This window comes from Anomalospiza imberbis, chromosome 12, assembly GCF_031753505.1.
Source record: "Anomalospiza imberbis isolate Cuckoo-Finch-1a 21T00152 chromosome 12, ASM3175350v1, whole genome shotgun sequence".
Taxonomy (NCBI): domain Eukaryota; kingdom Metazoa; phylum Chordata; class Aves; order Passeriformes; family Viduidae; genus Anomalospiza; species Anomalospiza imberbis.
Window position 1 is genome coordinate 537,111 of NC_089692.1, and position 144,179 is coordinate 681,289.

Here is a 144,179-nt window from a genome sequence, read left to right on the forward strand (position 1 = left end):
GAATCTCCTGAATATACTTACATAAAATATTTTTAATGACCAACACCGTAGAGCTCGCATTCATAAATTTTGCCCTAATAAATAAAACTTTTTTTGAGCCTTTCACTAAAAAACCATCAGATGTCTGTATGTGTTTATTAAAAAGAAATATTTAAAATTAAACTCTCATTAACTTTTCACTGCATGTATAAAATAGTGAACTCTAAAGACTTGTCAGAGGCATAAGTTTAGTACATAAAATTTAAAGAAAACCAGATATACAGTCAATAACATGGGACTTCAGGCCACCAAATATTCACTGCAGAAACCTTTATGCATTTGGAAGAAATTAAGTTCATGTTTGTAGGAAAGTGTTCATCTTTGTCCCTGTAGATAATATCTTATGAACAATAAAAATCTAAAGTAAACTGTTCCTCTCCCCATCTCTGCCTTGTACTGGATTTTTTTCCTGTGGCTAATGAATCGTTGGCAACTTCAGATAAAATACAGGGATTTTTCTCCTGGGTTTAACAATTGTGAGGAGCAGCTTGGAATCCTCTCACATACTTATAACTTCTTAGAATGCACTGACTTTTAAAAAAGCTGCTTTCAGCAGTTTTTCATGGCCTGACCTCCTGTTCACCTTGAGCATTCAGACACATAATATCTCTAATGAAAGAGAAGGTATTTTATAAAACAATTCATTATGATCCAGTTTTCTGATCCAGCATTTTTACATACCTTTGGAGCCTTGCATATGACCAGAACAATTTATGCATTTAGAAAATTGAAGCGTAATTGAAAATTATAATGTGCAAAAGCAGTTGTGATTAACATAATGTGGAGACAGGTAATAGGAATGGCAAAGACTCAGAAAAGAAAATAACGTACTTCAAGCCTCTGAAGTTTTAAGTGTCTTTATCCAAATATAAGCTGTCAATAACACGATGATTTGTAAGAATGCTGAGAACACTTAGAAAATCATGTCCTCATTATCTTTCACTGAGAATACTGATAATTTCATTTGGATGTAGTCTTGCTCTGTTCCAATGTCTTTCTTTTCTTATGCAGATGCACAGTTTTTAAATGGTGTATTTTTGATATTTTATTTCATAATTGCTTGTCCACAGTAAAGTAAAAAAAACTGGTACTAGATTCAGAAGGGACCTTTTGAGAGAAATCCTTTAAAAAGAGAACATATGCTCAGTGTTAAATGAGTTTGAGTGTCTTAAGGACACTGCAGTTTCTCCTTTTCTATAGCAAACTTAAGATTTAACTGTGTTTGGCTCAAGCAAAAGAATAATTAATTATGGAGCAATTTATCAGGATTTTATTTATTTTTTCTGTCAATAGCTGATGGAAGGATAGGTTTAGTATAGTTCACTTAAATGGAAAACTGTGATAAAAAACAAATCTGAGGCTTGGATTGGGATTGGATTTAAGAGAGATTAAAAAAAATATTATTGGGATGAATCTCTGATATTTGCCCACGAAAAAAGCTTTGTATAACATTCTCTTAACCAATTTAAATATCAGTATAATGAATATTCATTTCCTGGTGCTTAAAAAAAAGCATTAAAAAAGTCTGAAGAAGGCAAATCTTAGTAAATGTTAGCATCTCTGTCTTGAAATCAGTTATGCTGATCCACAAGTAAGGCCTGAACAGCAGTGTTATGGTGTGTTTATGGTCCCGCGGGGTCCCCAGGGGCCCTCCTAGGCTGTGAGTTCGCTGGTGGCAGCAGGCAGGCAAGGAGACTCCACACGGCTTCTGAGGGTGCTCGTTAGATGAGGGTTTATTGGGGGTCCTACCCCCGGGAGGCAGCATGGTTTCTGAGGGAGAGGGGGGAAGGGGGGGGGGGGGGGGAAGGGGAAAGAAGGAGGGGGAGAGAGGGAGAAGCTAGGGAGAAAAGGGCCAAGAGAGAGCCTGGTCTCCCCAGCACACTTAACAGGGAGATTCAAAGTGGGCGCAGAATAAGACTTGGGCCAATGGGATTACAGACAGTGGATACTGCAGGGGAGGATCACAGGCTTGGAATAAACCTTACATCTTCAGGGGGTGAGACAGAGCATACCATTTAACTAAAATATAACACCACAATTCACTCTTTTTTCATTAGAAAAAAAGATGAAGAAGAATATGACATTTTACAATTCAAAAATGAAGCAGTAATTACACAGTTTCACAGCATAAAAATAAATACAATTGCAGTGAGGATTATGTTTTAAATTGAATACACTGTAAACAGTCCATTTTACTTGATGTTTGTCTTTGGTGATAGGTATTGTTCCGTTCTGAAAGGGTGCTAAGTACTTTGCAGTTAGCAGGGAGTAACTTGTTTTTCTGGAATAGTAGCAGTTTATTTGAGTTTTGACTATCAACTGGATTAACTTGATACTTAGGGGATTGACAAAAGTCAAGGTACAGTTACTTTAACACAGCACAAAGATAAAATGAGCATTTAATTGTAATAAACGGGTTATGTGGGTCCATATTGCAGATTTTTAAACCAATTTAAAGCATAGACGAGTGCTTAAAGGGCTTCAACTTTTGGCACTAAGCTCATATGAGAGTTTTGGGATTGGCCTTTTCAGTGTGACTGGCCCAATGGTGTCTTACCTTTTCCAACTGGCTTTTCGGACCACCACAGCCCTCAGTTTTAGGCTATGGCGCCGACTTCTGCTCCCCCTCTCAGGGACAGGGAATCACCTGGAGTCCCCCTGACTCCAGGCAGGTTAGTGGCCTCAGATTCTCACCCTTGGATCTGAGCTTTACTACTGCTTTCACCTTCCAAGTGGTTTAACACAGAAGACCCCCGGTTTTAGGTCGTTAAAAGAAAAACAAAAAGAAAAAAGGAAATTTGGCTTCAGCTACTGCCTACACTCAGGGAGCATTCACCACACAAATTGTCAAAATACTTTCCCAGACACCATTTTAGGTTATCAGTCACCCTCAGAACCTACTGAGGACAGCCTAAACCCAAAAGCGATTCTGGTCCAGCAGTCTAATACTATCTGAACCCTCGCTATTCAAGAAACAATTAAAAACTACTTCTCGTTGGATCTACCTTTGTGACCTGACAGGCCCCTGCTTTCTAAAACTGGAAACAGGACAGACAATCTGCAACATGAACACACACTTAAACTAGAAAAGCATCATTGTAAAAACTACTTTATGGGGATGGGAGGGAAATGGAGAGAAGACAGGTGTTGGATAGGAATGATAAAAAGATTAGAGAGTTTTAGGATAAAAGTTCTAGCTGATGAGCTCTTTTCAGCTAGAACAAGTGGATAGGGATTGGGAACTCGGGAGGTTATGGGTTGCCAGGGACTCTGCGAAAGAAAAATCTTTTCACAGTACCCTGCACCTTCAAGCGGTTTGCTCCCGATGAACTACCCAAAAAAAGGAAAAAAGGGGTATGGATTGCAGAGAAGGATATCATCCTGCTCTTGGAATAACAGGGAAAGGAGATCATGAAGTACAATTTACAATTCAACTAAATATACAAGGCTGTTAAAACTGGTATTGCAAAATTACTTTAGCTTTGGGTTTTGGTTTCTCAGCTTCTTCCCCAATTACAGCTCCCACCCTGTGGGACTTGTAAGGCAGGAGGTGGGAACTAGGAGTTGGAGGGGTGGTTAGTTCATGAGATACAGGGAAGGGGTGGAGCATGGGGGAGAAAAAGCAGAAAGAAAGGGATTTAGGGAAGGAGAAGCAGAAGATGGTGCCGTGCCATGCGGCTGGACCCATCTTGGCTGACACGTGGCCGCGGCTACGTTGGATTGTTTAGGGGAAGGTGGGCTAGTATGGAGTTAGGGAGAAGGAGCAGTGAAGCGGGGAGAGTAAGACTGAGGAAGGAGGCCACAGAACTCACAAAAGCAGTTTTGGGGGGTGCGGGGGCTCGGGTAAAGCTGAAAACTGCTTCTTGCTCGTCTGGTGGCTCCCCTGCGGAGACTGGCAGGCTTCGGTTCCTTCTTTCACTGCTGCTGTGGTCCAGGGTATCGGCTGCCCAGGCTCGGCAGTCCACATGGCCCGTCCGCTCTCTGGCCCCCCCCCCCCCCTCCGCTGCCACCGGGCTGGGGGCAGTGGGCTTGGCCCTGCCGCTGTGGTGATGGCGTTGCGAGCAGCGGGCCTGGGTGCACTCCGCATGGCTTCTCTGGGTGTGCGTGCACACACAGCAGCAGGGCTACGGTGGGCCAGGGCCATGGCAGCGCGGTGTCTCACGGGGCCTCTGCATGGTGGTGGCGGGGCCGCCGGGGGCCGCGGCTGCGGTGCCGCAGGTGGCACAGAAGCAGGGTTCTGTGCTGTGCAGGGTGGTGGAGGTCTTAGGGTTGTGGTGCTCGAGGCTCACATTGGGCGCCATTTGTTGTGATGCATTTGTTGTGCTGTTGGGGTCCCCAGGGGCCCTCCTAGGCTGTGAGTTCGCTGGTGGCAGCAGGCAGGCAAGGAGACTCCACATGGCTTCTGTGGGTGCTAATTAGATGGGGGTTTATTGAGGGTCCTACCCCCGGGAGGCAGCGTGGTTTCTGAGGGAGAGGGCAGGAAGGGGGAGAGAGGGAGAAGCTAGGGAGAAAAGGGCCAAGAGAGAGCCTGGTCTCCCCAGCACACTTAACAGGGAGATTCAAAGTGGGCGCAGAATAAGACTTGGGCCAATGGGATTACAGACAGTGGATACTGCAGGGGAGGATCACAGGCTTGGAATAAACCTTACATCTTCAGGGGGTGAGACAGAGCATACCATTTAACTAAAATGTAACACCACACAACAGAATTCATACATTTTTTTCAAAATAACCAGTTTATACTTTAATTATCAAATCCCTTTGCAATTTCACAGTGACAGATTTTTCTGGGAATGAAACAGCATCAGGCTGTAAGAACATTGGTACCATGAGGAAGGAATAGCTGCTTCATAAAGGTTTCCCAGCCCTGAGGATGAGATGCAAAATTGAAAAGTTAATATTTTGGTAGGAAAAATCCCAAACTGATGGAAAAACATCTGGTCCATTTAGAAACTAATGGAAAACATCAGAGCAATCAAAAGAAAAAGTGCAATTAAAAGACAGGGAATTGCTGAGGAAATATAGTTGGTGGAAAATGTTTATCAACTTTGAACATCTATGAGGATTGTGTAGGCATTCCTCTTTAATCACCAGAAAGACAAGTAATGCTCCAGTACATGCAAACAGTGATTTTCAAAGCAGATCTCACTAAATTTAACATTAAGTCATAAAAATCACAGCCATCACAGCCTCAGTGTTACAGGACTTTTCCTCCTGTATTTTTCAATAAATGGAAGAGGCAGACTCTATTTACAGGGGGAAAGTGCACATTGTTCTTATTCAAGAAAATATCCTCATGTTCTCTGAACCTAAAAAAATAGTAATAATAATTTGTCTTCATATCTTCAGCAACCACAAAGCCATGATATTTTTTGAGTATATTGGCCAAAATCACAGAGTTCTCTTCCAAACTTTGCAGAATTCAGGAAGTTTGTGTGCATGCACAGTCTGGTTTTCATTACAGTAGGATTTAGGATGGAAAAGAACTCATCCCACTCTTGATTGCATTACCCTGAATTCAGCCACAACTCCCCAGACTTCATGGAACAGAGGCTGCAGAGCTGGAATACAAATATGAGCTGAGGAAAACCCAGTTAGAAATGAATCTGAGCATTAACCCCACGTTAGCTGTAATTAGATTGGAAGGCAGAGCTTGCAGCAGAGAGTTAAGGCTGCATTTACCCACCTTCCCCATCTTGTTTCAGACTGAAAGTGCCCAGGACTGTGGTCACCCACTGGTCTGAGTCCAACATTGCTCTGAACTCCACCATGGAGAACATGGTGGACAGAAGAACCCAGTTCCTGATTTAGGATGCAGGGTGAATATCAAAACTCTCAGCTAAAAGCTTATACAGCTTATATGATCTCAGTAAACATGTGGCCCTAAACCCAGATCATCTTAATTCTCACGGGTTTAAGACTTGACTTGATTCAAATCACTCATCAGTGACAAAACTGATGTTTGTGACTTAAAACCTGACCCTGGCTGCTTCAAAGCAGGACTTGAAAATCATCTGCAGAGGTTATTGAACTCCCCTTAATCTAATCTCTGATTAGGTTCTATAGGAAATAGTAATCACACAGAACCCCACAATTTTCTAATAGATGTAATTTAAGGCACATATCTGAATTTATGAATCCTGTAGTAAATAGCTAAATATTTTGAGAACGATATTATGAGAGAATATTTGAACCTGAGGGGAAATTTTTAGCTAGAATTTTTTTCTAAAGTACTGTGACATCAGATACTCTATTCAACCTTTGAATGTATTGCATATTCATTACCATTCTGATTCATGAATTTGCTTAGTTAGTCATTCCCTTATGTCTCCATTTCCCTCTGGTTCTGCCAGCTCTGGAGATCAGCTCCATTGTGGATCTCAACCAGACACAAAGAGGGGGGGTCTGACTCCTGGTATTGGTCTCCCAGGGAGATGGGTGACAATTTTCTAATCCCAGGACCAGGCCCATAAAATGTGATGCTCAAATTCCAGTTTTAAATGCCCTGGCTGACTAACCATGGAACCTGGCTGTGTTCACATGATGACAAATCTGGGGCTGCTCTCAATGTTGTTATGATTATCATGTTGTCTATCTGCCTGTATTGAAATCAGACTTCCCTGGTGGAATGTTGATGTTAAAAAAAGAGCTCACCCAAACCAGGAATAGCTCAGATAATGCTCTCTTTACAAGTAAATGTCATGGTTAATCTGGTCCTACTATTTACCCTTCCTGAAAAGATGGGGATCTCCCAAGGAGCTGCTGCTGGTGCCCAGTGGGCAGATCATTCTGTAGATGAGCAAGTGCTGGAAGCCTTCTTCCAAAACAATGTCTGAAATGCTGGAAAAGGAAAGCTCCACTTACCAGGAATTAGACACAGCAGGCCCTGCAGGGACACTGGAGATGGAGAACTCAGAACTGCAAAATGATTTCTTGGTTATGCAGAAAGCCTGTACAGATTTCTTTTATGGGAAGATCAAAGGCTGTGGAGGGAAATGCATTTTGAACCCCAATAGAAGGGAGTGTGCTGCATTCAAAGCAACCATGCACTCAACCGGGGGGCCTTAATTTATAATTAGTGGCTCAGTTGTACATTGGCTTTTCAGAGGTCCCAGGTGCCACCAAACCTCAGTTCAGACACTGCTGTTTTGTTTCCTGAGTTCACTTTTTGAAGTTTAATCTCAGATCAAGAAAGGGGTGTACAAGAAAACTGATGGCACCAAGGGAAGCAATCAATTCATATGCTTGGTATTTTGGGTCTAAATTCATAATTGTAGGTGAAATCAGGCTTTCTGAAGAGCTGCCAGGAGCACTCATGTAGGGCACAGACTTTATGCTGGCCTGCACAGAAGAAAATTCATCTTTTCAATAGTGTTTTCTTGTTTGATTTTTGTAGATCATACAGCCAAATACTTTGTATTTTTAGCTGACATGAAAAGACTTTCTCAATACAGTGTGGTTTAGAAAAATCCATTCTTTCAGGAAAAAAGGTTGTGATGACCCATTAAAAACATTTCTTAAACCCCAGCAGTTTAATTTAAAAACATCTTGTTTCTTCAGTCTGTTAATCCTAAACAAGCCCTGGACATTTTTGAAATATGCAACTAATCCTGAGAATGCTCACCCATGCAAATTGTTGCTTAGAAAGGGAATAAAAAATTATGCTGTCAGGTTTCATATCTGGGATATAGAGGACTTCACATTTTAGATTATAGAAATGTCACTAATCTTCTGAGGGAATGAAGCACACTTTAACCTTGCCCGAGTACTTCTTTGCTGTCATTAAGGTAAACAGAATGAATATTAATAAGAGAGTTAGACCTGTTTAGGATGGAAGGCAGTATCTGTACCAAAACACAATTCAGAACACTGAAACTGGCCTACTTGGCTGAAAATCCTAAAATGCATTAACATCCCAAATGCCATAAGGAGCTCATGGGAGTTTTTAAAGGTATGAGGCTAAAACTTCCTCCAGCATGTTTGACACTTGCAGAGTAGAGGATGCCTGCTGATGGAAGGGAGTGGAATTGATTTGCTAATAGATGTTTATCCATTTACATCTATGGATCTTCCAGCCACAAGGTAGCAGACATGGTGGGAGCTTCCATTTGTTGTGGGAAGAGGAGGAGAGAATGAGATCATAGCCCTGTATAATCTGTCCATAGTAAATGATTCATTGTTGTGATGTATACATAGTCCCTGCCTTGGGTTACCTTCAGCAAAGTGAAACATGACAGGTTGTTTCTTTATTTCTAATTACTAAATAGACAAAAATATAAGTCATCTTCTGTCTTCTATTTCTCCTTTTTGGGATTTTTATCTACATTGTTTTCAACTTCCTGAATGTGTTCTTTATTTAAAATAATGAAAGAATGGGGAAGGAATGAAGAAGGAAGGAAACAGCAGAGAATGGAGACAGAACTCCTTCTCCAGCCACTGTGTAAAGCTTCTGACATGCCTTGACATTGCTCCTCTGATATAGATTTAAAATATGTATTGCAAAACTTCCCCATGCCCCTAAGCCATAAATATTTGATTCTCAGTATTACCATCAATCAGATTAGAGGATCTATGAAAGATATTGGTGGTAAAAGCTGCTTGTGCTGTTTGCTGCAGACCTCCAAAAGCACTTCAGTTACTCAGAGAGCTTCTGAGGAGCTGCTGACGGGGGCAGGGGGGCGTTGATTATTGGCTTCCTGGGACCCTCTGACACCTCTGCCTGGATCAGAGAGAGTACAGACAGCCCAAGAGCAGCGCTTTGTGCAAGGCTGGCAAAGGTTGGCAGTGTGCAGGAATTCCTGCAAGGAGCAGGAGAAAGGCAGCAGCTCCCTCTGGGGCAGGATAATGGGCTGCAAAGGGGAGCCAGAGAGTGAAGGAGCATTTTGTAGTACTCAGGCAAAAACAAGAGACAAGATAGATGATGTGAGAGGGTTAGAAAAAAAGCAAGAACAAGAATCCACGGAGAAATGAAGCCTAAAGTGTGTCAAGGTTTGGGGTTTTTTATAAAGTATAGTTTAATTTATCATCCATAACAGAGGGCTCGTATCAGGAGGGTTTTATTTATTTATTATTTTTGCTACCAAAATACACCGTAATTTCAACAGCAGGTGAGGGAGGGGATCCACCCCCTTTACTCTGCTATCCTGAGACGCCACCTGGGCTGGGGTGTTACCACCTGTGAACAGTTCTGGTGTCCAAACATAAGAAAGACATGGAACTGTTGGAGCAAATCCAGGTGAGGCTTCAGAGGTGCTGAGGGGACTGGAGCTCCTCCCCTGTGGAGCCAGGCTGAGAGAGTTGGGGCTGCTCAGCCTGGACAGGAGAAGGTTGTGTGGAAAGCTCATAGCTCCTTCCAGGGACTGAGGGGCTGCAGGGAGCCCAGAGAGGGACAATTCCTCAGGAACTGCAGTGACAGGACACAGGGAATGGCTTCAAACTGAAAGAGGGGAAATTTAGGTCAGATATTTGGAAGGAATTGTTCCCTGGGAGGATGGATAGACCCTGGCACAGGGTGCCCAGAGCAGCTGTGGGTGCCCCTGGATCCCTGGCAGTGCCCAAGGCCAGGTTGGACACTGGGGCTGGGAGCAGCCTGGGACAGTGGAAGGTGTACCTGCCATGGCAGGGGGTGGAATGAGATGAGGTTTAAGTCCCTTCCAACCCAACCCATTCTATGATTCTATAATTTGCCATTCTGAATGAAGCTCATTTCTCTATCCCAGCAGTGTCACCAATGTATCCAGTACATCTAACATTCCAGTATTTAGTTAAAATAATGCTCACACTGCAGGGGTACAGGAAAATTCAGATAGGTTGGTTAGAGTAGCTTGTTCTGCAAGTGTGAGCTATTTGTGATAATTGGCACAAAACATCTACTGTAACCAGGCAGTTTCCATGTCCCAGGGACATTTCTTCCATGTAAAGCAGAACTGAGTGCAGGAATTTGCATTGCTCACTCATCCATTCATCCCAGTGCCATGCCACGTGGAGTCCAGAAACATATGCTCCACAAAACTGAAAAACTGCATTTTAGAGTAACTTTATCTTTTCCTCAGACTTTGCTTACTTAGAATTCCTGGTACAGAGCAAGTAGGGTGTTTTTTTTTTGTTTTTTTTTTTTTGAGTCAGTTTCCACTTGAAGTCATTGGAATACTTTTCTGGAGTAAAATGCCATCCCACAGGTTGCCTTCCTGACCAGGCAGGGAGCTTTGTTGTTTACAGATCTAACTATCTGTAAATGCCCTGCATAGAAATAAAGGTGGCTTTAAACTTTGCAAATGTTTTTTGCAAGGCAAGGCATGAGGCAGCCTTGGGAGAATTCTGTAAACAGGGGTTGATTCACAGTACCTGAGAGTCATTGGAGGGGAAAAATAAATTGGCTTTAATGAGCTTCGACTTAGTCAGATTCAAAGTAGGAAATTTTGACACATTTGGGAGTACTTTGCATTAGTGTGAATGAGCCAGGAGCACAAATCCTTGGAATGGGAATTATTTCATAACGATCATAGGCTGACATCACTGAATGGCTTTAACTGCATCATTGTTAGTGGGAAAAGGATGGGGAAGAGGTCCTTCAGGGCATGACAGTATAAAGTTGTGCTTGGCATGGAGTCTGGAGAGGGGAATACCTACAACATCTCCCAGATGTGAGTGGGCAATGCCTAAAAACCCAGGAGTGCTTTCTTCCACAGGAGCCTCTATTAACTGGTGGCCATGGAGGGAGAACTGCAGGAAAATGGCAAAAATGTCAGGGATATCCTGCTTGGCATGGAGGTATGGCCACAAGTGAAAATTACCTCCAGGAACTCAAGGAAAAATTATTTCTTTGGGTCAGGAAGGAGATTTGGAAAGGTCTTCAAGGAGGTTTTATTGGAAGAGTCATCTGGAGTGATGTTTTGAGACTACAAGGACACACCATCCACTTCTTACAAGTGTGTTATTCCTGAGAGATCCCACACCACCCATGTGTGCACTACTCATTCCCTAAATGACAGCAGCAAAACATAAACTTGGGAAGCAACACAGTTTCATATGAAGTTGGTCTTTCTGGTGAGGATTAGTTACTTCTAATTGGAGGCAAGAGGCAAACAGCAAAGTCTTTGCTGCCTGAAGCAGCAAAAATAAAAATATTGCATTTTTTTCTCTGTAAGAAAATAATTTTTAACATTTGGTGTCAAATTATGTCCAGAGGGTACAATGATCTTATTTGCTGCTGGGCATAAGTGGGCACTAAAATTTGTGCCAAGCTCACTTCTGAGAGGCAGCATTATAATCCAAAAGCACAAGACTTTGAAAAAGGCATTAAAGAGATATTTTTATTGGGCAAATGGGCATTTTGGTGCCTATAGGTATTTTTAAAAATCCCACTAAATGCCCTACAACAGTGAAGTAGCTTTAGAATGAAGGTTTTTAATTCCTCAAGGAAAAGAAGGCACTTCCTTCTCCCCTTCTGTGAGATCTGGACATGCCTCTCTCATGGACTTGGGCCTTTAATGTCAAGGTTGTTACACCTGAAAAGCAACTCTGTGAGGGGACTTTTGCTAGTTTAAAAATCTTAAAAGTACTATCTCACTAGGGAAGAGGTTTGGAAATAAAGGGATAAGCTAATTATTTATAATTAGGTCAGACTGAGTAGGCTGATTGCCATAATTAACACAGCCTAATGACTGGCTGAGGGGATTCTACTTGGCTGTACCGTGTAAAATCTGGTCAGATGGATTTTGGTTGTGCTGTGCTGGTGTGAGAGCATCCCCAGCCCAGGCAGGCTGGGAGCCGGGAGTGCTGGGTCAGGGAAAGAGATGTGGATGACTGTGCTGGAGGGTGGAGCTGGGATGGTGGGGTGCTCCCAGGAGCGGCGAGGGGCTGGGTGAATGTTTAGGGAGCTGTGCACTAAAGCAAACAGCAGCACTTGACTGAAAAGAGATCTCTGAAAGCCAGAGGAGTGTTCCTGTGGCTCAGGGAACCTAACCCAGGGTAAATACTGCGCACAGAGTATGAGTCAGGAATGTTTCCAGTCCCACAGCCACTTGCAGGGGAGGCTCAGAGAGCATCCGTGCTGGTGGCTGTGTAACATCCTCCAGCACAGCCTTCACTGCTGTAGGAGCACTCCATTCCCTCAGGAGCACTCCATTCCTTCAGCCCGGCTGCTTCAATCCTCTCCACAACACAGCAAAGAGCATAGAAAACAACCAGAGTCTGAACAGCTCCTGAAATTAACAGGGCTAATGCCTTTGTTAGTGTTCAGCTCTTTATTGAAAAGATCAGCTGTGCAGAGGGCCCAACATAGAGCTCGCCCCCGCTGTGCAGAGTCTGTCACTGAAGTCCAGAGCAGCAGCTGTCCCCTCTCCTTTCCTTGTGGCAGCACCAGGAAGTTCTGCCTCTCCATTTCCACTTCCCTCAGTCCACTCTAGTCTAGTCTTTTTTAGGTGATGGTGACGGGTAAAAGTTGATCAGGGGATGTGTTGATCAGGGGATGTGTTTCCCCTCTTCCTCAGCTAGGGCATTTGTCCAGCCCCCTCTACTGTGTTTAGCTCTTTATTTAGGGGTGTCTTTATCCCCTAGAAATACTCCCATGATCCCAAGGGGTTTTTATTTGCATTTTAGTCCAAGAATGTCGGCTTGGGCAGGGGAGGCAAGTTATCTCCAGGTAGTTTAGAGAAAACAAACAGAGCAATTAGCTAATTAACATTTCAATATTGGTACTCAGCTAGAGCCAGCAGCCATTCCAGTGTTGCCATGGGAACTAGGAAGGCCCTGCCCGTGTTCCCAGGAACACCTGGGAACTTTGTTCATTACAGCTTCCAGACCACTTCAGGACACCATCATTGAAAGACCTTGGAAGACAGAGAGCGTGAGCAAAAATCCTGACGTGGCCCCATGTAGCTTTCCAAATCCAAAACTGACTCAGAATTCCAGGCTGCATCCAGTCCTTCACAAGTGTCACATCATTGCTGGAACTGATGCAAAAGTTTAAAAGCTTTTTAAGTAACTTTAGGCAATTTTGCTCACCTTTGCAGCATGGGAAGGGAATTAAGGTTTCTTTTCAGAGGACTGTTCCACCAGGTGAGGTCTGACCTGAACATCTCAAGTAGCAAAAGATAACAACCACCAATGACCATCAGCTCCAAACATCGCTGGCACGGTTGAAAAAGAGAGAGAAGAATGGTCTGGGAAAGAGAGAAGAAAGAAGACCTAATTAGTATTAGAGGATAAGTATGCAATAGGAAACCAAATACTAAGAACTGCGCAACTTGGGACCAATGAACATTGAACCAATGAATTTCTATGGATTTTGACTGTATAAAATATGTGAAAAATCTGCTAAAAATCATGTATCATGATATGATTTTCTCTGCACAATGCAGGCCAAGTGTGGATAAAATTATTTCTGTGCATGTCCTGGCCAGAACAACATCCTGTCCAGAATAAAGTAATGCCTAACACTAAAAATGTTTAGATTTTCTAACTCTAAAAATGTTGTTGGAGAGTTTTTATTTTTCCTGCAGTTTTGGTGACACCATCAGACCTCATTGTAGCCCAAGAAAACACTTGCTCTGGTGCTTTTCTCACCAAATAGAAGTTGCCTGAGGAGAGAAGACATAAAAATGACTGGTACAAATAATTTCATACATAATAGGTGACAAGACAGAGACCTTCATGAGACCGTGTGGAGCTCAATAAAAAGATTCTTTTCCATCTTTACTCAGGCCCAAATGTTTTAAGATCTCCAGGTCTTTCATAGGTATTTGGTAGGATGATGAGGGAAAATAAATAGTCTCAACTCCATTGCTCTGATCTGAGTAATCTTGGTGCCTCTCTGGTGCCCTTTTGGAAATGTGGCTGGGTGTGGGGTTCTGTACTCAGAGTTAAAGTGGTTGTCTGAGGAAACAAAATGCTTAGAGGATCTGCAAGACCCACAGCTGTCAGATGCACAACGAAAACACAGATTACTGGAGCTGTGTGACAAATACAGACTCTTGACATTGATGGGCATTTTCCAATCACATATTACTTTCATCAAAGTATTCATGGCCCCCCAAAAAGCCAAACACAATGCTTTACAAAAATCAAAACATTTCTTTTTGACAGATTTTAAACATATCTCCCTGCTACTATTTGCCTGAGATTTCATTTGGAAGTTTATTTAAAATTCAGGTAAACTTTCCCTTTGAACTGTACAAAAATATTGTTGAAATACTGATATCCAAAATGAAGTGTTCAGTGCAGATCAAAGTAAAGGTTTCAAATACATACTTGTCCACCTCCCAGACTTTAAAAATATTGTTCTTATAAACCTACCTTTTTTTTTTTTTTTTTTAATTAATGAAAAGCAAGGCAAAAACTTAATCTGGAGGTGACGTGAACAACCTCCTGATCAAACTCAGCCAGAAGCTCCCACTGCCACAGCACTGTATGAGCATCTCTCCCCAGAATGACTGTTAAAAATGACCTTGGAAATGCAAATTTTGGTAATTTAGCACAGTTAGGTGCTCAGAGGGCAGTTTTCCCTCTTGCTTCTCTGATGGTCGCTCTCCCCAGGCTACCGCCAGCGCCTCATTTGTCAAAACCCCAATTATCCAGTGTGTTAAACAGTTCCCATTCCTGCAGGACTGTGGGGTGCAGAGCTTTGGCACGACTCGGGACCTCAGGAACAATAATGCTGCACTGTCTTACAGCCACAGAGTGCTTTAGAGAGGAGCATTGTACCCTGCAACCCCCAGGTGATGTCAGCCAGGAATTGGCCCTTGGATCAGCTACGGCAGAACTGGGAACACAATGAATGAGAGCCATTGGAACTGGTGCTGGAAGAAAAGCGCTTGTAACCAAGAATGCTCATTTTTTATATATATATATAAAGCACCTCCACATTTTAAACTAATGATGACTTTTAGGCACAGTGTAATTACAGCACCAGTGGGAACCCATATATCAGCAAGCTTTCAAATGGAAAGGTTGTGCCTATAAAATGAAGCCATATATTGCTATTAATTGAAGCAGTTGATTTCACTTACACAATATTAGTTTTAATGGTGGGACTCATAGAAAGTCCAAGAATTTTTTTTCTTTTTTCTATTGCTCTGTGGTGTTAAGGTGGCACAATTTAAACTAAGCTGAGTGACACTGGTGCCAGCAGGGTTGTGAATATTAGTGACTTTCAGGGTGCTTGTCTGTGAGGTGGCATCAGAATAACCTTGGAGGAATGGTCTGCCAGCACTGCCTGCACAGCCAGAGCAGAGAGGATTAGCAAGAGAAATTTTGATGAGGGTATTTACTACTAATGACTGCCTTCAAAATTGCCTTTTATCTGCAGCTTTTCAAAGCATTTTCAATTCATTAAGCCTTCTAAAACCTTTGTAAAGTTGGTAGAAGATATAGAAATGCAGATTTCTTTTTGCCAAAGCACACAGTAATACTTTGACAGAAAAGGGCAGCGGTACACACTGAACATTATTAAAAATAGGAATTGCACAATGTTACAGAGATGCTATCACTCTGTTAATTAGAGTTGGACCAGAACAGGGGAACAGTCCTGCTCTTATGAAAAATGGTGTGGAATGATCAGTAAATAGTCGTCAGAGCTTCTGTTTTGTGTAGTAGCAGTGAGACAGATGTATGTTATGCAGTGATATTAAAAAAAAAAAAAAGTTAAGAATATGAATGGCACCTGTTCTTTTATTGTAATGAAATCTGCTTCCCAAACTGCCATCCCCAAGAGATAAAAGCAGTGAGTCAGACCTACTAAACTGCTGAGCTGAAAACCCTGAGATTTAAAAAATTATAAATGTAGGGTCTTTTTTTAAGAGCCTTTAGAGTCAGTTTTCCTTTTCTCTGCAGCCAAGAAAGAAAGAAAGAAAGAGAAACAGAGAAATCTGAAGACACATCCACAAAGATGTTCAGTCTGGTGGTGTTCAAGAGAGGCCAGAACCAGTCATGCAGCTGCTTCAGAATGTGAGGGCTAGGAAGAGAAATGGGTATTTGGACACTCTGTTATGGCAGTCAGGATAAACAAAGATTTAGATACTAGGTTTTATTGTTAGCTCTATTTTTTCCTCCTTTCCTCCCTTCTCCCCTTCCCCCCACCCTTCCCTCCTTTTGTCTCTCTCTACACAAATTCAAACTTTTTCAATAACAGGTTAATTCTCACTCTTGATGTTTAAATTCTTCCTTCCTTGGAGTACCCCAAAAATTCAGCAGTTGCTATAGGAGCAATGTTTAAGGGCTGTCAATATCATTAGTCTATCCTATAAAAACACAAGCAGTTTAATAGTTGAAGGCTGCCAAAAGATATAGTAATCTGTTGGAAACCTAAAGTTCTGTGCACATGTGTCAGAGTGAGTCAATGTACATTAAATTAAAAAAAAAAAGAAAAACTATTTTTTTACTTGAAATGACTTGTGGAAGGAGCCTCAGAGAATCTCTGAATATTTTTAAAGGGAAAGACATAACAGATAATGTACAGGATGACTTGCAGATTCAGCCATGCCTGCTCTGAGGGCCACAGGAATTCTGTGCATCTCTGAGTGGCAGCTCCTCCCTGCAGGGCTCGGAAGACGTGGTAAGAATGAAGGGTCATCATCACAGTGAGTAAAATGTTGCATCCGGCTTGGGTGGTTTCCAGGAAATTCTCTTATTTGGTTCATTTGCTTATTGCTCTAGCATTTCTGCTCATTAAACCATCCAGTGTGAAACTCAATATACAAATATATAAAAAAACAAATAAATCGATAAATATTCTGTGATGCAGAAGAAGGCTGGATAAGAGCTGGCACACTGAAAGCTGAAGAGAAGGATGCAAGAAGGCTCTTTGCAGCCCTCCCCCATAGCTTTTCTAATGGCTGGTAGAGGCAACCTATAGAAATTTGCTCTTTGATTTTTGGACAGTGTGAAAATCCCCACTAAACTTGTGTAAAGGTCTGACTGTGTCCATAATGGTTGTAATAAGATTGCTATAAAAAAATCACTGAAGTGTTTCCTAGACAAGTCAGTCTGTAAGCTTAGGAAGGAAGAAGTCAGATTTTTTTTTTGTTTCTCAGGGATGTAAAGCTGCAGAATTGTTGATTAAGGAATCACTTGGTAGGTGAGAAGTACCCTCATTCCTGAGTGCAGTTCAGTTTGGCCATCCTGATTAAAAAATTCCCATGCTGCAGTGTTAAACTGCTATTAATTAGTTCATTATTATATATAAATATATTATATTAAATACTATTAATAGTTAAACAACTATTAAAGAATAGCCTGGCCTTTCGCCATTGGAATTCACTGTAGGATTTTTTTTCACTCCATTTATTCACAGCATTTTGGATTATTTTGACAAGAAACAAACAACCAAGCAAATAGAAAATTGCTTTGTTTCACAAGAAGATGGAAACTTTCAGAAAGGTTCATAGAGCACAGATCCTTGTACAGGAAGGATCTCGGGAAATGCTTCGGGAAAAAAGGACACCAGATTTAGGGTCTTTTGAAGCCTCCACTAGGCACCAAAGAGCTTTGAAGTCTTTTAAATGGTTCTTTTATAAGCCATTGGCACCAAGCTCAGTTAAAGCATTGAGCTAATTTTTAATCAGATATATGAAAAAGCATAGAATAAGAATGTGTATTTTTTTCTAAGGCTTGTTGGTTATCACAGTAGTGCTGGAAAAAAGGCAGCTCCATTTCAGTGCTTAATGTGCCTTAATACTGCATGACCACAAACCATTAGGTTCTTCATCTCATAGGTGATTAATTTCCAGGAACATATGTTAAGAGAATAAAATCTATCCCCAGATTCCCTCCCCAAAAAGTTCTCACCAGGCAATGTCAGTGTTTTGTATTTACTGACACAAAAATTAAAAAAAGAAAAAACACCAGAGAGATAAAAAATCAGAAGAATATTTTTTTCAGCAAAACTAGTTTTAGTCATTAGAGGGAAAACAAATATTTCCCAAAGTTCTGTGAAGCAATATGGTGGTGATGAGGAAAAAAATATTGCAGCTAACTTAATGTGAGCATGAAATGCATCATCACTGTTCCCTGACTTCTGAAACTTGGTAATGCAAGTTCATAAAATGACTATAACTTCTTAGGCAAAATCCCTATTTAATCTCCTTTCAAATAAGCAGAAATGTCATTATGTTGCCCCTTTCCTGCTTTAAGCAGACAGCTCAGTGCTCAGGCTCCTCTGTGGGGAGGAGCTGGGCCTGGGGAGGACAGGAGCAGGATGGGAAAATTGTCTCAGGCTCCTGAGAGAATCTGGCTGCCAAGTGCTAACAGGTCTTCACTGACCATCTCTAAACTGAGTTTTATTCCCCTCCTCCCCACCCAGGCTCAGGAATCTTCTACACTGGGGTGGGTTTTCTTAGGGCAGGATCAGTGATGAATGGACATGGTTATCCACAATCCTGCCAGCTCCCACAGCTCAGCCCCTGAGCAATGCTGACACTCCATAACAAAACTATTGCCAGGATTCTCTTCAACTTAGCTCTACCTTTTCACTGAAACTTTTCACCTGCTTTATTTCTCCAAAACTTGATGTTCTTTGAAAAAAAAAAAAAAAAAAAACCAAAAACAAAACAAACCAAAAAAACTGGGAAAAAAATAGCCTAATAGTTTATATTTGACAAATTATGGATGTTTGTGTGTGTGTCTGTCCAAGGCAGATCTTTTGTGTGAGGTTTCAGTGCTATCTCCAGTTATTGTGTAAGAACAGCCCAACAGGGCTTTCAAGTTATGCCAGTGCAATTGTTTGAAAAAATTATGTACAGCTAAATCTGTCTTTAAAACTCCCTATTTATTGTGTAAGCTTTCAACAGATGGACCTAAGTATCAGTATTGAAGTCATCTATTTCACCTGTCTTATTAGAGAATTATATGTAAGAGCCATAGTAATGTAAGGGTTATATAAAATTGTATTCACTATTTATGTATTATTGTCTCCAACACATATGTCCTTTCCATATGGGATGTTCTCACTGTACAGAACATGGTCGCTTCCAAGTATAACTCAACAGAAGCACTCAACCTTTGATTTTAAAACTGTGATCATCCCCACTTCAACAGCCCACACTGGGAGGAGATTCCAGATTGTGGGGGGGGGGAAAGGCTGCCAATCTGAATGAGGAGGAACGTTGTCAGATGGCAGGGAAGTATTTGTATGAGTTGTATTAACAGAAGCACTGACCTTTACATACTCCAAAACAAGCCAGATGGGCCTTGGATCACAACACCCATTTGTCGAGCAGAACTCCTGAATCATCTGAGGCAGTGTTCAAATACAGCCAGGAGAAGTCTGAACTCAAAGATCTCCCCTAAAATACAGCCCTGAGGCAGCAGAGGTGCACCAGGTTTTGAGGTACATGCTATTCAAACCTTCAAATCCTAGGCAATATTTTGTTGCATAAATTTCAGCCTATCCATTGTCTGGGATGGAAAACAGATGGGCTGCAGTTTAGCTTTGCAGCAAGAATCCAAATTCAATTCTCTGGCTTGTTCTTAAGAGAGTTAATGCAAGTTGAATAATATGCACTGGCAGCCCCTATAACCCTCTGTGGTTTTCTTTCTCTTTTTCTTGGCAGGGTGAGGCCATTCTGCATTCAATTTGCATATGGCCACCTTCTCCCTAGAGCAACTCCAGTGGTTCATCTGACCATATTTCTGGTGGATAAGGGCACTAAACTTCAGGAACTTTGCCCTCACAGATAATCCCCATGCTCCTTGCAGCTCCTGCAAGTGAACTAGAGTTACCTGCAGAAGTGAGCTATGATTTAGTATTTGCCCTGTTTATTCATTAAACTGGTGAGGGTGATATTCTGCTCCTCTATGACAATACTGATCTTTAACTGAAACAAATTAAACTTTCTTAAGGGAGAGAATACACTGAGTTGTGGATGTTTGTGGCAGAGATATTAATAGAGTGCTCAGGGTGGCAAACAGAACACATTTTAAATGGAACCTAAGAGATCAAGAAAGAAAATACCATATTTCAGGGAAAACAACAACAACAACAAAAAACCCAGACAAATTGAGCATGTAACCTCTGTTGTGAGTAGCATGAGTAGAGCAAAAAAAGTACATTGGGTTTTGCTTGGAGAATCTGGAGGAGAGGAAGAGCTCACATGTCAGAACTCAGAGCTAAGAAGACACCACAAACATTGTAGTCTTCTGACTTTAAGTGATGATGAGATTCAACCTGACAGACTAATTTTGAAGTTTCTGAGAGAGATGGAAACTCTTTGCCAGATAAATAACTCTGAATTTGGCCAATTAGGAACAAGAGCCTTCTTTCAGCTGGACACTTCTTCCCTGCCATTCCACTGTGGGCCTGGAAGCTCTCCTGAAGTAAGGACTGGAAAGATTTATCCTGCTTTTGGTTTTCTGACCTGCCTGACTCTCTGCTCAGACCACAGTGATGTGCTGAGCCCCAGAGCACAAGAGGGTTGGGAAGGAACCCAGCAGAGAGGGGATGAAAGATTTCAGGGGTCTGTCATTCTTAAAGATCAATGGGCTCGTGAGAGAAAGGGATTTTAAGATCTGCAAGGTAACATTTGAAGTCAGCAGGGATCTGGATTCTTTCAAATGTTGCACCCTCAGCAGACCTGCAGGGCCTGTCAGTGGAGCTGGTCCCACTCACCAGGGTGTAGAACAGCCCTTTCCTGTGGTACAGAAACCAGCCTACTACCCATGGCTGTGTGTCCCCTCGGCTGTGCTCTGGAGCTGGCTCTCCATCATGGCCATGCATCAAAGTGGTGGCTGAGGTGAGCATCGAAGCCTCAGTCTCTCTCACTCCCTCACACATACTCAGATTATCTCATGTGCTTTGTTGGCTTTGATTTCTGGCCCCATAGGACATTGAGCCAACCAGACCAAAATCACTTCGCCTGAATCTTTCCTCCTCCCACTCTTCTCTGAAAGAGTTTTCAAGACAAAGAGTAAAGCTCAGGGAGACCAGGATGGTTTAAGGTGAGGTCCTCCTACTTCCCCTGCTGTCTGGCATTTCTAGGCAGGCTCCCTTCCTTAGAAATGCTTCTATCCCTCTGTTTCCTGACTCCCCAAACAAAAATATGTTTTTTTTCTGGCTGCAAGGTGGTGGTTTTGGTGGTGTGGTCACAGCACATCATTCTCTTGGAAGATGCAGCTCTGCATTGGCTCACCTCCACTGCTGCCAGGGCAGCCCAGGTGTCCCATCCACTGGGCAGGGAGCCCTGCATCTCTTGTCCATCAGTGGCTATTCCAGCATGTGATTCCCAGGGATATTTCATAAATGTTGCCCTCAGAGTGTGCAGCCAGCACAAACTGGGAGCAGAGGACAATGACACCTGCAGGGTGTGAGGGAGGTCACAGGAAAGGAAATAGCCTGGGCTGGTGGAGACAGATGATTCCAGCAACACCCACAGCACCAACAAACAGAGCAGCCAACTGCTCCTGGGTCTGGTTCACCTCTGAAACCCGTGGTGGGAAGGTGCCGTGTCTGCAGTGAATCGCTGGCATCTGGCTTCCCACATTGCATGGAAGGGTTGGTTTAGGCTCTGAGTTTTATAGGCACACTGTGAGTCTAATGCTCTTTTATTAGCACGACTCCATGCTGACCTCCATGCTAAAAAAAGCAGGGACTTTAATTTCATCTCATAATCCACCAAGGGCAAATAAACAGTCAGAAATTCTACTCTTTCCTTTTCCCCAACTCTCATTAAAACTGTGGTCTCTGCTATTACCATGCAGGCATTTTGCACTAGTTTTTTATTACAGTCAAGTACAGATGCCCTTTTTATTTTGAGGCAGAGTTAATAGCAAAGGTTTTTTTTGCTAAAGTTTCTGATTATCTGCTATGGCTGAGAGCACTTTGCCAGCAATAACCTTCTTGGAATATTCAGGGTTATGCACAGCTTTTAATTCTTTAAAGAGTTTGTCGGTAAATAGCTTGTGAACACTGTGATATCACTTGAAAAGCAGCCAGCAGATTTCTGAACCTGCCTGTCCACTTCTCCCTCACCCAGCCACTGGTCCAGCATCAGGAACCTGAAGCTGCTGATGCAAAAGTCACATAATGGATTTAATTTAGGGGATTTTACAATGAACCATTGGGCACAGCACAAGCCATGCCCCATGTCCATGCTTTTGGTGCTGCTGTAGCTGTGTGCTCTGTACGATATCTCTGTTGTCTGTAGGATATCTCTGGGCTCTGTAGGATGGCTCTGGGTTCTGTAGAATGGCTCTGGGTTCTGTAGGATGGCTCTGTGTATTGTGGGAGGGTGCTGGCCTTGCTGCTCTCACTTGGAGGTGGCATAAGAAAGGGGAGGCAAGAGCAGCAAGAAAGAAAGAGAGATCCTGTTTTGATCTATGTGCTGGAAATGCCCAAGGCCAGGCTGGGCAGGGGCTCTGAGCAACCTGGTCTGGTGAAATGTGTCCCTGGCCATGGCATGGGGAGGGAATGGGATTGTCCTCAAGGCCCCTTGAACCCCAGTCATTCTGTGATACTTTGATACAGTGGCTGGACAGTCGAGGCTGACCTTGCTGGAGATTTACAGTGTCTCTCAATACAACAAATTTCTGCTGATTTTTTCCTTTCTTTTTCAAAATATTGAAAAGCAGCTCCTATGGTTTTTTTTTTTTTTTTTTTTTTTTTTTGTTGTTGTTTTTACTCTTACTACAGTTGTGTATTTTTACTTAGATGAGTGAAATAGTCAGTTGTCTTTGGGTGGCCATGAGAAAAAAATCGGCCTTTCTAGTGTTCTTAGTGGGGGACTTAGGTGTTATTGGAGGAATTTTCCTTGTGAAAGGAATGGTTCGTGACACCAGGCACTCCAGAGTAGTGTGCAGTGCAGTGGCAGCCTGGGTGGGCACACAGTGTCCATATTGCTTCATTTTATGATGTTTAAACACAGTGTGACACAACAGCTTCCAGGAGTGTGGGAGCACTTGGATTCCAGCAGTGCTAGCTCATTACACTGACTGTCCTGAGTGCTACCATTTACTCACAGTAATAAACGCTGTGCTAGAGTGTGTACACAGGATCCAGGCTCTACAAAATGATACAATTATGAGAACTGAACAATCCTGAAAGACTGTGCTTAGTGAAAAACATTTGGAAACATTTGGAGCATTGTATAAAGCCACAGAAATGGGCAGTTCTTGGATGTCAGGAGACTTTCCAAGGCTTTTTACCCAGATAAAACTCTGATAGAAATTAAATATCTGAGATTAACTATGATTCATTTGTGAACAAAACTGCAGAACTTGGGGGCCATTCAGTACCTGAGCTCCTCTAAGACTCTTAGCAAGGGTGAAGGATGGCTGGATGAGGACAGCTTTTGAAGCGTAGATTTCTGCTAAATCAATGGATGAGATTTATCAAATTTCCAGTCATTTCCCAGAGCTTCTGTGAGCCCCAGCAAACAGCTACCCTTTCATTCATTGTAGCACTAGGTGCTAGAGACACATAACAGGAGAGCAAATCGTGTTCTCTGGGGTTTTACACTTTAAGGCATCCAACTTTCCGTTTTAGAAAGCAAAGAATGTAAACAACAGTTTTGTTTCTATGTCTGGCCAACATACAGGAGGTCTAGAATCAATAACAGAAAATGTTCCTGAAAGGCCCAGCAGAACTCAAAAAGATAATGTGAATTGTCCATTAACAGTAAGTCATTATGGAACTTATTAAGTGAAGCCTTGGGACTGTCATAGAGCCTAAAGGTTGACATAAATTTTTCATACACATTGAACTTTGCTAAATGTGCTTGCATTTGATTAATGATGACTTTCTCCAGTGCACTAATAAGAAGGAAAATGTGAGCTGGGGCTGCAGTAGGGAGAATGGGCTCCTGCAAGGAAGGGCAGTGCTGGCAGCAGGAGAACAATGGGGCTTTCTAGAGATACCCTGCCAAGCAGGAGGGAGTTTATTACTCCCTGAAAAACTGCTCCTTACCACCCAGAGCCAGGGCACTGAGCACAGCATGAAAGCCAATTTTGTAATTGTGGAAGTAAAAACATCATAGCTTCAAAACACTGGTGGAGAAATCCACCTCCCAGCCCCCTAAAGCACTCATATATCACAAAGAACAACAAAAAACCCCAACCTCAGCCCCTAAAGCCCTCCATACATCACAAAGAACAGCCAAAACCCCACCCTCAGCCGCTAAAGCCCTCATATATCACACAGAACAATGCAGAAGAGCTTCATATTCAGCAAGAGAGAGGAGTGGTGTGTCTGCAAGTCCTGCTGGAGACAGAACTGCAGGAAATTTGCCTTGGCAGCCAACGCAGTGAGTCATGGACTCATGGAACGATTTAGTTTGGAAAAGAAGACAACAACAACAAAACAAAGCCTTCACTTGCAGCTAGGTCTGTACAACAGCATATGGATTTGTTGAGTTAAAATAAACATGTTTTTCCCTTGTTTGGAAGTAGAACAAAAAGGGAAAGCAATCAGTAACCTCAGTCCAAAGCAGTCACAATGTCCGAGACTCTTTCACTAATTACCAAAAATGCAAGGCATGCCCTAAAATTCAATTAAAATTGAATTCTTAAAAAACACTACAGGGTAACTTTTTTTGGGACTATTTTTAACTTTCTAGTTTTAAAGTTGCTAAAGGCCAAACTTTTAAGCTTTCATTTTGTTTTATTTTAAAAGAGCTAAAGTTGCTAAAGGCCAAACTTTTAAGCTTTCATTTTGTTTTATTTTAAAAGAGCAACCCTTTGAACAAGAGTCTGCCAAACAGCCATAGCAAAGAGGACTCAAGATAAAGACTTCTCCTAGCTTAGATAGCTGAGCATTCAGGTATTGGTCCTGATTTTACAAACACAAAAGGAAGAAGAAATGCAGAAAACAAGAGATGCAGCTGGCTATTCCATCTCCTGGCAGCGTGGGGTAGAAGGCAATAATTGTTTCCCCATCACCACCAGCTATAAATTTGCCACTCCAGAGAAGTTTTCCCCCAGCCATGGAATGCTTTATCTACAAAACTGGTTGGTGTCTCAGCTGCTGCTCTTCTTAATGCAGTTATGAACTACTGCAAATGGACTAAACAAGTACAGAAAACAAAAGGGGGGAAAAGTATCAGGTTTTGAGTTTGGCAGTTAAGAGAACTCACAAGGACTTTGAAAATCTCAGGTTCAATTCCCTGCCCCAGGTAATATTTATTTATAAAACACAAACTGGCTTCATTGTGAAGTCTGAAAGACTCTTGAGAAAGACCTTTGCCTGACCTGGAAGGAGTTCTGAGAGTCATTCACAGTCCAAGCAAGTCTCTCCCTCTTTCTCTCCTCTTTCTCTCCCTCCATCTCATTTTCTTCCCATGGGGAAGCATGAACTGCTCCATACTCTCTGCATACCAGCCCCCCTGCCATGGCTCAGGAGCTGTCCCTAACAGCACAACCCCCCACCAGGAGAAGGAGGTCTGGGTCATCAGCGGAGTCCCCTGTGTGTGCACACACATGAAGTTCCCTTGGCAGGGCTGCTGCAGCTGCTGCCCCTGCTCTGTGGGACAGGGCAGGACACCCACTGTGGACGTGGGATTTGCAGCTCATTAAGGGAGGGACTAGCAGAGATCTGGAGCTGGTGAGCAGCCAAGGCCCAAGATTTCATGCAGAAATACAAGAAAAAAGTTTTTCAAATGACTATGAATCCATGAATTGGAGTGGGCTAAAATTGTTCTATCACTTGAGTAATTGTAGCCAGTCCATCTCAATCAGGTTTGAAAAGGCCTTTCTTATCAAACACAGACATCAGCGATAATAAATAATGGAAAACTTGGGCACTTGCACACAGGCAATGGAGCTGGGTCAAGATGGTTGATCCCCAGGTTCAGGCTATAAGAGTGAAACAATTATAGAGCTCCAGAGACCTGCAGCTCACTCCCTGAAAAGCTCTCTCAGTCCCTTTCCTAAGCCATTCCTTTTGCTTTTCTCTCTCTCTTATATTTCTTTCTTTTTCTTTCTTTTTCTTTTTCTTTTTCTTTTTCTTTTTCTTTTTCTTTTTCTTTTTCTTTTTCTTTTTCTTTTTTTCTTTTTCTTTTCTTTTTCTTCTTTTTCTTTTTTTTCCTTTTCCTTTTCCTTTTCCTTTTCCTTTTCCTTTTCCTTTTCCTTTTCCTTTTCCTTTTCCTTTTCCTTTTCCTTTTCCTTTTCCTTTTCCTTTTCCTTTTCCTTTTCCTTTTCCTTTTCCTTTTCCTTTTCCTTTTTTTTCCTTTTCCTTTTCCTTTTCCTTTTCCTTTTCCTTTTCCTTTTCCTTTTCCTTTTCCTTTTCCTTCTTTTTCTTTTCCTTTTTCTTTTTCCCCCTTGATATAGAATGTAATTCTGATGCCAATTAATCAGTTTTGGTTAGTAGCTCAGTATTTAGATCAAAGGGCAAAGGGGAAACTTGCACAAGTCCTACCTGAATTTTTGCTTACTGACCCTTTCATTTCAAAAGTAATTCTGACAATGCAGCTAGACGGGGAAGACATACAAGAATTCCACGCTTTTGAGTCCCTAAGATTGTCCTTTTGTGAGCCTTATTTAAATTCCTACTGTTCATTTTACCTCTGAGCTAATCAGCAGCAAGACTGTAAACTTCAGCATTTTATTTTGCCAGTCAGTCAACAACATGGAGCCAACAGAACCTGTAGGCTCTTTAAAAAGCTTTTCTCATCTGAATTGTAGCAGTCTCACGGGCAGGATCTTGCCCGAGATCACAGAAATGCTGGTGGTGAGCTTACAATCTTGTACCCCTTAACATGGTATCAAAGACTGCTTGACATTGTGGCAGGAACACGGCAGAGGAGATCTGAGAATTCCCAAACAAACCCTCCCCTTTCCTATCAGTGCAAGCTGGGAGAGCTCCCTTAGCAACCAGCCCTGCACTTGCTTCCCTAATTGCTTCTTGCAGGAGGAGGAACGGTGTTCCAAAGCACTGCAGAGACACCGTGGCACCTCGGCCTTCTGCTCTTCTGGTGACACCCAGCTAGACCAGGAGCTGAGCAGTTCTGCCAGTTGCAGCTCAGGATTTGCTCAGCTCACTAAAAAAATCCCTCTTGTAAGGTCAGGCTGTCTGTTACCGATGGTGTTTGGAGGAGCATTGTTGTGGCCCCTCAAATGACTCAGGCAAGACTTGCAAGAGGCAAAACTGGCCAAAGCACCACCTTCACTTGCCACCATCCCCTGCCTTACCTGGCTCAGCCGTGGTGCTCCTCCTTGTGGTTCGGGTTTTCTCCAGACCCACTGAGGTTGTAATTAACCTCTCAGTTGTCTTCCATGGATGTGAGGCTCTGTCCTTGGGGAAGGCAGTGCCACTGTGCTAAAGTAACTGGAGTGGATGAATCCTTTCCCAGGTGGCCCAGATCTTTGGGAATGCTGCAACAACCTATGGCCTTCTTGGGTGTGTTGGGACTAACTCGGAGCTGCCGTGCTGGGCTGGGTTTTACCAAGCTCACATTAAAGACCCGAGGCTCTCGCGAGTGCCGTGGTGAAGTTCAGCGCAAAGCAATGTCTTGTGGTGGTGCCAGAACGCACTGGTCGTCCAAGGTGCTGCCGACAGTCTGGAGTGAAGGTAATTCCCAGCACTTCAGGTCTGGCCTTGGCTGAGATTACCAAGCCTAACTTAAAAAAGCACTACCATAATTGCATGTTCACTGGGAAGGGGAAAAATAATCAAATGAAAAAGGACAAAACCAGCACAGAAAAAAAATTTATTTCCAAGCATCTATGAGAGTGCTACAAACAATAGAGACTAAAACTCAAAGCATTTGAAACTATTAAAAAATGTAGTTGACAATGTCCTTCTTAAAAATTAAACATAAAGATGTAGAAAATGCAGTTATTAATTCTAAAACTTGCTCAAAAGTGAAATAAATCCAGATAGCATCAATGAGGATGGAGTCCTACAAATTACCTTTTTTAAATTTTTATTTCAATTTGATAATTTGCAAAGTGATACTCATTTCTTTTCTCTTTTTTTTAATGTTTATTTAAATTTATAATGGAGAAATGTGCAAATCTAGCAAAATATTCTTTGGATTATAAACAGAGAAAAATCAACAACCAAAGAAATTTGAACCAAGTTAATAATAAATGATAGAATTATATAGAATGCATACAGCTATAATAAAGTGAAATATTACAATAAACATTGTAGAGCAAATCTGCTAATTTAGCAAACTCTGCCTTATAAAACATAGGGATATAATGGGACAATTGAATATGTTATGGATATAGAGCTGAAACATCAGTCATCATTTTAAGGAGTTAAGTTTTCTAACTACATATATGGGGGGGCGTTCAGAAAAGCAACACACCAACAAATCAGTTTTCCTCTCAGATCAAGCAGTTTGGTACCTGACTGCAAATGAAGGACAGGGTCTGTAAAACGAATGTAGGAAAATGTAGTTAATAATTTTTTATTTATTGCCTCTTCCCATATTGCAGCTGCTGATTTCTGACCCTAAACAGCCAACTATATTAAATTCAGCAGAGGTACAGCTGTACACAGATGCAGAAAATGTTGATGTGCAGAACATATCCCAATCCCTTGCTCCTTCTGAACTAATACTTAAAAGAAAAAAAAAAAAAAAGTTATAGATCCCTTTTTGGATTAAAAACATGCATTACAAAGAACAATTCTGAAAGCAATTAAGCAATTCTGTATTTCTGTTGTCACAAATTAAAATATCTCCCTATCTGCAGATGATGCTATTCTACTGGAAATTAGGGGAAAAAAAAAACAAAAAACAACCAAACACACCCCCACCCCCCAAAAAACAAAACCAAAACAAAACAAAACCAAAAACAACACCAAAAGAAAAATAGGAATTAAGTACTGAAATCTTAATTACTACTCAGGTAAGATAATTGTCAGGTAGAACAGTCCTTAGGGAAGTCACAGCTAAACTGGGTCAGATTTCAGTCTCTAGAACCTGCAGAAGCTCAGCACAGATATGAAAACTCACAAGGCTGGAGTAAAATGTAAGTACAGAGTACTCCCGTCCACCCACAAAGTCACTCCTGAAGCCTTGGGAATCTCTAAGATATGAGATAAATGCATATTACATGGGAAATATTGAAAAGTATTACACTTGATTTAATCCAGAAAACACAGTAGGACTATACGATGATTCTTACTGTGTTCTGGGAGCAGCCACAAGCTGTAGATAGAGAGGGTACAAAATGTTCACCAGACGTTACATTTGTTTTAATCTAAAAAACATTTGTAAAATGTACTTGATTTTTAAATAATCACTTAACAAGGCAACAAACCAACTACAAACACATAATAAATAAGGCTATTAAAAGGTCACAATTGTAGTAAATTAGTCAGAACTATAAATGGGACATTAGAAACACCATGTTTTTCCTTATATGCTTAATAACCAGAACAAGAATTAAAAAAGAATCAGTTTATTTCAAAGTCTGCTTCTTATATTGAAGCACATATTAAAGCAACAGTACAATGTTCATAAAATATAAGTGTGATGCTGTAACATTTCTTACATGTCAGAATACTGATATTTGTATGTATACTAAAATAAGAATTTTAAAATTGTACAAATAGATACATTAAAAATGACATAGAAATAGGGCGCCTCCCACCGAACAAGACAGAGTTTTTATATCTGGCACGTATTAGTTTAAGATGAAAGAATAAGCAAAAAGATTTACAAGAATCAGCATTAACAAGTTTGATGCTCAAGAGACAGAATAATTGTACATTGTACTGTACATACATCATATGGGTTTAAGCTGGCTGAATATTATATATTTCAAGTTTAAAAATGCACTACCATATAGAGTGTCCATAGTTTAAGGCGAAATTACAGCTCAGAACTGTTATCTTTTCTAATTTGTGGAAGCTTCTTTGACATAAAAGATTTAGATGTTCATAACACATAAAAGATTTCCCTTATTTGTAGATTCGCTTTTAGCATTTTCCTTCATTTAAATATTTCGCATTTCATAAGTGGGTTTTTTCCTTCAGTGAAGCTGGCAGCCAACTTCCAGATTTGCCTTTTGTAGGAAAAGGTACTTCACAGTATTTACCACTTTCATGTCCTTTTTTATCAAAGGAATCCTCTCTGTCAAACTTAAATGTTTAAATGAGCTTTTTCTTGATTTTTAAAAAAATACCTGCTTACATTTCTTCTGGATTCTTCAGAACTTCGGACACAGTTCTTAAGGCCAAATCTTAAACTTTATTGTTAAGAATCATCATCGAAAGTGTCTTTGGAGCCATACAAGTCTGCAAGTTTCTTAAATCGAGGTCCCCAGTTTTGTAGATAGTCGTAGTCCAAGTCAGAATCTGTTGTTGCTGACTCCAAGGAGCTGAGGGACCCAGCCACGGAGCCCCTGCCCTCGTAGCCATAGATCTGGATGGAGTCATAGGGAGGGGCAGTGGGGTCGTTGTCAGCCTCCTGTATCCTGGTGTTGATGAAATCATCCACGTCCACGCTGTTGGGTGCGGGCCGCAGCCCTGGCCTGGGCAGGTACTGGTACTCGGGCTTGATGTCCTTGCGGGGGATGAAGCCGTTGATGCCATCGGGGTTCTGCAGTGTGGCGATGTCAAACGCCTCCGTGTCCTCCTCACCTCCGCCCTCATCATCGTATGTGATGATGTTCTCCCGCACATCTTCCTCCTCAAACACGATCAGGGGCTCTTTCTTCTGCCTCTTCAGCGTTACAAATAGCACCACAATGACTGGGGAAAACAAAATGCGGGTTAGACCGCACTGTCAAACAGCAGCCCCTTTGTAAGTAATTATTGCATCCCTGAGCCCTCAGCTTTTCTGATGGATTGTTGCAAACTTCGGCATTTTTTGTGCTCCTTGCTAGGAAAAAGCAGGGATGTTTGTACGCAGAACTAAACACACTGATCTGAGGCTTTCTGTCTGAGCTGCATGCCTGTGCTCTTACTAATTGCTCATTACTGCAACACTAATTCAAGGGAAGTGCTTGTGGGGCCCCAAGTACTGCAGAACACTGTGACACTGCCTTTGAGCAGCCCAAGCACATGAATATCTGCAACAAACCAAAGATGAATCTTTATCCTCATATGCCCAAAGCTTAACTCTAATTCCAAAGTGACATTTCGCTTAAAATGGAATTTTTTTAAGCAACGCCTCCAAAGACGTATTTGTTTTGCATTCTCACTTCAAATTCCTATAAAATAAAGTATATGAGAAAGGAAACACTATAAAATATTACAGGGAAATTAGAAAATATTGTGTAAATTTTTTCCAAATCATCAGGAAACATGTTGCAGCTCTTTCTTAAAAGTAGGGCTTCCAAGCTACTCATCTGTCTTCAACACAAGATGGGTTTGAGGGAAATAGCTGGCAGGGGCCATTAATCCTGGCTGACCTCAATAAGGAACTTGTCATCCAGGGAAGATCACAAAACTTAGAACTGTAAGTCATGACCTCCTTTAAGCAGTGTCCCTGATTAGCTGGCATTAGGCCACAGGAGGACAATCTCCAAGCACATCTACACAAATTCACTGGTGTTTGCTATGGAAGGTATCACAGAAGCCCAGAATGGTTTAGGATGGAAGAGACCATAAAGCTCACCTTATTCCACCTGCTGCTATGGACACCTTCTACTGTCCCAGGCTGTTCCAAGCCCCAATGTCCAGCCTGGCCTTGGGCACTGCCAGGGATCCAGGGACAGCCCCAGCTGCTCTGGGCACCCTGTGCCAGGGCCTGCCCACCCTGCCAGGGAACAATTCCTAATTCCCAATATCCCATCCAGCCCTGCCCTCTGGCACTGGGAGCCATTCCCTGTGTCCTGTCCCTCCATCCCTTGTCAGTTGTCTGTCTCCATCTTTTCTGCAGCTCCTTCAGGCCCTGCAAGGCCACAATGAGGTTACCCCAGATCCTCTCACAGCCAGGCAGATCAGCACTCCCTATAAAAATAAAAGCTAAAAAATCCAGATTCATTTCTCCATCTTGGAGCTGAAGGCAGGATTTTTTTTGTAACACAAGCCCAGACAAGCTGCAAGGAAGGAACTTTTTTCACCTAAGAGAATGACGATGCAGGCCAGGATGGCGATGAGGGCGCCGGTGCTGAGCCCCGCGTTGAGGACGTAGGCCTCGGCGTTGCAGGACAGCAGGGAGCCGCTGCCGTCGCAGCCGCACACGCGGATGGTCAGCGTGTTGGTGCTGCTCAGCGGGGGCACGCCGCCGTCGCTGATCACGATGGGCAGGAGGTACAAATCCTGCTTCTGGCGACTGAACCCTTCCCGTCTGACCAGCACGCTCGCTGTGTTATCTGGTTGAAGAAGAGAGAGAATGATTGTTAATTCTTCCATAGGGCTGTCCTCTTTAGCCAATATTGAAAAGGAAATTATCTCGCTGCAAAGGCTCTCAATTTTCTGGGGCTTTAGCGTTATTTCTACAATAAACCAGTAGAAAATGCTGCCTTTCTAACGACCCAAGAGCATTTACAGGATTATATTTCATTCATATAGCACCACACTCAGTTTTAATTCTTTAATTAACACAAGCAACACAGGTAATTTCTTTCTGATAGCACGTTTTAGTATCTGTAACTTTCTGAGAAATTCACAATATTTTTTCAACTACCCAAATGGCTGGACCTTCTTATTGCTGTCTGATCTGGTTTTAGTTTCTCTCCAGAATTAAAGCTTTCAATGGAGGGGCAAAACCCATATCTCCCTTTTGTGTTCTTGGCACCACATATGAAAGCATGGTAGACGCTGTCCCCCAAAGGGCTCTGATAATGAGGCTCCCACCACAACAAAAGCTAATATTTGCTGTGTATGGGCAAATTTGAGCCTTGTTGTTTCAGTAAGAAAGGCTGAAGGTAACAACGTTTTATCAGAATCTGGTTTTCACCCAAACTTCCAAAGCCAGAATTCAGAAAGCTGGATCATACATGCACAGTATGTCTGGGCACATTTTGAATCACGTGGATGTGAGGAAGAGTTAAATCACAAAATCAAAAATGCCCTCAGTTGGAAGGGTCCCACAAGGATCCAAGAGTCCAACTCCTGGCAGTATTGCTGTAACTCTATTCCCATTGTCCTCACAAGAAGTGACTTGCCATGGTGCAGGGGAAAGAAAATGAGCTGCCATCTCAGCACAGGACATTTTGGATGGTCCTGCATACTTCCTCTGGCTTAAGCCTTGGAAAGGGGACAGTGTGAGATGACTGCCTGAGCTGAGGCAGCCTGTGCTTCCCACTCTCAGCAGAACACCAACAGGGCTCCCTTGTTGTGCCCCTCCTCTCTCTCTCTCAGCTCAGCCTAAACCAAAGTTTATAACAGTTGCAGACATCCCAAAGTAAATAAAGTGAAGTAATCACATCCGTGGTTTTCAGACTGTCAAAAGCCAATTTATATTGAGGATTTATTTCATACAACCTTTCCTGGCTTGCTATGTTCTTTATTTTTCACTGTATAACAGAAAGGGGGGAAAAAAGAGCAGTTCTTTTATCTGCTGAAGGAGGGCCATTCACCTCCAAAGGTATCCACTTTACTGCTGCCTCAGGCTTCTGCAAATTAATCGTTTTCCTGTTGAAGAGTCAGCATAAATCCCAAAATTTAATAATGCAAACCATAAAACCTCTCCTAATGATCTAATCACTGTGATTTCCATGGAAATCTGTGAATAAATTATAACCAAAGAGAAGCGTTCTTGCCTTGCATTAACCACCCTTGCAGGCAGTGCCCCTGATGTAGGACAAGGTCTGAAACTGCCCCCAAATTTGGCCAGTCTATGGGATGAGGAGGATGTTTGCACAGCTTGACTCTCCCAGGAACTTCACCAGAAAAGATGAATATTTAAGGTGGAGCTGTTACACACCAAATGAATCCATCCCCCATATCTGCCCCTGTCCTGCCAGCCTACACCCCTGGTGCCCTGAATGGCCACCTGGGCTTGACAGAACTGTTGCTTTTTGGTGTTGAGTCTCACAAAAACAACAACTGGGTAGAAAGGAGCTTGTCAACTTCTCCTTTGCACAATGTCACATTTGCTAAAGACAGAGACACTGATAAAGATCTGATTGTTTATTACTTGTGGCTCTTGGAGGTGTCCTGTGTCTCCCTCAGAGTCCTCCTAATCTCCTGAATATTTACATGCACTATCTAAACTTTGAGGCACAATTTTTTACAGGACCTTGGTGATATCAATGTCTGCATGACAAAAGCCTTATTTTAGAACTTTAAATTAATGGGCTTGTAACACTTTGGTACAAATAGGAATACAGCATCTAATATCTATTAACCTAGCAGCTAACTTAAACTAATATATTGATCCAGAATGAAATATTCCCCAGAGTTCTCTAAAATGCACTTAATAATTCATTTCCTCAATGGGAGAACCAAGATCTGCTCCATTAAATGAAAAACCACAACAGGGCAGATTATTCTTGTAGCAAAAAATATGAACATTAACAGGGGGCTGAGCTACAGCTGCCTCAAGGCTGCAAAGGCAATGTGCAAGGAATGACAATACCATATATTAGTATATATAGTCTTTGGCTATGCATTTTTTATCATATATTTTATTTTTCTTGCCTTTTGTCAGCTGAAATAGCATTTCTAGTTAAAAATAAGAAAAGGATGGCAAATTATTCAGCTGTTATACAGACTGGCCTGGTCCACTGGCCTGCAGTCACTTACACTAAAAAAACCTGGTTTTGATCCAATGGCTGATTGATCTGTTTTAATGGGAAGTGATTTTTGGTTTAACATAAATTTTTAAAAAGAAAAATCCAATCAACATGCCTGGCTAAAGTTTAAAAAGGAGTACAATACATCAAGTCTAAAAGGTCATTTTTTAAACTTTTCCTTTTACTGTTTATGTTCACGTCTCACATTTAGAAGAAACATAATATCCATAAGAGGAAAAACCCCCCTTTCTCACCTAGAAAAAAGATAACATATAATCCCAGCTAATATTCTCATCCTTGCTTTTTTATTATTTTCAAGGCCCAGGAGTAGAACTATAATCCTGGTAAAATGGCATTTTTTAAGCCAACAGAAGTTAAATGTCAATACTAGCTTAAAGCTATTACTTAACACATATGGGAGCTACTTGACTGTCAGTCCTAATGAACACAATGGGGGTTAACACAAGAAGGAAAAGAACAATCATCTCAAGGCCATTCCCAAAATATCACATTTTTCCAGCTATTATTGCCTTGGCTATCCAATATTCAAAGATGTTGCAGGCAAAGATTCCCTGTGCTCTCCATGAAATCTTCACAATTAGAAGCTAAAATTGCATTATTCTTGGTGATACTTATACTGATCTCCCTGACCTTTGATTTTTGTCTTTTTTTCTGGTGATCTTATTGATGATTTCCATTTTTTCCTGTGTGCATCGGCAAATGTAGCTTAGTTTTTGGGGGCTTGTTAACACATGGATCGTGTAAGGAGGACTCTAGATTACAGGAGCTGACTGCAGTGTGAACTTTAAAACCTACATGAGGTGTGAGGCCTGATTCTGCTAGAAAATGAAACAATTTCAGGGGCCCAGCTGTCTAAAATCTTTACCTTACCAGGAGTGGCAATCACTGTGGATAATCCATGGCAAAATCCTGTGACTTGATTGTTTGTGTCTTTCAAAATTTTCTTGTTGAAAAAGTGTGAAGCACATGTTTGAATTTAAAAAGTAGACTTTAGTCACTGATTTTCAGGGGCTCACAAGTTTAATTTCAGGCTCTGTAAAGCTCTATCTTGTGAATTTGGAACTGCAGCCATTCCAGTAATGCTGGGCTGAGGTAGCTCAAGGAAAGGGCATTTCAGCACAGAAGCCAGCAGGGTCAAAAGCAGGAAATCCTTTTACTCAGAGTCTGCCTCTTTGCTGTGAAGTGCCACGAGCCTCTGCTGCTGTTTTGAAGGCCTGACTTCAGTGGGAGTGGAACTGAGCAGAGCCCAGACAGACAGTGCTGTTTGTTTATGTGCTGTAATATAAGGAAACAGTGCAAAAGTAATTCTGTGTTTTATCCCAGCGTGGGCAAACCATTATCTCATGTTTTCCATGGGAGATGGGCTCAGCTGAAGACTTGGTAACACAGTGGGCTATTAATAGGATGTAGAACGTGATTATGCTTTTTTGGATTACTGCAATATGTGATTACTTTCAGGAGCTGGTAAAAAGAAACTCTATTAAATGATAATTATGGGACTGTATTCACTTTAAAGTTCTGTAATAGGCCCAAACACGGGGGTTTTCATTAACTGTTCTCCACAGTTAATAAAGCCATTTTTCTCTGAAAGTAGCAATTCCCTCTGAAAGCTGTGGCATGGCTTATAGAATACTCAGACTTACCACTGAAAAAAAACAACTTTGAATGACCATGGACATTATTTGACTTGCAAATGGTAACACACTCTCCCTAAGAAGTTTTTTTTTATATGTGAGTACACAGAATTTTAATTTTTTTACTTTGTTCTAGTATAACTTTTAAAACCTCACAAGAATATGTAAATTAACAACATAATTGCACTGAGGATTGAACAAAATGAGGGAAAGAAAGCATGAAAATGAATGAATTTTCTCAGACTATTCATTTCCCAAAAAGAAAATTATGTGGGAAGATTCAATCCCTTAATACTATCTTGAAATAACCTTTTTCATTATTGTCGGGAAGAAACCTTACATTAAACTGACATCATAATTTCCACTACAACACATTTTTATCTGGGTTAATTTTGTCAGTAACAAATTTGCTGCTTATGGAAATGAAGGATGAGTGGGATTGGCTGGAGTCAGGAACCATAATACCACTCAGAGTATCTCTACTCTGAGCTGCACTTCCTTTGCTAGATTATAAAATATAATCTATTTTCAGTTTGATGTGGTGGCCATAAAATGTATTTTATAGCGAAACTTGGCCTCTGGGTCTCAAGCAAAGAATACATGCTTATTTACTCCTCTCTAAAAATACACCCATGAATTTTTCAAAACTTGTGTTTTATTACTTTAAAGAGAATAAATATATGCCCTGCACTGGCTCCTTTATGAATTGCTTTTGTATGTACAAATGTCAAGCACGAGGCAACAGTATTACTTTGATCAGTCAGGAATAACAGAGATTTTGTTTGGGAACTCTAATGATTATTGCTCTCCCTTCAGATGTGGAGAGATATAAAGTGTGCCTCAACAGAACAGTTTTTACTGAAATCATGTATCTGGATTGTGTTGCCATTTGTACTTCTGGCACTCTTGGATTCATAATTTAAGCCAGTTCAATCAAGTTTTACTTTTCAGAAAACAGTCAAGTTTCCTTCAAACATTAAAGCTTACTAATCAAAACCAATTCCTTAGAAGCTGAAACAATTTTTGCCCTGTGAAGGGAAAAAAAATGAACATTGAATCAGAATATAATGAAATAAATCAAATAAATACATATAATGGGCAAACCTGTCTTTTTTTTTTTTCAGTTTGCCCACTTCCTCTGGCTCCCTCAGCCTCTGGCAAGTTCAGGTCACTGATGTTATTATGTTGTGATCAATTGAATCTTGACACTCACCCAGGCCTGAGGCTTTTTTGTTTACAAATTTCTTACATCTTGCCATCAATCTGAATGCAAAGCTCTACTTTATTTCATGAATACCAATTTGGCAAAGGGATCAGGATATCCAGATCCTGAGACAGCCAGCACAGGTATGTTCCACAGCACAAATCCCCGTTTCATTTCCTGCACTGGGCAGTGATTTGATTCCATTGGGAATCTAGCCCACCTCTCTTGTGATCCATAATTTACAAAAGCTGGCAGGCACAGTGGTGAACAAATGCAAGCAGCCTAATAATTTATGCTGTCTCAGCTAATTTTAGGTTTGTCTAAATCAAGGACATCTGCCAATTCCATTTACTGAGTGTTTGGCAGTGTTTTTTTCCTCTTGCTGGGAGATAAAATGGCAGTGGATTCTTCCTGCCATGTATTATTATGTAATTTAAAATATGCATTTAAGAAAATTCAAGTGAGTTAACAAACATCCCACTTTCCCAGGAACATCCTTGCATCTCAGCTGTATGCTTTTGCCTTCCTCCCCTAATTCTTGGAGAAAGACACTCTGCCAAAGTTAATGACAGTGCTTTTGCGTGACATTACATTGGCCATTAGTTCTACTTTGTCATTTCTTTGGATTCTGGTGGAGTGGGAATCTTCACACAAACCTCTGTTGTCTCTGAGTGTAAAATTTGGATTATGAATAATTTCAGGTGGTAAACTGAAGATAAATCTTGGTCCATTGGCCGAGTCATCCTTGTCATCAGCACTAATTGTAATAAATTGCTGTAAAAGAAAAGCACTCAGTAAACAAACAGCTCCTTCTCTGGGTACATCACATACAGGCAGCATTCTGAGACAGCCCTTGAATAAGAATTGTAAAATAGCAGAAGCCTCCTCAAATACAAACATAAGCAATTAGAAACACAGAGCCAACTCCAAACTACAACAGGCAATCTTTAAATACTATTGCATTAACCACCCTGGAACTACAGCTGTAAAAGCATACACCTTCAACATTCTTATACACAAATATGTGTTAATGGTAACACAACAGACTAAATAAAATTCTGCAGAAAACTCAGCAGCTGAGATAGTCTCTTTCAAAATGCTGCGCTGACTGCAAAGGCACAGATCATGTGCAGAGCTGTATTTCTCTATGATCCTAACCCCTCTTCCTCACAGATTGCCAGGAATAAATCTGTTGGCTAAACTCTACAAGCACTGCACTGGGATTCTTCCTGTAAGACACTGAGTATTTCTGTAATATCCAAACCAGTCTCACAACTGGGAAAGCTGCCCCCAGCTCCACTGGCCCTGTGCCAGTGGGTACTCCCAGCCAGCACCAATCCCACTCCATGCACAAAGCACTGGATAACTGCTGATAGCTGTCCAGAAATAAAGTGCCTTTCTGGGTGCTCAAGGCTTTCTGGTCAAAACCTCAAAGCAAGTGTTCATTTATTCCCTCTCATTGGAGCTGATAGGACAAACCTGGGCTAATGCCCTGAGGGAAGAGCTGTGTGTGCAGGGAGGTGGGGGGAACAGGGAAGGTGGTGGGAACAGGGAAGGGCCTGGAGGAAGTGGTGGAAACAGGACGTGTTGGGAACAGTGAAGGTGTTGGGCACAGGAAGGTGGTCGGAACAGGAAGGTAGTTGGAACAGGAAGATGGTGGGCACAAAGCAGTGGACAGAGGAAGATGGTGGGCACAGGGAAGGTGGGGCAGGGGAGGATGGTGGGCAGAAAAAGGTGGTGGCTCAGGGAAGGTGGTGAGCACAGGGTGGTGGTGGGCAAAGGGAGGTGATGGGAAGAGGGAGGCGCGGAGAACAAGGAAGGTGCTGGGCACAGGATGTGCCGGGCAGGCCATACCTGGTTGCTTCGGGCATTCTCACACACAAAGGCTTCGTAGGCAGCCGCAAATTTGGGAGCGTTGTCATTGACGTCAACGACCTTGATTGCAACGGGAACTTTGGCTTCCTGGTGCTGTTTGTCTGCGGGAGAGGCAACACTAAGATGAGACAGAAGCAGGACAACCCCTCAAAACAAAAAGTTTCCCATCTGCATCCAAGGAAAGATCAAATATGCTGAGGTATTTCTGCTGAGATTTCTTGCAGTTTATCAAACTGAGACAATTGGAGGATTACAAGATTCATACCACTGATTCTAAAACACCTCAGTGAAATACTCACGGACTTCAACTGCAAAGACAGAGATATTATGCCAAGCCATTTCTTCCCTATCCAAAGCCTTTATTGTCTTGATATTGCCATCTTCTGCGTTAATAACAAAATATCTTTCAAGGTCGGTGTGTCGATCAATTGAATATCTAAAGAAGATTGAAAGTCAGTAATTAGAGAAAAGAAGGACTTAGGAGTTTCATGCATCCAGATTTGTTCAATATAATTATTATTTCTAAATAATTGTAAGTAGTACACCTATTGTCATCCTCAATATCATTGTCAAAAGGACGATATGTGTTCTTTTAAAAGGAGAATCACCTGTTTGGTTTCTACATTTAGGAAAACAGTATATCAGAATGTTTGTAATAAGTGAAAATGCTGGTCTTTGAAGTCTCTATATCAAAGCCCTAATATACTCTTTATTTTCTTCTCTTATAAAACATGATAAAAATATCTAGTGAGATATTTTTTCTCTTCTGTTTCATATTAATCTTGTTGATCTTTTAAGTCTTCCAGTCTTTGGTTTACTCGGAATATTAATTGATCATACCAATTTATCAGCTATTATCCACTCTCCGCACATTTGTACAGCTTTATACAGCTCTGACATTCATAACTTCACATTGAAATTCTTTGAAATGTTAAGTATACCCACAAAAGAGGTCTTCATAATTTAAGTTACACTGAGAACATGACAAATAAAATTAAACTAATAGAAGGCTATTATAATATAAGAATTCTTTACTATGAGGGTAGGGAGACCCTGTCACAGGTTGCCCCGAGAAGCTGTGGCTGCTCCTGGCAGTGTCCACTGTCCAAGGCCAGGTTGGACACTGGGGCCTGGAACAATATGGGACAGTGGAAGGTGTCCCTGCCCATGGCAGGGGGTAGGAATGGATGAACCTTAAGGTCCTTCCAGCCCAAACCATTCCATGAGTCTGTGATTCCAAGACGACCCAATGTAACTGCAGAAAGTAGGGGTCTGTGTGGGCTTGTCTTTAAAAATTAACACTTAACAATTGCCCAGCTCAATCCATAATTTACATCTTAGACTTTGATATGTTGAGAAAAATCCATGCTGTGATAACGGCACAAGATATTTGTGGAAAATTTCATTTAGAATAGAGTCTACCAAAGATGCCCTTAAGTATATTTTAATTAGACATAGCTATAGTATGATACAGGCTTTGAGAAACTGGCAGCTTGTGGAACAGGCACAAAGACAATGCTGGATGATTAAACTTTCAGTATTCTGGGTGTCTGGAGATCTGTCACACTGTCTTCAGAACTTGTCTAACAATTCCAAAAGCTAATGCTCAGAAGGAAACAGGAAATCCAGCAAACCTTATAGCACTATTGGCAGCATCCGGGTCTTTGGCATGTACTTTTCCAACCACAGTACCAGATGCTGCATTTTCCTGTACTTCAAAAATGTAACTTGGCTTCAAAAACACTGGTGGCTCATCAGCATCTTCCACCGCTATTTTCACTGTCACCGTGTCCTTGAAGGGCCCGTTGCTGATGAACTTGGGGTCAATGTGGACATTGGCTGCCTCCACCTTCAGGCTGTAGGACTTTTTGGTTTCATAATCTAAGGTCTGTGAGAAACAAGAGGACAGTGCATTCCAGAGTCAGGGAAACCAGGCTGTAAGAGCAGCAGGCAGTGCCCCAGTGTTCAATGACATCAAACAAAGGTGAGCGTCTGTCAACGAGCTTGGACTGAAATGTGTGTATTTAAAAACATAAAGACTCAAATGGAAGGAGCTACATTCTATGTATGGAGCAGCATAGGAAGGCACTCAAAATATCACCACAGAGTCCTGGTCTTGCTCTTTGCTTGCTGTATCACTGAGGAAATCATCTGTACTGGAAATATGAATTTTGTCTCCATCCAGCCTTCCAGACAGCACAAAAGTGCAATGGATGGGAAAGGGGCTCCCACAAGAGGCCTGGCTTTATCCAGGCTGGTAGGCGTTCCATGTGGATGTGGTTTGAAGTGCTCCTGGGTGCACCATGAGATAGCACACTGATAAGTTAAATCATTTAGGTAGTGGGGAAAATACAAAGATAGTTTGCAGTGCTTTCATTCCTGCAGTTCTTTCCAACCACAGAACTCATAACGCTTTCCAAAGAGGAAGTGGAATAATGCCCCATGGGACAAGCCCTTTTGGGAGCCTGATCAAAGTCACAGCGCCTCTTCACCTGCATTGGCATGAAATGGCTGCAGGGTTGCACCTCAAAATGATCATGCAAGTGCCAACCACAATTCACAAAGTATGTTAACACCAGTGGAGTGAAGTGACAGCTCACTTACATTTCAAAACACACAAAAAAATCCATTCCCACCTCTAGAACAGAGACAGAAATTGAACCAGGGCAGTTTTGAGCAGAGGAGACCTCTGGGTCCCTCCCTGAGGATCTGCCCTAAAGGGCAGGGCAGGGTTGACCAGAAGCTGACCAGGTCTTCTCCTTTGAGTTCTGATTATCTTCAAGAGAGATAAATAGCTCAAAGATACAAAGGGCAAAATGATAATGCTTCCATAATAATAAGATTTATGTTCTGTAATTTGCAATTTAAAATTAATTTGATAATGCGTTCAAAGCTCCTGCTGACGGGCTGTGTGTGAAATCCCCTCTGCTGCTTTTCCCATAGCCTGTGACTCCTTCAGAACACTATTGTGGACAATGCACAGCTGAAGAATTCAAACTATAGGGCATGAGGCTTTTCAGACTGAACATAAAGCAACAGTGAATGTCTGCTACTTATCAGCACTAGGCAAAACTTCATTAACAATGAAGCTGATGGCATCATATTTTACCGTGACTTTTTATTATGAATTCATTTAGTTTGTGCAATTAATCCATTGTACAGTATTTATGTAACTCTTCTTGGTTATTTTCTTCCATTCCAATTCAGCTAATGGGGAAATGGAATATTAAGAGTTAATCACACCTTGAGAAATGAATTAAGTGAAATTTGCATTTACTAATTTTAGCTTAGGTAGTAATCCATTATTACCAAATATTCTGTCAGCAACAAAAAACACTACATAGCAGTAGGCATCACTCACCTTCTTAAGCTTCACAACCCCTTCCTGAGTCTCATAATCTGTGGTGATTTCAAACATGTCCATGCCATCTCCATCAATGATGCTGTAAGCCACCAAGCCATTCTCCCCAATGTCAGGATCTTTGGCCTTCACTCTCCCCACTTCCTCTCCCGGGACAGCTGCTTCCGACACTGACATCTGGTACACACCTGGGCCAGGGAGAACAGGCATGTGCCCCAAGTGAGCAAGCTGCTCCCCACTTGTGTGTTTACTCTTTGAACTTGAGAGTTCCAAATAAACACAGTGATTTTTGGCATTTTCACTCCCCTGAAGGAATGTTGTGTTGTGTTGTGTTCTGTTCTAAAGAGCTTCGAGCAGCAAGTCAGCTGTGAAACCTTAACCCGCATGGATAATGTGTAGAACATGACCTCCTCCCTGTTACCCCTCTGCTCAGGGAGGGACTTAAAAGGACAACTAACCACCCAGAATGCAGAAATTGTTGTGGCATCAAGGTTACCATCAATAGCAGAGATGTTATTACAAAAATGGAAGGAAAACTCTCTCTCACATGACTAATGGAAAAACCTTTACCTCTGTTTCTCATTTCTGCCCATTCATTCAAGAGGCATAGATTACATACAGTGAATTGGATAAATCCTGTCTGCTGTGCTGGCTAAAGTATAAATCTGCTGCTTTCTATGGCTTGAATTTGGAGTGTGAATATAGAGCAACAATGATTATTAAAATTTCACATCACAGAGAGTATGTACCAATTTGTATGTGATTTCATGCCAAACAAAAAATGGCTTTCCCACAGCAAGCTCCAGTAGGAAAACCATCCTCAAATATCCAACAGGTGTTTCCCTGGGTATTCAGGGACACCAGAGGAGAGCAACACTGTTCCTGGATAAATCTCTTTCCAACAGTTGTCCTTTAGGCACTACTGATTCCAGTAGTGAACTTTGCCAACTTTGCCAACCCCCTCCAGAGTTCAGATAACATAACCTGATCCCAAATATATAAATCTATGTCAGCATTTTCTGCCACATCATCAGCAGTAATAAACTGGGGATGAAAAAAAAAGGGATGATAAAATAAAATAATCTAATTTATTCCCCTTTGTAATTGCTCTTTTTTGCTCCATGGGCACTCTAGGAACATTAGGAGACTTACACCAGGCAGGGACTTGGCTCATTACCCATAAAAACAATTGCCACATGTCATTGAAATAGGTCATTAACTCCAGTCACAAAGAACCCAAAATTTAAGCATATACCTCATTAACAGCTTGAGCAATGAACATTAAAAACAAAAAAAAAAAAAAAACCAAAAAAAAAAAAAAAGGAAAATAAAAATGAAAATATCAGTAATTTGGCTGTTTATACAGACAGCTAAACCCTGGTTTTGAGTTACAAAGCATTCCCAAATCAGATTTAACCTGGGGGTTAATGATTAGGTAGAGGAACTGCTTTGGGGCATTTCTGATAATTTAACATGTTCTTGCAAAACACTCAGTGAAGGGGCTTGAATTCATAGAAAAATCCATAATTTGATTGCGTTAACAAAATATTGTATACTGGTGTCCCAGGTGGAGGGAAAAGGCTGCATAAAACCTGATTTTTTATGATTTAATCCTTTTCTTTTTGAGGGGTAAATAATGCTGACACAGATTTTTGCATTCAGCTCTTGCATGAGAAGCCAGGGAGCTGCAGCACTGGAAGAAGCGCTGTTAGAGCTGTTAGAGGGATAGCCATGGCCAGGACATGTCAGGGTCAGAAGTGCTGCTCAGAGGAGAAACACGATAGGCTGAGACGGCTTTGAGTGAGTCTGCACTGCACTCAAAAAACCCCAAAGCCACGCAGAGATGAGCTGCAGAACAGATGTGTGGGCCCACTAATGTACTTCCACCCAGCTGTGAAGGCTGGGTCTGGTAATGTCAGCCCTGATTAATTTTATATGTGAAAAGTAAATTGCTCAGGTATTAAAAAAATTACTGTATTTGAGCTCCATTAATACACTTCAACAATTAAAAAATGTAATTGTGCTAAATTTAGTTTGTTTTGTGATGGTAAATATGAGTGAGGAATATATAAGTCTGTCTCTCTGCTCATGTAAGCTATACAGCATGGCCCAGTAGCTTCAAAAATGAAGTGTAGGGTCAGAAATCTTTGCAATTTAATTCTGGCCCTAAAAAAGTCTCACTTTGCAACACAAAGCAAATAATCCAGACACTAAAGTTCCATATGTTACCAGCAAAAAATGAGTAAGTAATACTGCTTCATTCACGTGTGGTACAATAATCCATCAGTTATTGCCTCTTCAAGCCTTGGGTGTGTCTGATACCTCACAAACATGGGTCCTGGCAGGAAATGGGAGAAGGATTTTGTTGGTACTCACTCTGTGGGAACTTTGGTGGGTTGTCATTGACATCTGTAAGCGTAATTGTCACTTTGGTTGTCCCTGAGAGGCCTCCCATGTGTCCTCCCATGTCCTTGGCCTGTATCACCACGTGGTACTCCTCCTTGGCTTCTCTGTCCATGTTGGGAAGGGCAGTTCGGATGATTCCTGCAGGCACAAAGGAAGGTGGCATACACAGATTTAACGCAAACCTGGCTGCTGCATTTGGAGTGCACTAAGCACAGCAATATTTGCAGTGATGGTGGAGGTTCTGCTTTCCCCGAGCATTGCTGTGAGGAAAGCAGCCCTAATATTCCACACAGAGGACAGGCCTGGAGAATTACAGCTGAGCACAGAAACAGCCTTTCAATCATCACAGCATACAGAACACGCAGAAACAACACCAGCTTTCTAGTGTAGAAGCTCCAGCAAATGCCAGGAGAGCAAGCTGCAGCAGAGCAGGAAGCTTTGCTCAGACGCAGCAGCAGCTGCGTCCCATCAGTACGTTCAGTTCACCTCGATGGTCAGTTCACCTCGATGGTCACCAGGTGCCACTCAGAGAAACTGTTTAACAATACCTGTTTGAGCCTCCACCGAGAAGTAGGGTTGACCTTCAAGGATACTGTAAACCAGTTTGGCACTGTTCCCATAGGTAGGGTCATCAGCATCTGAAGCTGTTACCTGAATAACTGATGTACCTAAAAATGGAGAGCAAACACAGGAGGGAGAGTCAGAGGCAAACACATCTGGAAGGACCATGCAGAGATGCTTTCAGTCACACAGCAGAGCTGTTCCTAAAATTTCTTATTTCCATGTTTGGTAAATGAAAATCAAAATTATTTGACAATTTCTATATGACAAAATATACTCATATGATCCAAAAACATCTGTCACCAGCTGTGATGTGGATTAATGTTCTAACCAGTGAAGTTATAAAAGTCAGCAGTCACCCTGCACCGTTGTGGTTTTTCATCTCAGTAGTTTAAGCCTTATATTGCTTTTGTCATTAGACAGCCAAACAATAGAGTTTTCCTTTACATTTTTCTCAGTAAGTTTTGGAAAAATCATTCTTGTAGAAATCTCTGAGACAGACAGAAGCTCAAATAGGAGATGAAAATGGAATAGATGGTGAGGCAGTAACTTCCCAGCTTTATTACACAGCTCTGCCAAAGGAATAATCTTTGTGTTTACCCCAGAGGATTCACAGTCCATAAATTCCAGGGGACTCTTATGCTCCTTCCTAGGAGGAAACATAGTTCTATTCTAGGAAGGTCTCCCAGTTAGGAGCTGTGCAGAGTTTGATTTGGCAGCAAATTAAATACATCAAGTGAATGATGGCTGAACAAGAAAGTAAATTTTTCTTCCCCAAATCCTTGACAATAAAAATGAAATACAGCTAAGATGTCCTGACAGTGCAGCACCTTCCACAAGGGCAGTGCCCTTCTGAGCACTCACCTACATTTGATCTCTCGGGCACATTGGCATGGTAGTTTTCATGGAGAAACTCGGGCGGGTTGTCATTTATATCTTGAACTTTGACAATGAATTCAGAAGGGGGTTCCAAAGGTCTGTTTGTGTTCCTGTCCACAGCCTGAGCTGTCAGGGTGTACTGAGCTCTCTCCTCCCGATCCAGTGTCTTGGTTGCATGAATGTTCCCTGATTTGTCATCAATAACAAAAATGATTCCTGCTCCTTCACCTGAGAGAATGTATTTAATGTTTCCATCTCCAGAATCAATATCTGAATGAAGCTACAAAAGGAGAAACAGACACACCTTAACAAGGGGAAACACATTTCCTGGATGTGCTTGTAAAACAAAGAAGTGCAGGAAATTGCTATCATTTCACAGTTTTCAACAATTGTGGCTTCCATCAGGCAATAATCCACACTCAGGGACATGCTGTGACCACAGGTACCCTGCATCCAGGGCAGTGCCAGCCCAGACATGCCTCCTGCCACATGCAGGACTCTGCTAAACCCAAAATTTCAGATTTAAGGAAGAGAATACACAAGAAGATGCTTATAGCAGGTTCTTTATTCACATGAAGATGGTGGGAGGAGTAATTTTTACAAAGATTTTGTACACTTCAGTGAACCATCTTCTACTGGGTTGCATGTAAAAAGCTGTTAAATGACAAATGGGATGAGTTAGGTGATAAATGAATGAGCCCAGCTGTGCCCAGGTGTGCAAGAAGGCCAAGGGCACCCTGGCTTGTAGCAAGTACAATGTGGACAGCAGAACCAGGACAGTGACTGTCCCCTGTACTGGGGGCACTGCTGAGGCCACACCTCGGGGCTGTGTCCAGTTCTGGGCCTCCCCATTCAGGAAGGACATGGGCGGGATGGATCATGTCCAGGGAAGGGAACAAAGCTGGGGAAGGGGCTGGAGCCCCAGGAGCAGCTGAGGGAGCTGGAAAGGGGCTCAGCCTGGGGAAAGGGAGGCTCAGGGGAGCCCTTGTGGCTCTGCACAACTCCTGACAGGAGGGGACAGCCGGGGGGTCGGGCTGTGCTCCCAGGGGACAGGGACAGGAGGAGAGGGAACGGCCTCAGGCTGGGCCAGGGCAGGCTCAGGGTGGACACCAGGAGGAATTTCCCCATGGAAAGGGTGCTCAGACCTTGGCAGGGGCTGCCCAGGGAGGTTTAGAGTGCCCATCCTTGGAGGTGTCCCAGGAAGGGCTGGAGGTGGCACTCAGTGCCCTGGGCTGGGGACAGGGTGGGCATCGGGCACAGCTGGGACTCCATGGGCTGGGAGGGCTTTTCCAGCCTTAATGATCTTGGGATTCTGTGTGATTCTGTGATTGCCAACTAATTTTTAATTACACCCTCTCTAATATAAAAGAGGCAACAAATGCTTACTAAACATTCTTCATTCCAAAACCAGTGCACATTTCAGTTTGATGAATGAGGGAAACATTGAGCCAAATTACAGATCTATTGATTTTATATTGACAGCTACAAATTGCACCATTTTAAACCAGAATATCCAGCATGGTATTTGCTGACATTGATCCTGTTTCTCCACTCCTTTTGTGCTGGGGTTAAGTTAACACCATTCTACTGCCCATTTAGAAACTGGCAAATATACTGGTTTGATTACCTGTTAATATTTTACTAGTGTTAGACAGTAGCAGAATAAAAAAATCAGTCCAGGATATGTGCACATACACACATGCACACAGATATTTACCTTCCTCTATACATAGCCCTCAATATATTTAATTGTACTGATAATTTGAAAATGAGAGGATAAAAAGATACCTATTTTACTGAGTTGCTGGGTTAGACATTCAATTTTCAATTGCTGTTTTTAAAGATCTGAGAATGATATTCTTGAGACATATTTTTCCTCCATTTGTTAGTATGGTTCTTGCTGTTTTGCTGAGTAACAGCCTGCATACCTTCATTCAAGGACTGCTGAGGTCAATGGAAATATTTGTCTTGAATTAGGTTGTATTTTGCTTAGCATGTAAACTGAGCTTCCAGAAAATGAAGAAGCAGCTTATACTGCACAAAGGCAACAACAACAAAAAAAAAAAAACCACAAAACCACCTCAAAAATAATAAAAATTAAGAATATTAATCAATGGCTGAAAAAGGAATTCTTTCTTACCCTTCCTACCAGCACAGGATCTGGTCCCGTGTACTCCTCTATAACAAAGAACTGGTTCCACACCCAGCCTCTCTTGGAGCGGTGCAGGACTTGTCCCTCCTTGCCCTTCTCGTGGTGCCCGTGCAGCGAGGGCCGGGCGCGGCCGAGGCGCTCCGTGGCCAGGCCGTGGCTGTAGCACAGCACCCCCAGGCAGAGCAGAGCGGCCTGTAAACAATGGTCCTCCTTCATTTTTGGTTAGTGTGTAGGCACAGGAGTATCCGAGATTCTACCCCTTCCACCTCGGAAGTCAGAAAGTCTGGGGCCACTGGGGAGTTTCAGACCAACCCTTGTGCACATAGGATGCCACCACGCATTAAACACATCACCTTAATGCTCTGCAGCTTCCCAGCTCAGTTCCTGGAAGAAGGGAAAATGGAAAAATTTGTCAATTCTTTGAGGATCTAGTAGGGTTTTTTATTTAGCAAAACAAAACTAAGACTGCAAAACTGGTAAATATCAAGATAAGAAGATTAAAATAAATACATCAATGCTGATGAAATCCTGAGTAATGATCAGATTTGGTGTTTTGCTACATGCAGCTGCCACCTTGCAGAATCTCCTGGCTGGCTGGTTTGGCCACTCAGTGACTGGAAGTTGAAAGACAGATAGGGAATCATATTTTCTCATGATCCTTTCAAATAGATTTAGCCCAAGATGCAAGGTAATTGTAGAAATACCTAATTTGGACCTAATCCCTCTTTAGAGCTTAGATATAAGCCTTAGATATAAGCCGCTAAGGCAGAGGTCCAGATATAAGGGAGATCCCAAGACTTATCAGAAATGCAATATTTCTCCACCAGCCCTTTCATGATCAACACATCCTTGTGCTGAACGTAACCATCCCTGTTGTTTTCTGGGCAGGAGCATGGGCTGGCAGACCTCCAAGGAACTCCAGTTTGGTTTTAAACCTTGGAAGCACCTCTGAGGATCAAGGCACCATCAGCACTGATTGCCAGTGTGATGCATTCAGATATTTTCGATAGTATAACAATTGATTTAACAATTTATTTCTAATTTCCCTGGGTGTCAAACCAGAATTACACCGATCTCCTACTTTCTTATACTTCTTAAAACACTAGGTCAGATTTAATATTTGAGGGAGAAATTGCATTATACAGTGGAACCCAAACTAAGCAGGCCTCAATCCATCACAAAGGCCACTTTCACTTATCTCTGGGGTTTCCAACATATTCTCCTTGAATCTTTACACAGCAAATTTTACAAGGTCCCTAAAATGTTTGGTTAATTTTTGGTGTGAATTCACTTTACTCTTCTGCAAGATACTGAGAAAAATCTTGATGTTATAGTTATACAGGCAAATGTATAAATATGTACCACCATCAACTGTAAAACATAATGATTTTTAAATGTGAAATAAGGAGATCTTAATGGTATTTTCAGCAGAGAAAATGTGAATATAGGCAAAAGCTTGAAGCTAAGCACATTCTGTAACTCCAGCCACAGACAAACATCTCACTAGTCCCAAACCCACTCATTTGGGGTTGTCTTTCTCACATCCTAAGCAGTCATGTCCTCCTTCCACATTCCATTTACAGTTACATAAAAATACATTGGCTGACAGGGGTTCATGAATAAGGAATGACATATTTTGGTTTATTTCCTCAAAAAAGATCAGCTTTCAATTTTATTATACTGAAAACTAAAATCACCTCAATTACAGCACCAAACTAGCTCCAACATAATGAGTGAAATGACATTCTCACACAAAAATGCAAATATGGTCTGGCTTTCCCAAGTATATTTATTAAATAGATTTGGTGTATCCATTTGACTTTTTCCTATTGTTACATGATGACACATTATAGATTACTCACACCAGCAAGGAACACATAGAAAGGAAAATAATCCCTATGATTTCGCTCAGGAAAATGCTTCTGTTTTGACACAATGTATGTATGTGAAGTATGGGGTATTAGGTCTGTGGTTTCTATTTCATGTCTCCATCTTGCTGAGGGGTAAAAACAACAAAAGGCTTAAATGTCATGAAAACTGAGATTTCACCTATTTTGGACACTTGTTTTGCACCCAGCTTTGCATATGGGAAAAAAAAAAGGTTGGGATTTGTGCTGTAGGGATCACTCATGTGCAGTAGTTAGAGGGGATTGGGCTCCTGGAATGTTATAAAGAACCTACATACTCTAAACATGGAATAGGAAGATATTCCTGGACAGCTGTGCATTTCTAAACGTGCTGTGAAAAAAAAAAATCGGTAAATAAACTTCTTATGTTAATAGACTTGGAGTGCATTTGAAAATTAAACTCACTGATAGTCATTCATCATTAGCATCACAGAATGATGTCAGCTACAGAGATAAGTAAACAAATCCCCCCACTCTTCCCCAACTCCTCATAACTGTTATGTAAACCAGTAAACACTTTTTAAAGCTGCTTAACCAGAATGGCAGAGCCAAGCTGATACACACACAGTTTATTATCAGCTATTCAAGTGTGAAGTGCTGGAAACAAAATGTTAATCACAGATCCATGCTTATTGACTAACAAGGATTTAAAGCAAAAATTGTTTGTTATGTTTTGTTTTATCCTCTACATGTCCATGTACAGAGATGAAGCAATAAGGCTCCATGTCTTCATGCTAAAGAAAACTGTTCTCTCTCGTCCATCACTTCAGAGAATCCCAGAATCTCAGCACGGTTTGGCCTGGAATGGACCTTAAATCCCATCCAGTGCCACCCCTGCCATGGCAGGGACACCTTCCACTGTCCCAGGTGCTCCCAGCCCCAGTGTCCAGCCTGGCCTTGGGCACTGCCAGGGATCCAGGGGCAGCCACAGCTGCTCTGGGCACCCTGTGCCAGGGCCTGCCCACCCTGCCAGGGAACAATTCCTAATTCCCAATATCCCATCCAGCCCTGCCCTCTGGCACTGGGAGCCATTCCCTGTGTCCTGTCCCTCCAGCCCTTGGCAATTGTCTCTCTCCATCTTTCCTGCAGCTCCTTCAGGCCCTGCAAGGCCACACTGAGCTCAGCCCAAAGCTTCTCCTCTCCAGGTGAACAATCCCAGCTCTGCCAGCCTTTCCTGCCAGCAGAGCTGCTCCATCCCTCTGCTCATCCTGATGCATCCTCTGGGCTCTCTGCAGCAGCTCCAGGTCCTGGCTGTGCTGGTCCCAGGGCTGGGGCAGCTCTGCAGGTGGGGTCTCACCTGAGCACAGGGGCAGAGGGGCAGAATCCCCTGCCCTGCTGCCCACGCTGGGCTCAGCCCAGGGCAGGGGGTTCTGGCTGAGTCAGGTCCCTCTCAGGCTAAAAACAAGTCCCTCAGGCTGTTTGCAGCAATTGATTCTGTTTTGGGTTGTAAAGGCAAAGGGCTCCGTGCTAGCAGCAGTTCCAAGCTGGCTCTTTAGGCAGTGACCCCAGGTAAGAGAGGCTGCCAGGAAAGCTGGAGCTGCAATAACGTGTCCCTGGCCTCCTCATGCCCCTTCTCCCTACCTGGACTTCATGCTCTGCTCACTCACATCGTGTTCACTCCAGCAGTAAAACCTCTGACTCCTATCCTCAGAAAACCTAAAATAGCATAAATCAACAGGCTTCCACTGAAGGCTGTGAAATTACTTAAATTCAAACCAGCTACAGTCTGGATTTTCATAAACTACTTGTATTCTAAAAGACAAGGTGCACAAGATGCTCTTAAGTTAAAGCTAAAATAAACTTCATTAAAAAATGAAGCAATAGCTTTTACCAAAAAAAAAAAAAAAAAAAAAAAAAAAAAAAAATCCCAAATCTCTTTTTTCCTTCCTTTATTTTCCAAACAATCGCTTAAAACATTTCAAGCATTTCAACATTAACTCAACTGCTGAAAGCCTACAGTTTCCTTCTACTTCTAGCAGAAAACATGGAAAAACAGCTAAACAATTTTTAAAGCAATTCCTTTTCCTCTTGGGGAAAAATACCTCATAATCCTGAGACTTTGGAATTCAGATGTGAGGACGGCAATTGTTGCAGCTGCTGGGCTGCTGCTCCAGTGAGCATCTGACAATTCTGTGTGCAGCACTTGGATTCAGGCACTGCACAGATTTGTCAGACTGATTTGCCATGAACGGTTGCAGCCTTTTTTGTAAGTCACGATCTTTGAGGCATTTGGGTATCTCTGCCCATGGGTTCTAATCCTCAACTGCAGCAAAGCCAGTCTCAGTGAACAGTTGACCAAACTGCAGCACTGCTGCTTCTAGCTGGGATAGAGCTAACCTTCCTCCTGGTAGCTGCTACGTGGTGTGTTTTGGATTTAGGAAGAGAATGGTGCTGATAACACACTGAAGCTGGAGCTGGTGCTGAGCAGTGCTCCACACTGAGTCAAGGACTTTTCAGCTTTCAGCAGGCTGCATGGGAGGCACCAAGAGCTGGGAGTGGACACAGCTGGGATAACTGACCCAGCCTGCTCAGAGGGATATTCCAGACCATTCCACTGTGCTCAGCACATACACTGGGAGGTGCTAGCCAGGTGTCTCTCAGGAGCTGGCTGGGCAGAAGTCTGTGAATGGTGAGCAACTGCAGTGTGCATCACTTGTTTGGCATATTCAAATTCTTTCCCTGTTGTTATCACTATTTCCTTGCTTTTCTGTCTTATTAGAGTGTCTTTATCTCAACCCATGAGTCTTCTCACTTTTACTCTCCCAAATCTCTGTCCCATCCCTGGAGAGTAACAGGGAGTGAGCAGTGCCTGTGTGGTGCTCAATTGCTGACTGACTTTAATCGACAAACATCCTGATTTTTTTTTTTTTTTACATTATTTAGAATTGCACAAGATATCATTTTGAAATCCCAAATTTTCTTAACAAATAGGTAAGAAAAGCTGTTTCCCTCTTCCTTGAGCATAGTGGATCCCAAGTTTCATAGAAACATAGAATATCCTGAGTGGGAAGGGATCCACAGGGATCATCTGGTCCAGCTCCTGTCCCTGCCCAGACCCCCCAACAATCCCCCCAGGATCATGGATCCAGCTCCTGTCCCTGCCCAGACCCCCCAACAATCCCCCCTGTCCATCCCTGGTGTCCAAAGGCTCCTGGAGCTCCGGCAGCCTCGGGGCTGTGCCCATTCCCTGGGGAGCCTGGGCAGTGCCAGCACCCTCTGGGGGAGCAGAACCTTTCCCTGCTCTGCAGCCTGAGCCTGCCCTGGCCCAGCTCCAGCCACTCCCTGGGTGCTGTCCCTGGCGCAGAGCAGAGCTCGGAGCTGTCCCTAGGGAGGAAGACTCAGACTGCTCTGGCTAAACCAAGATGGACTTATACTCAAAAGCATGAATTCCATTAATATCTTTTAACTCTATGCAGATGAATGTTGGCAGTTTTGGTATTGAATAACAGTGTTATCTGGGGTAAAGGGTGAACAAGAGTTAGTGAGCCACCACACAAGGTCTGATCCCATTAGCAATGCACACAAATGCAGTAAAATCCCTGAATATCATTGGATGCATGCAGGACAGAGAAATATTTTAAAAGTCTAGTCCACACTATGAAAAACAACCTGCATGAGGAGGTGTATACCAAAATGTCTGCATGGAAATAAAATGTGTCCCTAAACAATTGTGAGAACAGGCCTGCTGGGCATTTCTAGCTGCACAGACAGCGTGGCTGTGCTGTGTGCTTGTAGTTGTTAATGCAAACCTCACCAGTTTCCATTTTAACATAAGACAAATCTGTTCTTTGACTGTTAGAAAATAACACCCATCAATACTCCTAATGGAAATATGCTGTTCATTTAAGAATTCAATCAAGAACACAACACCTGAAAAATAATATATCCATGTCCACGTGGAAACCATATTGCAAGCAGCCACTCTGCAAAGTCAGTGTGCTCCACACAGCTTCACACAGATCTGAATGACTACTCCAAGATACCAACAGCGAAAAATGAAGAGGCGGCAGAGATAATTTCAATGACAAGAGCAGTGGCGGAAGTGAAGTCTAGCCAACTTTAAATTCCTTTCATTATTTTTATAGCAACAATAATCCCCAGCGTTCATGATGATTTCCTGTGTGCTATTAAATGACCATATGCCAAATTGTAATAGACTAAACAATTTTTTCTGATTTGTCTAGACCATAACTTCTGGATGATGCATTAAAATAGCAATTGTTCTCAGGGATACACTTGGCAGAAGGCAGCCAAGATCACAGTGTTGCAGTATAATAATGGATGATTATGTTCTGAAATGTTTTGCAAAAGTATCATGTAAATATAGCAAACTCCCAGTCTAAATGAGATTTTAGCTGTAATTAGAATTAGCTGAAAAGATGAAGGATTTATTCTACCATAATTTTATCATCAGACAAGAAAATGAATAGCTTTTTAATGACAGAATAAATATTGGATCATATTAGTTCTGGAGTTGAGAGTGCCTGAGTTTTGGGCAGAGAGGTGGAGGTGGGGCACAGCTGGAGGAGCCCTGGGAGGCAGGGGGGGACCTGCAGTGTCCAAGTGATGTCCCCAGCTGGGCAGGGACCTCTCCCCATGGGATCAGGCACTGCAAAGCTCCCCAGAACCTGGACAGATTCCTGCCTCTGGCAGTGGGGCTGTTCTGAGCAGCCCCAGGACTCCCACTGCAGGGTTTAGCCTCAGTGCTCAGCACGGAGTGTGTACCTCCCCTGGACACTGCAATTTCCATGGGCTCATGGAAAACGAGCAGCTCCCATGGAAAGCAGGTGGGGAGCAGATCTCCAGATCCAATAATCAGTCGAGTCACACTGGTTAATCTTTAGGGTATACCACAAATGGAACTTCGGGAGTTTTTAATAAAACACACGAGGTGAGGGATGTGGAAGAGTTCTGTGCACAAGGGTTTCCTTCCTCCTGTTCATTGATGAGACTGGGAGGAGTTCAGCCTGCCACGGATCTTTATCCTCCTGCCGATTGCTCCGTGCAAACCTTTGGTGCCTACCAATTTTCAAGAAATTTGATGTATATTAATAAGAAAAGATTTTTGAAGGATAAAAGTTATTGTTGAAGAAAGCTATTCAGCCCTAACCAGTCTCCCACATTTAACATTTAATTTTATTTTTTTCATCTTTAACAAAATGTTGTTCTTTTCCTTGAGTCATTTCAAGAAAATGACATAATAAAGTAAATTGATAGCCTATTCCTTATTGTGTGTGAAACAAGAAAAACCACCAGGAATCAGTACCTTGCACGTTTAACTTAATTCTGTCTATTAATTTTTGATTTTAAACTCTTCTGCATTATCAGACCAATCTTTGAATAGTTTTTAGCTTGGGCTTCATGACAAACTTGTGCAAAAGAGGGCCTCTCATTTTATTTACCCAGAGTAACGTTATGATATCAAGATCTGCTTTGCAGCACATTCAGTTGCATGACACATATGGCAAAGCCAGTTCTTCAAATAAAACCTTTAGTCCTGAAAACAACAGAGATTTAAAATTCTAGATGTGCTAAATTTGGCCAAGACTCAAACGAGGATTATTGCATTTTTCCACTGTAACTAGAAACCAGGCTGAATCTACCCTTAAGCAGAATTAAGGGAGGTGCAACACTGCTGCGTCAAAATTTGCAAGGCCTCCTTTAAAAGGACAGCTGAACTGGGAGATGAGACAACACCAGCTGTCAGCTGTACCCCAGCAGTTTAGGGCTTCCTGTGTATTTCCAGCCAGGAGATCATCCCACTGGGCGGGATGAGTTTTGCTTCCTCAAATGAACCCCTTCTCCCGGGCAGCACTGGGACACAGCACCAGCACAGTTCCCTCTCTCATTGCCAGCACCATGGGCCTCACTCATCATGTGTGAAACAGGAGAATTAAAAACTGAAGGACTCCCTCAGCATGAAACTGATTCCATGCCTGTGAGCAGCCCCAGGTCATGTAGATCTGTGTGTGCTGGCAATCAGGCACCAGGAGCATGGAATGACAGGACAGCTGGTAGAGAGAAGATTTAGAGCAGATATTAGGGAAAAAAGAATTGTTCCCTGGCAGGGTGGGCAGGCCCTGGCACAGGTGCCCAGAGCAGCTGGGGCTGCCCCTGGATCCCTGGCAGTGCCCAGGGCCAGGCTGGACACTGGGGCTGGGAACACCTGGGACAGGGGAAGGTGTCCCTGCCCATGGCAGGGGTGGCACTGGAGGGGCTTTAAGGTCCCTTCCAGCCAAAACCATCCTGGAATTTTTAAATAAAAGCCAATGTGCACTGGCTCATGTAAAATGTTTTGTGTAGATGACAAGAGCTCTGATCTCTATGCGTTCCTGCTGTATACGTAGCTGGTAAATTTCATTTTTCCCAGAGTGTGATTTCAAAGCAGACCAGCAGCCAGTCACTCCCTGTGAGCCCCTCTGCAGCTCTGGGTCCCGCTTGCTGGAGCACATTCCAGGCCTCACTGGAGAGAACAGCAAAAACGCCTCAATTGAATGCAAATTAATATAAAGTTTTCTGTGCCATTCATAAAACATAATTAGTGTTATGAGAAAAAATATTTAGTCCAGAAAAGAAAATTCTTCATATTTAAGGATACTTGGGGGAAAAAAAATTCACTTAGTTATTGCACTGAATAATGAGAACCTCACACTCCCCCAGTTCATGTTCTATGTTTTGTATGGGAGCACTTTACACTGCAATGTAAAGGATTAGAATTTGAGGCTGCAGTTCTGCAGAGATAAGTGTATATATAACTTTATATATAACTTTATATTTGGTGAGGAAACAGCAAAGATTCTAGAGGTATCCCACCTCAGAGGAATTCTAGGTCATGACAAGATTTGTATGTACTAAATACAGAAGTGAAATCTTTACAGAACTGGTGATTTGCATCTTGACAATAGAAGTCGCTTCAAAAATGCTAAGCAAGTTTTGTAGAATCCTGTTCTGAGGTCTGTAGAATCCTATGAAAGGAAATCTTAATCCTTTGCATTTTTAAATTATGTTTTATTGCACTGTATTGGATTACTGAGATGTTTAAAGCCAATAATCCCCAGCTGCTCCAAAGAAGAGTTTTTGAAATGTAACCACATTTTTCTGTAGCAGCATTGAGACTCAGCATTAAAAAACCATAGACAAAGCCAGAAAATGATGGCCCTTTGAAAGCAGAAGTCATTGTGCAAGGAAGAGGAAGAGAAATAACCTCCTGAGCAGTGTGATGTGCTATCTGTCAGCATCCACCTCTGAATTCATCATGGAAGGAGGGCATTTTCCCCAAGCTTTGATTTAATTTGTGCTCGTTGGGGAGGCGTGAGATTGCCTCTTGCTGTACCTCATATAAAGCAGGGAAAAGCAGGAAGACAACTTAGTACATTACGGAGTGAATGACACAGAAATAAGCCTGAGAGAGTGATATTAAAAGGCTTGGGAAATGAAAAATGGCTGTAAACAGAGTTTTACATTTACTTGCTGCCCTGGGGAGATCCACTTAAGATAAATGTGACAGAGGCTGTCTGGTTTTAAGCATAAACTCTACAGGAACACAACCAGCATAAGAAAGGCAGTCTTATTAAAGAACATGGTGATTGATAGAGTCATTTCAAGTAATGACTAAGCTTTTGGTAGAGTTTATTTTAAATAGTAATTGTGTTCTTGTGCTTCTCAGACAAACTGGAATTCTCATAATTCCCGGGATGATCCAAGGCCAGCAAGGCTGAAGCCAAGCCCATGCTAGTCTCAGTCATTTTGTTATTATGTAAGTGGCTATCAATGACAGCCTGAGGAGGACACAAATGACAACTAAAGTCAACTTACTTGCAACTACTAATGCTGTATTTACATGCTAAACCAACCCTGAATATTTTTTCCCCTAAGAATTGATATGTATGAATATCTGAATAACATTTGCGCTGTGACTGATAGTCTCTTTGGTTTGTGCCAGAAATGAGACAGAAAGTCAAGATTAACTGGTGAAAACCTATCAAAAACTAATGACTGCAGGCAGGTCTATTGAGCTCCCAAACCAAGGCAGACAGAATTCCAGCCAGCAATCCATTTCTGCTCAGATCCATAACCTCTTGCTGAAGGGCTGGCAGCCCCCTCAGGAGCAGAAATCTAAATTCATTCTGTGGTTCTGCACTTACAGCTTCATTTCCAGAGGCAGCTTCAGCAGTGCTGCCCAAAAGCTGGACTACTAAAGCATCCTGGGTGGTCTTTGTGTGGCCACTGTGTTCCTTTACAAAACATTCTTCCACTTTGAATTTAATCCTACCGGACTCCTCAATCCCCCTGTCCCCTTCAGTTTGGTCTCCCTCATGCAGGAAAGTTCCTGATGAAAGACTTTCCCATCGTGACTCGTTTAGAGAGGTTCACATTACAGGCCCTGGAACATTTATCTTTATAAAACTCGACAAGTTAGGGAATTACTGAGAGTTCCCTTTACAAATACATTTGCTATAAAGAGAAAGGTGAGAGCTAAAATACCAATCAAAAGCCTTCTCCTTTCCCCAGCTTTCTTGGAGCTGCAGAAGGAAGAGCTCAGATCCTTTAGCCATGCCCGTGGAAGGTTCTTCTTTTGATAGCTTGCTTAACTATTCCAGTTTAGTGCAAATTTCTTCCATAAAGAGCATAAAAGCCACTTTGAGATTTCTGAATGAAAAATTGAATCAATAATTAATTTTTGCCTAGGCAGAGATTGTCTGTGAGGAGACCAATTTTGGCTCAAAAGCATGAGATAACAACCTCAGAATATTCAAACGCATTCCTAAAGCAGCCTCAGTGGCACTAATAAAGGAGACCATCACTGTTTAAATACCTAATGGAGGCTACAGCTGAAAAGACCAAATCTTCACATTTCTATTATTATTTACAACCTATTAAATCACAAGATTATAATTAAAACAATGTTTGCATGAGTCTTTTCTGAGATGCCTTGCTGTAATTAGTCACCATAGAATATTTCCATTTTTAAACTAAAAAACCCCAAGTACACAAACACAAAGAAAACACCACCTTCATTAAAACAACTTCCTTTTGGCTTTCTGATCTGCTCTGAGCACAAATCAGAGGAATTATATGGATTTTTAGGGTTCATAGGCTGTAAGGCATAATTCCCAACTTTTTATTGTAAACCCAAAAATCCAGCAACAGGTGGTAGGATGATGCAATGAGATGCTAAGCATACAAACAAATACAATAATAGCACAAAAAAGACAGGCACAAAAAATAGCACAAAAAAGACAGGCTGGTGTCAGCTTGCAATTAAAATTTGTTTTTCATTCAACTGATCCACTAAAAAAAGGGCAAATGATTCAGCATATTTTTCATAAGCATAACTCATTTTAAGTTAAACCTGTTGATCACATCTTTCTAACTGATCACATGTACCACAAACACATCCCAGACCTGGCTTGGCACTATTTCTGACCTGTAATTACAGATGGTGGTGGCAAAACATTTCATTTCTGTTCCTGTGACAGAACCAGTAGCAAGGACAGATTTAAGGCAGTGCCTTGCTTTAGCTGGAATGATGTTTGGTGTCATTGTTATCATGCAGAAAAGGCAAATATTAAATACCCAAACTGATATTTCACACAGTTTGTCATGGGAAATTGGCCAAATATGGGCATTTAAAAAATTAGATTAGTGATATTCATAGCTGAACCTATGAATCATCTTTATAGAAGTATTTTGGAAGTGCATTAGGGATTTTGAGGCTCTAAATACCTTTTGTCACCCTTATTCTGGTGCCAAGGGCAAGGCTCGGCCTTAAGAGTACAATCACCAGGTGTGGTGGGGTGTGCCTGCCGGTCCTAGAACACCGAGCTCATGTCTGCATCTTGCACCAGCAAGGTCTCCTTCAACCAACAGTTGATGAAAGTACTGGAGTGGGAATGAACCTGTGTGCACTCAGGTAAAGCTTCACCTTCCACATCAATAACAATTTTCTCATTCATGAAAATCCCTGAAGTGCCCTTAAAAATGAATTTGGGGAAAAGAAAGAGGAAAACCGAACATTTGGTAGGACTGCTCGATTGAGAACAGTTTGATTTTTTGATGAAATGACCTTAATATGAGGCAAGTAGAAGGGAAAAAATTACATTTATAGAAGTGAAATAAATCCAAAAACCTATTATTAAAAAAATGACATGCATATACAAATATGCACATAAAAATACTGGAAGCTCCATTCACCAAAACAGGATTAAGCTTTTTTTTTCTCCACATTAAACATGCCCTTACATTCAGCATATTTTCTACCAAAATGTTCTTTTCAAAAGGTTGCCAGGGTGATATCACTATTTCAATCCAACCAATTTCCTTTGAAGTCTCCCATAACAGTAATTAAATAAATTGCTCTTGGAGTAATTATGGGTTTTTTTTTTCTGGAAAAGTAACTATTAGGTTAAAGAGAGATGAGAGAGTCTGTCACCAAACATAATCTTTCTAGAAACATTGGTGCTTGCTACATTTATTGGAAGAAGGAGGGAATACTTTAAAACTTTGGACCCTTTTTAGCTTTTTTAAAAGGAAATCAACTTTCCCACTGAAATAAGCACCAAGCTAAAACGACTGCTGACAGTCCTGGGAGTGCAGAGAGAAAGAAAATGGAAGTTGTGTCAATAGAAAGCTTTTAAATTCTGTGTATTAAGCCCAAGAGGGCTGGTGAGAACTGGAAGGCCAAATTGCAGTGTTAAAGCAAGTGGATGGTGAACAAGATGAAGGGGATGGAGAACCCAGGACTGGAGGGCACAAAATGGAACAGTCCATAAATCCATCGTATTGGAGCCCCTGGGGACTGGGCTGCTGCGCTTGGGGAGGTTCTGTGCGTGGCCATCGTCAGCTCCAATGCCTCCCCTCTCTGCTCTGGGAATTTGAACAGCCCTGATAGAGGCAAAAGAGGCTTTCACAGCTCCACAGTTTCCAAATGTGCAACTTTATGTTCCAGCCGTACTTTGGCTTTGGCTCCAAGTCAGGCTAAAATTTCTCATGAGATGCATGTCAAGCATCTCATGAGGTTTTGGGGTCTTTTTCCCAGAATAATTCTTTTACCTTTGCTAGGGATTCCCTTTTATTTGTGGGGATTTGGCCTTCATCTGATAAGCAGCACTGATTTCAGAACAAACTTAGCTAACCCTCACCTTGCTCTCTGGCTTAGTCTGGTACCTCAGACTTCATGGAATTTAAATTCTGGTGCTTGCTAGTATTGTTCACATTGCAAAGAACATGGAGCTTTCCATTTAAAGCTTTTCTTTTAATTCCTCGGCTCCGTTTTTCTTTATGTGTGATACTGAAACACCCATCCTCCTTTTCCTTTAAATCTCTCTGGTATACGAGATAATGTTGCATAAGAATAACCCACATGGATCAGTATCTGAATTTCTTTATGGATCCTTTACCATATCCCACCCAAGGACAGTGACAACAGTGCTTGTCTGCAAGCTAAACCTCTGCTTTGTCACCACTTTGAACACCCAAAGACAGTGTTTTCAACTTAAAATCTCACAAGGGTGAGCAAAAGGACAATAAGAAATAGATTCCTGGAAATCCAGTGGTCAGAGGAAATAAAGCACCAGACAGGCACCAGCTGGAGAAACTGGAGGATCTGGGGATTCATCCAAGAACAGGGAACATCTTTCTGAGCAGACAGACACATTTCTTGTTCCAGTGGATGGCTGACAGGGTAAACATTGCTATAAAAAACTTAACATAATCTTTTTTTTTTTTTTTTAATTCTTTGTGCAAATTTTGTGAACCCCTTCTGGCTTAAGCTTCAGCAAGTGAGCTTAGAATCAGACCCAAGGAATGGCAAATCCATATTATAAGCAGGAAGAATAATTAGGAAGGTCACGCACAGGCACTTGCATTATGTTTGCAAACACAGCTTTAACTACACCCAGCGAATGATGGTGTAAGAAGGAGACTGCCAATAGGAATGTTTACTAAATGCTTATTTAAAAATGGGGCTTAAATAAATAGTGTAAAACATAATTTTCCACATGTTAATGTGAACTTTTTAAAATTTCAGCACCTTGTAAGCCCTTAGGACAGTGTTGCTGTTGCTTGTGCCATGCCCAAGCTGGAGTGAGCTGCCAGCACAGGCAGCAGGACCCAGCTGGATTCTTAGGCAGCATCAGCTTTTGGCCTGCCCAGGCCTTGGGTTTGGTTAATTTATTTGGCTGTAAGAAGTTATCTAAGGACCAAAGGGCCATTGTCTGTTTTGCTTGGGCTTTTTGCTTCACTCAGATGACTCCGTGCTGTAACACAGTGGATTTATGTGTATGTTTGAAATGAAAGGATAATAATAATAATGCACTGGTCCATACACAGTGAACTACCTGTTCAGCCAGGAGACAGCAAAGGAGGAGAGAGGAGATCGGAAAACTGGAGAATAGGGGGGCTGGAAACTGCTCCCCAGGGCTCAGCCGTGGAACCACTGCAGTCTGGCAGCTGCACAAAGCTCACAGACAGCACAGGGAGCAGAGGGTGCTGTTCAACACCCAGAAAATCACCTTTCACAGCCACGCAGGCTGCCATGTGCCCTACAGAGCCGAGGGGGAAGTGCAGCCTGAGGAGCAGGTTTGCAAATGTAGCAGTGACTGGAAAAATAACGTGTTAGAAAGAGAACAATGGCTCTGGGTCCAGGGAGAAGGATCCATCCCTGAGTTCTCTGTGATAAGGTCCCAACCCCATCCTGCCTCAAGACCTCTGCCTGAGGCAGTTGATGGTTCCTTTCCATCAGGAAAAGGCAGGGACTGGGCAGCTCCTGTGCACCTCTTTTAACTGTACATAACTTGTATAAGAGCTCAGTGTGGCAGAACTGATAATTCTCTGTTTAGACTCTTTAGAATTTAGGCCAGCAGAACATTCTTGGCTTTTAATTTCTGTTCTTTTGGGTTAGATGAGCTCAACAAGCTGCAGCAGATTAAACTGGTGGAGGCTTCAAGGACCCTGGACTGAGACCTGGATGTAACTCCACAACTGCTCAGAGGCAAAGCACTCAGCTGGACAAAGGGAATGTGTCAGCCCTGTGTGAGCTGTGCAGAGGAAACAGAGGGAGCAGCACATGGGGAGCAGAGGTAACCTGGATAACCCTGACCCAACAGAGCACCAGCCCCTGCTTGGGAGAGTGGTTTTGACAGCTGTAAAAAAGTCATTACCATTCTATTCTTTGCGGGTAAGTTTTCCCACTTAAACAATTAATTATCTCTGTATTTGTTAAATATAAAGCAAATCAAATTACTGCAGACCTACAAGGAGAAAAGTGGTCATTCCATTTGTTGAACACACAACTTTGGTGTCATTCTGCTGATGCTGGGAGCAGCAGAGGGGTGATAACCAGTGGGTCAGTGGCTTTACTGGGAGAGAGCAGAGCACAGTCTCTGTCGAGCTGTCATTGTGGTGAGCCTGTTCTTGGGATGGGGCTGTTCTCTCCTGGGCCTCAGACATGGCAGAGGGGGACAGGAGACACAGGTGGCACCTTTGGGCTCATGAACAGGACAGCAGAGCAGTGAAGGCTGCAGCTGGCTCCCAGCCTTGGGATGAACAGCTTATTAGTGAGTGCTAAATGTTTGTGTGAGCACGTTTCCTGGAATAAATTGGGAATATCTTCTACCCAGCGTGCTGCAACTCACACATGCTGCCTGCAGTAAGAAAGTATGAGAACAGCTTGGGAGGTCAAGGCAGAGCCTTTGGCTTGGTTGGTTATTTTTGCTTCAGTGCAGCCCTGGTTCATAAAATATAGCTGATGGCACGAACCCGAGCCGGGACAGCCAGGAGGCCTCTCAGAGTGGCCAGGCTGTGCAGCTTATGTAATCTGCTTTTCTGTTTTGGGGGGAGAGATGGGAGAGTTGGAGGCCGAATGGCCAAGTTCTCCTGTAAAAGAAGGGATAAAGCTGCAGAAGTACAGGGGGCCAGACCCCATGACCATGAATATTCAGTATTTTAGGCTGTTGTTTCTAAAAGAAGATGGTGTTCATAAACAGAACCAGAAAATACCTTTCAGGGTCAGTCCTGCTTTTGAATCCAAATGTTATGTTGGCTCAGACTTCCCCTTTCCTGGCCTCTCCCATTATCCCATTGAATTCATTAGGAGGCTGTGGCTACTGGCCAAAAGAAATGGGTAATGCATCCCAGAACCCATATTCTTTGAAATATCTTCTGAGACAGGAATTTATAGCATCAATATAATGAAACTCAGATTACAGCATTAAAGTCTGAGTCTGTCTGCTTGCCGCACATACCAGAATTATACAGAAAATTTGAGCCGTGGAACCCTGAGGAAACTGGGGAAAATATGCACTCCCATCTAGAGGGAGGCTTTAGGACTTGGTTGCACCAAGTCAGAGAACAAGTTAAACCACATTTAAGAACAGCCTCAAGCAAGAGAGAAATCACACATGATGCTACATAGTTAGCAGCAGCAGACCTGAAAGAACTGCCATGGAACCACAAACACTTTGGCTTTGGCACACTGAATTGAGCAAATTTAGCCTGGTCTAGAGCAGTTACTACCTTAGATAAGAAAAAAATAGGATCAAGTCCTGACTCCATTCTCATTTTGTCCCTCCTGACTGTGACCAGCAGTGAGAGGGTTACTTTTTTGCTTTAAGATATCTGTTTAGTGTGTTGAATTCTATGCCATTCTCTTTGATGTTATGTTTATTATTATGTATTCAATGATTATCAAATGGGTGCTTTCAATCCCAAAAAATCCACATTATTCTCCTGCAGTAACTACAAGTATCGCTTTTATAGACCAGAAACTGGACAGCTTTTTCCTGTAAAGGAACAGAAGGGGAGACTTCACCTAAAACCTTGGAACAAACCTTCATTTATGAGACAAGGGAATCATTTTTATTCCACTACATGAATTCAGTGGGCTGCCACAGGCCAGTCATAATCTGTTATTTTTTCCCTACAACCTTGTACTATTAATTTTTCTTTTTAATGAACTGTCCAGTCTAGTTTAGCTGTGGAAGCTATGATGGAGCTGCAATAGAAATGGTTTATGTCGTGCCTTTGTCAAAAAGCTTTCCCCTACAGCAGCAGAATGTAATTGAAAAGCCCTTTTAAAATAAAAGTAACTGAGTGGTTGCAAATGCAGGTTGTCAGGAATGGAGAGGGAAAAATTTTTGCATTGCATTAGATTTTACCAATCACTACTTGTGTGTCTTTATTAGTGTTTACACAGATGAGGAAAGCCACAGAAACTGCATCTGCTGCATGGTTATATCAGCAAGTGTTCCTGCAAGATACATTTTAAAGTTTTTCTTCAACTGTCACTAACAATGTAGTAATTGGCTGGGTTAAAGCTCAAAAGAATTAAATACACTAAATTTTGATTTATTTTATGGCATACAGAATATGTCAAATTTTGAGACAGCAAACTAACATCTGAGCAGAATTCAAATTGTTTTTATTCCATATGAAACCTTGAAAGGCTGAGTGCACAGCCATCTTTTCATATATAATATATATGTGAAAGGTAAACTATTTCATTTTCTCTTGGGTTTATTTTTCTAGCCCTGGCTATGTGTATTTTTTCTTGGAGACTCTATAGTATAAATTTTAAATATGCTATTATTCTCCTCCTCACCATCACTATTAAAACTCAAAGTGAGCATATATATATATATATATATATATATATATATATATATATACATGTATGTGTATTTATATACACTGTATATTTATGTATTTATTGTTAAAGCTGACAACAGTTTTATCCACAAATTCCCATTAAAATTGATTCAGAAAGACTCCGATTTAGCTTTTAATTCTCACTTTTCACCTTTGAAGTAACAGTGGAACTTTTGCCAGGTCATTTTATCAGAGCACAATTTCCAAGTATTTGAGGTTATTTTGACCCAGAAATGATTGGAGTTTTGGGGAGTTTTTCAGTCAGTGGATCAATCTTTTAACGCCCTTTCTCCTCTGCTGGCCAATCTCTACAGCCTGTGCAGTGCAAATTCTGTAGGGAATCTCTTCCTGGGGGCGATTTCCTTAGCCCAGCCAGGCTGCTCCAGATGCTGCTCCAGAGCTGCACCCTGCAGCCCAGGCATGGCTGGGACTCCCCAGAAAGCTGGAAAATGCAGGGATGAGTCTCTGATGACTCAGTTGTTTCAGGATCAAACCAGGAACAAACTTTTTTTGCCACAAAAAGCTGAATTTCAGCTCAGGTACGTGGTCATTGTTTTCAAAAACAAATCACTCATTTCAGCATTCTTCTACATTGAAGATTCTTTCAAGGCAACATGGAAATAATTTTCTATTAAAAAGCAGATAGGAAAACCTTAAATGTCCATGTTAGTTAGTACTGAGACCACAAGACACAGGACAGTGTCAATGTTTGTCAGTTTCCCCACTTGATGTCTTTGAAGCCTTTGTAAGTTCTAACAAAATAATCATTCTTCTTTGGTATCTGTTTGACCAGAATATGTCTTATAATTATCCTAACAATGTTTCCAAAGCTTTTTCAGCTCAAGCAAGGTCCTGAAGAGAACCAAAAAGGCAGAAGTAATAAATTCAGACTCCATCTCATTGCACAGCATGTGAAATGACACTCTTCTGAACAGTTCACTCTCAGGCATTTCTTTAAGAGCCACCTGGAGATTCCCTGCACTTAGGAGTGTCATCCTACTAAAATCAAAGCTTTTGCTCTCACATGTGAGTCTATTTCATTTAGAATACTAATATCCATCCTAAAATACATGTAATGAGCTAATCCTGCAGGTACACTCAGTGTCTGTTCTGTGGGCTGACACTGAGAATTCAAAATACAGGTTTCAAAAACCTACAGAAGTGGATATTTGTAGAGAAGCAAAGTGAAGATAGGAGACAGATAAAACAGGCAGCTGGAGGGGGAACACTCTGCTCTGACTTAGAGGCTGGGTTCAACATGGCAGGACAGGGATTCCAAGTGCAAATTAATTTTCTTTCCATGTGCCATCTGTGCAAAAAACAAAACTAGAGAGGAATTTCATTCCAAGACCTGCTCTGTGCATCAGGAACAGCCTGGTTTTCCCATTATGATCTTTCTACATAAGAATGTAATATTACATATGAAAAGTATGCATTACACAGCACTAATTTATACATTCAGGAAGTGAACTTCAGTTTCTCGTCTCATCTGATGAACTCATCACAGCCTTCCAGGATCAAAGGGGGCTGCAGGGAGTGTGGAGAGGGGCTCTGCACCAGGAGCTGCAGTGCCAGGGCTTCACTCTGACAGAGGGGAAATTCAGTCAGGTACTGGGAATTAGGAATCGTTCCCTGGCAGGGTGGGCAGGCCCTGGCACAGGGTGCCCAGAGCAGCTGGGGCTGCCCCTGCATCCCTGGCAGTGCCCAAGGCCAGGTTGGACACTGGGGCTGGGAGCAGCCTGGGACAGTGGAAGGTGTCCCTGCCGTGGCAGGGGTGGCACTGGATGGGCTTTAAGGTCCCTTCCAACCCATTCTGGGGGTCCCTGATTTTGTGATTCTATGAGAGTATTCCTTTTTGGGGTCCTGAGGACCCCTTATTCATGTAGGATGCTTTACAGAATAATATAATCGTAGGGAAGTGTATCTGTTATGCTTACCCTCGGTCTCTCTTGAAATTCAGTATAGAAAATCCAAGCAGCACAGGAGGAAAATGTCCAGTCAGGATATTCCCAGTTCCTGTAGCTCCCTGGTCACCTTCTGTAGTGACTGAGCCAAGGCTGTGTCACAGCCCCCAGCAGCTCAGCAGGGCCTTGCTGTCTGCCCCACTGCTCTTTGTTCAGTGAACAATAGTTAAACATGAATATTTTACCTTCTCAACTCTTGTCATTATCCAGATACTGTAACAGGAAATTTGCATTCCTGAATAAGCACAGCTGGAAGTAATTTAAGAAAGATCCTTCAAAAGAAGGGAAGAGAATTTAGGAAGCATATGGAGTCACAGGTTTACATGATAATCAACAAAAGCAGCTCTTGTTCCTCCTCTTTTGCAGGGAGACACTTCACACTCCAAGCAGAGGGAACATCCCACAATCTCTCTGCAGGAAGCTTTCTTTCACAAATTATTTGCTTTAACTCTGAAATGCAAAGAAGTCTATGAAAAAAAAGGACAACACTTTGTCAGATAAAACTGCGGTAGGGACGCAGTTAAAATTCACTTATCTCACACACTAGTGAGAGTGATGGGCTGTTTTCCTTTAAGCTTATTCCTCTCAGTCGTTTAATTTCTAAAAAATTAAGTCAGTTTGGAAGTTGCTCTGAAGTCAAGAACAAATGGAGTAGAAAGGGGCCTGAACTAAACCATGAACTGAGATATTAGAAAATGCCAAAAGAGGTGAAACAGTGGTGAGAAAATTCATGTAACTGTGCATGGAACAGAGACATGCAAAGTAATTTCAGATATTTTTCTCTATGTCTTCTTGATGCCCAGGAATGAATTTGAAACCCAGTCAGGAAGTCTTCAAACCAAACCCTCTTTAGAATCATTCTGCTGAGAAACTGGATCTGAACAAGAGCTGAGCACTGATGCAAAATGTGGCTTTTGTGTTCAGACAGGACCAGAATGTGCCTCTGCCCTTGCTCAGGAGTTAATTCAACCCAGTGCTGCTGGTGTCAGCCGGCCTGGCTGCTGCAGTCCCCTCTCCAAATCTGAGGACACCACACACACACACACATCCCATAGAGCTGCTCACAGGGATGTTGAAGTGTTGGTCCATTTGGCTGCCAGAAATAAGATAATTGTCATTTAAGGACATTTTCACAGAAATGAAGCATCTGTCAAGCAGGACCTGAGCAAATTGAATGTAGAAACTGTGAATGAGTCAGCAAGACAAAGAGCTTTAAAATCCTGGCATGGTACTTTTTATCCAACAAAATTCAGGTGGGCTCCTGCCTTTGATTCTGTAAAAATGATAGTGTTTAGATATTTATTATCTATTACACTTAATCTGTTTCTGTGTTAAACTTAGAAACAAACAATGAACACTCCTGTAAGTGAGCAATTCTCACCTCTGTGGAATCACAGTAACAGCACAACTGAAAGTCACAGGGGATTTGAAAAATTAGAGGCATCAGAGCAGCAGATCCAACTATTTTTATGTCTAGGGTTTCCCATACTCTGTACTTCCACACTTACCACCTTCTCTGAAGCCTAAGGGTCACCACGAAGTTCCTTTCCCACCCCAAGTCTGAGCAGTTATACGGAGCTCAATATATCAGAGAAAGAGTCCAAATGTGGAATTAATCCCTCACTAGAATAAGGAAAGTATGAACCTGTTTGACTGATCACTTCCAGCTGTAAACCTAAATATCAGAAAAATTCTTACATTCCTGTTCTTCAGTGCTCCACTGCTGTGAATTTTCAAGTGATATTTTGATGTTTAAAACAAGAAATTCAACAACAGGGATTCAAAACATGTCCCTTATCAAACTGTGCTGTACAGGGGTAGAAGGATGGTCTGTGTCCTACAGCTGACAGCTATCAGGAATTCTGGTTAAACTCTCTGAGGGATCAGTGCCTGCAGAAATGTTCCCTATATTGCACAAACATTGTAGACACTGCAGAAGCAATGTCCCGCCATGGATCCCTGACATCCCTCAGGAGATCACAGGGCTGGGTGCAGGACTTACCTTCACCCACTGGAAACCTGCTGCCAGTTGATGTAGCATATTCCACACATCTGAAATGCCACTTCAGGAGCTGTGACACCTTTCAGCCCTCTGCTGCCACTCAGCCACTACTTCAGCTCTGGCTGCAAAGAAATAAAAAGGACATTTGAAATCCAAACCATTGGTGGGACCATAAAAAATGAAACTGAATCCTGGCCTATAAACTACCACAGCAACCTAAAGACAAGAAATTAAACACTACTTATAATTAATAAATAGCCTTTACCTAGAATCACAGAAAGCCAGGTTTGGAAAGGACCTTAAAGATAACCCAGTGCCACCCCTGCCATGGGCAGGGACACCTCCCACCATCCCAGCCCCGTCCAACCTGGAATATTTAAGACTCACTTTTGCTACAGTGTTCCCATAACTAAAATGCTTGAGGCCATATCAAAATTCTTTCACATCTCTTTTGTGTTATCTATGGAAAAAATCTGTTCTGGCAACATTATCCAAGACCAGACACACTGTAGTGAAAAAAGGAACAGCTGCAGATGCCATTAACCAGCAAGATGTGCTTTGAACATTTCTAAGGGCTCTAAAGGCATATTAGAAAATTAGTGGGTTTATCATTATGATGGAAAAGGGAGAAGATTATTTTAGGAAGTAGAACTGCCACTACAGTAGTGAAAAAATACGTAAGAGAAAACATCTGAAGAAAAAAACAAAAACAAAAACAAACAAACCCCCAAAGAAGTAAGAGGTGCCTCTGCCTGTAAGAAGTTCACCTACAGCTGTTTCAGTGGCTACAATTCTTTCACAAATGGGACAGGAAGTTGAATCAGTCTGGACAAAGGGAGCAGAAACAAAAAGAAACCTGCTGAATCATTTCTCATGACAAGTCTTGAACTTAAATTGGTAAATTAAAGATGGTCACAAATTCCCAGAGCAGTCATCCTCACACCTCATCATTTCACACCTCATCATCCCAGGTGTTTCTGACAATGTCCCCGCACAAGTAAAATATAGATAAAATATAATGAATGTGACTGAATGCAAAGGAAATACTCAGTGTGATCTGTTGCTACCTACTGGTGCAGACACTGCATTCCTGAGGTTCATTTGAGACCTTGATAGACACTTAAACAGCCCTAACTGTATTCTAGGGCTAAGATCCATTCCAGCCAAGGAAACCAGGCTAGATTCCCTAGTACCTCCAAATTTATTAACTGAAAATTTCTAGAACTAATTATTTAATTATTAAAAAATAGCCCCTGTAATTTGGGCTGATAGATCCAAGTCAGTAATTTTCTGTAGTGTTTAATTGTTGAAGATACCTCATCTGTATCAGTCCTTCATTTTATACCTCCTTTTCACCCCTGTTAAACCAATCAAGTTTTAATTGCAAAAAACCCAGTTCAGCAGCACAGGTTGAATTTCAGAGTTCCCAGCACAAGTGTTGAAAAGGAAACAGGCATTGACTGGCTATTTTACATTCAGTATTGCACAAAGATATTTCACTCTTGCTCCATCGAAGGAAGAAATAAAGTCATGTGGCTTCTGTGGCTCCTCACGACTGCAAATACATTGAGTCCTTTTTAAAAAATTGGGATACACGTGCCATATAAGCACATTCCTAGACAGTGGATTTTGCTAAGGTTAAGCTCTGTGGAGTGATGATTTGTGTGATGACTGAGCCACTAATATAAAAGCACTTGGTTGGTAAAAGTACTCCACACATTTGTGCTATGAAGTACCTATGGCACTTTGAAATATATTCGTTTTGCAAATTTTTTTTTAATAAAGGACCCTTTTGAACTAATTCACAATTCATAGGAATGACTGAAACTGAATAAACTCCCTCATTTTGAGAATTTGTTCACTATCTTTACAAAAACAACATCTTTATGGATGACTTTGCAGCTCAGGACTCCTTTATGCCCGAGACATTTGGATTTGCTTGGATAAGGACTTCTCAAAGTATCCTCTTAAATATCCCTACCATCCAATTTTTTAAGCTCTTCTTTTGTTTTTAAAAGCCTCAGAGATTTGATAACAGACACTGCCAGTCCCCACCTGGCCTGCAGCTCCATTAACTTCTCCCTGTGCATCCACCTGGCCGCCGGCAAAGGGACCAATCATGGGACCATGGAGTGGCCTGGGCTGGAAGCATCTTAAAGAATAATAGATAATAAATAACAAATAATCATTTCACTGCCAATTACAGCCTCTATTCTGCAGTCACACTGCATTTCAACAAATATCAGGGGTTACAAACTGATACTTTTTGTAGCATTAACCACTGTTAGAAGTAAATAAATCTTCATATAACATCAAGCAGGCAGAAACTCCTCTAGATGTCAATTTTCATTAAAAACATGGTTTGAGACTATTTCCATCCTTGTGACTGTAGACAGAACAGTTTAGCTGAGTAATTGATATTTAGGTGTCAGATACTATTTATTTCTTATTACCATTTCACTTATCAGATACCTATTACTTACTGCATAACATTTTTATCTTCCTGTTTTCTCTGCAGCTAAATATGCCTTCAGGAGTTCTCATAACTTTATAACATTTCCAAAAGGGCAAAAAGCAAGCCCCCCACAACTGCTGTATTTAAAGAAGGCGGTTTCAAAGTCCAGTTACAATTACAAGAAAACTTTTTTTTTTTTTTTTTTTTTTTTTTTTTTTTTTTTAAATCCATTAAACAGTTCCAATGCTTCAAACAGATTTGCCACAGTGGCTCTTTAAACCACACGGCCTAACAAGACTTTCTGGGGCAAAAGAAGCTGTGGCTCCGGGGCTGGTTGATGCAGAGGGACAAGCGGAGCGCTTTGGAAGGCGGCTGGGAGCGGGGCAGGAGCCCCGGCCCATTGTCGCTCCGGCAATTATTGCACAGCGCCCGATGGGAGACGGGCCGAGGCAGCAGCTGAATCCGGCATTGTCCTCGCACCATAAAAAGATTTGGGAGTCTGAAAAGCAGAGGAACGGAATCTCACAGCTTCTTAGAGTCCCTCTGAAAGGGCCATTGTAACATCATCATAAATCCTGGGCTCCCCAGGCACTTGACAACTAAAGCAGTGGACAATAGAATTCTTGTGCTGGACAAAACACTCCTTGTCTGCCAAAGGGTTTATCTGCTTCATTTACAAATGTCTTTCATTGTACCCAAATAATTCCCTATTAGCAAAACGATTAGGAACAGCACTAAATAAATATTCACAGCTTTGTGGGCCGTTTGGCAAAGTGAATAAACCAATACAATCGAGGTGCACGCAAAATATGAGATTTATGCTGAGGAAGCCCAAAACAACCCCAAAGCTCTGTTTATTTTCATTTTCCCTTTTCCTGATGCACTGCAAACACGTTTGTCCCTCTAAAAAACACCCGGGCACATTACTCTTATCAAAAGAGATGAAAAATATTAGAAATCAACAAAGATCTCAAATTGGAGAAAAATTATATCCACTGTGCCCCTAAAATTAAATATTTCCAGAAGAGCAGTTCCAGAAATAAACTTGGGAGCATATCTGAGAGTTTAATGAAATAGAGACAAATTGCTCACAATTATAAAAGGATTTAAACTGTGGATTTCTAACTACATATGTTTAGGTCCTACTTACTGAGAAATCCAAAAGCATCAGGGATGAGATTCTGAAATTAAATGGTGCCAGATTTTTGCATCTCTTTTCAAGCCCAATGAAAATTCTGGTAAATATCACAGAAATTACTGAAAGAGACTAAAATATTCCATATATATGACACTTCAAAAAGCATTTCTAACACAGTCAGAACTCCATTGCCTCAGGTTTCCACATAAATGATTATTTGATTACAATTTACTGGAGAAGTGCCTATGGAAACACAACTGACACCATGCACAATGATTAAAGAAAAACCCGAATAATCTAAATTATTGCTCAAGCAAAGAGTGCTGATCATATTCAAAGTGCCAGAGACATCTGCATGGCTGGATTAAAACCTGGAGAAGTCAAAACTGCTTGACTGAATTATTGACCATAAACTACTTCTTGAAATCCAATACAGGAACAAGGTTTTTACATAGCCCAGGCCAATGGACTGAGTGGCTGAAGGGTTTTTTTCCCCCCTCTTATTAATTATTATAAGACCACAAAGAATGCAGGTATTCATAACCTATGAAACAGATTACTCATATTAAATATTCAGAATGTATGCAACAAATAACAACAATAGTGGTAAAATAAAAAAAAAAAAAAGAAAAAGAAAGGAAGGCAATGTAATTTAAAATAAAAATGATGCAGGTTTGAGCTCACAGTCACAAAGGTTTAGGAATATGTGAGCTTTCCATGGTTCCATCATGAATTTGCAGTCTGGCCCTGCCACACGTCACTTAACCTTGGAGCCATTGCTGAAAGTGAGCAAAGGCACACTATAAAACATTTCACCTCTGAAAAATGCACTTATCCATATAAAACTCAGAGGAAAGAGGCTGGAACTCAGAGCTCCCACATGCCAGCTGAGGATCTCTGCTGTTTGGGTGCAGAGCTTCCTGATTTCTTCTCTCACATCTCTCCTCACTGAATAATTAACTGTTCTAAAGATGTAGGTATAAGTTCTGGCTTAAAATAAAGTTTAAACTTGACTTCCCCAATGCTGTTTTTTGATGTTTGCTGCTCTGTGCTATGCACTGCCCAAACTCCCCTTTCTCCTGAATCTGGATCATCTGTATAAATATAATTTGCATGAAATTATGATGATAATTTCTGCAAATTGCATTTTGAAGGAACACAGCTTCAACAAAATCTGCTTCCTGTCAGCTCTCCGAGTTTTATTCTAGGCCCTACTACACCCCACAGCACCACACCATATTTCTGTATAGTCATCTCTGTTTAGGTATTAAAAAAATGGATCTGCACTGGGGTTTAAGTCTCAGTGTACAACAGGGATTGCTTAATCCTTATGGAGAACTCAGATCTGGGGGCCTTGACTAGGTGGGCATCCTTGGCTGTGTAACAATTGCTCCTGTGCTAGCCATTATCTTAGCAATTAATAAGCTCATGCTTGGAATCACCTTGCAGGAGAAACTGTTTTTCCCTCTGATTCCAGGCAGCTGAGCCAAGCAATGGGAATCCCACAGTCAGCAACCAACAGAGCAGCCCAGGATAATTCAGGTGGGAAGGGGCCCTGGAGGACACCTGGTCCAACTGCACCGCTGAAAGCAGCTCCAAATTCGAACTTCATTTAGGTTATTAAGGCTGTCACTTAATTAATGTCCACAGCTGACACCAGCAGCACGACCAAGGTCTCTGTGTGGACACGGACACGTAAGGGTTCCTCATCTTGTGCTGAACAATGGTCAGGCGCAAAGGTATGGAACAAAGCAAAGGGCAAGAACTGCAGCAGAAGGGATAGAAGAGCAATTTGGATAACCTGCCTTCCCCCCACACACCTAGAGACAGGTCTGTTGGCAGGACAGCGTAAATAACTCTGATTTCAGGGCTGGGGGTGTTTTCCCTGCCCTGTGCTCACTCCTGAGCTGCAGGGACAGGAGCACACACTGTCCCTCTGCCACCACAACCCTGCAGCACCTGAGGTCAGTTCTGCTGCTTCTGCTTCTGAGGCAGGGAAGTGTTAATGCCTGTGCCCACACACAGGGCTCAGTCCTGCAGGAGCTGTTCTCAACCCAAGAAGCCTGCCATAAAATGAGGATCGGAACCAGAATTTGACTCAAAAAGTTGTACGGTCCTGTACCTTTGTCCAGAAGGAAAGCACCTCTCCACTTGAGGGGGATGCCACAGGGGAGAAGGACAAAATGCAAAGAGGTTTGACACAAACAAGGTTCTGTTCTAAGCAGGTTAACAGCCTGTTTCGCTTTGTTATGAGCTATTCTGACTTTTTACTCTGCTCAAATATTTCCTCTGGTGCTCCTATCCCTTGTCCACCCACACTGCTGTGGCACAGGCAGGGAGCCAGGAGAGCTGAGCAGCTCTGCCAAACCCACCACCTCAAAACCCAGCTGGGAGAGCACAAACCAGGCAGAAAGGAAGCTCGGGAGCAGAGTAGCTGTGTGCTCTCATGAGAGACAAAACCACATCTCAGCGCTTTGCAGAATGTTAACAGTCTGCAGACTAAAGCCCAAATCTCACCCATCTGAGGCCAAATTACCCAGCAGGACAGAAAAGGTTCATATGGGCTCACAAGGAACAAATTAACCTCCCCCCAAAAGCCTCCTGCAAATCACATGAGTGCCCAGTCCTGTGCTCACCCATACAATATGACTTTATCAGCTTTTTCTTGCTTTTGGGTCACAAGGGCCTGGAGGCAAACGATGGCCCTGGAGGGTGAAGTCTGTATTAATTATCCTCATGCTGATGCAGCCCCATCCTGCCCAGGTACCAGGAATACAAGTGGACTGGGAGACCTGCAGGCAGGTGTGTTCTGTCATTTTAAATATCATAAATCAAGCCCTCTGTTTCCATGTTTCCAACTTCCTTGAGCTTCCTCTAAAATCTAAATTTGGAAGCATTTTGCATCCACAGCAAGCAGCTACAGACTTTTTGTGCTTACACACTTATACAGATGTATATGCATGTAAATAAATATGAATTAAAAATTATACAAGCTTTTCATGCTTAAATAAATATTTCTTTGTACCACACTATATAATTCAAATTACCTACATGTGGGAAAAGCACTTAATTTGTACTCTAAAAACTTGACTTTTTATTTTCGTTGTCCAACAGATTATCTCAAACCTTTGTTCTTGAGCTGCTACCAGTAAAAGGCTCGTATATATTCTCTCTTGGAAAAGCAAATTCTACATGCAGAGCATACCAAATCAGTTCCTGCCAGTGCAGCAGGCACACAGAGCTGCTCTGAAGCCTTCTGAGTCACACTGGAGCTCAGCTTCCACTGGCAGCAGATGTCAGACACCACGGATTGGGAGCTTGTCAGCACTGAAAGATTTTTATGGCAAATTTGCCCCTACAGTTTTGGGGGTTTTTTTCTGGTTTGCGTCCTCCCCTTGCCATTTTCCTATTCGTTGGTGCTTTTCTTCCACTAAACATGAATGGCCAGATCCTTCCTCTAGAGCAAATCCATAGCAGAGGCTGTCTTCACTAGCATTTGGTGCTCTATTTATATTATCTTTCAGGAGGCCATTCTCTATTTCTTTCCTCTGGCTTTCTTCTGCTCTCTTTTATCATTCTCTTCTAGTGACCTGAAAAGAAAACCTAAAAATTGGGAGCCACTGAAGGATATGCTGAATGCCCCCATTAGTCAAGCTGTAGGGGACACTCAGCACAGAAAATAAATTCAACTAACCTTTGGAAAAATCTTTGTATAAATGTTCTACAAAATCATCCTGCTGGTTCCAGGTCCACTGGAGACACCCAAGGAAGAATAATTCTGGGACATCAGAGATACCATAAAGGAGAATATCTCAGAGTCTGTCCAAGAGACTCAAGAGAGACAGAATTCTTTGGTCTCAGGGACATTTTTTTGTACCTTCTTCCTTTTATTAATAAATAAAGAAAAGAGGAGTTGTTCAAAGCCACCCCAGAGATCTGATGTTTCTGAATTTCTGTAAGCCTCATTCAATTCACTGAATATCTCTGTCAGCCCAGGAAGATTCATTATTCATTCTGGGGACCCTATTGCAAACCCTGCAATGACTCTTCAAACATTTGTAAGGCTTTTAAAAAAGTTTCATTCAGTCTTATTTCTGGACCAAATATATCCCTTTGCCTATTCCTATTCCGTTCTCCTCCCAGACTCCCAGAGGTCACAGCTTGTCTAGATCTAGGGAGGGTGGCAGGAAGGGAAAATGGATTGTAAATTCATTTTAGGTCACCCAGAAGCCCTTCTGTCTCTGTCCTTCCTCACTGTCTTTTCCTCATTTCCTTTTGTGTTTCCTCAAAGGACATTACACACTTGGCTTCTCAATCAAGGACAAGGCAATGTCAAGCACATGAATTTGTCCATGAAGCAGTCTTTAAATGTTGACAAAAGAAAGCCTACAGAATTGCAGACAGACAAGATAAACATTACTGATTCAAAAAGGAAAACAACCCCAAATCCTCTTTAACTAGTAATTTCAGTTTTCAGGACTGAACAATACTGAGCAACTGATACTTTGATACTGTCATAATATAATATATTTGTGTATATGTAATATATATGCACACAGATATTTTAGGTATATTATATATATGTATATAATTTTTAAGAAATATCTATTAAAAACAGACCTAAATATCAGTGAGTAAGAACTTGGGAGATGAGAAAGGACTAGGAGCATTTCTTGATGCCTGCTGTGCAGTTCCTACTCACAACTAATAGTTTTGCAGAATTTCAGCAATATTTATAGCAAGGATGACATGATTTTCCACCACCTATCATTTCAGGATATCACCCCAGAAATTACAATGCGCTAATATCTTTTATGGAGTTACTTTGTTATTTGCTAACCTGCCTTCCCATCTGTTCTTGGAGCTGTAACTTGAGCACAAATCTGTATTTCAGCTGCAGCAGATAATGAAGTGTTCATAACACCAAAGTTCACAGCCAAAATGTACCAGAATAGTTCACAATATTAATATTTAACATTTGTCTGCTCTTCATTATGGTGCCCAAAGAGGACCAAGGCTTTAATTTTCTGTGGTGTAATTATAATAAGCTACAAGCAAGTGCATTAGGAGGCTTCTTCCAAACAATGGTTGTGAAGTAGAAACACACACAACCAAACAATAACAGAGCAAGTGCTCTGCATATTCCAGAGAAAATGCACAATTAGGGAAAAATTCCTGCTGGTATCTGTCAGAGATATTGCCTGGTGGAGATAATCCTAGGTGCTGTAGGCAGTTCTTTAAATAACAATAAATGAGCTCCAGGATACCCCTGGCAATCATGTGGTAAATTTATATTCAACCAACAAGAGGACATATTTAGGAAAATAAAAGGATCATATAGGAAAAAAAAAAACAAAAAACAAAACAAAAAAAAAAAAACCCAAAACAAAACCGAAACAAAAACAACAGAAAAAACCACTAACAAAGCAACAAACCCTTGCTGGTCGAAAGCTGAGAACCTGTCTCCACTATTTCACCAGATTTCAGAAGCACAGCTACTCCGAGTGTCAGTGGCTTTTTTTTGGGACTGAGCAAGGAGTGCCCAGTGATAACATCCCTAGAGAAAAAGGAAGACTGCATGGAAATAACTAGGAGCTGGAAAGGAGCTGAGCCTGGGAAAAAGGAGGCTCAGGGGGGCCCTTGTGGCTCTGCACAGCTCCTGACAGGAGGGGACAGCCGGGGGGTCGGGCTGTGCTCCCAGGGAACAGGGACAGGAGGAGAGGGAACGGCCTCAGGCTGGGCCAGGGCAGGCTCAGGGTGGACACCAGGAGGAATTTCCCCATGGAAAGGGTGCTCAGGGATTGGCAGGGGCTGCCCAGGGAGGTTTGGAGTGCCCATCCCTGGAGGTGTCACCTGGAGGTGGCACTCAGTGCCCTGGGCTGGGGACAGGGTGGGCATTGGGCACAGCTGGGAGTCCATGGGCTGGAGGGCTTTTCCAGCCTAAATAATTATATGATTCCATTATTCTAATTACTAATAAAAGCCAAAGATAACTTTATAATAAGGAAGGGAGTCACTTTACCAGCTCTGCAGAAATGTGACTCTCCCCAAAAGCACAGAAAAGCCTATTTGCCAAAAGCTTGGCTAAAATAGATAAGTCCAATAATTTTCATACAGCAGTTACATTTTTCCTTTTCAGCTGAATTGGACAGGGGTGGAAGAATGTTCCAGGCCATAACTGAAGCCTTCTGGGTGGCCTTGGGCAGTTTTGCTGGGAGCGTGTACATGGTGCATTGCTGGCAGAAGTGAGCTCTTCCTGCCCGAGCTGCAGGCTGAGCTGAAGCTGAATAAATGTGTTTAGCACGGCACAGTGTGCCCAGCCCACAGGGTGCTGGGCGAGCCGAGGCGCAGGGCTGGTGCTCAGAGCTGTTCCTCCAGCCCTGGCACGGGGACAAGCACCGCGGTGGGGCTGGGCTGAGGTGCCATCTGCCAACGGCAGGCTTTGTCAACACGGGCTCTGCGCCTCAGCTCCAGGAGCTGGAGACAGCAATTAACGCCTGGATCTGGGAACGGCCAGCGAGGGGAGGAAATTTACTCTCACAACCAGTGCTGAGATGCTCTAAACCCAGAACGAGATGGCCATATAATTATTTCTTCAGGGAGCCAACCTTTTTCCATATGTGAGCTGTGGAACCGAGCCAAACTGAGGCTGTCTGCACACTTAATGTTCAATTTGGTGAGCTCTCCACTTGGAGAACATAAACACACACTCGTGTCTCTGCTATCAGCTTCGAGTTCGTGAGACTTATGAGTACTTGACAGCTCAACATGGCTAAACAAACCTGTTATTTTGTTTTGAGATAGTGTCAACCTGAGTTATAGGGAAACAAGCCCCCTAAGGAGTTTACCTGAGAGTGTGGACAACTCAGCTTCAACACCTCGCTGGTTCTGCGGTCACAGAAATGATAATCACACTGCAGCCCTTTCTAACAGACAGCATTCTGCATGCTAAATTATGGCTGAACACTTTACAAAATTCATTTGAGAGGTTTCAAACAGCAATAAGGTTCCCCCCTCCCTTTCAAAAAAAGAAATCTAATTATTCATTCTGTCAATCTCATGCAAGACGTTCATTGTTTTTACATAATTGTTTTCTTATTACTGTAATGGAAGTACCCAGAGAAAAAGCGAGCATGAGAAATAAGCCACAGAAAGTCCACTAAATGTCGGATTTTTCCTTTTTATAGTTTGCATTTTATTCAAAGGCTGGGTTTATGTTCTTATCTTTCAGGGCACAGAAACTGCCCCAGCCACATTGGAGAAAACAAACTTCACCAGTCCCCCACTGGTGGGGACTGTGAAGTCAAGACAGTATAATTTTATGAGCAATTACATAAATTACCTTCCAAAATACTTTGTGAAGAAATATCATGTGGTATTGAGAAACAGCCACTGCTATAACTGAAAAGGTCAAGGTTTCAGGGTTTAAAGCACTGCACATCCACAAATCCGGTACAATGGACTCGGACAAAAATGTCCAAAAGTCTCAACTTGCAGAGCAAGATCTGGTATTTCACTGGAGAAAGAAATCTGGATGAGTACCCAAGGCACAGTCACACACTGCTCTTCCTTCTCTATGTGATAATCCACAATTTCACCCAGCTGGCCTGGGGCAGCCTCTGAGATGCAAAAACCTGCAGAGCTGGACTTATGGACACAGATGTCCCCAAGTGCCTTAGGAACAGGGAGGAAAATGCACATTATCAGGAAGATGAAGCACAGGCAGCTGGAAGTTGAGCTGGGGAGCTGGTTTCTCCCTTCTGGTTGCTTTGTGCCCTGGAGATTTCCAGGACTGGAGTTACTTCAGTACAGCACAGGAATATTTCAATTAATTAACAACAATAACTGGAGGAAAGGACATTTACAGGGATGAAGAAAAGTGATCCAAGGCATCAAAGATTTTTTTTGAGCACAAATTCTATTGGAAGTCTAATGGCTTTGTACAATTAAATAATTTTGTCTTGGAAAAAACTTGAGATCCTGTACATTTGAAGATCTTCCCCCATATCAGCAAACTCAAACCCTTTAGTTAAGTAGTAATAAACCCACATCTGCAATGAAAGTGCAACCATTCAGCACTGTTCAGCAAATTTATCTTATTTTGATTGTCAAAACCAGAGCCATCACGGGGTTAATGATCTGCAGAGAAATCCTTCCCAGCTATCCAAGCTCCTGGGTGTACAAAGCTGCCTGAAGATCCTTTGGGACATCCCCAGCTTGGAGCCACCACATCTCACCCTCCCTGGATTTCCCCATCTGCCACTTTTAGGAACAACCTGTGGGCTCTCCCATAGCACAGCAGGGGCTGTGCAGGACCCCAGGCATCCCAAACTCAGCTCTGAGCAGAACAGAGCAACTCGCCAAACATAGAGACAAGTCTAGCTGTCTTGAGGAATTAAAAAAAAAAGGATCCTTAAAAATGAAGCCAGCAATCTTGGAAGAGCCAGCAGGCTCCCATGTCAGCCATATGCCTTCATATGTCTGTTCTGGGGGAGTGTTACAGCTCCTGCTGTTCCATTCTTCACTTTTTAAAGGAAATGTTACAAGGCCACAAGGACTCACAAACATTTGTTGACATTTCTTCTGGGTCAGCCTTAGGAGGCCTGCAAGAATTTAAACATATGGCAGTATTTAGCTGTGTGAGGGAATGGGTTGTTTCGGAGAAAAGCAGTATTTAGTTGCAAAACAGATTAATCCACCATAAAGGTTTTAAATTTTTTGGCCCAAATCCAAACCTTTTCTCATTATAGTTTTCACGTTATATTTTTAAAGCAACAGCAGCTTACCCACTGAGCTGGTATTGAGAAATACTGAGATACTTCACACTGTTTTCTGCTGCCTTCCACACAAATAATATCTTGATCTGGCATTGCAGATCTAACAGATTTGATATGTGTTTAGATTTAAAGAGGGGGAGACAAGAAGAGATAATTTGAGCACTGAAATGAAGGTTATTGCCCACACTTAAAGGACATGGAACCTTTGCATTTTGAACCACATGATGAAATTAACTGGGTTTTCAGCATGTTTCAGTGGCAGTACAGATGCTTTTGCAAGGCAGAAAAATTGGATTTGCAAGGCTTTGTCATGTTCTTGAGCTCCCATTGCTGTCAGTCAGCCGCCAGCAAAGGCACAGCGGCTCCCCGGCTGACACTTGTTAGGTCTTGCTGCTAAAAGAAATACGTTGCACATCAGGAGCTCAGCTGAGGTTTGTCTTAAATAATGTAAAAAGGGCAGCACACATATTAAACTTCCTCAAAACCGCACTGGGAACACACCTGACCCAGCTGCAGGGCAGGGAAGGACCAAGGCAAGGTGCAGCCTCTTTTTCCTTCACTGCTGGCTTCCTGCAACACGAAACTCAAGGAGGGCAGGGTTAGAGCAGATATGAGAGAGAAATTCTTCCCTTCCTCCCTGGCAGGGTGGGCAGGCCCTGGCACAGGGTGCCCAGAGCAGCTGGGGCTGCCCCTGCATCCCTGGCAGTGCCCAAGGCCAGGTTGGACACTGGGGCTGGGAGCAGCCTGGGACAGTGGAAGGTGTCCCTGCCATGGCAGGGGTGGCACTGGATGGGATTTATGATCCCAACCCAACCCCTTCTGGGATTCTGTGGTTGCAGCTCACAGCCAAAAAAGCTCCTGCCAATCTTTTCCCTTCCACAATCTTGTCTGTTAATTATAAAGCACAATATTTAAAATGAGCACTTTAAGCAGCTGAAATGGAAGATCTTGCATGGGAAACAAGGATGCAAGAGCCACTCTCTGTTTATATTTTTTTCCCACATCCCAAGCAGACTCTTCATTTTTAAAATGAAGAGTGGATCCAGAAATTATGCTCTCATAAAATGTTCTCTTAATTAACATCTACTCTAACACATGAACTAACATGAACCAGGAGGAGACAAACACCTCTGGCTTTGAACAACATTTTGGACCCTCAGAAGGAACCCAAGATTACATTGCTGGAAACATTTATAAGAAATTCATATATGAATGACTGAGATGGATACAGAAATTTTATAGGAATTACGAGAGAACAGTAAAAATGTCTAATTTTAACAAGTAAATTGCACAAATAAATAAAACCTCTGGATAAGGAATTTCAAAAAGAGAGGCAGCACTTCCTTGGGGGTTCATCAGCTGGCAGCAGGCAGGGTCTAGGTGCATCACCTGTGCTGTCAGTCAGATGAAGGGAAGCTCCTTATAGGTCATATTTTAACTCAGTTATAGGCTGGAAAATAATCAAACATTCTGAAATGTAAAATGAGTCAGAGGACCAACTTCTGTCATTACAAATTTGTGTGGACATAAAAATGATGTGCATAAAACTTCAAGGGCAAGTTACTTTTATCCAGCTTTTATAGTCTCAACCAAACTGTCATCCAAATTTGGTTAGAGAGGTCACTATCAAAAATGCTGGAGATTGTGCAGCCCTTAAGAAACAGAGCACATCCCATCTTCTAAAGCTTTGCAAAAAAAAAGTTTTTATAATCTTGCTAAAATTAAGTTGACATTTCCTGAAAGTTACCCGCTTACATTTAACCTTTACCCAAAATTACCTTTTATTCTAAACTCTTCAATAATAACATGCATGAGGCGTTAAGGGAAGGTAAAAGCTGGATTTCAGAATCTAGTTATCAGCAGTGATCACAACCAGGAAAATGAAAGTTACTCTGAGAAAGTTCCAGTAACTCCAGAGGAAAAAAAAAATCAAAAACCCACTGATTTTTGGTCACCATGTAGCAAATATTAAAACTTAGGAGAGATTTGTACTTAAAAGCTCAATTGGACAATGATGAAATGTCCTGACTACAGAAGGGTATGAAGAATCTGGTGACCTTGGTTGAAATAACTGGAAAGTATTAATTAAATGCTCATGTGATTAGGTAAATAAAAATTAGAAAGTGAAAACAGTCTAAGGCTGCAGTGCTTAACCTTGCAGCTGAATTCCAAGCTTAAGAATTTGTGAGCCAGGTAGATCAAAAGATGTATCAGCAACACAGGAAAAATAACAAAACAATGAATAAAAGGCACGGTATGACTCATTCAGATGTCAGGGAGAAAATGGCATCAGCTTGCAACAAATAAAGAAAAGGTTAAAAATAAGTTTCATGCATTAAAAAACCATCAGGAAGGCTTAGTTGCAAATTTTCTGATGCCTTTAATATGGCAAGGGTGGACAGCTTTAATTAAAAGCTGGCAATTGTGAAAAAAAATTATAATGAATTTTTTCTACAAGCACTTGGTGTTAAATCCACATTTTCTCAGCTTCATGACAGAAGGCAAGACCCACAAATCCGTTTTCATCTTGGGGTGAGGGAAACAATGTAACCATTTTAAGAGCCCCAGTGTGATGGAAAAAAGGCTTGTTAGATTCTTGAGTCCATTGACATTTTTTAAGTAGAAAAAAAAGAGATGGGTTCATTTCTGGATCAGGAGACAACGTAAACAAATGTAAAAGTAACTGTGAGCATGGAACAGCGAGGCTGGGGGGGGCACCCTACAGGAGTGGCAGTTTCTGGTGGGATGCTGAGGGTTTTCTCAGAGTGATGAACATGGTGCTGGCCCTGCTTGAGCTTCATAATCTTAAAGGGCTTTTCCAAACTTAATGACTCTGTGATTTTATGACTAAAAGCAGAACCGTGGATTTCACTGCTCTGCCTTACAGAGATGAGCAGCTGTGCCTTGGGCTCCTAGATACCACTTCAGCCATCAGCTGTGATGAGAACTTCACTCCAACCCCCTGAGACCAAAGTTTGTCTCTATTTAGCTACTTGCCCCAAGTAATTAATTCTTTTTCCATGGTAAGGAAATGAAAATAGTCTGATACACCCATGAGCCATTATAAAAGCTATGCGAATATTGCCAAAGCACTATAAATATTCATTTCAGATTAAAACATTTTGATCAAATTCACACACTTTCAGGTCCTATATCTGCAAATGCTTCCCTGAATCCAGGTTATCAAGTGCATTTGCTGAAAGAGCATATTTTGTGTAACTATTCACAGCAGCCTTTCAAGTTGTCATTGCTAATATCTTGTCAGGATCCAAACTCCAAGAATTACACATCCATTTAGGAAACTGAAGGTTATCACTAATCACTTATACATCACATCAACCCAGCTAAAAATGCACCAAACAGCCCACAAAAAATACCCCAAATAAACACAATTCCACCAACAGTGCATGTCATTGACCTTGTGCAAATAGTCAAGTGAGGTGAGAAAAGTTTATCACATACACAAGCCTTTGCTGAGTATTTTACTGAGATTAACTAATTTTCAATTACTATGTTAGTATGTAATTATTGCATGAACATACTGCAAATGGAAAAGCAGGATGACCTTTACTAAATGAATTCTTGTAATAAATTAGGTAAAGCTATTAAAATAATCTAAAAAAATTACTGTATGTTCATAATTACACCAAATCAGCATATTTTTCTTAGAATCATAAAATCACTGAATGGTTTGGGTGGCAAGGGACCTTAAATCCCACCCAGTGCCACCCCTGCCATGGCAGGGACACCTTCCACTGTCCCAGGCTGCTCCCAGCCCCAGTGTCCAGCCTGGCCTTGGGCACTGCCAGGGATGCAGGGGCAGCCCCAGCTGCTCTGGGCACCTGTGCCAGGGCCTGCCCACCCTGCCAGGGAACAATTCCTAATTCCCAATATCCCATCCAGCCCTGCCCTCTGGCACTGGGAGCCATTCCCTGGGTCCTGTCACATCCACCCGTTTAATTTTGACACATAAATTCTGAGGAAAGGAGAATGCATGACCATGATTTTATGGCAAGGTAGGAGCATCTGTTTGGATAAACCATCATAATCACAGTTAGAATTTCTCATTAGCTCCATCCAGTTGAACACCCAACAGTTCTGCTGTCAAATCCCAACTAATTGTATCCCAATTTACAGCAATCATTAGCTCCAATTAGCAAACATGATGGCTGCCTCAATGACAAACAGTGAGCTTTTGTAATTCCCCCCACTTGGGCTGAAATGCAGGTTTGATCAAGATTACTTCCATTGATAAGAAGCCTAATAAGATATATCAGCTCTAGCATTATTTTTATTATTCAACAATATAAATTACTTTGCTGCACTGAAACAACAAACACCATGAGAAGCAATCAGGCGACTTCTGATTTCTACTCAGATTTTAGGTCCACAAAATTAGGGAAAAGGAGACAAGCTGAGCACCAGTTCAGCTCATTAGAAGAATTATTATGATGTTAAGCCATACTGTTGTATTATTCTGCACTCCTGGTAAGATGTGAGCAGAAGCTCAGGCTGCTATTGGAGCATCTCTGCAGTATTTAGCAAGCACTCCATCCTCCTTCATCACCATTTAGTACCTCTCCAAATAAACAGCACACAGCTAAAGAGTAGATTCTTCCTGTTCTTGGGAAGGAAGAACTGCAATTCAGTAAATTGATGTTAACTTTTTTCTTGCCTTGCAATAAATACATTTTCAGTACCAGTTTCAGGTCAGATTTTTAGCTGGAGGTAAAACATCCTGTAACTGCTCCCTGTTAGAGCAGGACTCAGGATGAACCAGCTCCAGCTGGAGGGAAGGCAGGATGGGGCTCACAGCGTCTTTAGGAAGAGCGCAGCTTTTTCTGGATGGCCAAAATGCCATTGTCAGGATTTCCTCAGTACAGCTGCTGTGCCAAGGCATCACCTGCCTTTCATCCCAAACTCAGCAAGTTTTAAATGCCTTAAAATGTTCATGTTCTTTTAATTCTCACAGCCTTAAGTATCTTCTGTGCATCTGCACTGGTAACTCTTTTGTGTTGGCCTAACTCACATCCTGTCCTAAATCCCAAAACCAAAGAACACGTTTTGCTTAATTCATGTGACTTTTGTATGTAGAGAAAGTGACACAACTAATAAAATACAAAGCAGTCTCTGAAATACAGCGCAGTAAAGAAAATGGAATATAAAACACTGAGTCAGAACTCTCTCCTGCATACACAAAGTAGAAACCAATACTGCAGCCCATTTTCATTAAATGTAACTTTTGGAGAAAGAAGAACAAACAAACAGAACAGAAAATCATGGTAAAGACAATATTGCCAAAGGAGTATATATTACTATATATACTATATAGTAAAATATACAATATATTAGGATATAAATTATATGTTTGTCAAGCAGTTTTCTCAACCTACCAGCAAAGAAATGATCTGATGCCAGCTGATGCTCACCCTGTATTTGTACTCCATCCCCCCAGTATAAACTCACAGTTTCATTGCTTATAAACCAAAAATGCTGAAAGGGAAATGGTACCACAAAGGCTCCCATGGAAAGGAATGCTCCTGACATTTGTACCTCCCATCCCTTGCATCTTTCCTCCCCTTAAACATCTACCTTGGTGTCTCATCCCTGCTCAGCAGCTCGAGCCTGTCCTGTCCTACAGCACCAGTCACAGCTCTGCCCTATTGAAACCCCGGGCAGCAGAGTCTGAAAGAAGCCTGGCAGATCCCTCAGCTACCAGCAGTAATGAAGAGCTTTCTGCACAGCTGAGAGAGGCTCTAGAGCCATGAGTGCTGCTGGGAGATTTCTTGGTGGGTAAGAGGCGAGAGGGTGTAGCAGTATCCTCACGTGGGCAGACTCAGACATACACCTGGGAGAGAGGTTTGAGAACTTTTTTTATTTCTTTTTGTCCTACTTCTCCATAAACAGTCCTGTCTTCAGAAGAACACCACAGCCCTGGAGTAAGTATGTTCTGCACTTATGAGCTTAAACAGAGGAAAATGGAAATGGTGCTTTGCACTGAGGATTGTATTGCAGGGTGCATGAACGGCACATTGTTCACCAGCAATTAGCAGCATTTCCAACCTATGAAGTGCTTCATTTTGCTAATTTAATAATGATGTAGCTAGTGAGCTACAGCCCCTGCAGGTTCCGAACTAAAGGACACTGCTGGTCACTGTTACATCCACAGGTTTTTGGGTTAGCACACAGCTTTTATGTAAGAAAAGTCTTCATCCGTTTTAGATTACTTAGATTGGAAACTCTTCCTGGCTTGACAGAAGGACCTATCTCCCTAAAGCCTCTAGATTTCTAAAACCATGTACAAACCTATTCAAAGAGATGGGCACAGCCACCTGGGATGGTGTAAAGAGATGAATGGCCTGGATAAAGGCCATAAAACAAGTCACTAAAAGAATCCACAGTGGTAGGAAAAGAATCCACATTTTTTACTCAGATGTCTCTAGATTAGCAAATGTGCCATTAACCATATAGTCTATCAATCTTTTCTGTCAGTTTTTACAAGACCTTAAATCCCTTTGCACTGACACCTCTCGGTGTTGGTGATAACAGTGTTTCTTGAAAATTGTGACTCTAGAAATAATGTCGAAAAAATAGCAGAAACTTTAGAGATGTCTAAATTAGCAATGTCTCACTTTCTCTGGCTCCCTAAAAAATTGGGTTCAGCCTACATCAAAGATGCCTCAGCCCCTCCTGATGGTGTAAGACAAAAACCTGAGAAGTTTTTCATCTGGCAGAGCCCAAGTCCTTTCTGCCATATGAGTTTTATCCACGAACCGATAAAAACATTTCTTTGCCAGCATACGCTATGCTTAAAATAAGGAGCGTTGTTGATACAGCTATCCTGGCAGAACTCTATCAGCAAACACTTTCTGCTGCAGAACAGGACCCAAAACATATCTTCTTCATGAGATTTTTTTTTTCTTTTTACAGTTTGAACCACAAAAAAAAGTCCAAACTTGGAGCAGACGGTTTGGTGAGAGTACATTTCTTAAAGAGGTAACATCTCCATTTGGAGAAAATTCTGTTTCCTGCCACTGTCCTGACCTATAACTAATTCCAAATAGTAATATTAAAAAATGGAATTGTTTCAGACCTCTGACCTGTGAAGTCCATCTCTATTCCACAGCTCCGTGAGTCTGTGCTAGTGGATTTTCTCTGTTCCCATCCCTCTGAACAGAGCTACTACTGCTGTTACACAAAGCAAAGGCTCTCTCACCAACTGCACACACATTTCCATGCTCCATGTGCCTTCCAAGATATCCACATATTCTCCTACAGAGAAACAAGAGGCAGACAAAGAAATAAATCTGGCAAGTAGTGTCAACTGAGTCCAAGTGACACCATGTGGGCGTCAGCAGTTCCTCTGAAGTTCAATCTCATGTCTTACCCGAAGACAGATTTGCTGGTGCCTGAAAACTGTTACATGAGTCATTTACTAAGAATACTAAGGGATGGAATTAATTTTCCTCTGAATTAAAAATTCAAGGTTTTTTTTCTTCCAGGAAATAAGTAGCTAAAATTACAGCAAGTCTGTCGCTTTATGATTTTTGCCTGTTTTAGCATCTGAGAAACCATCACTTCAAGGTAGTAAATGTCCTTTCTTTTCTGCATAAAGGATTGCAACTATTGGATTTATGAGCGAAATAGATACCTAACAACATAATGCCAAAAGAAGCTGGAGAAAATAATAACAGTTCAAGAATAAGAAAAATAAATATTGCAATTCTATACCGTAGTATCTGAAGAAAATACTTTCAATAAATGACTACCCTGTATTAATTTAATGTTCTTTCTTTTCAAAATCTTAATGGTTCCTTGAGATATTATTACTGAGTTTTATCTGAATTTTGTCTCATTCTGTGGTACTCTCACACCTCCTCAAGGAACTTTTTACTACGGGAATAAAATTGTTACATTTCCTCTCTTTAAAATGAAGAAACAAGTAGTCAGACCTGAAATAGTCGTATTGAAGTAGTCAGAAAAGAACAAATGAAATACAGGGAACATCTTGTGAACTGATACACTTTGAGGAATTTTTACAAAATTTATTCATAAACTTTAAGTACAAGACTATGGACTTCACTAGAGGTCCATTAATCCAATATACACACCTTGGTTTTCCCAGGCTCTGTGGGAATTTAACAAACATGCAATATTTAATTTGAAAGAGCACAATGGATATTTTATAAAGAAAACACCACTGCAAATAGAATTTGCCTTCTCTGATCCAAAAGATGGCAAATAAATCTGAAAAGGGTGATTATAAAAAATGAATTCCACTCTTTATTTTCATTTATCAGAATCTTTTAAGACAAGTTTTGGTCTTCCTTCACTCAAAGGTCCCCATTCCAGTGATGTTTCCTCCAAGTGACTTTACAAGGAACAACTCACCGGGATGTTGTTGGGGTGGGGCTCAGGACAACCTGGTTTGGAGGGTGCAGGTTCAGGTAATGAAAGCCTGTGCAGCTGAGCTGAGGGGGCTGTGGCAGCTTCATTTTGACCGTTCCTGAGGAGAAACTCCTCTGGGGAGCGCTTGGGCTGGTGCCACCTGTGGGTTGCGGCAGCAGAAATCCAACACTCCTCACTCAGCTGCCTTGGGCAATCCACGGCCGCTTCAAAAGCCTGCTGACTCCATTTGGTTCTGAGAATTTAAACTGGCTGGTTTAATGTTTTGCACAACATTTAGTACTCTGCAAATGTTGAAGTATGTAATTATGCTTGAAATCATTAGAATCACAGTAAAAAAAAAAAAAAAAGAAAGAGAGAAAAGAAATGCAAACCAAACAACAAGAGGAGAGCAAAAGGGGGATCTCTGTGGATCCCTGTAGTGAGTGCACTGGAAACCCTGAACTGAGGTTGGGAATCCACTTATGTGGCACTGAAAACCCTCGCACCTGAGCCAGCTCAGCAGGAAGAATCTCATGGAGCTGAAGGAGATCAAGAATGTGAGAAGGGAATCCATGGTATGAGAATATTGAAAAATAGACAGTAGAGACATAGGAAAAAAGATCCAGGCACTGAAAAGGTGAAAGATGAAGCAACATTGGGGTGAAAATTTATAAATAAAGAATTAATTTTATATCGGTCTTTCATCTGAGAAAGGGCATATGGAGCAAAGAGTTCTTCTTGCCTCTAGCACTGCTCAGTCTATTTTATATTTCAGCTCTTATGATGGAGCCCATAAAGAGCTTCCTGCAGGGTCAAACTTTACATGAAACAAAGACTTTAGGTACAACACCTCCATGATATCTGCCTTTGACTGCATTTAACCCTATTAACCATCCTCAAAATTCTAATGCCTTCCACACAAATATGTGCCAGGATTCCTTTGATATCCAAGAATATCCAAAGTTGCTTATCATCCCCTATCCCAATGCTGTAACCTGCCCAAAATTCACTGAAAGCATTTCAGAAAAGAGAAACAAGGAACTGGTATTGGTAATACCCCTGCATGAATCATATATGGAGTGGAAGGTCCTTTTCCCCTCAAATAATAAGAAATCCTTGGGAAATTTCTGGAAGGAGCAGCGATGCACACGCTGTGCTCAGTGTCACAGAGCAGAGCCGAGAGATAATTACCCTGTGAGCACGAGTCAGTGCGGTGTAAAAAAGGTGCCAAAAATCCCAGTGCTGTCATTAACAGCTGCTGGCTGCTTGGCAGCTGCGAGGGGAGCACAGCCTTGCACTGCTGATGGGCAGATGAGAACACACCTGAACACGGCAGGATATTTATAAAATCTAATCAGGCAGGGGTAAAAATACAGCCATTGCTTCACAAAGACTTGTAGCACGTATTTCAGGTACAAGACATTTCATTTTTCCTCTCGAGCTGGCAGTGTCATATTGCTGATCTTTTCCCTGATTAAAAACTGTTTCCAAAAACCTATTAAATAGGTTTTAATAGGTTTTAATAGGTCTAAGCCCACTGGTTTTTTTTGTTTGTTTGTTTGTTTTTTGGTTTTTTGGTTTTTTTTGTATAGTCCTTGGATTGAAACAGGATCAAGGAGCGAAAGAACCATTAGTGGAACATTTTGTCTATTTGCAGCAGATCTAGTTCCATTGACAGCTATCAACACCAATATTTTTAAGAGTTTCAAAGCACACTATAAATAATGGCACTTAAGACAAGGGGTTTCTACTTTCACTTCTATCTTACCATGTAAATTATCAAAGAAATTGCCTCTGTGCACCACCGAATAAAAAAAGAATGCCAGGAATTTCTAGACTTCGACTCAGGCAGGCAAAGAAAGACATTGAAAAGGTGCAGCTCCTGAAACACCATCACATGTAAGCAGCGTACAAGTTTGAGTATAGGAAACCCCAGATGCGCTCTAGAAGAAGAAAAACCTAAAGAGCCATAAGAACAGAGCTTAAGAAATCAAGAAGCACAGACTCTGGAAGAAGAACATATTTGCAATGTAAAAGCCCTGGATGATACTATTAAAAAAAAAAAATCCCATTCCATGTTCCAAAAGAAGAGTACAAATTGAAAAACAACCCCAGTGAGTGACCCAAGCCTGCCTAAGTCTTGTCCAAACCACATCTGAGTAAAAGATGAAGCATCCCCTTGAAGTAGGTGCAGTTGGTCTTTTAATTACCCTAATCTAGGCACTTCTCTAATTGGATTAGCTATAGCCTTTCACTAAAATAAAAGTGGTCATGTTTAATTGTACATTACAGCATTTACAACAAATAGCTGTTATTTCAGCTGATTCATGTACATTTTGTTTTAGTGGCTGCCCAAGTTCTGTAGCCATTTCAAGAGACAACTCGCTAAACTTGTAAAACATTTTAACTTTATCTGATTTGGCTTTCATCTCTCACACTGAGTTGTAAAACACATTTTTCTTATTCACTAAGCGTGCCACAGACAGAGATTTGGGCTGGAGCCTGATCTACATGACAGCTGCTGAAGCCATGGACAAGAAAAACTGTATCTGAAATTGGAGGGAGCGGGCTGGGAGCGATAGCACCTGCAGCAGCCAGGAGCTGCTGGGCTGGGTTAAGATATATTGCCCTGACTATTGCATTTCATTCTCATGGCAGCAGCAGGCTGAGTGCACTGTTCAGACTTCAGCAGCTCAGATTCTCCTAGAAAGAGGACAGAGCCAGTTCAGAGGTGCTGCTGCTGACTGAGATTACCCAAGCTGACCTGGCTGGTTTAAATCACTGTGTTAATACAAATGCAGGGCTGCTCGTGGTTCCCCCCAGGTTTAATTCCCTGTTTTAATACAAATACAGAGCTGCTCCTGGTTCCTCCAGCCTCCAGCTGCAGTTTCCCAGAGAGGGCATGTCCCTGGATGGGATGAACTGGTATTTCCCCTAATACATGCCCCTTCCCATATTTCAACTTTTCCCTGTTTTCCCTTGGTCTTTAGGGGACAGCAATTCTCACCTGGACAGGCTGGCTCCCTGCTGGTGGCCAGCAGGAGCTCTGGGGACATTCCAAATTTTGGGTGTTTTTTCAGCTGGTGCTTAATCACCAGCGAGATGTGCTGATGTTTGGGCAGATTCCAGAACCTGGTGTGGTTCAAGAGATATTTCAATTTTACAAGAACATTCTGCAAGGCTCCCAAGATCAGTTGGGGGTGCCTGCAACTGCCCAAAATGGGTATGGGGTTGGGAAACAATTAAAAAAACTGTACACACTCCCTCATTCCCACCTCTGAAGGTCATCCAGGAGCACTCTAAGGATGTGAATCCTGAGCACACACATCGTTTATCCCTGAGAATATGGCTGGGCAAAGAGACACCCAAGACTGACTTGCCCTTTCTATGTGTCTCTCTCTGTAAACCTTGGGAGATCCTTTCAGATTTTTAAACAGCATTTAATGGACATGGAGAAATGGCAGGAAAATAAGTAAGCATGTAAAAAGATGGAAAGTAGGCAAGAGAGGTCTTGCCAGAGGAGCTGGAGAGCAGAGGGAGATGGCATTTTCAAAGACTGCAGCACATACAGCAACTTCTGAGAAAAGCTGGGAAAAAAAGTGACCACTCTTAGGGCTTGAGAGTGTTACAGCTTAATCACCTTAATAGGACCTTTTAGTGGTGAACCCAGTGCAAAATGAGCCTCCCCTTTCCTGGGATTTTCTTTCTCTCAAAGGCTAAGTGGCTTTACATTTGTCTTTTGCACCTCTCTAAACCAACTGAGCAACCTTCTCTCTAGGCATTATTCTTAAAACTTTGGTAATGTGAACTCAGAGTGCTCCCTCTCCTTTTCCTGTGTGCAGTTGCTGCATCCACAGTGACAGAACTCTGTTTAAAAGCCTTTTGGCAGACTTTGGGTGCCAACAGCCTTGTCAAAGTTTCACTCCAGTTTCAAGCAGAGATTGAAAGATTCATGATTCAAATGTCAGATTTGTGTCTGCTCCTCTCCTTACATAACTTGCAAACACAAGTCATCATGCATGTACTACACCCACAGCCCCTTTTCTTAGCTAAAATAATACAATGCACTTTGGGAGTTTTGAACTCTTCACCTCAGATGAGGGATTTGAGGATGTGCTAACAAAATTATCTGTATGAATGTTTCCTAAAAGAACTGAAACACCTGTCCATGTACTCTCTTATACAGAGCGTGGCTGTCATCTAAAGATGTTCTGCATTTCTGTCAGGAGCTTTGCTTTGATCAAAGGTAGATAAATCTTGTACTATCTGAATTTCTGTTCATGTTAGTATATAGAAGATATTGTTTATACTGTTGGATTGTAAGATAGCTGGATAAAATAGAAATAAGTGTAAATTCCTACATTTTAGTCTGACTATCCTCAGGCAGCAAAAGGGAGAATGAAACTGTGCCACATCCAAAACTCACCAAGTGAAGATCTAAATGAGAACTCTTATGCTCTGAGATGCTCCATGAAGGGCCTGGGTATCCAAACCAAAGGATGCATTACATCCCTCATTTAGATAATATTTTTAGCTCCTACATTTTTTTCTCTAAGTGCTAAAATATAATAATCTTCTATTTAAAAAATTAAGTTGTGCTAAGCACTTCATTTTCATAAAGCAATTGTTGGCCTTGGCAGAAAATAGTCTATGATGGAGGTTTTCATTTACAGCACCTTAATTGCTTAATGGCTTTTTAGTCCCTAACTTAGACCTGACAATTTCATAGGAAGGAGTCTATGTAAGAATTGCCACTAAACAAACATAAAAGGCACCTTTCTATTCTGTACTCTGTCCATCTTCACTCCACAGCAACAGCAACAATGGGTTTATATCAGCTTTCTCTCTAAATCAGGAAACACAGCCCAGTTTTCAAGGATTTCCCTTAGCCCTTGTCATCTTTCAGGATGATCTTTTATCCACTTCTTAATTTTAATAGGGATACTTATCCCCACTAAATATTCCAAGGGACTCAAAGTCTTGTGTAATTGAATTACCAGGTTTATAGAAAATCACTTATAGACAAAATTGCCAAGGTGGGTGTGGGGAAAGAAGGAACATTTCAGCAAGATGTGGCCCATTATGCAAATTTGTCACCACATGCCATACATAATGAATAAACCTTGTGCTCTTAACACTTTGATTATAGACTATACAGACAATGCAAATTAAAATTCCTGCTGCTCCATAAACGAAATGAGAGGAAATTATGTAAATTCTAACACATTAGATTGATTTGGTTGAAACAAAACCTGATCCACTTGATGTTTTAGGGGAAGAGCCACAATTACAATGATTGAGAAAGTGCAGTGTTAATGAAGTGTGTTATTGCTAATCAATTCCTCCTCCTCTGGTAATGGCAAGACCATGAGCTCTGCCACTGCATCATCCACTGCCCACGGAGCCTCAGAGCTCTGGGGCACACACTGGGGCTGCCAGAAACCCCTGCTGGCACCAGGAACTCACAGGAACTCTGTGACTGACATCCAGGAGGGGTGCGTGTTCTCCAACAGGATCATGGAATGCTTTGGGGTGGAAAGGATCCTAAAAATCATCCCCTGCCACGGGCAGGGACACCTTCCACAAGATCAGGTTGCTCCAAGTCCCATCCAGCCTGGCCTGGAAAACTTTTTGGCAATCCTGCCTGGCTGTCTTGGATGCTACCGGAAATCCTAACCAAGCAACTTCCCTTGAGTGAAATAATCACCTTTCTGTGGTTGACTTCGCAGAAAATAAGGAATAAGATTTTCACCTGGTAATAAACTGACCATGTTTAGTTAATGGAAATTAAAAGCAAGGTCTTTCAGGCTTAAAAGTTCCCTGTCCAAATTAAAGAAACTGAAAAATGGGACCCAAGGGTTTTAGAAGTTTCAAATTAAACAATCTTCCAATAACAGTTGCCTGGGTTTTGTTCTAGGAATTTGAAATGTCTCTAAAATGGAGCTCAGTTGATTAAATTCTGTGATCTGTAGGGAACTGATATGCACAGAGCTGATAGAACTGTTCTATAGTTAATCAATAGATGAAGGCTACACCTTTACACCAAGCAGAGGAACATCGCTCCAAGCATCCCCTCACCATGTTATACAAAATTCTCTGTAGAGCTCCTTACCAGTGAGCTGCAGAATACTGCATTGCTATCTTAATTATTCACTGTGTTGTATAAAATAATTAAGCAGTTTATTTATCATATTTTGCATTTTGCAGCCCTTCCTCTAAAATATTTCCATCGCATTTTTAAAGAAAAAAATTTCATTTGTAAAAGGATCTGCATCATTAGAAATCTGTGACTCTTATTTCACAGGTAAATACAAGCAGGTGGAATGCGCCACTGTTATTTTCTATTTAGATAACTTTTATATCATTCTCAGAAACATTTGTCACTGCACTTAGTGGCTGCATTTGTTTCCTCTCTGCTGATTTGTCTCCCACTAATTTATTTTGGCTCCTGCTGAGACACGAGGAAGCACAGAGACATCTCACTGCCTTCAGCAGCAGCTTCACACAGGACTGGTGCAGGTTGTGAATAAAATGCATCCAACACCAAGGCAGCACAGGCAAGGAGAGAGCTTTTATGCAGAAATGACGTAGCACATAAACACACAACACACACACCGAGGCTGGCACTTACCAGAAGAAATTCTAGTATTTTATGTTTGCTCCATGAACAAGGAAACAACAGGGGTCAGGCCCCAGCTGCGAAAGAAAATTTGGCAGACCGAGAAAAGAGAGCGTTAAAATGAGACGAGAAGGGAAAGATACAAGGGAGTTCATCTCTCCCAGAAATAAAGCGACATTTAGTTTTGCGGGTGGAGGATCCATTCTGGTGGCAGCAGAAGCTTCTCGTCTGCGGCTGGCTTTTTAAAAATGCCAGTCCATTTTCGCCTCGTTAACTGTGAGCTATCGGCGCCGCTGTGAGAGCTCGGGGAGCGCTCGGACTGAGCTGCGCTCCCCTCCCGGGATTTATCCCGGCTCTGGGCCGGGATGCTGCGGGAGCCGCCGCCCCCGCACAGGGGTGCCCAGTCTAATTGCGACGTGCTAATTGGAATTTGATAGCGTGACGTGGTCAGAGAGCCACTCAGAGCTTGGCACAGAGCGAGCTGCAACCCAAAAAGCGAAACATCGCCCAAAACTGAGGAAAACAACGGCAACTAAAGTGGCTGTACAGGAGCGGGAGCTGCGCATTTCAGCGTGGGACAGATGTGTTCTTACATAAAACAGACACAAAGAATCACAGTGGTAAATACCTCACCCCACAGGAGTCATCTTAATCTCCAGCTTACAAAGACCTTCGAAAACGGAGTCTCTTCACATCAGCTTTTACTTGAATTCTTTGACTTCCCACGGCTTTGTTTATAGGAACAGGCTCTCTTTGATGTTGGAACATTAGAAGGAGTGCAACAATAAATTTCCCATATTCTAATATCCAGGCATCCCGAGCTTGTTCAAGGCCCCCTTGATTCATGAAGGCAAATAATTAAATTACCTGAGCTTTGATCAAGGAGTCGCTGCAGTCCCTTTTTGATGTCGATTGAGGCTGTTTGCAGCTCCACACAGATAGCTGGCCCACACGGGGTTTAACCCTTTTGGCACCAGCGGCAGACTGCAGGCAGTGTTCTGGCATTCCCAAGTGAGCCCCACAGCATCATTTGGGAATGCTGTTCCAGAAGGAGCACAGGAGGCATGGCAGGTCCAGGAGGATCCCTGTACCAGACTTGATGGGCTGTTCATTGAAAGGCTGAACCTCTTTCTTCTAAACAAGGTGAAATTATTTCCCAGTCAGGTCAACCTGTCTCAAAAGCATTTTTTGGGAGCTGCTCTTTGGATGGCATGGTACTGAGACATAAAAATGCTGCTGAGAAGCAAAGGGGTTTGCCTTGGTAGTACAAGAGATTTCATCACATCCATGCTTCCCAACAATACCCCCCAAAAGAAATGGGAGTGGGCACAGACTTCCCTAGTCAGGTGAAAGAACACTCCTCAACAGGAAAATCAAGTAGATTTAAGCCTTCACCTCTCCTCAGATACGAGCACCTGGATGAATTAATCTGTGCCATGATCAAGTCAAAGCCCTGGTCATGCTGCCTGCAGAAAAACAGAAACCAGTCAATGCAGACACTGTGCTCTCGGCTGATTTGCCATTCTGAATATGATTACTGAGAGAATTCCTCCACATAAATGAGGAATTAGGCTCCTCTTCATTCATTCTAAGATTCTTTCGGGACATGAGGAGGTTACTAAGAGGACATAATTAGAAGTCATAATTAATATATAGCAATCTCTCCCTCGGTTCCCTACACAGCTCCAACAACACAGCCATGGATACACCCCTAATTTTAGCAGCAGTTGCATGGATGATAGAAATGACCTCACCAGACTACTGAGATGTGGCAAAAACAGCTCTGCAACAGGACTTTTCTGGTCTTTCATGGCAGAAAGACATCTGTCCTTCACAGCACAGCTGGGGAAAGGATCCCTGTCATGCAGAGTGACATCTCAATTCACAGGATACAGGCTGCAAAAAGCATAACGAGCATGCCTGCCTTCCCCTAGATAGCAGGCAAATTATTTTAGGGCATGAGGATGTAGATGGAAATTCATATATTTACATTAAAATGCTTGATAAGGTCTTAAAAATTTGGGATGTTTCTGATTTGTTGGAAAATAAAACTTGGGGCCTTCTGTAAAGCCCAGAGGGGAAATGTGTATAATGAATTAGTAAGAATGAGAAAAGGAGTCAATGTACACACAATTTTATGCATTTTCCATTAAGCCAAAGGAGCTGCACATATAACTAACATGAGAAATGAGAAACCTTCCTCTTTGAGCAAACACTCCTGGTAACACCAGTGAAAAAGTGTTACAGGAGGAGCTGCTGATCTCCAATTCTACAAGAAATTAGCATTCATTAACTCAGAGTAATAAAATGCCCAAGGCAATTATGGGTTAAATATAGTATTCTTTAAAGAACATGGAAACAGTTAAAACACAAGCTTTACTCCACGTTATTTTGAATTATTTCGTTTCTAGTAAAAATGGATGTGATTTCCAGATGGGAGATGCCTCTAGGCAAAAACATTCTCCTTCTCTCCTCCAGTAGGCAAAATGACTAAATACAAATGCAAAAGTCTTTCATAGACATGATTAATTTCATTTACATTATTTTCTTAATAAAGTATCAATGACCTTCTGTAAATATAGGGGGGAAAAAAGTAAATAGAAGTTAAAAGTCCTGAGTTTTGGTAGCTCTCCTAAAATGTACAACTTCCAAGAAATTACTTGCTGTTTGCTCATTTCTGAAGGGAAATACCATAAAGGCTGAGCTGTTCCCTAGACTGTTTGTGGGGATAGTTACAAGCAGGATTTCACAGCTCTGTGATCAAAATACAGAATTGCACGCAGTCCCTCAGTGATGGGGGACACTGCAGTCTGGTAGGAGCCCTCAGGATGCCTGGAAGGCAGAAATTCCAGGAACATCCCCCCTGATCTCCAGCTCATCCTGAAAAAGCCAAGGTCAGGACAACGAGCAATGGCAAATCTTGGTAGATCTTGGTAGATCTGAGAGCTGGCACTTCCTCTGCAGAATTGCTTATTTCAACCCAACTCATTTCAACTTGATTGGATAATTAAACACATATTAATGCAATTTCATCCATTTGATGGAATATTGAGAGTATTCCTAACACTGGTAGGACCAAAACCTGGCTGAGCCCTGGGATGCACAACTCCATCTAAACTCAAACACAAACACAGTGTAACCACCAAAACTCCCTGAAGTGCCACATCAAGGGTGCTGCTCAGTAATCCCAGTGTCAGCGAATAGCCCCATGGACTCCAGCACCACTTCTCTGCTTCAGATCAGGTTCACCAGTCTGAATTTAACCAGGAGATGCAGACATCAGATAAACAGCTTAAACTTGCCTGCTCATAAAATAATTTTAAAAGGCTACTAACCACAGTAACAAAGTTCTGACCATGTATTAACCAAGGTGGATATTTCCAGTGCCTTCCAAAAGTACAAATCCATGCTGAAGGGCACAATAAGGAGGAACTCAACGTTGAGTCCATGCCATGAGGAAAAAACCTAGCAATCTGACTTTTGACTTTCAATTTTCCTCATGTGTTTTGACTGCTCCTTTAAAGCCCAAGCCAGCAGCCACCACAAATTTGGTAATTTGTGATGCTCCAGAATGACAGCACATCACTGCAGCCTGGAGTGAATCCTTGTGCTACCTTTTCCATGGAGTTCATCATGTCCCAGTTCCCTGTGACAGCTGCATATTGTACTTCTCTAGTGAGGCAGCAGGGCTGGTTCCCACTTCCTCTCTCAGGAGAGTGCTCAGGTATTTCTCAGATCACGCTCTTGCCTCATTTCAATGTGGGGTTTTCTTTGTCATGAAGTAAATAATTATTGAAGTCATTGAATGCACCGAGACTTAATTTTAACTGCTCCCAGCACTTGGACATCTGCTGAGACAAATACACAGACAAATGAGCTTTTGCTGTTGGATCCAAAAAGTGAAATAATGTCAGCAGAAGGTCACTGGACATCAGCTCCAAGCTTGTAGTGAGGGGTGTGATTGCCCTGTAGGCTGGACAGGGAAACCTTGCTTAATTCAGGGAGTAGGAAGAGTCAGAGGAGAAGGCAAATGTTGGATAAGCCTGACTCAAAGAAGCTGAGGAGAATGTCTCCACTTTTGAACAAAAGTGGAGCTGGCTGATTCAAGGAGAAATATGAAAATTAAAAAAGAAAGGTCAGAAGAGGCTGCTGTACCTGCTAAAGGTGAGGTTATGGCAGGGCAGAGCAAAGTTTGCATTGCAAAGTGGGAAAGTCTGGGGGTGAAATGTTCACTGAATATTAGATTTGGAGCTGCACAGGGAGAGCAGGATCTGACAAACTGAGGGGCACGGAACCTCATACACACCTCAGCAAGGTGAGTGAACTCCAGCTGAAGGTGCAGGAACCTGAGAGACCCCAAGCCAAGGTCAGGAGCACAGGCAGGACGCCAAGGGCACAGAGACATCAGCCTCAGCTGCTGTGCATGGTTCGTTGTGAGCCAGGGCATGCAGATGCCCCAGTTAGCTCTGAATGCTCCAAATCAGCTTTGTTTGTCGAGGGCAGTGGACTGTGACCTGCAGCACTGGGTTGGGAAGCACTGAGCAAGGGATCAGCTAAAACCAGTTTCACTTACAGGGCTGTAGCCAAAGCACCACAGAAAGCTAGAGATCTCTAAGAGGATTTGTAACTCAATACTTGAAACATGAACATAATGAATTGATGAGTATCATTTTTTCATATAAATATTATAAAATTCATAATTTTAAGGACAGAAAAAGCAATTATGACCTACAGGCTGTCTGACCCACAGCCACATGTATTGCTACCTAATCAGCCCTTTTGTATGTAAATGAAAAATTGTTTGCATGCAAATGCCACTGCCTGCTCTGTTTTCTTCTTGCTTTAGAAAGAGAAATGCTATGGAAATTGCCACCGTGTTAAAAAGAACTGAAATGCATACTAATCAGCCATATTCTCCCAGCTATACAAGCTATAATTGGAACAGTAACAAATAAAAAGGCAACTATCAGCACTGGACAAAATTTTCTATTTGAATCAGAGCCCCAAGTAAAATTATTATTCAGCTGCTTTTCAAAATTTTGGAACCTCTTGCGTCTGGAGAAATTGGGTTTGAAACTGTGAATGAACAGTGACTTTTCACTAATGTGAAATATTGAAGATCTCTGGAATTTCAATTGCAAGAAAAATATCCTGAAAGAGAATGGGAAGGAACAATTATCATAAAAAAATGTCTGTTCTCTGTGTGCACTGGATAAATTTTGGCGTGATTCTGAGTTCCACCTAGCTGCTGATCCCTGTGGCTCATGCAGTATGGAACCGGGAGGGTTCGATCAGTGCACTGGACCTGCTGAATTAACCTGGCAGCATTCAGCTGCTCAAGTATTGCTCCTTCCTGGAAAACAGTTCACAGCCATTCCTGCCTGAACAGGAAGTGCCCTGAAAGCAAGAAATGCACTAAAACCTTGTCTTGAATGATCTACCATGAGATGAGTGATGCTGAGAAATCCTTAACTGCACCAGTGTGTGGTCACGTCTCTGAAGGGACCACTGCTCTGAGGAGGGTGAGATTGAATCCTGCAATTGAATCCAACATTTCAACTGTGTTTTCTATTCTAATGAGACCTTCTTAATTTCTAAATGCCATTCAAAGTCCTGTATTTGCCTCAGGAATCTCTTTATCAAATTAAACTATGTCCAAAAATTAGGGATAAACTTTCTGAATGGCATTTTCTTTGAGCAATATAAAGGTTGCAATTTTTACCTGTTGCTTCCAGCAAAGTTTTCCAGTCACCTCTATAAATGGTTCAAATGCCAGCCAACTTTGCACAAGGTCTATTTCTTTCGTTTGCCTTGCAATGTCTACACACACACACAAAAAACTCAAACGAAAAAAAACACCAAAAACAAAACCCAAAAAACTGTAGTTGATAAAAGATGAAAGGAGTAACAGAGTTATTCGTTCAGCAGCCAAGATCTGTGAGATAATTACTTTAAAGAAGGGCCAGACCATTTAAATTTATTACTTAATGCTGACACATGCATGTATTAATAAAACAGTTAGCATTAATGGAAATAGGGTTTAGTCTCCTGATTCCAATAGAGCCATCATTTCTGCTTTCCACTGAACTAATGACTTAGCTGTGGCAGAATGATATGTATGCATGTATTTAACTATTTAACTTAACCACTGAGACCAATTAATGTGTTTCTGATGTTTGATTTTATTTAAAAGTATATATCAGCAACCTCACTGGGATCAAAATTATGTTGAACCAGAGTTTATACGGCAGCAGTTTAACCTTAAGCCTGACTCTCTCACCTGGAATAGCTGATGTAAGAGCACTAAAATGGGGGGCAGAAGAATCAGCCCTTCAATGGGATTTGGCTTCCCAGGCCAGCACAGACTGTGTGCTTAGGGGCTCATGTGGCAGGGAGTGGGGCTGTGAGAGGGCGCAGCACTGATTTACTGCCCGTCTGGGTTTGGAGGACAGGATCTAGGGACAAACCTGACCCAGCCAGGCTGAGCTCGAGCTGAGCTTGCTCAAAGGCACAAAAACCTGCACCAGTTGCACCATACAAAGACAGGGGAGCTAAATGCTCAGTGCTCTGCAGCTCACAGACACAAAAACTCTGTTTTCAAGGCTGTTTGAATAAAATGCCTCCTGCTCATCTTTCCAGTGTTTCCCTGCACAGGCTGGTGTCCTCACAGTATTACTGGGGGCTCACAGCAACAGTGTCAGCCTGCAGCCACACCACTGAATGAAACCTTAATTGCAATTACTGTCTAGTCAGGCATTTCCTACAGCTGACATTCACGTATCAAAGTCCTGTCCAATTTTGTCTGCGTTATCATGCTCCGTGATCCACAGTTTCTGTTAGTGTATCTATAATGTAGCTACAGTCTACCTGTTGATGAACATTAAACATCATTGTAATAATGAATTACGTTTGGAAACCTCTTGCTGCACTGCTCACCAATCACTCTGGCTCCCTTTTTACAGTCAGTTACTTGGTCCTTTTCTTTTAATCCATTTACATTGATTTCTACTACTCCAACTCTGCCTGCCATTGCATTCCAATTAAGAATTCTGATGAACTCTTGCTGATTCAGAAGGGAGAGGGCTCTCACTCATTGCCAAACTTTGGAGGAAAAAAAAAAAAAAAACCACAAAAAAACCAACCAACCACACACACAAAACCCCCTTAGAATTCGCTTAAGCCAGCACTTCAAAACCGAGGAGCTCAGTTTTGGCTGGTGGAGCCAGCAGAGCTCGGAGGGACGGGCGTGCCTGGGAGCCACCGCACCCGAGCCGTGACGAGAGGAGCCCCGGTGCCTTTGCCCGGCAAAAAGAGCCTTAATGTCACCTTCCTCCGGGCACGGCTGCCGGCTCCACTCACTAGCGGCTGAATTCCCGCTGGCTCCGCTGATGGAGGCACCGGGAGGCACGGCCGCTGGCCCTGCCGTGCGGGATCTTCTCGGGAGGGCCTTGAGCAGCACTGGCAGCTCGAAGTTTCCTCCCAGCCTGAGCGCAGGGAGCAGCTGAAGGGCTGTTCCCTGCCCCGCAGCACAGAGGATGGGCACTGACAGGACTCCTGCGCAGGAAATGTGCCCTCCTGTGCAGGAGCCACTGACACTCTCACCGAGGGTTGTTTTCCCAAGATAATTCCTAATAGTCTCTCTCAGGCCGTTGACAGGAAACTGGACAGCTATCATGGCACTGTGCTGCCTGGCTTTGTTGTAGGCAAGAACTTGGATTAGGTGCATAATGGACTTTTCTGGCTGCACCCAGTGCAAGTTTGCAATTTTGTAGAGTTCTGCACTGTTATTTATGGTATATCCTTCTTACACAAAGCAATGTGGCTGGTCTGAGTCAAATCAAAGATCCAGTCTGTAGGAACACCCCAAAGAGGATGTCTAGAGGAACATCTGAATGAAGAAGGCGGCAGCTGGAATAAGGCTCTTCCCATGCCTGCAACCATTCCAAATCTATATGATCATATATGTCCTTGCTGGTCAGCATCCAGCCTGGATGGGCTTTGGAGCAGCCTGAAGTAGTGGAAGGTGTCCCTGCCCATGGCAGGGGGTGGAAGGAAATGAGCTTTAAGGTCCCTTCCCACCCAAACCATTCTGTAATTCTGTGAGTAGTAACATCTTTTGTATTCCAGGGTTCTGCAGGATATATGGAAGTGATTTGGGCTAATTTGCTTTTCTCAGGCCTTCAGCTGTGAGCTCCACTGACCTGGATATGAACAGATAAAACTAGTCCAATTTGGCTTAATATGTGATTGTTTCATTGTGTGGGTTGTTTTTTTTTTTTTGTTTGTTTGTTTTTGTTTGTTTGGTTGGTTTTTTCTCCTGTCAGGGATGTCTTTATAAGAGCTCTCAAACCTGATAACATCTCTGAAAGAAATACATTTTGTTTCACTGTATCATTTTTTTTTCCTGCCTTTGAACTCTTGGCATGGCATGAACCGTCTCTGCCTTTGAAAAGGAACGAAAGAGCAAGCAAAAACCCTCCCGAGATGGGCCCGCGCTCTTATCCCACGCCCAGCCTCCAGCTGTGAAGTCAGCCTGTCTGCAGACAAGCCGCACTTCCAGCATCCCAAAACTCCTCCGCCAGAGCCAAGACGGTGCCGCGCGGCCGCAGGTGAGGCGGTCAGCGGCTGGAGGGCTGTAAAACCCCGGGGACGCGGAGAGAGATCCCGCGGGATGTGCCGAACCGGGAGCGGCTCCGGGAACAGGCGGAGGGTCCGGCCTCGCGTCCCGCGGGATGCTCCCGGTGCGGCACAGAACCGGGAGCGGCTCCGGGAACAGGCAGCGGGTCCTGCCCCGCGTCCCGCGGGATGCTCCCGGTTCGGGACAGCCGGGAACAGGCGGAGGGTCCGGCCTCGCGTCCCGCGGGATGCTCCCGCCGCGGGCACAGAACCGGGAGCGGCTCCGGGAACAGGCGGAGGGTCCGGCCCCGCGTCCCGCGGGATGCTCCCGGCGCGGCACAGCCAGGAACGGCTCCGGGAACAGGCGGAGGGTCCGGCCCCGCGTCCCGCGGGATGCTCCCGGTGCGGCACAGCCAGGAACGGCTCCGGGAACAGGCGGCGGGTCCGGCCCCGCGTCCCGCGGGATGCTCCCGGTTCGGCACAGCCGGGAACAGGCGGCGGGTCCGGCCCCGCGTCCCGCGGGATGCTCCCGGCGCGGCACAGCCAGGAACGGCTCCGGGAACAGGCGGCGGGTCCGGCCCCGCGTCCCGCGGGATGCTCCCGGCGCGGCACAGCCAGGAACGGCTCCGGGAACAGGCGGCGGGTCCGGCCCCGCGTCCCGCGGGATGCTCCCGGCGCGGCGCGGAACCGGGAGCGGCTCCGGGAACGCGCGGGGCAGCACTGCCCCCTGCTGCCCGCCCGCCGCAGCGCGGCCGCGCCAGCCCCGCGGAGCCCCCGGAGCGATCCGAGCCCTCCTTCCGCGGGGATAACGCACCCGCGGACCGCCTGTCTCAAAGTCTGAGTCCTCAGCGTCAACACCCGACACGGGGCTGCTACATTTTCTCCTAAAATGCTATAAAAAGCTGTAAACCATGTCCAGCGTGTATCACAGCAAGGGGTACCGTGCTCCTCGACCAGTAAGAGATAACGTATCGGATGTACAAAGACACAGATGGCACAAAATGACAATAAAGTCCTCTTAGTTCACCCAGACAAAGCGCCCGACCCAATATCCACTTAAATCAATGGCCACCTTGTCATTTCTGTCCCCAAGCCTTGGGCTGGCCCCAACACAGAAACAATGAAAGCTGAAGTGCCATTAAAAGCATAAAAATGGGTATGGCATAGGAAATTGTACAGAGATTTTAGCTTAAAATGCTGGTAGAAAAACTCAGACACACACACAAAGTCCAGGAAGTATGTTGCTAAGCTGTTTCAAATTAATTGATTCCAGATGAGACCTCTGCTTCTCACACAGAGAAATATTTCACTAAACATCCAGCTCACAAAATGGCTTCAAAATTCAGTTAGGGAGTTCACCAAAAATAAGAGATGCCAGTTTTAAATGTGAGATGATTTGAAATTTCTGTGATGTCTGAGCTAGCAATAGTGTCTATTGTGGAATGCTCATCACTCAAAGGTTTGTTTGTCAAGTTATGCTGTTACATTACAGCAGTTGCAGAAAATAAGATTGCTAGTCTCAGTCTACTGTAACTCTGAACTTCACATATGTTCCTTACACTAAATTAAATATGTCAGATGTTGTCAGAATAGCATATTAATTGAAGCTGAAATCACATGTTACAGTTTAAAGCATTTTATCAGATAAATCACAGAAATCACTCCAATCTTCACAGTTGCCCCATATTTTTATGCAGAAGAAAAATTAATTTAGCTGCCCTATCTCTCAAATATTTCTATACATATTTTCCTCTGAAACTGCTGTGAGAAATTGCAATGACTTATCCCCTGGCATGTCCTATTGCAGCAGCATTTCTGCTAATGAAGTAATCTAGTTCCTACTGATTTCTTTGGACAGACAACACTTAGAATTGTAACAAAGTTAAAGCTGATGTGGAGAAGCCTATAAATAGCATTCTCTGTCCATGCTTATTCTCTGATATGCAAGGCTCAAGTGAAAAAAAAAATCCTATTTCAGGGCCTAAGAACAAGAGCCTGCCAAAGAAAGATGTCCTTTAGGTAAAATTTTCCTAAAGTATTTCCAGTTCTTTTACTGAATATCTTGTTCTTAGTTCTGTAACTTTATTTTGTTCTTCTGCAAGAGACAGGAGAACTGCTTTTGAACTGCAGCCAGGAACTTCTGTTTTCTAGAGCACAGACTTTTCTAGACTCAGAAACCTGCTCCAAGAACGCCTGGTGTGTTGAGGCATGAGGCTCAGACCAGACCCCCTGCTCCTCATTTCCCCTGCTCTCACTGCCCCTCTCCCGGCCGCAGGAACTGTGCAGCCCTGCCAGGGATCTGCTGCTCCCGAGCAAACATCTGCAGTTCCCCTGCCATGGACTCGCACATATCTCTGCTTATAAAACCAGCCCAAGGACCGAGCACAAGCATCGATTTGTGTTCCAAACCTCGGCGGACAGACCTGGCTGAGGCAGATGTCTCGTTAATTATTGCAGGACTTCTACACTGAAAGGCAATTTATTCATTGGGATCCGTGAGCCAGTGTGGAAAAAGAGAACAAAGTATTTACCTGGAGAATCACACAGACTTTGGAAACACTGAGGCAGAAGGAATAGCAAGGTGGGGGGAGGAGACAGACATTCAGCAGCGCCTGAATGCGTGCTCCCCTGCCCCTGAGCCCGGCGGTGCCTCTTATTCAACAGTTCCATTATTAAATAATTCAAAACATTGGATTTCTTAACAGAGAGGCACGGAGTCTGTGAAAACCTTATCGTATCACCATCACAAATCAACAGGAAGAAAGTCTTTCCCAGGGACTTGCTAGTAATTGGAACGTGAAAAAGAAATGAGCATTCTCCTCATAAACGGCCAATTTCTGAATTAGTGACCTCGTTTACTAAAGAGGTTCCTTTGTCACAGATATCTGGGTAGGTAAATACTGTGTTACACAGCCACTGTCCTTTGTAGCAGCCTCCAAAGAAGCTCTCCCAGCATATAGTGGTTCTCTCCTCACCAAATGAATATTTAAAAAGTAGACAATAAAGGGGGACTTCTATAGGAGGTGAAGGCACTTGTGTCATGATGTCAGACTGCTATATGTGCTCCCGGAGGGCTGCACAGGAAGCACTTTTATTCTGAACTTAATGGTATTTATGGGGACCCACAGCCTGATCTATTTTACCTTCCTTGGGGATGTGCTTATGCATGCATCACCCAGGAGTCTAATGCTTTTTGGACTAGCCCGTGTTGGAGACAGATACCATTTTGGTACCTTGTGAATAGTAATGCGTTTGAAAGCCAGCAAAATAATTAAATAAATAAATAAGTGGGGGGAGGAGAAGGGGGAAAGGTATAAATCAAAGTCTTTGCCTTTTTCATTCTGGCTAGAATATCCTTCATTTCATGCACTCCTAATTCCTGCATATCCATTTCGTGCCTGGGAGCTAAGGCGCAAGTAAAAGATTTTCACTTCGGGGCTTTCGGCATCTGCTTCTCCGGAGGAACATTTTAAAACGGCCAAACGCTCGCCCTCTCCCTCCCCGCCCCCGAGCAAGAACTGAAGGGAGGGAGGAAAAAAAAAAAAAAAAAAAAAAAAAACAGGAGAAAAAAAAAAAAAAAAAAAAAAGCAAGCAGCGTCTGCCAGAGCGTTTTCCTTCTCCCTCCGGAGAGCCGAGCGCGCCCCCGGGGCCCCGCGGCCGCCGCAGCGCCCGCACCGCGCCCGGCCCCGCTCGGCTCCGCTCGCACACCTGCCCGGCCCCGCCAACTCCGAGGGGCCCGCGAGCATCCCCCCTTTCCTTTCCTTTCCGAGCTGCCCACACGCTCAGCCCCCGCCGCTTCCCTGCCCTTCCCTGCGCTGTCCCCTTCCCCCGGCGGGGCTCTCAGCGCTCCCCGCTCCGCACGGCCCCCGCCGCTGCCCGGCTCCCCCGCTCACCTGCGGCTCCCGCGGGGCTGGCCGCGTCCCTCGGCCGCCTGCGGAGCGGGGACGCCAGGCAAGTCCCATTCACAAGTGGCCGCGGAGCGGGCTCGGCAGCATCTTCAGCCTATTACACTCCAGCGGCAGCGGCTGCTGAATGAGGCTCCGAGCTAGTGGCAGGAATTAGAAAGAGGGAGGGAGGGGAAAGGGGAGAGGGAGGGAGAGGGAGCAAGGGGAGTGAAGCAAGATTAGAGGAAGGGAAAAGCTGGAGGCTGTTGCTTCGTCTCGATTTTCCTGTCCCTTCCCCCCAGCCCAGGGGGAGCGCAGCCCCCGGCCCTGCCCTCCCGCAGGGCCCCGCTCCTGTGCTCCGCTGCTGCCCGCGGGGACCAGCTGGGGCTGGAGGGGCCAAACGAGCGGGGCAAGCAGCCCGGGGCAGCCCGTCCCTGTCCCTGTCCCCGTGCCCGGGCAGGGGCGGGTGTCCCCTCCCCACGGGTCGTTCCGCACCCTCTCGGTCACGCAGGCACCCACGGACACGGCTGCGAGGGGGCCGGGGACCCCCACCCATGCTGCGGCGCTGGTGCCCTGTCCCTGCGTGTCCCCTCCCTGCCGCCTCTCTGCAGGCTGCCCAGGGCCACCCCACCGCGGAGCGCCGAGCGTGGGGACACGGACACGGGGACCGCGCCAGCATTTTATACCCAATCCAGTCATGTTTCCTGTCAGGAGCAGACATTTGTCCAGGAGTAAAAAAAGACCCAAAAAAAAAAAAAAAAAAAAAAAAAAAAAAAAAAAAGTTAAAGTTCCTCAAGCATTTTTGCATTTTTTGCATGTGGAAAAATCCTGGTCTCTTACAGCTCATAGCCAGAGGCTGAGGCCAGGCCTGGACCTGGAGGGGGGACCCTTTCCTTCTCAACCACGCCTGCCCCATGGCTGCCCCTCTCCCACTCCCCGTTCTCCTCACCTACAGTGATTCCCAGGTGTGGCTGAGCTCCGTGAATGCAAGGAGCAGCACCCTGAGCCCATGCACCCATCCACACCCAGAGGCAGCTCACAGTCCCCCTGATGCCCACACAGGCACAGGTGAGCCAGCAAATCCCCTCTGATCCACCAGCATCCACCGTGCCCCACCCGCGTGAGCCTGTGAGCACAGCCTGCGCCATCCCTGTGGCTGTGGAGCAGAGCAAGGAAGGATGCAACACGTGGCTCCTCCAGAATACGAGTTGTATTCACTGCTGGAATAAACCTGGTACCTCTTTGTGAAGACATTCTGCCCATCCTCAGGCAGCCCATCCCTCGGCTCGTTCCCCAAGGCGGCACTGGTGCTGCTCTGGGACAGCACCACCCAGCCCTGGAGAACAAGGCTTTTATATGCTGTGGTTAATTAGCTCTGCCAATATCTCCAGGCAAAGGGAAAAAAAAAAGCACAAAAGCTGCCACTGTACAAACAAAGAATTTGTAAGGAGGAAAGCTGATAAACAATGCATCCTTAGGAGGCTGAGGGACACTGAATGTAGCACAGTGGAACACTAAGTCATAAAATTGTTTAGGTTGGAAAAGCCCTGTAAGATCATGAAGTCCAACTACTCTCCCAGCCCTGCCAAATCTACCACTAAACCCCATCCCCAACTGCTATATCCAGAAGTCTTTTAGTGCTTGAGTCATCACTGCCCTGAACAGGCCCTTGACAACCCTTTTAGTGAAGAAATTTTCTCTAATAGCCAATCTAAACCTCCCTTGGTGCAGCCTGAGGCCATTTTCCCTTGTCCTGTTTCTTGTTACTTGGGAGCAGAGTCTGACCCTCACCTGGCTACGACCTCCTCTCAGGGAATTGTAGAGAACTCTAAGGAGAGGGAGCCTCCTTTTCTCCAGGCAAAATCACCCCAACCTGGCCCATGGCAGCCTGGGGCAAACAGCAAGAGCCCTCTGGCTGCAGAGCTGGGGCTTGGAGAATTAAGGACACAAACTGGTTCAGAGCATGGTTGAGAGTTGTCATTTCAGCTGGGAAAGGCCCAGGGACAGACCTGGGGACCTGGATGGTTGGACAGGGTGAGAAACAAGGGCCACGGCTGGGACAGCCCTGAGCAAACCCAGCAACACCCCAGGGACTGAGCTGAAAGCATGACGTAACAGCACTGCAGAGTAATTAGTACTGAAGGTCTAAGGGCTTTATTTTTGTAGGAATAGGGCTCTGGGACTAAGACAACACGTTTTAAGACTGAGTTTTGAGTGCGAATTCAAGGAGCGATAAAGCCTATCAAGAAATGAAACATGCGAAGGATTGTTTGAGAACATCTTTAGGGAGATGTGGACGAGGAAGGAGGGTGGTGCACATTAATTTGACAACAGTTTTGTCAAGAAATTGGTTTTGGACAGAAAATACAAATATGTCTCAAAATTGATTATGTCGACCCAGTCCAAACATGTTGCCTTCAATGAACACCAGTCAATATCTCGGTGATGATGAAAGAATTACCATTTGGGTAATTACCAACGGGTACACGGCAGTGCATGTGAGCTCTGCCATAACTGACACCAAGCTGAGACCTGAGAGCTGGCAGAGGAGCTTTTCCCTTCTCTTGCTGATTCCAGCACCATGGCAGAGGGGATGACTTTTGCAATTCCCTTTTTTAAACTGCTGAGATCAGATTTTTTTGAATATAAAGGAAATGTGAAAGCAATTTAAATCTAATTAAGCATATACAATAGGCACCCATAATATTCTCTAGTCAAAGAGCATATTGATCTATAAGGAAAGGTTTCATTAATTCCATTCAAGGACGCACGTTAACAAATGAGTGCAGTAACATCTGATCTGGAGAGAGCCTTGTATCTTCCTTCCTTCTGCACTGAAATCTCAGCATAAACTAATCAGATTCTGCTATTATTTTTCTCATTTGTTCATTTTCCTGTAGGATCTATGGATGGATGGTCCTAATCTGCAAACAAAATTGAAACAAAACTCCTGCTGGAATCTGTGTTTGCACCTCTGGCTAAGTCCCAAGGCTGATTACCTGAATAACCACTGTGGAATTAATTTCACCTACCTTAAACCATTTTAAAATTGAAACTCTAACAGGCTGTCTGTAGAAAAAGTCCAGTCAATGTCAATAAACAGTCCCTCAAACTGGGACAGGCTTTAGCTGGATATGCCTCTCTGTATCCCAAAGACAACCTCCTCACTAAAATCCTACCTACAGCCATCTGCCAGCCAGAGGAAGCAGGACCTGCTTTTTCTGTTGGACACAGAAAAGAAGTGCTCAAATGAAAATCAGCCCGTGATGCTGATAAATGGCGACATTTGGGATATTCCCTTCAGCCACTGCAGTTCCCATTCCAGCAGCTCCAAACCACCGTGCCATCCTCCAGGAGAGCACTGCACAGGGAATGACAGCAGCTCACACAAAGGAGGCGTGGGCAGGGAGGAAGGGCAGCCTGGAGTGGCTGCAGAGCTGCCCCACAGATTTCTGCCAGTGTTTGTGAGTTCACAGCCTGCCCAGGCCACACCTTGCTATTCCCAGCATGCATGGAGACAGGGAAAAGTGGTTTTGCCACTCCCCATTTCTGCCTTTGGTGGCTCCCCACCTCCACAGCACTGGGCTGGTGGTCCCTCTGTGAATGGCACATTGAACCAAGCTAAAGTCAGTGTCACACTCACTGCTGGGAAATCTTTCTAAATACAATTGTCAGCTCTCTTCACAAAATGTTAAATGCACCCCCAAAAACCAGGCTGAGCTCCCCTGCTGCCAAGGAAGGCATGGGGAGCAGCAGGGGAGCACATTGAGCCCTGCAGTTAGCATTTCCAGCTGCTTGAAACCTGGAGTCAGAATAAAATCAGTGTCAGACATAAATAAAGGAAGTTTATACATATTTTAAACAGTATTTGTTTTTGCATATCCATATATTTAGGTAAAGAACATCTGTGATAACAAATCTGTGAAACTGAAAAAAAAAAAAAAAGGTTTATTTTCTACTCTGGGTTAACAGAATCTGAAGTTTTTTAAAAATTATACTTATTGCTGGGTAAGTTAACCCATTTTTTGTTTGAAGATAAGCTGGCTGCTTTGTTTTCTAAGCATCTGAAGGGATACATGCACTTCTGCTAATTGAATTATTGTTCTAGGAAATTGTAAGTTTATAAATTAGAGTAAGAAAGCTGCAAGTTTAAATTGGACATTGGTATTGGGGTGCATAAAAAACTTGAACTGTGAACTTCAAGAACTGAACTGCAAAAAGCCTTTAGCAACTCGAAAGAATTTATCAGTACTCCATTTACTCACCAGCTTAAACAGCTTTACACAGAGAATAGGAAAGGAGAAACTTCTTCCCATCTTTTTGACCCTGTTTTCTGCAGCTCCCCCCAGACCTGTTTGGCTTTGCCAACACACGCTCTTCCCTCTCAGCTCCCTTTAACAGACCTGCAATTTCCTTCACTTTTCTTCTCACCTGGAAAATATTAGAGATTTAAGAGGCACATGAGTAGCCCACTGCTATCTGCAGGAGCTGGGAGCACAGGAAGAAGCAGGAGAGGCAGAGGTCTATAGGAAAGGATATTCCACAAAACCAGAACAAAGTATTTTGTTCAAAATGCCCTTCAATTTCAGTGTCATTTTGCTAATGAATCAAAGCACAATTTGAATCCTATGTGGAAACATGAAAGGTGGCCAGGATTGAAGGAGAGAAAAAGCTTTGTTCTTAATAATGCCAAAAAAAGAGAAAACTAATTAAAGCCACAATGCCAGCCCAGTGAGAAGGCAAGTGTGTAAAAAGAGTATAACTAACAAAAGTGTTTTTCTTGTGGTGAGGAAGCAAGGCTTTTACACCGTAAATAATGAACAGCTCAAAGCAGCTGCTACCTAAAGCCATTTCTTCCAGTAACAAATGTCTTCCTTGTTTACTTGAAAAAGGTTAAAACAAAGGCAAAACCACCGAGGTTAAAACAAATATACACAAAACAACTGATACACAATCTCCACAAAGTTCGCAATGCAAACATTTTCCAGGGGTTAGACCTGAAACATTGAAACCTGGAGGGAAAAGGAAATTTTGAAGTGGGAAAAGGATCACAATAAAAACAGACTGAACTATGGAAATAGTGCAGTCATAGACAGAGGATTTGGGGTGGTTTTAAATTTCAGATGTGCACATGGCGCATCTTGCAAGTCCGCAGGCTACATTGATAAACCGTCAGCTGGAAACACCTATCCCAAGTGGAACAGCTGTTCCATGGAGATGAAAATCCCTCTTGTCAGCCAAAGGCAGGCATCCAGGCCCAGGCCACAGAACCAGCACCTTCCTGACCACAGAAGACAACAGAATGGAGTCCAGTTCCATTTAGGCTGCCATAGAAAACAGCTTATTTTTCTCCAGTGTTCAGAGACCTTATAAAGCCGGGTCTGTTTGCGTTAAGGCTTTGCTGGGAGAGCTTCCCTCATGGCTTTGTTTTATAAAATCTGAGGGTGTTTGGCAATGTATGGACACTGAAACATTGCTGTCACATCTTTGAGATCATCTTACCCTCATACAATCCTCTGACTCTTTTGACCCTATTTTATTCAGTTTTATGATGTGGATGCAGCAGCATTCTGGCCATCATCTCATTTCCTCATCTCTGCTGGGAGGCACTGAAGGCCAGGCAGGACTGGGCTGGTCAGCTTTTCTGTCCTGAGGGTCTCTCAAGCCTGGGAGATTTCCAGAAGCACTGGGATGCTTTTGGTTGCCTTGAGTTACACACTTGACTCATGCAGGGATCAAGCCCCAGCTGTGTGATTTTGACCACACTGAAGTAGATTATCACAGAGAACATTATTTGTAAGAACAGTAATTCAGAAATGCTCTATACAAAGGGTCTGCTGACCAATGTAGATTCACAACTGTGAACAATTTATAGCTCCCGCCCAGTATCCAGAAATTACAGCACAGAGAATACAAGGGGAAGAAAAGGCCTGCATGGGTGAGTCAGACCAACCTCATAAACTTTTTAATGTATAAATGTCTTCTGCTAATAAGTTCTTCAGAAATGCAGATACTAAAATTAAATTTCTCATTTAGACAAGGTATTATTTAGTTAGGAACTTGAGGCTCATTTATTTCTGACGCTGTGCATTAAAAGAAAGAAATGCATTTTTTAATGTGTATGAACACACAATAAGGGACAGGCTGGGAATGAGAGGCTGGGGAGAAGCCATGAGAAGGGACCTGGGGGTCCTGGTAGATGGGCAGGTGGATCTGAGTCAGCAATGGAGGGACAATGATCCTTGTGAGTCCCTTCCAACCCAGGATATTCCATAATTCCATGGTTCTGTGATTCCAGCCATGTGTAAGGCACTGTCTGCGCAGGCTGCCAAGCAGGATAACACCTCTGAATATATTCCTCTAATGTAGTCAACTGATAGCTTAATAATTTATCTTGTTAGAAAACAAGTTAAAAAATCACTGCATCTTCCTAGAGAGCATGCAGGGCTTGTACACACATCTGACAGGAAGACATAGCACAGCTAAATAGCTGCTAATAATCGTGTCTTTTCATTCCAGGTCTGAATGTCAGTTATTTTGTGCAGGATGTGCTGTACAATTAATGATTGACTATTTCTTCCAAAATCTAGGAAAAAATATATAATCTTCACAATGTTTCATTTTTGTGCATTTTCCTGTTTTGTCTGGAGAAATCACGTTTGATTTGTTAGCATGTACTTCTGCTGGGAATATTCTTTCCGTGTGTATTGGGCACACCAACCATCAGTTTGTAAACAGCCCTGGCTGTGCTCAGGAAGATTTAAAGGAGACTGCTGTCCCTGTAATCTCCCTGCTCACCCCCTGTGATGATGGACACCAGGCAGTCATGCTCATCTAGCACAAAGATCTTTCTTCACTGAATGCCCGCAGCTTGAGATAGTCAATCTCACACAGCGAGTGCCTCGAGTATTTCAGATTGTTCCTGGTGATTTCTGTCCATGTCCCCTCACTATTCCAGGCACTAGGAGGTAGGAGCTACTTATCTCTCCACACAAGGCCATAATCAAAGGAATTTTCATGTCTGTATACGAATAGCCATGATCCAAGAGACCAGCCACTCTTGAGTTCAGTAAACAGCTATAAATTGTGTATAGACTAGCAAAATAATGGCAAAATTATGAAGTTTTTTCCATAAATCACGTGCTGTCACTGCATTTACATCTATCTGCTACTGGAAAAAACACAGTGGCTTTAATGGAGTAAAAAAGTTATAAAAAGAAATATGTTCGCTTCACTATTTAAAGTCCCCAAGATTATAATTCTTTAGTATTGATTTTATCAGGAGATAAAAATATAACAGACTTTGGAATTTGTCAGATGAGTCACAACTGAAAACATCAGATGATTCACACAATAATCAATCATAAAACAAGAAAACAATCTCAGTTATTAAACTTGCTAAAAAAAATGAAATGGCACCTCTTTACCATAAATCTGCCACAGGGTTTAAAATCTCATTGATCACAAAGCACAATCTTTTTAAAATCCTGTGTATAATATGGTATTATTTTTCTTGAGCCCAGATAATTATTTGAAGAGTGTGCTGGGTTTTTTTTCTCTATTTTCCAATAACATAAATGAAATATTGAATAGCATTTTTATGTCCATGTACAAGCAAGTCAGGGGTCATAAATCCCATTCAGAGAAGGGATGCCTGAAAATGACAGGCAGGAAACTCAGCCATCTATTAGCCTTTAATTCTCACCTAGATAGATCATCTAACAAGCTACTGTGGAAAAACATGGTGTCCTTTGGGCATCTATAAGAAATCATGAGAATGCCTTTCTATTGCTTGGTCATTTGCTGATTTTGGTTTTTTGTTCCATATATGAGGTGATGTTTTTTAGTTTTTAAGAAAAAAAAAAAAAAAACAAAACAACCTACAAATCTTCTGTCAGTTCCACAGAGGAGATGTGTTGCTGTTTGCCTTCCATTTTTTAAAATCAGGAGGTAGATTAACACAGATACTTAATGCATCAAACAATGTCAGGGCTTTTTCCAAGTGAAATATTGTGGGTGCAAAGAAATCGTGAAAAACATGACCAAGCTGTGCTGCCACACTGTCAAATGCAACAAGGAGACAAACACATTCCACCTGAGAATCCAGTGCACCCTTCCTACTAATTTAATCAACAAAGGAAGCAAAGCTATGTATTTAAAAAAGAAACAAACGGGAATTTCCACATGGACTAGGCCTCTTCAGCTGCTGTTCAGGTTATACAACACAAAGCAATGCTTCACAGAAGCATTTCATACAATTTAACACAGCTGAATGGCTCTTTCCTAGGAGTATTGGAGAAAATTACATATGTTCTGGATCTGCAGAGCCCTTAATCCATGGAAAATGCTTTCATTTCCATAAGACCTACTCAGAGAAAGCCTCATCTTACTCCATTTTCCACCGCTGCCGCGTAGGAATGTGCAAGGAGCCCTCACTAAACTGTTTAGCATCTAGATGAACTCATTTCCATGGAAAGCAGCACCTGCAATGCTTTCCCATGCAGAAACCTCTAAGAGGTTCTCTGTAGTTGCTTCAGGTTTAGGGATGTATTGATTACTGTGACTCTCCATAGCTTTCCCAAGCATCTTGGAGAGGGGTGGCCTCCTCCTACAGCTTTTCAGGATCGAGTGGATGTTCTCTGCCATTGCTGCCTGCTCAATGTTCCACACCAGGCACTGAGACCTGTCCTGAAGGGACCCAGATACTGGCCCAGTTTCAAGAACATACCCACAAGATGTTAAAATGAGCCAGCACCTACTTTTCTAAGCTTTTAAAAGCCAGTTATTTCAATGTAGTCCCTTCTGGACTTGTGCAATGAAGGCATGGACCTGGTAGCATGCCCTGGGCTGAGCCCCAGCGTGGGCAGCAGGGCAGGGGATTCTGCTCCTCAGGTGAGACCCCACCTGCAGAGCTGCCCCAGCCCTGGGACCAGCACAGCCAGGACCTGGAGCTGCTGCAGAGAGCCCAGAGGAGGCATCAGGATGAGCAGAGGGATGGAGCAGCTCTGCTGGGAGGAAAGGCTGGCAGAGCTGGGACTGTTCACCTGGAGAGGAGAAGCTTTGGGCTGAGCTCAGTGTGGCCTTGCAGGGCCTGAAGGAGCTGCAGGAAAGATGGAGAGAGACAATTACCAAGGGATGAAGGGACAGGACCCAGGGAATGGCTCCCAGTGCCAGAGGGCAGGGCTGGATGGGATATTGGGAATTAGGAATTGTTCCCTGGCACAGGGTGGGCAGGCCCTGGCACAGGGTGCCCAGAGCAGCTGGGGCTGCCCCTGGATCCCTGGCAGTGCCCAGGGCCAGGCTGGACACTGGGGCTGGGAGCAGCCTGGGACAGTGGAAGGTGTCCCTGACCATGGCAGGGGTGGCACTGGATGGGATTTAAGGTCCCTTCCAGCCCAAACCATTCTACCACTCAATTTTATGCTGTAATAATAAAATACACAGAACTATATTATAGCCCTACATATTTTCTTTTTTGGCTTGATAATGAAGCTTGGCAATTTTTAAAGATCTACTTGGACTGCACTACTTGTGGTAGAATATAGTATTTGAAAGTTTGACTCAAGAATACCAGAAACAGAGAATTTAAATATGATATTGATAAATAACATCCCTGTGTCCCCAGTAGTTACACATATTAATACATTTAATGCCTGGATCTATGGACATTTTTGATTTTTAATTGTAATATTGAAATTAGTAATAATGATAATTACAATTGTCCAAGAAAACCAAGGTTAGAAAAATATGCCTGAATGTTTGAAGGTCCTGATCATGCAGTGAAAAGAGAGATTTTCTTTCATTGCAGTGATTCATGCAATTAAGTTAATACTGTCCCTGTAGCATTTCAACATCTGTTCTGTTGAAAATGTAACTGGAAAAGACTCTATAGAAGAATTGCAAAATAAAGAGGCAAAAGAAATGAAGCGAAGAAGTTAGATGTCCTGGGGTGACTTTGTGATGCTTGTATCCCCATTTGTCTGTTTAGCCCAGAAATAAGTTTTGCACCTTTAAGACTGGTTCTGAGAGCAAAGGGGGGAAGAGAAGGTACACCCCACAAGCTGAGCTGTGGTTCTTCCTGCGTGATTGCGGAGAAAACATGAGGAGATGGGACAGAAAATCTACTGCTGCTCTGGCACAACGGGTGCGTGAATTGAAGGAAGGCAAGACTCAGAGAGGAAGTTCCACCAAAAGGAAAGCAGCCCCAGTTGCCCGTAGCCAAGCTGCCAGGAGTGATGATGATGATGACAACATGTCTGATCCCCTTGAAGGAACCTCTAAGACATATTCCCAGGGAAAAAAGGATAACCAGGCTTAGAGGGGCCCTGCCTCTAGCCAGGTAGAGGCAAGGGAAAACCGTGTTTTTTGGACTGTGTGGGTCCATTGGCCTGGCATATCCACAAAAATACAAGGCCTTGGTCAACACTGGAGCACAATGCACACGAATCCCATCAGGACATGTGGGGGCAGAACCTGTTTCTATTGCTGGGGTGACAGCTGGATCACAGCAGTTGACTCTTTTGGAAGCTGAGGTGAGCCTGACTGGAAAAGAGTGGAAGAAACATCCTATAGTGACTGGCCCAGATGCTCCGTGTATTCTAGGCATAGACTTCCTCCGGAACGGCTATTACAAAGACCCAAAGGGACTCAGGTGGGCTTTTGGAATAGCTGCTGTAGAGGCAGAGGATATTAAGCAATTAAACACCTTGCCTGGACTGTCAGAAAACCTGTCTGCAGTAGGACTCCTAAGAGTGGAAGAGCAACGCGTGCCAACTGCGACCTCGACAGTGCACCGCCGGCAGTATCGGACGGACCGAGATGCTGTGATCCCCATCCACAGAATGATCCGTGAGCTGGAGAGCCAAGGGGTGGTCAGCAAAACCCATTCTCCCTTCAACAGCCCCCCTTGGCCTGTGCACAAGTCTGACAGAGAATGGAGATTGGCTGTGGACTATCGTGCATTGAATGAAGTGACTCCACCGCTGAACGCTGCTGTGCCGGACATGCTGGAACTCCAGTACGAGCTGGAGTACAAGGCAGCAAAGTGGTACACCACTATTGATATTGTTAATGAGTTTTTCTCCATTCCTCTGGCAGCAGAATGTAGGCCTCAGTTTGCTTTCACCTGGAGGGGTGTGCAGTACACCTGGAACTGACTGCCCCAGGGGTGGAAGCACAGCCCCACCATCTGCCATGGACTGATCCAGACTGCACTAGAAAAGGGTGAGGCTCCAGAACACCTGCAGTACATCGATGATATCATTGTGTGGGGGAGCACAGCAATGGAAGTATTTGAGAAAGGAGAGAGGATCATCCAGATTGTGCTGGAAGCCAGCTTTGCTATCAAAAAGAGCAAAGTCAAGGGACCTGCCCGAGAGATCCAGCTCCTGGGAGTGAAGTGGCAAGATGGACGGCGCCAGATTCCTATGGATATCATCAACAAGATCACATGTATGTCCCCACCAACCAATAAGAAGGAAACACAAGCTTTCTTAGGTGCTATAGGTTTCTGGAGGATGCATATTCCTGAGTATAGTCAGATTGTGAGCCCTCTTTACCTGGTCACCCGTAAGAAGAACGATTTCCACTGGGGCCCCGAGCAGCAACAAGCCTTTGCCCAGATTAAGCAGGAGATGGCCCATGGGGTAGCCCTTGGCCCAGTCAGAACAGGACCAGATGTGAAGAATGTGCTGAACTCTGCAGATGGGAGCCATGGTCTGTCCTGGAGCCTTTGGCAGAAGGTGCCTGGTGAGACTCGAGGCCGACCACTGTGATTTTGGAGTCGGAGCTACAGAGGGTCTGAAGCCAACTACATGAAATTGGTGTATCTGTCTGGTTTCGAACTGAAACCACCACATTAGAGAACATGATTCATTACTTATTGATGTCACAAGTCTTCAGGTCAAGCTCAAAAAAAGAAAACAAACCTTTTGACAGGTAAAGATGAAGAAACACGAGCACAGGATTCAGATTTCCCACTTGCTCCCTCAAGGAGCTAAAACATAAGGAAGCCATGCCAGATTCTGTTCTCATGCCATAAATCCAAAATAACACTATTGGCTTACTTAGATTTTACATTGACTTCAGGAGAGTTACTTTAAATTTACATCACTGTAGGATCAGGATCAAACTGCTGAGAGGATATTAAAAGGAGATTAAACATGATCTTAAACAGTGATTTCCCAGGAGATCCAAGGATTTTCAATTTGCAAGATTTTACAACCGTCTGAGAGTTGGATAAATTTCAAATGCAGTTGTTGATAAGAGCATTTGCAGCTGCCAAAAGAACCTGTTTTAAGGATCTGGAAGCTGGCAGAGGAGCTGAACTTCCTGGGAGAGTGTAACAGAACAAGGGAGGCTGTGAGGGAAGGGAGATCTGAGAGCATTTCTGGGTACACAAGGGCCTTCCTGGATTAATTCTACTCAGATATTGGATGGGTTTATGCTCTGGTCACTTCTTCAGTAAAACTCTGAGTCTAGGTTTAAAGCATAGATATCAGATTTTGATATCATTCAGCCTGTCTTCTGTTCAAGATAGACTCGTGCTGAAAGAACTCAGAAAACTTTTGAATACTTTGGTCTGGGTTGTTTTGCTTTTTCCCAGGCACAAGAATAATGTTCTGCATTTCCATGTCTGAGTGTTGATTTCAACCTTGATGCCTCATCTAACTTTTCCTTCATTCGTTAAACAGGATTTCTACAGAATTTAATGGAAAAACAAATTTTTTTCTGGAACCTGTGCTCTTGGGTCTCTCCAGGTGCAATTTGCAGGAAGCTCTCAGAGCATCAGCAAGAGAAGTGCAACAATCCAATCTGTAATTCTTGAAACAGAGGATGAGTTTCATTTCACTCAAATTAATTTCTCATCTGCCATAAGAGGACACCATATCCATCTTCTCATACTTTGAAAGTCATAGGCTCAGTTGATGAATTTTCCTGAATAAATGAGAACCTTAAAGAACTGATAAACAGAGAATGAATCCTGGTTTGGTGCTGGGTAAGAGATCTCTTTGGTAAGGTATCTCTTTGGGTAAGAGATATAAGAAGAAATTAATGCTCCACTCTCAAACTATGTGTGCAGTTCTGAGCATTGTATGCCCTTTAAATTTCCTTCTGCACCCATCTACATACTGTCCAGAAATCAAATTGAGCAGATCTACAGATGCTTTTTGAGCCCAACTCTAATGGTTCTGTACACCAAAGAATTGAATAAAACATACACAAAGCAGACATACAAAATTTTTTGTACCTTTAACCCTGAAAATCAAGCGCTGTAAATCATCCTCTTCAGGGATCTGCTGTAGTAACTAAAGTATACAGATTTTAAAGATACCAAGAGAATAATTTTAAATAATCTAAACTACATTACAGACATGATACATTAAACATGAAACATTATATAATGGGCTAATTTGAAGAAGTCCCTGAATCCTACTGGCCTTAAATTTGGCTGTGGAAAATCCTTAAAGAAAGCATCTTCTCTAATTTACAAGTGATTATTTTACTGTTTGTGTTTTATGATGCAACAGTGACCTAGTTCAAATTTTGTACAATTATGTAGTGTTTGTTCTGCAATAAAATGGATCTGAAATACACGTACAAGTAAAATAGTTTAATTTTATTGCCCAGAGCAATTACAGCGTGAAATCAGACAAAAAGGGGGCAGAGCCTGCTGCAAAAGATCAAAGAGAGTATTCGGATGTCAATATAACTTAATTTCTTGAAACAAATCTACTAGAAAATAGAAAAAGGAATTTTTTCATTCATTGTAATAGAAATCCCAACAAAAGTATGGCAGGTACTGGAGCATGTCCCACATGACATTCCTGAGTAATCCATTAAATGTCCTAATTTCTGCATTACTTCCAGTTGTGTCCACAGCCTCCATGCATTTCGCCTCCCTGTCCCAAATCAAACAGCCCTCCTGGCACCCGACGTCTCACCTCTCAAAGTATTTGTCACTTCAGCTTTTCCAATTAAAACCCCAATTAACAACAGGGATGTTTCTTTTCAGCACAAAATATTCAGTGCCTTGTGCAATTTGGGCCTGAACTTGCATGTCCTTTTCTCAGCCTCTGTTTAAATTGTTCATTTCCATAATAGATTTACTTGTTTTCTTTGTTGCCAGTCAAAATATTAAACTGAAATTTTAGCAACAAACTATTGAAAAATTGACATTAAATCCAGTGTGCAAATGGGATTGAGACAAATGGAGAAGGGAAACATTTTAGAAAAGCCAAAGCATTGTTTTAACATATTTTAAACAAAAGTTGGGAAAATGTTATTTATAAATGGAAACCAAAATGAAATGTAACTAAATTTCTTAAACCTAAATGTGTAAAACTGTCTTTGAGCAGATTAGAACATTTAGTTCAACTGTAAATACATTTTGGGAGTTTCATTTCAATCACAAAAAATTTTTAAATTGTTTCATTGAGTGACCAAAGTGGAAAAAAACAGTTCTCAGTTTAAATAAGTTTTATGGGAACACCTATAAATGCTGGTAACAAGTAATATGCTAATGACATGCACAGAAATATTCCAGTGAACTTGTAAATTATGAAATTCACTGGTTTGATAAAAAAGTATTTCCATGACCTTTGTTCCCCAGGATCTTATGGATAGGTTCTCATGTTAATGTACCCAGTATACATATATTTTTATAATTTACATACTCTCAGAAATAAAAAAGCGGCCTATTTTTACCTATCTCTATACATATTAAACAACTAAAAGGCAATGAAATGTGAAAATGCAGCAGCTAAAATGTGTAAAACCAAATATTTATAAAGATATCTCAAGACTGAATAGCAATGTCACCCTATTCATGGTGCAGATTACAAGGCATCTGAGGACTGATGAAGATGGCAAAGTGAGGGTCTATCAAAAGCAGTTCCATGTTCAAGATAACGAGGTCACCACTCCATTGTGGTTTTTTGGGATGGAATTAACAGAAAAACTCATTGAGGGTCAAAATGCTGTATTGCAATCCAAGTCCTTGAAAGCAGCTCTTTGAGAACCTATGCATCCAAATGGCAAAGAGAGGGGGTTAGATAATCAATTTTTATAAAATGCAATATAACAAGCAAAGTAGAGAACTGCATAAAAATGAGAGGAAAATTTGAGTATTAAATGTTGTTCATAACTACACAGTATGGTTCTTCCACAGAAAACAAAAGCACTGCATTGATTTGTAATATCCACAAGATGCACTCAGAAAAAAAAGAATTGATTCATTTGTTAAAAATAGAGCTTTCTCCAATGACAGAAATAGAAATTTCCTGTGCAAAACCCAGGACAGCCATTAAATACAGGGCCGACCTGGGTGTGCTGATGGTGGCTGAGATCTGGGAAGAGACAACATCTCAGTGCATGGAAGAGAGACTGAAAGAGGGGAAGTTTAGATGGGATATGGGGAATTAGGAACTGTTCCTGGGAGGGTGGGCAGGCCCTGGCACAGGGTGCCCAGAGCAGCTGGGGCTGCCCCTGGATCCCTGGCAGTGCCCAAGGACAGGCTGGACACTGGGGCTGGGAGCACCTGGGACAGTGGAAGGTGTCCCTGCCATGGCAGGGGTGGCACTGGGTGGGCTTTAAGGTCCCTACTAACCCAAACCATTCTGTGGTTCTGTGACTCTAAGAGTTACACATCTTCTTTCTAAAGATGAAGACATTTTGTCCAAAGAAAGAAATGTTTACAAAGTATTTTTTGAAATATTTCCGAATACTAGCAGTGGCAAGTGGAAAGAAAACTTGCAAGTCATATCAGATTCCCAGCCATTCTAATGTGCAGAATGATGATCGACATCAAGGAAAGGGAAGAATGACTAATTTAAACCAAATTTAATCTAATGAATCTACAGGCTTGCCAATGTATTAAAAACTTATGCACTGCAACATCCACAAAGAAAATGCCATAACTCCATAAAAAAAAAATCTAAAAATTGGCCTTGAAAACAAGGCGGTTCTAATGAGACTTGTCATTCATCCCCTTCACACGAGCTGTGATTCATCACGTTTGTAAAACGCTTTGAAATCCTGAGATGAAAGGTGCCAAAGCACCACCACGATGCTTCAGAGGGGTGGCATCATTGCCATCAGCCACGGCGCCTCAGGAAAGGGCACTTTGCACAGCAATTCATTTGGGATTTTAATCCTCACTTAGTCCTGTGGGAAGCCACTGCTGCCATCAGATCCAGACCTGTCTCCAGGGAGGGAAACTGTCAGGAATAAATCCTTCACTCCCAGCCCCAAGACTGCTAAACAGAGAATTGGATCTGAATTAGAGCTTAGCAGAGTGCAGCATCAATTCAGCATCCACCTCTGCGGACAGCAGCTCCAGCTCTGGAGCTCCCCTCCTGCCGGACACTGGGCATATAATTCCAGAGCTCCCCTCCTGCAGGACACTGGGGAAATCATCTGCCTCTTTTGAGTTCATGCAAATAGTGTTCTAAAGAATACTGCACAGAGAGTGACAAGATAAAAATATATGCAAATGCATAATACTCAAAAAAGGAAAGTTAATTTCTTTTTAATTTATTATTATGTTATCATTTTTATTTATCATCCCCCTGAATATAGCAATAGTTTAACTTCACAGTTACACTGAATACCTTTAAAATTTTTCAGTATTAGCTGAGGATTGGGAATTTTTTGCCATTCTAGGCAGCAACACAGGCTCACTTTGACATCTGTGTCATTAAAATAACAGGGCTGTGCTGCTATTGAAGGAGAGATTGTGGCTCCACACATCAACACCAACTCATCCCCTGTGACACAGCAGCAGGATTTCCACAGCCAGCATCTGCCCAGGCAGAGGAATTTGTGGGAAGCTTTGCAGGAGCCCCCACATGCCCAAGCTCTGCCATTTGCCACTGCTGTTTCTGCTGATGAAATATTAATGATTCTCTGCAAGGTTCAGCTTGGTGCTGATAATCTGTCACTTTTACCCACTTATCTATAAGTAAGCAAATGGCATCAATGGTTAAAAGGTTACATTTTTTGCTGATCTTAAGCCTCCATCTGTCAGATGTTGCTTTCTTTCCATAGGTGCTTCTTTTTGGCAGCACACCTGAGTGGAATTGCCCTGAAATTAAATTCCTGCTTTGGTTCATTAGAATATTCAACAAGTGAATACATTTATAAATCATAATTAACTTCTCCTTTCTATTTTGTTTTTATCTTGAATTGCTTTGCATTTGTTTGTTACAGTTTTAGGGCAGAGAGAAAATATGTCTATTAAAGATTTTGGAAGTCTCCTCGAAAAAAAGTAGCTTTTATTGATTGCTGCTGAAGGAATTTGTTCCTGCTTGGAGAGGATCAAGCTGTCCTTGTCTTTCTCCAGTTAAACCTAAACCAGTCTGCAAACTTCTGCAGCTGATCAGTCACATACGGGGTCTGGCCCAAATTACACCTCTGGCTGTTAGTTCTGCTGTTAACTCACAGAACAGTTTTGAAGTTAATGGAGCTGTGCCAGTTTTCATGTGCAGAATATTATTTCTGACATCACACAATTACAGAACAGCTCTGCCAGGCTCCTTGTTTTTATCAAGAAACAGTTTATTTAAATAAAGTGCATTGTATTGTACAACTCTTTAAAAAAGGCTTAAAAAGCCAAGGGAGTAGAAAGAGTAGGTCACTCTATTACTTGCAATAGGGGAGTGGAAGTGCTTAATTTTGATGTAAATTCCTCTAAGGAATGATGGGTTCATTTTGGCTTGATACCATTCGAGGTATCAGTAATTCTTTGTGGAAACAACATATCAGATATACAGAGAAGCTTTCCATTAAGAGTACACTGGAAACCAACACGTTTGTTACTTTTAGTAGACTAGCAAAATAGTTTGGGAGCAGTTTCTTTTCCTTTTGCTTTTTTTTTGATGGCTTGGGAAATAATGATCAACATTCTCATGCCTCAGCAGAGGATGGTTTGGGGAAATCAGACACATGAGCCATGAACAAAGGGTGGGGGGCTGCTCTTCCTCCTGACCCTGCCCAGCCAGCAGAGCAAACTGCACAGAGCTGCTCATCATCCTGAGGGATGATCAGCATGGTGCTAATCCTGTCTGCTAAGTGGTGATCGCAGTGCTAAACCCCTCAGACCGAGGAAATCAAGGATTGTGCTCCTGGGGTCATTCAGTTCCACAGCTCCACACCGCAGACGTGCACCTGTCTGCCACAGTCGGCCTCTGCTGACCTGCTGAAGGGTCTGCTGACAGGAAAGCACAGGGTTAAAGCTTTCTAAACATGATTCCCAAAGACAATGCAAAATTTAAACATGCCTCAAATCTATCTATGCCCTGCCTCCCTGGAATTAGGGCAAATCAGGGAACAGATCCATCTCCAGCCCTGCAGTGTGCACTCTGCTCCCCTCCCATGAGACCAGGGCACAATACCTGGGACACACTCAATGGCTCAGGATCAGAGGAGACCACAGCACCAGTGCTGGGAAGCTCTGCCAGAGGTGCCAACTGCATGTAATTCCCATCCTTCTACCCGGGAGTAGGAACCTGCTGTGGGTTCTTGGCTTGCAGAGCACCAGCTCTCTATGGAAGGACCACAGGGTTCACAGGGAAAAGAATGTGATTTAGAGCACTATTTGCTCTCCCTGACTACTCATTTGGATCATTCCCCTGGTTCAGAACACAATTTTTCTTCCTGTGCTGCTGTTCTTCAAGTCACCACTTAACTCATTTGCATTTTTGCCCCTGGCGAAGAGAAATGTTCTGGTTCTTTCTGTGTTGATCCTTTTCTGTCTCCAGTTCACAACGTGATTATAAAAAAATCATTCTAAATAAGTGTTGATCCTCCAATAAAACTTCATCTGAAACATTGTCCAGAAAGCCCAAGAAAACAATGTAAAGTGAAAGGAAAGGCAGAGAGTGAAGCTGCATATTGCTGTTCAAAGCCCAGACTGCCTGAAAGGATCCAGTGTGAATATAACATTGAAGTGACCTACAGAAACCATAAACACTTGATGTTTGATTCACAAAAGAGAAGAAACCTAGGTAAGACATCAAATACTGTAAAAAACAGCAGAGAATAATAGCTACAAGGCAACGTACAAAGGTGAAAGAAGAGAGATATTACAAAAATCCTGAAACAAAAAGGTGCTAATTGCCATTCATCTTAAAAGTAGGCAATTTTCCAAGGCACTGCAACTAGCCCTCGTCTTCCTGTTAGATGAAAGAATAATATTTCAGGTAGAACACTTCAAGTACAAAGCAAAATCACCCAACTCAAACCTCAATTAAGAAAACAATTCCCCCAGAATTTTCTGCGTAAATTGCACCAAAACTCACTGGATTTGTAAAAGCAAAACATGAGAGCCCAGTTCAGTGCTTAATCATTGCAGCATCCTGTCAGTAATGACTAAGTGAGCAGGTTAACGTGATTATTTGTACCATTTAGCACAACTGTCAGGAGATACAGAAAATATTGTTTAAGGACTCGCGGGCCTGTTCTGTTCTGGTTCACCTTACACTACCACTTTGAAACAGAAAAGTTTGCTTTCAAACTAGGGTTTTTATTTACTGTTAAATTAAACACATGAGAATGCAATTTCTGCTTGATTTTTAGGTATCATGCTCACTTAGCCAACAGGAATTTGCAAGAATATCTATTCCCAGCTGTAGAGCCATGGAAATATGGAGCGTGTGGAAGATTTGGAGCTCTTCCTCTACCTTTAGAGCCCTAACTGAGTGGTTGAAATTGCTCCTTTGTCTCCAAAAACACTGGCTAGAATTCACTCTTGGTGGGTCGTTACAGAAGGTTTTGGGGGGCTGTGGAGCAGGAGTAACTCCATCCCACCAGGCTCTTCCAGTGGTCACACACTCCAACTTCTTCTGGCAGGAGAACTGGCTTGGCCCAACCCCACAGATGCTTTGAACATGGCAAGTGTACATTTGGATAATATCTAAAGTCAAACATTCCAATAGGTCAAGGCCAGGAGAATTAATGATCTACATCAGTAAATCACACAATCATATCTGTGCTGGCTTTCCCTACGTGGATAATAAAGGTAATGGGGCGTGGAATGCAGAAATAAACACCAGATCCTTCTAGCTTTTTTTTTTCTGTAACTGTTTGACAGGATTTTGGGATAAATTCTTACACAGCCATTTCTCCATTTGTCCTAACCTTTACTGAGCTCTCCATAGCACAAAAGGTGGGGATAATAGGCTTTTTCACCTGATCTTCCTGCTTCAGGAATACTGAAGGAACTGATCTTCACCTTAAAATGTCAATCCCATTTCAGCACAAATATTTATTCCAAACCAGATAAGTTTAAGTCACTTATCCAGGGTTACAGAATTCCATTTTTCCTCCATTCTTTTGGCCAGGCCAGCTGGGACCTGAATTACACGCAGCCTGTGGAGCTGGATAAGCTGTACCATGGCCACTTTCCTCCTCTGAATTCTCTTGTATAAAAGGACTCGTTTATGAGAATAAACAGCCCCACAAGTCATGATTCAAACCTTCTACAGCATCTTGAGGGTTTGTACTCGTTAAAGCACAAATTCCCCAGAGGAAGCCAAAAACATCTCAAACTTTAACAGCACTAAGGGATTTATAAGGACTAAAATATCCACCAGAACACACTCAAACATCCAGTGAAGGAATGTTTGATTTTGACATTCTGATTAAAATCTCCTGTCAGTGTGACTCCATCTGTGACATGTTGGTGTTGGCTTGCTCACCACAACACAGCAGCATGGACCAGCCCAACCCCAAAGCATCCACAGGGTACACACCTGGGACTTCTGCTGGACAGGACAGTGCTTCCATCAGGGAAAATTCACTGGGAATAACAGCAATGGAAATGCTGCAAAAAAATGAAATGTTTCCACGTTGTTATGCCTCAAATGAAGAATATGACAGATAAATAAGTTGGATTGCACGTGGTAGATGCAGAGCTGGCTGTGAAAGTAGAGAAAAAGCTGTTCCAGTAGCAGGAGATAATTATGGACAATGACAGGATATCTCATAAAGTCTCCTGGGGAAAAAAATTGATCCAGGCTATCAATAAAATTATTACACTTTATCTTTTCATCTTTGTCTCAGCTTCTTTTCCTTCTTTCCTCTTTCCACTTTACTACTACTCTTATTTAACCTTCAGCTCATCATTAAAGTAACTACTGAGCAGCAGCAATAATTTTATAGTGTACTCTATAATCTTCTTGCTTTTGGTATTAATCTCAGGAGGTTTTCTTCTTTTTAATATCACTTCTTAACATTTCCAGCATGACAAGGCTGTATTCTCTGCTATTTGAATTGCTTTCTATTGGTACTAATTATTTCCCAAAATTTGAAAAACACTTCAGTGCCAAGCAGTGAGACCCACAGCTTCACTTCATCTTCCTGCCAAAGACTTATTTTGGATTTGTGCAGAGCTCTAGACCTGGTTGCATGACAGCAACCATCCAGTCCACTGTATCCTTCAAAAAATAAATAAGAATTTCATAAAAGTCCTTGAGCTTCTCACTGATAGGGTGACACAAATATACCAGAACATTGGTGCTGATGTAGCCCTGCCAAAGAGGGGAACAAGTACAAGATTAAATTTAAAAAATAACACACCTACTTCTCAGTTTTGTTGTAATTCTGGATATCCTCTTATATTGCCTATTACCAGGGACTTTTATGATTTTAGTTCTGCAGAGCATAAACATCACCTTAGCAGAATTAATAACTCTAAGTATTATGGCTACTAAGAAAGTACCAGCAGAAATGCCGGAAAGCATTAAAGTTATTAACATTACCATTTAAAACAAGCTGTGGAGAAATCAAACCAAAATTAAATAAGAATCTTTCTGCTGGCTCTTCATTTTAAGGAAATCCATGAATTTCACACACAAGAATGCTATTAGGAAATGAAATTAAACTTATTGTGCTTGTTGAAAATGGTGTGAGCCCCAGAAGATGAGACAGAACAAAGAGGTGACTTGGGAAGCTTTATCCTGACCAGCCCCTGCACAAAGACAGGGAAACACTGGAATTTAGGGGTTGGTTTGTAACAAGAACTGCACCAACCAACTGTTCTTCATGTCACAGTGACAACAGAGACTTCCAGTGACAACTGGAGGATGTGACAGGACAAATGCTGTCTTTTACATGGATCTTTTACATGGTGAACTCAGACAGAAAATTTTCCTGGGGAAATCCTAAACAGACCTGGCACAAACCATGCTGAAATCAGACAAATCCCCATGAGGCATGGGTTTGTGCAGGCTAATTGAACACAGCAGTAAAGAGGGAAAGGAACTTCATCTTCTCCCATCGAGGTGCTGCTCTTGTTCAAGGGCTGTTGCCTCCCTCACATCATGGGCCCATGGCAGAAAAGGAAAAGGGCAAGAGTTATTGCACATAAAAGGTCAAACAGATAATCTAATGGTTCCAGCCAATCCTGAAATTTAAAACATTTTTATTTACTTGCTCTCTGTGCTCTATACACATGCATATTTTCATTAATGCCTGTGCTGCAGGAGGAATTTCCTTCATGTGGTCCATTACTCACCTTTCTTACCTTTCTTATTGTTCTCCAATTGATTTCCCTTTTTTTTTTTTTTTTTTTTTTGGAGAAAAAAATTGATGGCAAAAGAGATCTATTAAGTAAAATATATATATAATGTATTAAAATACATATTACATATGCTCCCTTATGGCTTTATGGCTGATATTTTCAATATGAATATTCCAACAAAGGGGGTGAATGGTCTGGAGTAGTCAGTCAGAGGCCATTCACACTGAAAAAGTGAATGCTGCTCAAAGGAAAGGTTTAGTTTATGTATTTTCATGAAAAATAACCCATTTTGACTTTTTTTCCAATCCAAAACCAGTTTATTTCTGAGCAAAAAAATGCACCAGAATGCATTCAAGGTGAGTTCTTGGAATTAATAAAACCAGGATTTATGTGCTGTCTACAGAAATCTCTAAGATGTGACTTGCCAAGATTACTTAATGTGGCATAAATACAAATGAAAGAAATCAAATCAACAAAACAAAACCCAGGAAAAAACCACCATGCCAACAAATAGAATTTCTGAGCATCCAGTGAATATCTTTGTACAGCAGAAAAATGCATCAAACAATGCATGGATCCCTTCCACCCCAATTTTTATGGCTGGAAAACTGACAGAAAGGAGTAGGGAAAGGGCAATATTCCCAGCATAAATATATGGAATAGATAATCACCAATACTATTTTTGTGTAAAAAAAGTTTTTGCAGTCAGAATACATTTGAGTCTTTTTGTAGCTCTCAACCCGAGCACATGCTGAAAGAATGTCACTTTGAGGGCAATAAAAATGTGTTCTAGATTAGAATTGCACATAATGAAGGAAGAATTCCAGTCAAAATAGAATGATTCTCATGTTACTTTCTTGGGTTCAAGAATCAGATACAGTTTCCCTTTTTTTTTAACTTATGAATTTGAAAAGTGTTTCCTCTTTAGGATATAATCAGGAACATGTGTGAGAAAGATCTAAACTGATGATACTCTCACAAAGCACCGAAAGAAACAGATTTTCAGAGGCAGGATTCTGATTTGGTAATGTATGTACATAATTGCAACTAGGAAGGTGAAAGCATAAATTGCTACAGGCACCTGCACTCAATCCACTTTAAAAAGCAAATAGAAGAGCTCTGAAATTCCATATTTAACCCCTGAAATGTTTAAGTCCCAATCCTGCAGGGAACAAAATATCTTTAAAATATGTCTAAGTAGCTAAATACTTCTTAATAACTCACTTAAGAAACCCCAATGGAAACAAACAAAAAAATCCCCACTGAAACTCTGATTCTCTAAAACACGGTTTAAGGATTTTATAACTCTTCCCTTTTAAAATTTAATTTGTGTGGTTTTCATCTTTCACACAGTTTATTGTTCTATCTAAAAGGCAATAACCAGAAATGGCCCAGAGCCTATTTGTGTTCAGGACAACACCCAAGTGAGTTCGAATATACTTTAGGAAGATTTGATTTTGCAAGTCTTCAAAGAGATCTCTGCTGAGAAATGTGGATGTCAGACATAAATTATCCTCCATGTAGCACCTGGAATCTGAGTGGAGCAGGTGAAATGACATCACAGAAATGAAGTACAGACAAGAAATCAGGGAAGTGAGTAGCTCAACTTATTTCTGTTCATCTCCACCTGTATCCCCTGCATTGAGCCACATTTTGTGGCCAAATATCAGTATTCAGAAGCTCTTTGAGGAAGTTGAGGTCAAGCACAAATACACATTTCCCTCAATTTTTTCTCCAAGTTCTTCCCTGTGACATAAAAAGTTACATCCTGGCCATTTTGCTCCTTTCATACACATATTAATTAACAGAGTTAATTATCATCTCCCTTATGTTCTTCACTCTTTTAGAGCAAATTTGGGGTTTGTAAACAAGTCAAGCAGAAGAGGTGAAAATATGGATACTGGGAAACTTGGATTTAACTAACTGCACTGAAAATAGGATTTTCCACCCTTCAATTTTTAGGGGATATTTATGAGATACAGCACAAAAACACAGTCATGCATTGAGTAAAGCTTAAATAATAATAATAATAAAAAAAAAGGCTTCAAAGCAGTTGGCATTAAGTAAGCTGATACTTTGGTTCTCTCCTTGGCCTAAATATTTCTGGGGAATTTTCTGAGCATAGATAAGACTGTTCTGGTGCAATTGGAAGACAGTAAATTTGAGCTGGATTCCTCCAGCAGAAGATGTGCCCTTATAAGACAAACTTGAAAAATCATATAAAAACCAAGACTGAAGGAAGAACGCAATTCCAAATGTAATGATACAGATTTAAAAATAAGCAATAGTTCTGTTAGAAACTGGCAGCATTCCCAATAATAATATTTAAACAAGCAAAGACAGAATACAATATGCACAGGCATACTCCAACTATTTTTAACTGACACATTACTGTATACTTTCTGAGAAAAGTTCAACAAGATTTGTTAAATCACTCAAGGTCTGGCTGTTCAAACCTCTCTGCACAGAACAATGGCCTCGTTTTGCAGAGCTGCCTTGCTGCATCCCATCAAAAATGTGCTGAGGAGCTCCAGTCCCAGGTGGCACCGTGGTACCAACAGGAACATCACACACATTGTTCTGCACAGTTTCCTGTGACAAAAAGGGGGTTCAGTTACTGATATGACATTCTGATTTACACACCGTGGACAAGCTGCTTCCTGCCTGCCCATCTTCAGATATTTGGCTCTTCAGGGAGACAATTTTTTCTTTCCCTAGAGAAAAAAACCATCTCTGGTGACAATGCTCTGCTCCAGGATCTGGAAGTTTTCAGGGAAGCTGCTAAAGACTCAGAGCAATGTGTCCCAACAAAAACTACCAGCAAAGCTCTCTGAGGATTAACTCCTTGACACCCGTGGCATAATTGGAAATTTTTAGGCTGACACAGTTTTTTAAAGTCTGTCTGATACTTAAAGATGTCCAAGAGTTATGGCTCCACCCTAGGCTTTTCAAAGATTTCTTTATCAGCAAATGACCAAGTGGAAGCCATCAGTGCAGCCCCATGGATGAGATTAGATATGTTTTTAGGTCGCAAGCTAAAAGCTTGCTAATGCTTATAGGCATTCCTTGTCTAGGAATGTTTGTTAATTTGAACTCCCCTCCCTTGCTGGGTTTCTTTAATCTCCCAACCAGCTGTCTCCCATAAAAAGATATTTCTGTTTTTAGTTACAAATCTGTTTAGAGATAAAACTTGCTCATAAATACACAACTGCATACATGGTCGGGTTTTTGTTTTTGTTTTGTGTTGTTTTGTTTTCCTGACAGAAAACCAACTCCAGATGAAAAATATTGAACTTTTTTATAGGATCAGAACACATTTCCTACTTGCTCAGAGCATGGTGCATGTGTAATAGATGCTCTCGATTTTAGGGCTGGCATGACACTGTGAAAGAACTCATTGAAACAGCCATTTTTGTCACCTTTTCAGATTTAGAGCTCATGAGATGGGATAAAGTGAAGCTCTCAGAGACTGGCAGTATTTTTACCTGCAGAACACCCAAATATATGAAATGGACTCAGTGTAAGCAACTGAAAACCTCCTCCGAGCCCCACAGTTTTTGCTTTTCTAATAACAGCAAACCCAGGAAATTTCTGACTTGTTTTCACCTCTCTTAGTTTCTAGATTTTAACTAAATAAATTGCACTTATTTCTTATTTGTATATTCACTACAGATACATCAATCCGGAGTTCAGCACTTCCGGGAACAGCTTTGAGCACAATTATGGGCTATGAGCTAGAACCTCTGGTTAAAGCACCCACATTTAGGGTTTTTTTTTGGCATTTTCACTAGAATATAATGAGAGTTCTTTAATTTACCCATTCCATATTTCTCTTAAAGCAACCTCCATCTTCTGAATAATTCCAGGTTCCACTAAAATGATTGCCAGCTATTTTTTTAGAGATAAATTGAAATACTCCCTGTAATTCAAGCTAAGTGTAAAAGAGCAACAGAATTCTGGTGATGAATTTTAGTGCTGAAGAAAGTAACATTTCAGTGATACCCCAGCAACATCCTCAAAAAGGCTTCTACCCATCACACCTGATCCCTACAGGAAAACATTTACTCTCCCAAACCTATCATTCTTCCACTGGTCATCGGCTAATTGAGGCTCCGGAAATGTATCTTGCAGTATTAGTTTAGGATTTAGCCATGAATATTTTTGTATATATAATATTCCAGTACATCTTAATAATTAAAATACTCTTTCAAATGTATTTTCATTAATATTTACTTTACTCCTGCTGCAGTTCAGCACACAATTCAGTAGAAAACTGATTAAAAATATAGTTGCATGAAATATATGAAAATTAAATTCTACTTGTCTCAAACTATCAAGATTTTATGGACAATGTGCCAAAACTCTGTGTTATAGTGTAGAGTATAAATATTTACAATTGGCTTTGTATATTAGCAGTTAAATGCTGTGGGATGAATTCATTGTCCCAAGTGAGTTTCCATTGGAGGACACCCTGCAGTTGTCAGTTCATTATTCCACAAATTTATTTTATCTAAGCTGTCTTCCATGGGAGGCCTGTGTCATTTAGATCCTGAGGTGATACGTGCCTTATAAATACCCTGGGCTGATAAAGGTGACTGACAGGAGCTAAAAGGAGGCAGAAAACTAAAGATGAAAAAATCCTTCCCTGCTCTTCACCTCAGGAATGTTTTCCAGGCACAGGAGCTGCCCTTGGCTCCTGTCAGGGCTGGTTCTTCAGGGGTTCCATCACAGCTGGGTCTCCAGGGGTTTCCTTCTGTGCAATGGGGACCCAGCTCTGAGGGACAGAGCCAGGCATGAGGAACTTCGGCTCTGGAGGAGAGGGAAAATTACCTGAGGATAGGATCACAGAGTGGTTTGGGTTGGAGGGACCTTAAAGGTCATCCCATGCCATGCCATGGCAGGGACACCTTCCACTGTCCCAGGCTGCTCCCAGCCCCAGTGTCCAGCCTGGCCTTGGACACTGCCAGGGATCCAGGGGCAGCCACAGCTGCTCTGGGCACCCTGTGCCAGGGCCTGCCCACCCTGCCAGGGAACAATTCCTAATTCCCAATATCCCATCCAGCCCTGCCCTCAGTGCGAACCCATTCCCCCTTGTCCTGTCACTCCAATTCCTGATGAGAAGTCCCTCTCCAACTTCCTTCTGGAGGGTGCTGTGAGGTCTCCGTGCAACCTTCTGTTCTCCCGGCTGAGCAGCCCCAAATTCAGGAAACTGGAACCTTGGAAAGTTTGAGGTCTCCTCACAATCCACCTTCACACAAACCATGTGATAACTCTTTTGGGTTATCCTTGGGTTTGCCTTGGCTTCAAGAAGTCTTGAAAGCAACTGGAAGCTGAGCTGGTAGTCAGTACCAACAAAAGAAATTCCACCGGCTCCTACCGTCCCTCCAGTCCTGCTGTGCTCACACCTAAACCAGAGCAGAGCCCTGTAACCCTCAGAGCTTCATCATAACAAGATTTTACCCAGTGTAGAACAAACCCTCCCATGAAAAAAAAGAAACATTGGTAAAATGAAGACTTAGCCAAAATTTATTTTAAAAGTAATAAAAATAGTAAGTAACAACATGGAACTCCTCAGTGTCCCATCTATAAATTAATTAAAGAACTTGTTACAGGGAGAATGAATATCACACCCAGGCCTGTGTGGCACAGCTGAAAAATGATCTGACAAACATGATGCCTCCAGAGGAATGAGCTGGCAGTTAAAGCAGACAGGTTAATACCCTTCCTACAGCCACAAGACACTCACTGCTCCCTTGTAACTGCTGGGCCTTGAGACAAAAGCTTTAACCAATAAAAACCATTAAACCCAGGCAATAAAACAATGTCAGCTACAGCAGACCACATGACTCTGGATCAATACATGGTATTTCCTCTAAAAATCATGGCATAATGGTTTCAGCCTGAAAACATTTAGAAATGCAGAGGGGGAAAAAATAAAAAAGAAATTTAGTCAGGTCCCTATTTAGAGAACACCAACCAGAGGGCAATAAGTAGAAGAGGTTCATAGTGAAATCACTCCCAAAATGCTAAAAAAGAAACATGGATAGCTGTGGGGTGGTATGGACATGAATATGTCTTTGTAGGGCCAGTGGACTCATGGATTCCCCCACAGCTACACTTTGCCTTTAAATATGTATATACATATCTATTAAATAACAATCCACCAGATGTTTGACAGAGCTTCTTCCATTTTTATCTAGAATGTAGCAGGAAATAATTACTAAGGAGAGCTACTGCCAGGTAATTCCTCCCCAGGATTCAGGCACTGCATGCACAGAATCACTAGGCCAGTACTAGGTAAAACCACTTTGCCATGAAGCAAAATTCCCCCAGGAACTGGGTGTTCTGGGTTCCCTGTGCTGTCAGCACAGAACTTTCTCTGCATGTGAGCCCTTCCACACCCCTGCACAGCCCGTCAGAAATGGGGATTTTTATCTCCATCACTGTGGGGATTTGCATGCTCCCAACGCATTATTTAACATATTCAGAAAGTATTCTTTATATTTATATACTCAGGTAATACTCTACAACAAGAGAAGACAGCTCAAGACAAAGGCTAAAGAACATCCAAAGAAGGTTAATTAAAGACTTATTTCTTTCCTATTTTTTATCCATCCCCATTCCCCCCTCACCCACGCCTATGCTATATAACCAATGATTTTAAACATTAAAAGAAAGCTGAGGGTGAACTTGCCCCACAAATCCTCTGTGCCAGGCCTCAGGAGGGCTCTGGGGGCAGCTTCCCAGCTGTGCTGGGGCTCCTGAGCAGCCTGAGCTGCTCTGCAGCACGAGGATGAGCTCTGCTCACCCTCATTTCTGGGGCCTGGCAGAGACAAAGACAAAGCTGAGCCCCAACACTGCAGCCCCGTGATTTTCCAGTGCCACCATCCTTCGTGTCCATGTCATTGCTGCAGACACAGGTTTTGTATCCACACAGGCAGGACATTTATCTTCCCAAACCCTTGAGTCCAGCTAGGCAACACCACGCTTTATTTCTTTATGAAAAATAATAATAAAAAAATGATATAAAACCATGATGAAACCTTAATTCTTAACTGAATGACCCCTTTGACATCAAATTACTCTGATATTTCAATGCCTTGTGTCTTAACAGGGCAGCAGCTTTATCTCTCTCTTTGCTAAAGGCCTTGGGAAGTAAGAGCAGCAATCAAAGTAATAGAAAAAGCAATACAGAACGTATATAAAACTGAGCTGAATATCCTCAAACATTTCTCAGCATGTTGGCTGTTACAAGATCAGTGCCTGGATAGTAAATTACTGGACTTTGATCTGTGTAACAGGTATTTTCTGTGCGGTTGCCAAATTAGCAGAAACAATCCAAAAATTCCCCACAGTTCCCGGAGTCCACGTTCTGTTTTTGAAATGTCATTGCAAGTTTACTTGGGAAGGAGCTTTGAAGGGCAGTTTTCCAGACCCAAAATAAATACATTTTCATGGGTCAATTTCTAAAGAATATTATTGTTTCTATTATAAATTGTTTGACCTTCATGTTATGAAAATCAAAGTCATGTAAAGCCCTTTTTATATAAACTAAAATTAGGAAAGTGTCACTTCTTACATTGGAAAAGGAGGTTCAGAGGCACACAAACACACATATACACACTGCATTTCAACTCCCAGCCAATTTTCTGTTCCAGTAAATAGAGAAAAAGGGAAGATTTATGGCAAGAATAGTTTCCATTTCTTTTTCCATTATTTCATTTTTTTTCCTCCCTGTTATCTATGTATCAGAGAAAATATATTCAAGAAAAACAACCATAATAATAATAAAAAAAGATTAAGCTTTTTTGAGTATAGGAACAAATCTTCTGGAACTCCTATCTGCTTTTAATTTTTTCTTTGTAGATAAAGTATGGTTTGGGGGGCAGGGTGTGTAATTAGAGCACTCATTTTGGGCATGCAGGAGAAAACAAGGTGAGGAATTTCTCCTGCTGAGAGAAAGCATCAGGTCAGGAAGAGAAGGCATGGGAGGAAAAATCCTCCTCCATGCCACCTGACCCTTCCTTGTGGAATCTGAAAGATTTTCTTCTTCCAAGGCTCCAATTCAATAGATGCAAGAACATAATGACCACCTGACCTTAATGGGGAATAAAACACTTGCACTGTTTTTCCTGTCACTAATACCACAAACCCTTCATGCTTTGGTGTCCTCTCCCTCCTTCTGGATCTGCCTATCTTGAAGTGTAACTGAAGTCACCTTTATTAAAGACTGTTTCTGCCTATTTCCAGTTGGAAAATCAGAATTCATCCACAGCATTAAAAGCTCCCAGTGCTGCTGTTTGTTCTGCTCCTCCAGCCACAGATAGGTCAAACAGAATGACACAGATAGAGGGAGAGGAGTGCACTAATACCTCCCAAAGCAGAGGTGAAGACAGGCAGGTACTTCAGGATGGCACAGGGACCTCACAGTGCACGTGCCTCTATCATTAAACCAGGCAAATGATTCATAACTATGGATTTTAGCTTCTTTTAAAAGGTATTTTAAATACTTACAGATTTGTAAGGCAGCATGACTGGAAACTGTGCTGACCTTGGAAAGGCAGAAATCTTTGTGATTTTACCAAATGAGCTGCAATAGCTCCAGGAGCATTCCATGAACCTGGAAGAGCTCCTGCAACCTTGGATCACCCCAGGAATTCAACCCCAAACTCACCATCCCAGAACTGCACAGTGTCCAGGTGCTGGGGCTTGGGGAGGGAGGAGTAAATAGTACATCCAGGGAGAGGGAAATAGTGTTTAGTGGTGGAGAAGGGAAGGTGGAGAAAGAAGTGTTCCTTCTTGGAAGGAGGTTTTTATTTCCATTGGCTTGATTAAAGGCCAAGGCTCAGATATGACCATTCAAAAGCACTCAAAAGATAGCAAAATTAGGGGTGAGAAATGCAGAAAATTCCAAACAAGTGCTGGCAAGACTTTTGTACCCTGAACCATCTCATATATTGTCAAAAAGAAGTATTTATTGAAAGATGAAAAGGAGTTTTAAAATAGATTCTTGAGACTATTTTTGCAGCCTGTGCCCATAAGTCCCTGTTCTCCAGTGAGTGCCAAGTCTGAGGGCTCAGAGGGAGAGGAAAAAAATGTGAACTAATAAATTCAGCTTTGCTTTTGTGAGTAAGGCACCCCCTCCCAGCCTCATGCTGATAAACCCTTTCTGCCTCTCTCTTGCATGTTCCCCCTCTCCCTCAATTTTAATCTGAGTTTTTCCCACCTCATATGTAGCATATGCAGAATCCACGATGGTGCTGGGAATAAAGGTTTCATTAGCACTCATTTGGGATGCAGCAGAACTCCCTCCTGATTTCACAACATGGGAGTGAGGGAGCCATTCCAAATACCTCCTGCTGAAACATTTATAATGCAACCAGTGCTCTCCCACTTTGCCTTTCACTCCCATCCACTCTCCACCCACACACGCTGCCTGCCCCATTGCAAACTCAATTTTCTGTGGCTCCTAAGACCTGAATAAACAGACCACAGACATCTAAACATGCATGCAGTCCTTGTGTCTTCATGGAGATTAATCTAATTTTAATTCCTCTGCTTTGGTGGGGTTTTGGTGATGCTTTGGGAGAAAATAACTAGAATGAGTCTACTTAAAAAAATTGATAACCCCTATATTTATTGAACTATCTTTTCAAATTATTGGGGGTTTGGCTTCTTTTTTTCTCATAGAAATCCTGTTGAAAGCTCTTGCAAGAATTTAGTTAACATTTTCTCTTTAAATATCACACACATTCTGAGGAATCTGTATATTAGAAAAAGTTTCCCCTCCAAAAAAGCTGAAAAACTTAGCATTTTAGCAAGATGCAATTGTGGGTCTTTACTTTGCTGGCCATGGAAATGAGAAGGAAATGTGTATTTATTTTAGCTAATGGATAAGTAAAACTCTCAGGATCATGTCTTTGAATGGATCTGTCATTTTAAAATTAGGTACTATACATAGTCCCTAATGGTACTGGGGGAAACTGTGCTGGTATGAAAAGCTATTAGGAAGAGGAGGAAAATTTTGGGTGGAATGCAGTGTTAATGAGAGCTCATTATGTTATTGCAAATTTTGATATAGTGCATGTTTTTCTCACAGCCTCAGCTTCCCCAAGTAAGGTAAGCCTTAGTTCTCGAAAAAGGTAAAATAAAATCTTCCTTCCCCTCTGCCTCCAAAAATAAAAGCAGAATAAAAGGACCCATAATTTAGATCCCTATTACCTGAAGCTACCCTAATTACTCAGGATAAAGCAATTTATGACTTCTAAAAGATATTAGTGGCAAAACAAAGAATATTTAATATCTGCCACCATAAAGAGCAGCGAGGAATTGCCTTTCAGGGAAGATGGATCTGCCACTCCCCAGCTCCAAGCCTCTGGCACGGCTTTGCCAACAGGAGCCACGAGCCTCATTTGCTCAGTGTTTGCTTTGCAGCTTTACCTACTGCAGGAAACACGAGACCATTACTTCTTCTGATTTCCAAACTAACAGTGATTTAAGAAGGGAAGCTATTTTTATTAGTCTGAGACAGTTTCTTAATGACATGATTTATCGAGGTTATTTTGGAAGGGTAGAAAAATGCACACAGATCTCTGTAGATGGAGACCCTGCCCCTGAGGAGTTCTGTAGCCACAGGTTTTCCCAGAAGATGGGCCTTTCCCAGCAATTCAGTTATAATTTGAAGCATCTTAAATAAAAAGGGTGAATTTTCCTTATTCTTCTTAACTTTTCCTGTATTAGACAGCACTGGAGCAATCCAGACTTTCTGTTCCATTCAAGTGACTGCTTGAATTTGCTGCATTAAAAGGGGGAAAAATTGTGAATAAAATAAAAATGATACTGAGACAACACTGCCTGATCTACATCTTTATCTATTGTGAGCCCTTACAGAAAATCAAATTAGCAATATAATTTTAAATAATGAGTGCAATAAACCCCACAAACAGCCAAAAAAGGTGGCGTGCCATCTGAGGTGTGTTTTTGAATGAGACTACACTTCTCTCTTCACTTTCGAGAAAAATATTTTAGACTCCTTTGACAAGAATACACAACATTTTTGCATCTGCTGGATGACTAAAGGAAACTGTTTCATTCTTACAGCAGGAGCATCACAGTGACACAGTCAAGACTGTATCAAATCTGATAAAAATTCTATTCTTCCCTGTCTTACAGCTGGACCAGAAATGAGATCAAGTCTGAATCCCATCTTACAATAGGATTTTTCTGCCTATTTGTATTCTTTAGCATATTTTGCAGTCTTTTCCCACCAGAAAATTAGAAGTGATTTAGTCCATTTCTCTTTTCTTTCAATACTCAATTTAAGGCATTCTTGTGTGCATAACTCCAGCACAAGTTTGTTTTGAAAACTTAAATTCACCACTCTGTACATTCTAAATTTAGTCTAATTACTGTTGCTGTTGAGCAGATAATGCCCAAGACAGAGAAATGCCAGAGCAGCTCTGCCTCTGTGCCTCTGTGCTGTGCAGAGGTGAACCCAGCAGCAGAAACGAACACAGCCTCAGATTCCAGAGCAGAATCACAAACACACTTCCTGCTTTGTCTCTGTTTGG

The 144,179-nt window shown here is 42.3% G+C and overlaps 1 protein-coding gene and 2 long non-coding RNA genes across 5 annotated transcripts; all 3 read right to left on the reverse strand.

Moving 5' to 3' along the window:
• Positions 1 to 20,927: 20,927 nt before the first annotated feature.
• Positions 20,928 to 24,634, reverse strand: LOC137480943 (uncharacterized). Of its 2 annotated transcripts, none has more exons than XR_011003195.1 (4): positions 23,933 to 24,634; positions 23,263 to 23,333; positions 21,950 to 22,032; positions 20,928 to 21,326 (listed from the first exon to the last, which is right to left on the reverse strand). It is a non-coding gene; the product is annotated as an uncharacterized lncRNA (long non-coding RNA). The 2 variants fall into 2 exon arrangements; XR_011003194.1 differs by having other exon boundaries at positions 23,263 to 23,336.
• A 3,249-nt stretch (positions 24,635 to 27,883) lies between these two features.
• On the reverse strand, positions 27,884 to 110,279 carry CDH11 (cadherin 11). 2 transcript variants are annotated; one of them, XM_068202436.1, is made up of 13 exons: positions 110,100 to 110,279; positions 70,214 to 70,335; positions 48,684 to 49,079; positions 46,529 to 46,823; positions 45,652 to 45,771; positions 45,074 to 45,241; positions 42,698 to 42,885; positions 40,971 to 41,224; positions 39,636 to 39,772; positions 39,316 to 39,437; positions 38,118 to 38,235; positions 31,984 to 32,235; positions 27,884 to 30,667 (listed from the first exon to the last, which is right to left on the reverse strand). In XM_068202436.1, exons 3-13 carry the CDS (start codon positions 48,909 to 48,911, stop codon positions 30,171 to 30,173), a joined length of 2,379 nt encoding a protein of 792 aa, XP_068058537.1. In that variant the 5' UTR covers positions 48,912 to 49,079; positions 70,214 to 70,335; positions 110,100 to 110,279; the 3' UTR covers positions 27,884 to 30,170. The 2 variants fall into 2 exon arrangements, with proteins under 2 accessions (XP_068058537.1, XP_068058538.1); XM_068202437.1 differs by lacking the exon at positions 110,100 to 110,279 and adding an exon at positions 97,603 to 97,796.
• Positions 110,280 to 130,266: 19,987 nt separating this feature from the next.
• On the reverse strand, positions 130,267 to 132,587 carry LOC137480944 (uncharacterized). Its single transcript, XR_011003196.1, has 2 exons — positions 132,261 to 132,587; positions 130,267 to 131,617 (listed from the first exon to the last, which is right to left on the reverse strand). It is a non-coding gene; the product is annotated as an uncharacterized lncRNA (long non-coding RNA).
• Between the last annotated feature and the right edge of the window lie 11,592 nt (positions 132,588 to 144,179).

Coding starts and splice junctions, on each gene's coding strand:
- CDH11 (XM_068202436.1), bottom strand. CDS start 48,911: ATGAAGGAGGACCATTGTTTACAGGCCGCTCTGCTCTGCCTGGGGGTG. Junction 41,225..42,697: donor GGGTTGTGAAGCTTAAGAAG/GTGAGTGATGCC, acceptor TGTTTCTCACAG/ACCTTAGATTATGAAACCAA. Junction 39,773..40,970: donor GCTGCCAATAGTGCTATAAG/GTTTGCTGGATT, acceptor AATCTTCTTTAG/ATATTCAATTGATCGACACA.